This window comes from Diabrotica undecimpunctata, chromosome 4 (assembly GCF_040954645.1).
Source record: "Diabrotica undecimpunctata isolate CICGRU chromosome 4, icDiaUnde3, whole genome shotgun sequence".
Lineage (NCBI taxonomy): Eukaryota > Metazoa > Arthropoda > Insecta > Coleoptera > Chrysomelidae > Diabrotica > Diabrotica undecimpunctata.
Genome location: NC_092806.1, coordinates 141,875,797 through 142,019,975, shown reverse-complemented (window position 1 = coordinate 142,019,975; position 144,179 = coordinate 141,875,797). Strand labels below are relative to the sequence as shown.

The window sequence follows — 144,179 nt, the reverse complement described above, 5'->3', positions numbered from 1 at the left end:
TTAAACACATACTGGATTACGCCAGGGAGACAGTCTATCGTGCCTATTGTTTAACATCGCGCTAGAAAGAGCCATAGAGAAATCGGGCATAACAACCAGAGGTACCGATCATCAATAGAAGTATACAGATATTGGCCTACGCAGATGATATTGACATAGTAACACGGACAAAAAGAGACCTGATACAGGCTTCTGAAACATTAGAAAAAGCGAAGACAATGGGACTTCAAGTCAAAGTATCCAAAACAAAATACATAAAAAAATACATGAAGGTCACGAACAGCACACAAATAGCGGCACCACAAGATCTGGTGACAGAAGCACACACATTCGAAGGGGTCTCAGAGTTTATATATCTTGAAACACAACTACATAACAGCAACCTAATAAGCGTAGAAATTAAGAGAAGAATATACCTGGCGAACAGAGCTTACTTTGGACTAAAGCAGCTCTTAACATCACACATAATTAGCAGAAAAACCAAGATGCTAATATATGAAACTCTTATTAAATCTGTCCTGGCATACGCGTCAGAGACATAAACTATGGCAAAAAGCGACGAAGAACTGTTAGGCCGCTTTGAAAGAAGAATACTTAGGCACATATAGGACGAGTAAAAGAAAGCGGGATATGGCGTAGGCGCTACAATTTTGAGTTGTATCAATACTATGAAAAATGGAACGTAGTCCGGTCTATTAAAATTAATAGACTAAGGTGGCTAGGACACCTTGAAAGAATGGACACTGGAGACCCCCAAAGACAGATATTATATCAAGAGCCAGTAGGAACCAGGAAAAGAGGCAGGCCAAGATCTAGATTTAAAACTCAAGTCGAAGATGACTTGAGCAATCTAGGGATCAGAAATTGGAAAGCCAGGGCGAAAGATAGGGGAAATGGAGACTAATTCTCGAACAAGCTAAGACCCACACAGGGTTGTAGACCCAAAGATGATGGTAAAACCATATTAAAAAATATAAAAATAGTATGTACAGCTGGTTCCTAAAAAAACTGATACGACTCTTAAAGCGTATTTTGTAGAAAATTTAGCAGTGAATTTTGAATGATGAATACTTATTATTTACATACTGTCACTGTCACTGCCAAATCTTAAAATTTGCCATATAACTTATTCTGTTCAACCTCAAAAAATGGCTCCACATGCTAGCAAAGAACTAAAAGCAAGAATTGTAACGAAATTAGAAGATGGTTGGTCACTATCTTCCGTATCGAACGATTTTAACGTAAGCAGAACAACAGTTTTTAATATTAATAAAAGATTGAGAGAACAAGAAACTCTCGAAAGAAAGCAAGATTCTGCAAGATCGTACGCTTTTGGAGAGATAAGAAGAGAATCCTTTTGAAGATGTGAACACTGCAAGCAATATGTCACAGTTTCCCGGAAGAAAGACAACAACTTGGCACAGAATTAAAGCATCGCACTTAGATACTGAACTGCAGCAACAAAATAAGCTCTTACACCACAATAGAAGGAATCAAGACTTACATTTGCTAAACCACCAGCTACAAAATCAAAATTTTTGGGACAGAAGATATTACAAAATATTAATTTTAAATTTACATACCTAAATTTAGTATAGTTTTGGTCTTCCAGACCCTCGCTTCCTTTCTGAGCCTTTTCGCTCAATCTCCTCCTTAAATCCACAATTATATCAGGAAATACAAAAATAAAACTCTACAAAACAGTAATACGCCCAGTCCTAACATATGGTTCAGTGACCTGGACTCTAACAAAAAGTAATGAAAACATGTTAGGGTGTTTCGAAAGAGAAGTACTAAGGCAAATCCATGGAGCAGTGAATGATGTAGTATATTATAATAGAGAAAAGAAGAGGAAGTTATAACACATGTCAATGTCAATTGTACATATTTATTTCGACCGTTAGTTAAAAAATATAAGTAATTTAAACCATGCCTAATCCTTTATATTCTTCCCTCACATCACACTAATTTGGCGACGAGGTAAATGGTAAAGTGATTGTGTATATTTTAAGGATTTCGTTTATGTACATATTTTTAGTGTAGACATTGCTAAAAATGCCAAAGAATGGAAGCGATATCCAGGCCGGGGAGCCATGTGGATTACGATCACAGCCCATAACAGTTGTACATGCAGGGAATATATCTTCATTAGCAACGTTTAGAATTGGTGATGATTTTGAAATATTTGAAGAAAGGTTAGAACAATATTTATTGGCTAATTTAGTAGAAGAAGGAAGAAAAGTTGCTGTATTATTAACATTACTCAGTGAAGACATTTACAAAGTGTTGAAAAACCTATGTGCACCTAGCAAACCAAAAGAGAAATCATTTGATGATATTATGGCACTATTAAAAAGCCAATTTAAACCTCGCATTGCAATTTATAGAAGAAGAATAAAATTTGAAACATTGAGACAGGAAGACGAAACTATAAATGAATGGTATATTAAAGTCAAAAATATGGCAACTCAATGTGAATTTGGTGATAAGTTAATGTATAGAGTACAAGAGAAATTCGTAGTTGGAATAAAACCAGGCCCAATATTAGACCGTTTATGTGAAGAAGATCCTCATAGGACTTTAAAAGATCTTTTAGAAATAGCACTGGCAAAAGAAGCAGCTTTGAGGGAATCCAGAGGAGTGGACATAAATTATTCAGAAGCCAAAAGGGAAGGTGGTAAGAAAATTCAAGCAAGACAACCAGGTTCATCAAATCAAACTAAGACTGGTAGGATATTTGTAAGTAATAAAAGAGATAATTTGTGTTTTTATTGTAATAAACCAGATCATGATTTTAAAATGTGTAAGTTTAGAAAATTTATTTGTAATAAATGTAAAAAAGTAGGGCATATTGCAGCAGCATGTAAAGTTAGGGGAAACAATTTTATAGAAATGGATAATAATGTAGATGCTGAGGACAATACCTCAGAGGTAGATGGTATGGTGGAGATGCTGCAGATGGATGTTTATAATGTTGAGGCTTATATTAAACCAATGTCAATAACCGTTTTAATAAATCAGCAACCTATTGTTATGGAAATAGATACAGGAGCTGGTGTTTCTTGCATTCCTTTTAGTATGTATAATCAATGTTTTTCAATGGTAGAGTTAAAGCCAAGTTTGATTAAATTAAAGTATTATGATGGACCAGTGGTAATACCAAAAGGTAAAATTGAGGTACAAAGCAAAATAGGTGATAGAGTTGAAAATGTTTCATTGACAGTAGTGGAGGGAGCTACTAAGGCACTGTTAGGCAGAGATATCTTTATAAAATTTAACTTATCCATAAAAGGAACAAAAGTCTATATTGGAAATCATGAATTAGGTTTTAGTAAGTGTACCCAGATTAATGAAATAAGTATAAATGAAATTGACTTTAAATCACAATTAAATGTTTTATTAAGAAAATATGAGAAAATTTTTGATGATGAATTAGGTAAATATATAGGTGAGCAAGTTCATTTAGAGATGGAAAAAGATGTTAGGCCAATTTTTCAAAAACCACATCAAATTCCTTTTGCATTTAGAGAGAAAGTAAAGGCAGAGTTGCTTAAGTTAGAGAAAGAGGGGGTAATAGAGAAAGTAGAAAATGCTTTGTGGGGTACACCATTGGTACCTGTACTCAAACCTAATGGTAAGGAAGTAAGGGTATGTGCTAATTATAAAGTAACAATTAACAAATATTTAAAAGACTCGAATTATCCACTTCCTTTAATAGAAGATATTTTTGCTGCTTTGAAAGGTGGGGAAAAGTTCACTAAACTAGATTTTAAAAACGCATATAATCAGTTAGAAGTAGATCCTGAAACATCACATTTACTATCTTGGAGTACACCTTATGGAATTTTTAGAGTTAAAAGACTCCCATATGGAACAAAACCAGCTTGTTCTATTTTTCAGTGTATAGTGGAGAAAGTTTTGCAGGGTTGTAAGGGCACAGTCAATTATTTAGATGATGTAGTAGTTACAGGGAAAGATAATAAAGAACATTTAGAGAACTTGGCTGAGGTTCTTAAGAGACTTTTAAAAGCAGGATTTAGGTTAAATTTGAGTAAATGTGAATTTGTTAAAGATTGTATTTTTTATTTAGGACATAAAATTTCAAATAGGGGGCTGGAAACGGATAATAAAAAAGTAGAAGCAATTGTGAAACTGCCAAAACCAAAGAATTTGATGGAGTTAAGATCATTTCTTGGTATGATAAATTATTATTCTAAATTTATTCCAAATTTGGCAGATAGGGTGAATCCATTATATAAACTTCTAGAAAAAAATAGCAAATATGTATGGACAGATAATTGTCAAAATTCATTTGATGCTATTAAGAAGGAGATAACTTCGAGTCATGTGTTAATGCATTTTGATCAAAATAAACCTATTAGACTAGTTTGTGATAGTTCAGAATATGGGTTAGGTGCTGCATTATTGCATGTATTGCCAGATGGATCACAACGACCAGTCTGCTTTATATCAAGGGTCTTAAATAAGGCAGAGAGAAATTATGCTATGGTTCATAAAGAAGCCTTAGCAATTGTTTGGGCAGTACAGAAGCTTTATCATTACTTAGCAGGTAGAAAGTTTGAAATTTTGAGTGATCATAAGCCCCTGCAGGCACTTTTTGGTGAGTTTAAAAGTCTCCCGAAAATGGCCTCAGCAAGGTTACAGCGTTGGGCATTGTTTCTGTCAGGATTTGATTATGTTTTTAAATGTATTAAAGGAGCTGATAATGTGCAGGCAGATGCTTTGAGTCGACTTCCTCTAGAGAAAACAGTAAGCGAAAAAGAGGAAGATGTTGATTATCTACATTTTATAGAAGGGTTGACTCCCATTGATACCCTCAAGGTAAAGGTAGAAACCAGGACAGATCCGGTGTTAGGTCGTTTGTTTAACCATATTAGGTATGGATTCCCAGAGACAGTAGATGAAATAATGAAACCATTTTTAAATAGAAAAGAAGAACTATCTGTGGAGAAGGGGGTGATTATGTGGGGATTTCGAGTAGTAGTGCCAACAAAGTTAAGAAAACAATTGCTGTTAGAGTTGCACAGTACACATGAAGGAATTTCCAAGATGAAAGCAAATGCACGAGCTTATTTTTGGTGGCCAAGTTTAGATACAGACATTGAATCTTATGTAAATAATTGTAAAATTTGTTTAGGGTTTAGAGCAGAACCAAGTAAAGCTAAGTTAATATCATGTGAAAAGGGAACATGTATGTTTGAGAGGGTGCATGCTGATTTTCTGGGTCCCATAAGAAATAAAATGATTTTGATAATCATTGATACTTTTACCAAATGGCCAGAAGCATTTATTATGAATAATTTGACCGCTGGGGAGACTATTGAAAAATTTAGAGATTGTTTTGCTCGGTTTGGTTTACCTAAAGTAGTTGTTACAGATAATGGCCCTCAATTTTCATCAGGTGAATTTTCAAAATTTTTACATAATAATGGTATTAAACACTCTACATCACCACCATATCATCCAGCAACAAATGGTTTTGCAGAGAATTTTGTTAAGACATTTAAAACCGCTGCTTTGAAAGGATTGAAGGATGATTACAACTGTAATAATTCTTTACAAACTATAATCAGTAAGTTATTGTTTCATTATAGAAATTCAGTACACTGTACTACAGGTGTATCACCCTCCAGTCTTGTATTTAAACATAAAGTTAAAACCCGATTAGATTTGTTATGGACATGTAGTGAGAATCAGAGTTCTAAATTAATTGATAATAAATTAAATAGTAATGGACGAATTGAAACTTTTCAAGTGGGGGATAAAGTCCTTTGTAGAGATTATCGTTATCCTAATCGTAAAACATGGGCAAAAGCAATAATAGATGAACTTTTAGGTGACAGGATATATTTGTGTAAGTTAACACAGGAAGGTTTAATTTGGAAAAGACATTTGGACCAGATTTTGCGAGATAAAGGATCTGATTCTAACTACGATAGTCTTAATGAAACCATTGTAACTGATATAACTAATAATAATAATACAATTAGTAACAGTGTTGGACCCCTCTCAGCTCTAAGAGAAGGGGAAGTGTTAAAACAAAGTGATATTGAAGCAAGAAATTTTGAAGAGTCTGGTAATGAAGTAGCAAGTGAAGCAGTGGTTAGTGAGGTTAATGAGAAACCAGAGACCAAAGAAAGTGTGACAGCAGTTCCAAGTAGGCCAAAAAGAAATGTAAAACCACCTGTGCGTTTAAACTTATAGTGGGGAGGTATTGTAGTATATTATAATAGAGAAAAGAAGAGGAAGTTATAACACATGTCAATGTCAATTGTACATATTTATTTCGACCGTTAGTTAAAAAATATAAGTAATTTAAACCATGCCTAATCCTTTATATTCTTCCCTCACATCACACTAAATGACAATGGAGTGTGGAGAAGACGATACAACTTCGAACTTTATAGAATATACCAGGAACCAGATATTGTATCGTAAAACATATTAAGATAGGATGTCTGAGGTGAATAGGGCATGTAATGCGGATGGAACAAAATGACCCAACTAGAAATACACTCCTTGAAAGACCCATTGGTCAGAGAAGAAATGGAAGGCCCAGAACAATGCTTTGATAACATCGATGAAGACATGAGAAATATGCTTATTAGAGGAAGGCCATGGAAGAAATTCTTGAAGAGGCTAAGACCCACGCAGGGTTGTAAAGCCAAAATGATGATGATTTTTATTATGACAGCGGTTGACATATAAGATTCGAAAGTGTTTTCGCTTTTCCATTAAAAAATGGAAATCAGTAGTGAAAATGACGCCAAATTGATTCCACATGAGAATGGAGAAGTTGGTGTTATGCTATTATGCATTATTGACTATAAAGTTAAATTGATTCCACATGAGAATGGAGAAGTTGGTGTTATGCTATTATGCATTATTGACTATAAAGTTAAGAGTGAGAAAAGTGAGACAGGCAATGACAAAAAAGTGCATAATATAAATAAAGAAGTAATGTCGCTAATATTAATATAAGTAGTGGTTATAATGGTATAATTATTAATATTCATAGATAATGTATTTAAGAGAACATGTTGTGTTATAATAATATGTAATGTATAATAAAAAGTTATATAAAGTAATAAAAAGTAATGTATCCATTTAGATTCTTTTTAACATAATTAACGCAGACAAAAAATATTGTACGTAACACGAACCAAAAGTGATTTTACGGGAGTCGCAGGATTACAGGAAACTTCCTAGACATTTCGTAAAATATCGCTTTCGGAACTTGTTAAAGATAATTCAAACACCTCTGACCATAGAGCTGCGGGAAGGTGGAGTCAAATTCATGTAAAGGCATATATTGTAAGTGGAATTATACAGTGCATCATAATACAATGCGTTTCGCATGGAAGTGGGGACTAAACCAAGTTTCGTCTACTGCGCCGTGGTCAGGAGTGCTTGCACTATCTCTACGTAAATTTATATTATTTTGTAACTATATAAAATTTGTGTTTATTAATATATTAAATGAACGATAGTATTAAAAATTATAAAATGAGTTAAAAAAGAGGTCAAAAATTTTCTTAATTCGAGATTCTTCTAATAACTCTAAAAATTTGTATATGAAGTGTGAAAAATTGATTATCAGCGCCTCTAACGACCGGGTTACAAACCTTGTTTGTTCACATTCCGACACCGTCTGAATCGATCAACACTATTTTGTTAAGGAGTATACATACCATTATTTGACCACGCTATGATTCTCATTTAAAACTTAATCTACTGAAAGTTTTTATAATTTTCATCATCTTTAAAAATATATATAAAAGTAAAAAAGTTAGACAGCAAGATGAAGAAGACACCACTGGTCAAGATAAACATTAAAAAACAAGTCGTACCTACTACCTAGACAAAAAAAATATTTGGAAATAAAACAAAAAGTAATGCATCGGCCGGGAATCGAACCCGGGCCGCCCGCGTGGCAGGCGAGCATTCTACCACTGAACCACCGATGCGATAAAGTTAGGTTGCAGTTCTGATGGGACGGCTCAAGCCCGGATGAAGTATGAAGTATGATGTAGGTTAATGTTAGAGAAAATTTTCTTAATAAGAATTGTTCAATAGACTAATTGTTTTCTACTGAAACATCGGTAAATAAACCATAGAGAATAAGAATCCCACTTCTACTCTTAAGACCGTTATTGGTCAGTTTTCATCTTTACCCCATACAAAAACTTTTAAAGAGTAATGTTAACCGAGTCAGCAGCACTGTGTTTTGTTTAGATTTGTTACTTCCATTACAATTAATATACATAAACATTGGAAACTCTCAATTGGAACATAGAACGTACAAAAATATAACACAGAAGCTGCAGAGGTTACCAAACATTTCAAAAAAACTACCATCAATATGCTGATAGTAACAGAAACAAAAAAAAATGGAACGGGACTGAGAGTATAGATGGTGAAATTCATTGTTGTGGTGCGAGTGAGAAGCATAGTAGAGAAAGCATTCGTGATTGAACAAAAATACGAAATGCAGGGGTTAGAAGACAGTGAAGTCTTCGTTTTCCCTAAATTAAAGAATTGTATTAAAAAAGTTCTAAAAACTAATGCATCGGCCGGGAATCGAACCCGGGCCGCCCGCGTGGCAGGCGAGCATTCTACCACTGAACCACCGATGCGATGAAGTTAGAATATAATTCTGATGGGACGGCTCAAGCCCGGATGAACTGTGTAGGTTTGTATTTATAGAATGTTCTTCATAAGAAATGTTCAAAAGACGATTTATATCTTCATCTACTGCAACATTATTAAAAAAGAATTAGAAGAATTCAGTACATCCAAATGTTATTCAGGTAATATTATTATAAATCAAATCTTACCATTGGATAAAATAATTAAAACCAAAAATAATTGTGGGATAGCTATGAAGAGTTTGCTCCAATTTGATGGGACGGCTCAACCTTGTTTGCAATGTATGGATCAAAAATAACTTAACTTCTAAAGAGCCAAAAATTCAGATTTCTAGAGAAGTTGATTAGAAAATTTTGAGACGTGGTGAGTGAATGACTTTAAGAGAACAACACACAAGTTACACTTGTTTCTACAAGTAACTGTATGAAGATCTTAGTTACAAGAAAATTATAACACAAATATATAAAGAAGAAAATATGAGAAGATGGAACGACGGAACATGTTAATTAAACTTTAAAAATAGCATAATAATTATAGGTGTAAACGTAGAAATATATAGGTGTACTTTATAATAAGAAGAATAATAGTGAAGATAAAACCTGAAAAAGAATAAAGAAAACAGCAATGTTAACCTGAAATTCGCTTCTTTGGTAACACAAGAAATACGGAGAATGAAAGGTTGTTTAAGGGAAGCAAATCTACAATCTACATAATTACAACTTAAAGTGTTACATTATATAGTTCAGGAATACTACCGGAGTTAATAAAAATACTAAAATATATCAAAACTTAAAGAAATCAGAAATCAACTCAATCAAGTATCACTTAGAAGTAACCAACAACTCGCAGATATAAGTTTGACGACGTTCATCCAGCGACGTGAACAACAAAAATACGTCGTTCTGCACATGTTAAGAGATCGCAGAGGAATTGAAGTTTGCTGTACTCTAACTGTACTTCTGCTAGAAGACTCAACATCAGAGACTGTAAAATTTTTAAAACAAGGTAACAGGGAATTTATGTTGCTGTTAAAATCGTTTATTGGGTGTTTAAACATAATACATGCATACAAACCAAATAATCCAGAAATGTGTAAAAATATTCTAAAACTTTCAGACACAAAAATTTATGCATCGGCCGGGAATCGAACCCGGGCCGCCCGCGTGGCAGGCGAGCATTCTACCACTGAACCACCGATGCTATGTTAATAATTTGCTTTTGATGGGACGGTACAAACCAAGACTTTTTTATATATAAAGCTATATTAAAAAGTATAACTTCTAAAAATAATACATATTAGTTAATTTCTATTATTTATTATATTATACTAACTTTTAACAGTGAGATCAAAAAAGATAAAACGAGAAGTAATAGTCTTACTTTGAAGGAAATTCTAGAGGGATCAAAGATTCATAAAAAATAAACAGTTCTGACCGGGAATCAAGTGGCATAACCAACGAATATCTGACTTTAACGTTCATATCTCTCCCAAACAAGAAAATCATACACTGAGGTCTAACACACTGAAAATGTTGTTCATATTTCAGAAACGCATATTATACCAAAAATTGACGTGGACATAGAAGAAACCCAATTTGGATTTCGTAGAGGCGTAGGTATTCTTTTTTTCTTCAGGTTCCTTCTCCTATCGGAGGTTGGAAATCATCATCGCTATTTTAATTTTATTGGCCACGCTTCTGAATAATTCTAATGAGCTGCAACCGAACCACTCTCTCAAATTTCTTAGCCAGGATATTTTGCGTCGTTCTGGGTCTCTCTTCCCTTGCATAATTAATCTAAGTAATACGTACTTCTCGCCCTTCAAAAAACAACAACGTAGCATTCTTGTGCGGATCTCTAGATTAAGGTTACGGTTGCAATTTTATAAACGTTGCTTCAATTTTATGAACGTGTTTCTTGCCATTTCTATTCTAGATCTAATTTCTTTTATTTGGTCTCTATCTTCGGTTAGCCACGTTCCTAAATATTTATAGGTTGTTACTCTTCCGGTCGTTATATTATTGATGATCAGGTTATCTACATTTTGTCGTTTTTTTGAGTATATCATTGGTTTCGTTTTCTTGAGATTCATTTGCAGTCCGTACCTTTCACATGCATTGTATATTGTATACATGTTGTATTATGTACTGTAGATCTTCCATGTCACTTGCAAATATGACCGTATCGTCCGCATATCTAATATTATTAATGCTATTTCCGTTGACCAAAATACCTTCCACAATATCCAATAAAGCTTCTTGAAATATCACTTCACTGTAGACGTTGAATAGGAGTGGTGAAAGTATGCACCCTTGTCGAACTCCTCTAAGTATACTTACTTCCTCTGTCAGTTCTCCTTCGACTCTGATTCTTGCTTTCTGATTTTGATACAGATTCGATATAATTTGTAGATCTCTACTATCTATGTTTTTGGTCTTAAGAATACATAAAAGCTTTTCATGTCAAAAACTCTGTCAAAAGCTTTTTTAAAATCTATGAAGCAAGCATATATGTCCTGATTCATATCCAGACATCGTTGTGTCAGAACATTGACTCCGAATAATGCTTCTCTAGTTCCTAGACCCTTTCTAAAACCCATCTGTGAATCACTTATTTCTTGTTCTAATTTCATGTGGATTCTGTTATGTATGATTTTAAGGAAGGTGTAGGTATAGCTTGTCGTAAAATATATCGCCTTGGCTTTTCTGTCGTTAAAGGATTAGTGGTATTATTGCCATTATTAATAGATAAAAACGTTTTAAATTTCTACCTGACTGTGCGGTTGAATCAAGTACGGCTAATGTTTAGGGAATTACAATTAATTGTCGTATAAGTCATTAAGAAAATGTACTTGTTACTGCATGTATAGTATATTAGTGAAGTTTGTTCGTAACAAATATGTTTCGTCCATGTGAAAATAATCGCTCGACATCTACTAAAGATAATCGAAACCATTTGTCATTAAACGCAAAAGAAATAGTTAAAAATGTGTATGATACTTTAGTAGATAGAGGCCTATTCAAACAGGATGCTGTAAAAGAAACATGTTTACTTACAAAAACGCCAATATCGCCGATAAGGGATATTGTAAGCAAAAAACCATTGGCAAGGGAAAAAAAACGTAGTGATTTTCAATCTCATCATTTAGAGTAGATACTCAACAAGATATTATAAGAAAAGCAATATATTCCCTTTATGAAAATCAGACAGTTCCTACGTTAGATAAAGTTAAATTGAAGTTACAGGAAGAATCAACAAATATAGATATAAGTCGTGCTAAACTCCGTAGAGTCATTTCTAAAATGGGTTTTAAGGGAATCACACAGACTGCGCACTTGGAGAACTGAGTATCTCTTTGAAATTAGAAAGTATAGGTTAGAAAACAAATATATCGTATATCTGATTATAATTTGGTTTGGTACTCATGATACTGTGTGCAAAGGATCTAGGGTCGATTCTAGTAAAACCTGCCAAACGAAAGCACCTGCAAATAGAGAAAAACACATAAAATAAATCAACGGTTCGAAAGACCGGTGGGTTCCAAACTGTTTGCTATTATCTGCGAAGAATATCAAAGACTCTAGCTTAGACTATAATGAAAATACTAGTGCAAAACTTTTTTAAAAATTGGTTTCAAAATTCTCTTTTGAAAAATATTCCTTAATATAGTGTACTCGTCATGGATAACGCAAGCTACCACAGTCGTCAGCTACAAAAAGCTCCAAACAGATCAAGTACTAAAACTAAAATTCGTGAGTATTTCTTAAAAAATTATATTTATTTTGAAACTGATTATAAAGAATATCAACTATTAGAAGTGTTAAATACATTGTATATTAAAAAGTAATCTGCTATAAAGATATCATAAGATCAGAACAAAATCTATTTGCCACAAAACATGGAAATTATTAATTATTTGAAATGAGTTTAAGTTGTTTATTGTTGTTGTCTTGGAACTATACCACTATTTTTGCATTTCTGATAAAACTAATGATGGAATCATGTACCAATTTATCTGACAAAGACACGAGAGCTGTAATATTTAGCGACAATGGAAACTTATTATGAATTAGTTCTTGATACAGAATTTAAGAGAACCGAGAGTTCAGAGAACATTCGAGGAATGATCACCAATGGATACGTTGTCACAAATATAGACAGGAGAGTTAAGTATTCCAATTTTATTTAAGTGGGATAGAAGGCGACCATGGTTTAGTTTTAAACGAGTCAATAACATTTGTGCTCTAGTATAATAATTATAGGTGAAATGAGGAATATTTTTAGAAGTGTAGGCTGAATGCTAAAATAATGATTTGTAGATTTATTTGCAATTTTTTTGTAATCTGTTTCCCATTTACAACTGATATTAGGTTTGAGAGCATTATTCAAATCATTTAAATTTCTAAAGACATTATGGAATTTATTTAGTGCCTTTTCAATGCCAAAGAACTCGGCGGTAAAAATGGCAAAATAATTTGAGATTCTGTAATTTTTAATGTGATTTTTGCTTGAAAAAAAAATGTCGAACCTGTATTTTGCTCCGTTTTTGGACCATCAGTATATATTTTAGTTAAATTCGACCCGAGACCATTCAGAATAGATTTTAGCATGGCTTGGTTTAATATATTACAATCCGAATACTGGGGGAATATGGTGCTAGGTTTGTCAATTACAGAATCAAAATTCTGTGCAACTATTATTAATTAACTTGAACTATATCGCCTTTCAGGAGAAGAGTTTTTCATTTTTCAATAATGATTTGTCAAATTTTTTACTACAATATAAGGTTAAGTCAAGTTAATTCCCAATAAATAAGGGGAAGTTCTTGTGACTCTCCGAGAATCGCATGATTTGGTGAAGATACCATGCCTTCAAATCATATTTTAAAAATATTTTTCTAATATGTGTTTAATAGGTTTTAATTTTAAATCATAGCTGACTTTGGAAACATGGGTATGATTAGATTTTGAAACGCCACTAATTTCAGAGTTCTGATTGTTGCCCATAACGATACGTCAATTTTTTCTTTCTTAACTTTCTTTTTCTACAAAGAAGTGAACCGTGAAATTAAGAGAAAAATTAGAGAAGCCAAAGAGAACTGGGTTCTGGACAACTGCAAGGAAATAGAAGAATATGATAGAAATTACGATAGCTTTAACATGCATAAAAAGATCAAGGAAATAACAGGTAAAAAGTGATACAAGCATCCATAGTAAAGGACAAAAAAGGTAAAATAATTACAGATTTAAATGAAAAACTGGCAAGATGGACAGAATACATTGAATAACTTTTTGCAGACGAAAGACCAGAAATAGCAGTGGCAGAACCTACAGACGACACAACAGAGCCTGAAATCCTAAAAAGCGAGGTAGAATATGCTATAAGGAACACAAAAGGGGGTAAAGCTGCAGGACCAGCTGAAATTCCTGTAGAATTGTTGAAAATAATAGATGACGACGCACTTAAAATAATGGTGAACCTCTTTAACACAATTTATAGAACAGGCATCATACCAAAGAAATGGCTCTCTTCTACTTTTGTCACAATCCCGACGACGAATAACGCCAGAGAGTGTTCAGACCACAGAACTATGGCATTGATGAGCCACACACTAAAAGTATTTTTAAAAATAATTCACGAAAGAATATTGTTACGATAAATATACTGGCCTAATTTTATGACTAATTATTCTATTTTGTTGTAGAAATTTCGGTGGAGGTCTAGAATCAAATTATGGTGAATCCTCCAACTAGATGTTCTCGACTATTCTAGTATATCAGGATTTCATATAAAATAACCGAACTTTGATTGAAGAGAACAGTTAATTCTGAAGACCCGCGGCCGCGATATTTATTGTTACGCTCGCCTAGATAAATTATATGTATTATTCGTTAAATAAATTGATATAAATTATTGTGCCTTTTAATGAATTAAGATAAGAACAAGACATTATAAATTAAATAGACATTGAAATAAATATCATAACAATATTTAATCAATTAGAAAGGACATAAGCGCCACACAGTTTGGATTCAGAGGTGGACTGGGAACACGGGAAGCTTTGTTTGGTCTGAGTGTGTTAATGCAAAGATGTTTGGATGTAAACCAAGAACTCTACGTAGGTTTCATAGATTTTGAGAAGGCCTTCGATAAAGTCAGACACCAAAAGCTGTATGAAATCCTAAGAAGCAAAAACATCGACAGTCGCGACATCAACATCATATCCAGGTTGTACTGGGGACAAACAGCAAAAATCAAAGTTGATAATAAGTTAACAGAAGAAATTGAGATTCGCCGAGGTGTGCGTCAGGGTTGTGTGCTTTCTCCACTATTATTCAATATATATAGCGAAACAATATGTCAGGAAGCGCTCCTAGAGCAAAACATTGGTATGAACATTAACGGAGAGTTAATTAACAATATACGATACGCTGATGACACGCTAATAGTAACAGATAACCTAGCAAATTTACAGTTTTTGATGGAAAACATAAACACCTATACCAATAAGTATGGTCTAAAACTGAACATCAAAAAGACTAAATTCATAATTGTAACAAAGAAGTTATACACCAATGTGAATTTAACCATAAATAATCAGCCAGTTGAAAGAGTTACGTCCTACAAATATTTAGGGGTTTGCTTCACTGATACTAATGACCAGACAAGAGAAATCAAGAGGCGAATAGAGATAGCGAGACAATCGTTTGTCAAAATGAAAAAGTTCCTATGCAGCCGGGACATAAATATAAACTTAAGAACGAGAATGTTAAGGTGCTATGTTTTCTCCGTTTTGCTGTACGGCATGGAAGCCTGACACTGAAAAAGATAAACATCAAAAACATTGAGGCATTAGAGATGTGGTGTTACAGGAGAATGTGGAAAATACCATGGACAGAAAGAGTAACAAATCAAGATGTTCTGCTGAAGATGGGGAAGGAATGCGAAGTCATAAAAACCATACAAACGAAAAAACTAGAATATCTGGGCCACATAATGAGAGGAGAAAAGTACTCTCTGCTTAGACTCATAATCCAAAAAAAAATCTCGGAAAAGAGCAATGTCGTGGACGTAGGAGGATTTCCTGGTTGCGAAATTTAAGGGAGTGGTACGGGTGCAGTTCAATACAGTTGTTCAGAGCTGCAGCCAACAAAGTAAAGATTGCTGTGATGGTAGCCAACCTCCGATAGGAGACGGTCCTAGAATTTTTTCTTTTATGCATAAGGGAAAGTGGTCCACATTCGGCCTTAGGGTAGATTCGGCTATTCGCAATAATTCCGAATTACATTTGAATTTAGCGCCCGAATTCGTCACCTATCAAGAAAACAATTTTCAGTTTTTTGACAGTGTGTTAGCAGAAGAGATTTAGAGAAACTGTAGATTTTATCTTGAACCTTGATATTTAGGGCATCTAAGGTAAGTTTTTTTATAAAAAACTTATACCTATTCTTAATATTTGTAATAAACTCACTTTTCTTGAACGCTATTTTCAGACCATTTTTTGCCAGAATTGTTTGAAGTCTGTTCAACTGAACTTGAACTTCATTGACATTGTTAGCTGAAAGAATCAGGTCGTCGATGAACAATGAAAGAAATTTGTTAGAAAACTTTGTTAGAAACTATTGTTAGAGAAGTAATAATAAAACAAATTATTTATAGTATATCTTTTTAAGAATCTTCTCTTAGCAACTGTGTTGGGCTATTCTGCTTATTTTAATTAAAGTGCAACGGATATTTCTTATCAGAATATCGCAGAAAGATGCTTTAAATCTTTATACTTAAATGAAGATCATTGAATTATAATAGCAATTAAGCAATTTGTATAAAATATTTATAATATAGAATGGCATAAATCCAAAAATATGTAATCAGTAAAAATTCTCAAGTTAGATTTGCCATATAATAAAAAGCAAAAAGTCAAAAAGTTAAAACATAATGATGATATAATTATAGAATTGGTAGTAAGAGGCAACAACATAAAAAGGAATAAAAACAAAAAATTAAATGCATCGGCCGGGAATCGAACCCGGGCCGCCCGCGTGGCAGGCGAGCATTCTACCACTGAACCACCGATGCTTCGACAAACATTTCCAAATTATTATATATGTTATAGAATAGATTATTTCGTTTGTGGATTTATTTATTTATTGTGTGGCATACAATAAGAACACATAATTAAAAATCAATATAAAACGTTACACGGTGTATTACAAACAAACATCTAATGCATTATTGATATAATGTAAAACATTTTCGGTCGCGTTCAAGAACTCATCGAAAACTCCAGGGAATCGCCTTCGGGGGAATTCTTCAACAATGTGACGAACGGTCTGTCGATGCGCACCACAGTCACATTCAGGAGTAAGGGCTTTTCCCCATCTATATAAGCTGTCAGCACATCTACCGCTGCTTGTTCTTATTCTGTTCAAAGCTTGGCGGTTTCTGATCGATACAGGCCATTTGGTGTGCTTCCTGTGGTGAGTCGCTCTTCCATTTTCTTCTCCAAGCGTTGGTGAGGTTGAAATGTTGCTGATGTAAGGAGTTGGCTCTTAGCATTGGAGGATATTTGAAAAGGAAATGATTTCTGCGCAGTTTCGGCGGTTTAATGTGAAGCCAATAGTTCGGTGTGGGTCTAATTCTACGTACGTTTCGTGTATCTGAGATCATTCGCATTTTCTGGTTTAATTGTGTATCAATAATCTTTGTGTGTTTGCTATTGAGCCATACCAGGAAAGCATATTTAGCCGGTAGGTATACAAATCCGAGAGCGATCGATCTGAGTACGGAGGCTGAGGACCCCCATATGGTGCCACATAGATTTTGGACTATATTATTTCGCGTCTTCAGTTTTGCTGCCGTTCTTTGTAGGTGTTCTTTAAAACTCAATGTTCTGTCCAGAGTCACTTCAAAATATTTTGGTGTTGAGTTATGAGTGAGCAGTCGTAAGTATGTTTTCAAAGCGAACGGAGAGTTTTTTGTTGGCTTGGGCATTATTTAGATGGAAACAGCACACTTCGTTTTTCGTTGCATTGGACCGTAGCCTTCATTTGTCAAAGTATTCCCCCATTTGTGGAAACTCACGTTGTAAAATATCTGTTTAAATAAATAAAAAAAAAACAACAAAACTCATCGACATCCAACAATTCTTATTTATCTTTTTGCGTTACGTCCTCGACTTTTATCTATTCGGTTATGTTGAATCAAATTTGCGATTCTAATCACCATGTGTCTGTCTCCCTCTTTGGTCGTCTTTCTAGTAGTCTCACATCTGCTAGCCTTCCGTCTCTTAAAATCTATATTATTCTTTGATTACAGTTCCTGCTTCATTCTTTCGCCCATCGTAGATAATATGTCTGGAATATTACGCTCTTATCTTATATCCTCGTAAGGTATACTATGGCTGTACAATCTCAGATATTGATACAACTTAATGACTACAGAACTTTTAAGAGCAGCAGTCGACAAAGTTAGAATAGCCATGCTATTAGCCAATGGCTATTCTTTTTTGTAACGACTATTTTCCTTATTTGAATGGCTGTTTTTCTTCCACCAATTCATAATAGGACCTCGTTCGTTGAATCGCAACTACTATTCCTTAAGGTACCCAGGTATTTGTCGGATGACACCTGTTTAACGATTCTGTCACGTATTTGGAGGATGTTTGTGTGATTCGGTCACGTCCGGACAGTACGAAGAAGTCACCTCGTGTTCGAGAATAATTCCTGTGACTTTACCGCCTCTTGAGCGAACTTTGTGAAGTTTGCGTACTGCTCTGAAACTGATCACTAACTCCCGTCCATGCCAAGTTTTCGCACTGTTAGCGATCTGTTCAAGAACAGTTCGCGAGGTTGGTCTGGATGCTGCTTTACACTCTGAATGTATTATATAACAAATTAACTCGTTCTTCTTCTTGATGTGCCTATCTGTTACGAATGTTGGCGATCATCATGGCAATCTTTATCTTATTTTCTTTCCAGCGCGGAAAAGCTCCACAGATGTTGTATTGAACCTGATTCTGAGGTTCTTTAACCAAGATGTTCTTCTTCTTCCTGGATCTCGTTTTCCAAATATTTTTCTTTGCAGGATGGCTTGAAGGAGAGCATATCTGAATTCATTTCGCATAATATGTCCAAAGAATAGTAACTTTCGAGATTTGATGGTGGTCAGTACCTCTCCGTTCTTATTCATTCTGCTGAGGACCTCTTCATTTGTAACTCGGTCAATCCAAGGGATCTTAAGCATTCTCCGATATAGTCACATCTCAAATGCTTCCAGATTTCTGCACATATCTTCGTTCAAGGTCCACGATTCAACACCATAAAAAAGGACAGAGAAGACGTAGCATCGTAGCATTCTTACTTTTGTATCAAGAGATAGGTTGTGACTCTTGAAGAAGTCCCCCACCCGATTGAAGATCTAGCTTTTCCGATGCGTGCTCTAATCTCCTGGTTGTTGGTCCATTCTTCATTTATTATGGTGCCGAGGTAGTTGTAGTTCGTCACTCTTCCTACACGGGATTGGTTGATGTAGAGTTGACCTTCTGTTATCACTCGTTACACGCTTCAATTATAATCGCTGTGTCTCTCTTTACCCTAATGAGTTGATCGGTACAAACTTACAAACTGTCAGTACAACTAATTCAGCTTAGAATACTGTAGTGTGTTGACCCAGGCTGTAATATTTACCGAATTTGCTTACCTATCGTAGAAGCTCTGATCCAGTTGCGTGTACTTTATAGTACATTATTTTCACCCGTTAGCGCTCCGTATTTGATTTTATTTCTACATTTTGTAAAATATATAATAAAATATGTAATATATTGTGGAGCAGTTTATTCAAACACTTGTATCAGACGCCAATCAATAATCTAAATTATGTTTAAAAATGAAAACGACTATTACAACATCATTAAATCGACGCAATACTTATTTAATTATAATTGTTGAGATAAGCGGCTAATGACCATACACAGGATCCACATATTTCCTAATAAGGAAAAAGATAAAACGTTGAACACTTTAGTAATAATTTTACAATTTAGAGATTGATACGATCTTTTCTATTGGTTATCTAGACCACTCTCTTCTGGCTAGACTTGTATTATAAAACGATATTTTGTTGCCTAATGTTGATTAATTAAGAAAGCATTAGAGAACTAAATAAGTATAAATGTTTTTGTTTTTCTTAAATCTTCGTGGCATCTTAATTATAACTGTAATGGCTGTTGAAAGTTGGCCTCCCCTAATTTCTTCCCAGTTTCTTTATTATGAGCTACCTGTAGTAGGTTAATATTTTCCGTAAGTCTATAAGGTTAGTTATTGTTAATATTTTCCTATTGTAGGTCAGTATTAGCTGTTATTATCTATAGGCCTATATAGGACATAGAAGCCTTTACACGAGTATTTTTTCTTATCTTATTCTATTTACCTTTCCCAATGCTTTATGTGTCTATCTCATAACATTTTGCATAACTGTAACCTTCCATATTGCTATTAGTTTAGTTACCAAAAAAGTAAGCTTTCGCGGACGGTATTTTGTACTGATGCATTATATTCAGGGTTTATAATCAGATATCTGAAATTTATTTTTCTTCCTGCCATTCCATCTACAACTGATGTAGGTAGGTATTATTAAAGAAAAAAAATTTGCAATAATAAGGCTCAATGGACAGACAGTTTATGAAAGAGCGCCACGAATGGGAAATGAAAATTTGTTTTTAATTTTCAAACAAGAAGAGAAAGTCTTTTATACTGTCGGTTTATGTTGTTTCGTTTTTACTTTGCTTTTTGACCAGTGTTCAGTGGCTCACCGTTTTATCCTTTCTTTCTTTCCAATAAGACTAATAAATAGGACTTTGAACAAGAGGGTAGGCGCAAAATTTCGGCCCAATGCTTTTTAAATGCATTCATTTTTTTCGAATCCTGAGAAAACTAATAAATATTTTTGAAAAATTTAAACGCAGAATGAAAGATTATATTCTTACCGAGTGCCGAAAGTCTCTGAGAATTAACAAGACTTTCGGTCCTCAGTAATAATGTAATCTTTCGTTCTGCGTTTAAATTTTTCAAAAATATTTACTAGTTTTCTCAGGATTCGAAAAAAATGAATGCATTTAAAAAGCATTGGGCCGAAATTTTGCGCCTACGCTCTTAAGCGTTATCCGTAGGACTTCGTACATTTTTACGAAAATATGTAAAAAAGAGTGCATCGGCCGGGAATCGAACCCGGGCCGCCCGCGTGGCAGGCGAGCATTCTACCACTGAACCACCGATGCTATGCATATTTAAATATTATTATATCAGGCACCGACATCAATAACATAATTATTATGCCCAGTAGATGAGGAAAAACCGAGTTTTTACTGATACACAGTAAGATATAAACACAGAATATCAAGTATATAGTTCACATTCGAGGTTAGCTATATACAATATATTTTAATTTTATTGGGAGTGTTCTAGATAGAGTTTTGATTGTAATTATAAGGACCAAGACAGAGACGACATGGTCGACAGGTGGACTAAACGTACCTACAATGGAATGGTGTTTTAGATTTGAAGGGCCACGGGAGAGAACGATCATAGTCACATTTTGTTCATTTTCTACAAATCGAATTTTAAAGTTTAAAGTCGTTTATTTTGGATTAGGAAAATTAAATATAACATTTTTAATTATCAGTTTATTACTATAAGACTTTTTAATACGCAAATGAAAAAAAAAAAGTTTGTTAATTATATAATGTGCTTGAGATCTTTAAATTTTTAATGAAGTAGCTGGACTCTGATCTATTTTGCCCGATATTTCACAAGACTCATGTCCTTATCGCATTTTAGGTAAGAGTGTCCACGAATAGGAAAGATCATCTTCACTATGCCGAATCAGTTAAGCTTGTGCACTACGTAGTGGAGAAAGCGAATTACAGTAAAATTTTTGTTTTGATCGCCGGACGAATCACAACAAATTATTAGATGGCGTATGTTTTAGTCCAAAAGTTTCAAAAGAAAGTGTTCCAACATCGAACTGACATCATCGGCACCCTTTCGGGCAACACTTTCGTCGTACGTATAAAACTCTGAAGTTGCATTTGACAGAATATGAATATTAAATGATATGAAGTTGAGTTGGCGGCGATAGTCAGCATCAGATGTTGAGATGTTGGGAGTAAAGAGGTTTTTTAGGTACATAATCTATCGTAATATCTTTCATTGTGTCGTTTTTTCGTGATTCTTTTCTATATTTTTTTTTTCAGGGACCAAAACTGCTTACTTTTTCGTAAATGGATCGTCTTGTCACGCACTAGTGTCTGCAGTGTTGTTTTCAATGATTTTTTGTTTTCTTCATCCGTGCTGTTAGCCATTTTATCCGTAATAATTGCAATGTTAGCTTTGAAAGTCTCGCAAGAGCTACATGTATCTTTACGTGGGTAGCCGAATGATATATTGAAATTACTCACAAATATCTCATGAAATGTAGTGTCCCTTTTTTTCCTATTGTGTGTATTCCTTTCTTTCAGGGACTGTATAAAGCTCATTACCATTGTTCTTGTTTCATCGGTCAACTGTTTATATGACCGCCTCGTCCATCTTCTTTAGCATCGAAGTAAATTTTTTTTATGGTTTGAACACGGCGATTAGTGATGCCGTGTAAAGACAAAAATGCTTTATAGCAAACGACAGTATCTTTTAACGACCCACTCACATTTACCCGAACTCTGTAACTATAGGAAAATTGATTAAAACTTGCTTCAGCTTCAGGATTTCGGCTTCTCCGTGTACCAATAGGTACAACCGTGACAAGACCTGTTAAATATTTGATTTGAACATTGTAGTCCCCTAACTCATTAAAATGAGCAATTAATCGTTGTTTTTCGTTCAAAGGGATGACTTGAAAACAGTTATAACGGTTGCACTTGCAGTCTTTCCCGACCTCGTGAGTGGTGGCACGTAATTTTTTTGAACCCCACGTGGCTCATTATTTTCTTTAGATATATCACTATCACTAAGATCACTTGACATTGTAAATTTACTCAAAAACAAATAAGTGAAAACTGCGAAAAAACAGCGGTTCGCTTAGCGATAACAGAATAGAACTGATGCTATAGACAGACGCCAACGACAATCTACGTTTAGTTAGAAGGTCGTCGGAACTTGATCGTTAGTAGCGGTCAGCGCGAGGAACCTGATGGTTATTCTCCGTTAGCTTATATCACAGAATACTCCATATTCTGTGCTTATATCCTTCCCCTTTATTATCTTCTGTACGGTGATCGTTATTGTACAAATGTATGCTTGGGTTCTTTACACAAAAAGCTTAAATATGGCGCCAATATCTAAATTTCGAATAAAAATGGACTCTGATCGTTCTTTCCCGTGACCCTTCATTTCAGAAATATAATGGTAGGGGTGGACCACCGATACGGTGGCCGGAAGATTAGATTTAAAAAAAGTCACACTAATATTTGGCAACGTATTCATCAGATTTCCCAAAAGAAAACTCCCCTTCCTCCCCACTAAATTGCTGTCCTTGGTCAGCAACGAACTCCCTGATGAATCCATCAACATTCTGGAGGAAACTCCACTCTTTTACCGCAATAGATAAATAGCTCACTTAGAGCTCTGCTATGGACAGGAAGGGGTCGATTTTCTGTGGTTTCCCGATCCCATTGCACAATTATACCTGTCTTTAGGTAGGTTAGAGCCACAGCTGCCCTCACCGCGACTCACATTTTATATTACATTTAATAATACTGTAAATTTACTCACTTTACTCTTAATTTATTTAATTTACTAATAATTTCTGAAAAGGGCCGTTTCAGCTCAAACCCTTTCAGCTCCGACCACCTTGGGCACTAACCTCCTCCGCAGGAACATCATCCACCGATGCAAACCACCAGTGAGATATAACCCAGCAACCCACAGCCGACACCCAATAAAACAAAACCATGTCCTGAAGAGGTGTCACACCTAAAACAGGACAATAGAATCAAATAAAAGAAAAGACAAACCAAAATTCGAGAGAACAACACGACAATGATGGAAAATATATTTACATAAAACAAGATTGGAGCACTGGAGACAACTGTGGAAAGCTGACAACTTAGAACACATTTAAATGTCTGTGCTGTGAATTTAATTTCTTCTAACATAGTGATTTTATAATACTTTTACTCATTAAATCGTTTTTTACATCGTACAAGCATGGGTATTTCTTTGCTTATAATATTTTTAATTAAATAATATCCCACACTTACTTTCGTATGATGTTGAGTAAAAGGATTGCATCGGCCGGGAATCGAACCCGGGCCGCCCGCGTGGCAGGCGAGCATTCTACCACTGAACCACCGATGCTTACAAAATATAAATAAAAATTATATAATTTATTATATACCACTAAAGCAGGTATCATTAAAAAAGTTGTGACAATAATTGTGGTAACTATCTTGATGCATCTCTGCTACTACTGAATTGTTTTCTTTTATTGTTTACATTAATAGTTTTGAAGATGTAACAAAGATGAAAATTGCTCAAGGATGGTTGGATTGTTTGATATATGAAGGATATCCGCGAAGGAGTAGTCGTAATGTTTGTAGTTTACTTCACGCAAAATGCTTCTCTCTAAATGCGACTAATAAAGAAAAATTGTCCTACACCACTTTTCCACGGCGTTTATATAATTTTGGAAGTACCTTTCGATGCATGTGTCTTGTGATATACTGAGAGTTGTATTATCTGCTAGAAGTTAATGGATTTGTCCACCTTGTATAGAAAAATAGCTGTTATTACATAGATGTATATTATATTGAGTGTGGATGCAAAATTATAATCTTGGGGTACTCCTGCTGTAGGAGGGAAGGGTTAAATATTGGACCCTTAACGTTTACTTTGATAGTCCTGTCTAAGAAATACGAGCGGATTAGTTTGGTAATCCAATGAGCTGAGAATTACATGGGTACAAAGAGTTACTAATGTTGAGGTACTTCGTCGCATGTGTAAACAAAAAGAATTACTAAGAACAATCAAAGAGAGGAAAATGCAATATTTGGGTCATGTGTTGAGAGGCGAAAGATACGAATTATTTCAAGTTATACTGGAAGGAAAAGTACAGGGCAAAAGATCAGTAGGAAGACTCCAGAACTCGTGGCTGAAAGACCTGAGGAGATGGTTCGACCGCTCATCCGCAGAAATATTTCGCGCAGCAGTTTCCAAAACTACAATTGCCATTTGGATCACGAACCTTCGAAAGGAGATGATGCCATGGGAAGAAGTTTGGTAATATAATTGGCAGGTCAATATTTAGCAACTGCTTTAATAGTCCTTCATGCCAGACTTGTTGGAAGGTTTTCTGAAATTCCAGATGTATGCCATGTGCGATTTGGTTTTATTTAGATCATGTGTAATGTTTCTGACGATTTCAGTCAATCGGTCAAGTAGTAACCTTCTCGAAAGTCTATATGAAAATTTGGTTTGATATTGTTTATTGTAAATTCTACAAGTTTCTTCTTAAGTATCCTCTTTTAGGCTTCACTTAGAACGTAAAGAAGGTACTTAACACAATTAGGGCTTAGGTACTTCTGGAATATATATGAGCGTTATACATAGCTTATGAGTGTACTTCGATATTACAATTTTTTGTATATGTGGAGAGTGTTTTTAAATTTCGACAGCGTTCCTGATTATACTGCGATGTTTTACAAAGCACTTGTATTTCTTTAAATTAAATTGGGTAGCTGTGGTGAATAATGATGTGTTCTGCAATAGTTATTTGAAGTATATCTATTCGATCTCATCCATTTTTTCGATGTTTGCATTCTACTTCCAAATATTAAATATTCAATATTCAAAATTCTGGTTGCACGATCTAGTGTATTTAGGACACCTTCTGTTGCCTTTTTTGAGATTCGTGATTCAAGTAGTTATTCAAATAACGGTGTCGGTTTTCTATATACTCTGTGCCCACGTGTTCCGTTAGTTTTTTTTTCCAATTAAAAGATGCAATTTGTTTGTTGTCCGCTATTTCCATGGTGAACTAGATCTGAAGGTTAAAGAAACTTGGAAAATTTAAGAAATTTATAAGTCCACCTTCCACATCGCACCAGATCACAAAATAGTCATATATAGACTTCGGCAAATATGCAAATAAAAATGTAGAAAATATGCGCATAAATATGCACGTGTTTACCCGAAAATATGCAAATATTTTACAAAATATGCATACAAATAAATAAAAAAATCGTAAAATAGTAACAATTTTATTTAAAAAAAAAGTGTACATAACTAAATATTTCCTACTATTCATTAAGATTTACATTTATTTTAAGTAACTACATCATTTTTAAGTATGAATAAACTTATTTAGAATTATGGTAACAATAAATGACCAAGTGGTGTTCAAAATTTTCTAACAAAAACTTGTGGCTTCTGTCTGAGTACATATATTTATATATGGAAAAAGTTCGTTCAACATCAACTGATGTAACGGGAGCATTTTTCAAACTAACCAAAACATTTGGTTCTAAATTAATTGTTTCCGAAATATTTCCAGCTAGAACACTGACTACTTCAGAAAGAATATGGTAACCTTTATTTTTTTCCATAGTAGCTTCAAATTTTTTTAAAATATCTTTTCCAATATTACCTCTAACGTTCCGACAACATGACGCAAATTCTTTTATTAATGCTGTACTTTCGAACAATGACAGTTTTGGTAATTCTAACTGAGTAATTGTTTTTTGAACAAAACTAAAATTTGATTTTATAAATGAAAGTTCTTGTTGAAGCAAGTTACTCTGAAAAGTTTGTTTAGAATCCAAAAGAGATTGGGAACTTTCATCTGTTAACGTATCAATTATGTTCTTTATTTTAACAAAATGATCTGCATACAAATTAGCTGCTTCTAACCATGTTCCCCATCGCGTTAAAATAGGTTGTGGTGGAAGAGGAATGTTAGGTAGCATTTCTTTATAAAGTTGAATTCTTATAGGAGATTTAAGAAATACTTTTTTGACACTGGATATCATGGTATTTACAAGAGGAAACTTTTTTCGTATTTCCTCTGCAACTCTGTTTAATCCATGCGCTACACAAGTAACATGTATTAAATCTGGGAAAAATATTTTTAAATTTTGTCCTGCTTTCACCATATAAGGAGCAGCATCCGATAAAATAAGCAGTAATTTATTAGAAGGAATAGTTGTCGGAAGAAAAAAAGTTGCTAATGTTTCTTGTAGGTATAAAACGCGAAATTGTTAAAGCATTTGTTTTCTCAAGTTGCTGGCATGAAATAAGATGAGATTTTGGTAAGGTATCTTCTTTAAGAACACCAATCAATAAATGAGCAATATATTTTCCTGAGGAATCAGTGGTTTCGTCTACAGATATGTAACAATAATTATCTGCAATTTCTTCCTTAATATTAATTAACACCGACGAGTATAGCCTGTTCACATTATTTCTTCTTAGAGACCGATCACTTGGAACATTAAGTTTGCAATATTTTTTTAGAAACGAACTAAAATTTACATTTGCTAATTTTGAAAAGCGGTATGTTTGCAGACACTAATGCGCGACACAAGTCTTCATTAAAAGTTTCTTGCTCATCTAATTTTTTTGAAGTAGATTGGAAACATTTAGCCATTGAAGTTTGATGTTTTCCTCCTATTTTTCCTTTTTTTGCAATGTGTGAAGCAGTTCTCACATGTTGGTCTATCTGAAATTTCTTCTCACATGCTATCTATAAATAAAAATAAAAACCTTTATTTTAACCCAACCTTTAAAATATAAAAATATACAAGGTGTTTTTGGTTAATCAAATAACTGGTTTGGAAAAAAAAACACTCGCTAAGTGTTTTAAATGCTAGTTTTTGTTACTAACCATTAGTACATCATATAACTTATTTTAAAATTCAACAAAAGTTTTTTTTTTGTTAATTCAATTACAATAAAAATAATTGTGTTTTAGAATAGCTGACTTCATAAAAAAAAGTAAAGGTGAAAAATTTTTCTAAATACACACCATTGTATTGTACCATGGACAATTTTTTCTCACTAAAGGAAGCTATTTTTCATTTAAAAACAACCTACGAGTACTAAATTTCAAGTAAATACGTTTATTGGTTTTAAAGTTATTGTTGTTATTAACTAAAAAATTTTTTTTTAATTTTAACACCCTGTATCTCGAAAAGTAAATAAGTTTGACCCCTCATTAACTATATCGTTTTGTTCAATTTTTCGAGAAGTATCTACAGTCAAACGTTGTAAGTGTCATTTGGAAACACCCTGTATGTATGAAATATTAGATATGTAATAGAAAATATTAGATACTTACAATTTTGCCACAGACTGAACAGTAGATTTTTCCCATATCCATAGACAGCTCTTTATAAGGTTTAATCCAAGTTGAAGCACTGGTTGTTTTAGGCATTATAAAATCACAATCTTCCTTTTTGTTACGCACAACGAGTGTTTACGCTTTGAATATCAAAACAAAAATGATTTACAAATCTGAGCATCAAATTTGAAATGTTTAGGTACCTAATTCAATAAACTGGGAGATTTTGGAAAATCCCTAAATTAGGAACAAAACTATTAGCCGCTTACCTGCTGTTAAGATACAATAAATTGTAGATAGATTTGGGGATTAGATCATAAAATGCAAATGAGCGAACCCTTAGCGATTATCAAATAACTGAATGCCTCAGTGACCGAGACTTTCTAAGAATGTTGAGAGCTACTTAAATTGATCTTCTTTGAAATTGTAAATGTTTTGTACCTGTAGAGATTACGTACTTAGATCATTTCTTGATTAAAATGACTACAAAATTTTATACAAGAGTTGAAATAAATTGGTATGTTTAAAAATTTTCAAATACAGTATAAAAATCTGAACTTTTATGCACTTTATGCAAACTTTTATACAAATATGCCAAAATATGAAATATTTGCATAAAATATGCACAATATGCAAAATATGCAATATGCATATTTGCCGAAGTCTAGTCATATACATAATGAAACTAGTCAATAGTTATTTATCTGCTAATTTGTAGAGCTTATTCTTTGAATTTTGCCATGAAAAAGTTTGCAATTATTGAACTCAATGGACTTTCCACTTCTAAAGCATTAAACGATCCCATTCTTACCAAAAAATTTTTTTTGTGTATTTTGGTTTTCAAGGTTTTGATTTCACTGAGTATAGGAAATATATTGTTGCTTTTAAGGTTGTTCGTGTTCGAAGCTTCTTCGTCCGGACATTCAGCAAATTTTAAGTGTATGCTGCCATTTCGCTTTCCTATCTTTTATGGGGCTTTGCTTTTGGTCTTCTATCATGCATTTTATAATCTACAACCATTCTCGGTAATCTGTCATCATCCATTCTCTGATTGAGATTATTGTTTCTTTAAACATTTGGTAAAATTTATGATTATATCTACATGGCTATATCTCATTTTCGATAATGGATTCAAATATCTTTCATATAATTATTTTTCCTAAGAACTTCTATATTTCTTTTGTCTAATGATGGTTTTATAGGGTGTATATATCTTAATATGGTCTTAAAGAGGAATATGTCGGTTAGCTAGAAAAAAGCTTTGTTTTGCTTCAGTTTTCCGGCTTCACCTGTTCACTTTGTATTTACTTGGACTTTTACATGCTTATGAGTCTCTTCACTCCTTTAATTTAAATTCTGGTTTTTTTCTCTCTTGTTTGTGTTAGTGTTTTTGGCTTTTGAATATAAATATGTTTTCTGTCGCCTCTTACACTCTAAGCGACATAAAAACTATTTTATTTGAAAAGATGTTTAGCAGAAGTTGCTGAAATAATATCTTCTATCAAATCGTCTGCTCAAAATTATGATGTCGCGTGGAATTTGTTACAAGAACGCTATGATGATCGAAAATTTATTGCTGATAGTTATATCAAATCGCTAATTGACACGCCGTGCATGTCAAAAGAATTTTCAACTCACGTATTCTTAGATTACATTTCAAAATATTTAAGACAGTAAAAAATTTTGGTTAACCATTCGACTCATAGGATTCTTTTCTCGTTATTTTATTCAAAGATAAATTCACTGATAGTGTTTGCGAACGATGGGAGCTTTTATGCTCGCGTTTTTCGTCACTTGTCGCGTGGCAACAAAAAACGTAGTTTTTGTAGATGAAACAAAATGGAACTTTTGTTTAGCGTTTTTACCTCGTGTCGTTTTCAGATAAAATGTGTTAAATAGATCAGTGGCCATCGTATCATGCAACAAGGAAGTGTGTATTATATCATCATCATCATCATCATCATTAACATCCAGCCTTCATTTATTACGTCCACTGTTGGACATAGACCTCCCTTAAACTCCTCATTCTTTACGGTTTTGTGGTCTTTGTTGCCCATTTTTGGTGATACGCCTGATGTCATCAGTCCAACGTGTAGATGGTCTTCCTCTACTAGTCCAGTTACTGTGGCATTTTCCCTTTAAATTTTTTATAACTGCACCGATTTATCTGAAATTTTTACAGTGGGTAGTAAATTACTCAAAAAACATAAGTTATATGGTGCCGATGTGTGCTTCTACCCCTGGGGTGGTTGGCACCCCATCTAGGGGGTTGAACTTTTTACACTCAAAATAACCCCGGGAGTTGATAGAGAATCAAATTTTAAACAAAAAATGTCATATAAATTTTTTTCGCTAAATCAATACTTTTTGAGTTATACGCACTTGAAAAAGTAAACTTTTCGCAAAAAAGAACATGTTTTCCAATGATTTTGTACGAATAACACAAAAACAAAGCTTTTTATTGAAAAATCTATAATAAACAAAAATAAAGCTTATAAAAAACAAAGAGATTGCTTTTGTATTAAGTTTTATAAGTACAATACTAAGCGATTTATAATTGTTTGAAGATGACTTTTTATTTTTGGGATACTATACTCAATGCATTTAACATCAAATATCGGAAAATGGACATCTTTTTTGATAAAAACTCATACAACACTTTTTAAAGAGCTAGAAAAAACCTTTAAAATAAGCTATGTTAAAAGCCATTTTGATTAAAACAAAGCGGAAAGAATTTGAATAACTCTAGCGTTTAAAAAAAAAACGAGCAGTATAAGTAACACTATTTCGATCAGAATTGAAATTAAACGTATATCTTCTAAAATTAATTTTTTTTAAGTGTTATTTATAAGTTTTAAAAGTTTAGCTTGTTTAAAATGCGCATTTTTTGAAAAAATCATGTTTAAATTAAAAAATCTTTTTTTTTAATTATCTAAAAATTTACATTTTTTCAAAATAAATCTAAAACTATGAAAGATACATGAAAAATGATTCTATACCAAAATGTAGTTTTTTTCTTACAAAAAATTTTGATTTTTTTATTTTTGTTGTAGCTCGAAAAATAATAGAGATATAGCCAATTGAAGTTTGAAATACAGTGGCTGACACACCTGTAATCAGTACTTTGGCCCTTTACTATTTAAAAAGAAAGAATTTTAACATATTTTAATCTACTTAGTCTTGTAGCTTTTGAAATTACCTTCAAAATATTTTTTTAATGAACACTGTAGCTTAAAAATTAACGGAGTTATTCTAAAAAATTTTTGGAGCATGTTATTTATATTTTGGATCATCAACTTATTTTCTGTATATATAAATGCTTTATTCAAGTATATTCGAAAAACTGGTAACAGACACACTAACACTTACACAAATATGTATATAATACATACATACATACATACATATATATATATATATATATATATATATATATATATATATATATGTTATGTATATAATATAGGCACCTCTAAACTGAACATCGAACAGAGAACCGACACTCCTTTGAAGTTGCGTGGGCAAGCCGCCAATGAGTGCCAATGACAAGAGTACTTCAGATCTCGAAGACATTTTAGAAGCTGGGAGATACTGTACAATTTTGACACACCCACATGAACAAAATGAATAAGGTCGAAGATTATTTATCATTACTTGAACACATGCGATACGAATCCTTTATTAAAGCCACAACTAAAAATAGTGCAGTTAAATTATCATCTCTTGTACCAACTGTAAGTGCCCTGGATAAGCATATCAAAAGAGTTTATTTACAAACTCAGATGTGGCTTGGAAACAAAGAGATTGATATAACGGATTGGGGATGGTTCAAGAGTGATGATATTTTACAACCAATAAAAATGAAAAGTTCACCTGCACCAGAAGAACTATTGAAAATGATTTTTTGCAATTGCAAAAAGGGTTGCAGCTCAGCGTGTGGCTGTCGTAGACTAGGTCTATTTTGCAATGCTAAGTGTGGAACATGCTTTGGCGACAATTGTCAAAACTGTCCTGCAATAGACAAAGAGGTGGAGTTATTTTTGTAAATATATTTTGTATACTTTCTAATGTAAAGTATTTTCATGCATAATTTTTTACAATAAAAACATCATGAGTATACTTAAGTTTTTTATTTAGACATTTACCAAAGGGGAATTTTTTCGTGAGCATCGAGGTGGTTTTTAAGGGTTGAAAATAAGCAACCAATCAAAAAATATTTTATTGATAAGAAAGGAATTTTTGAATATAAATGTACATTAAAAACTTTTAAAGTTGTTTAAAAAGATTTTATATATTTTGACATAGGGGGTAGTTTTTAAGGGTTGAAGTGTTGCAATCAATCAAAATTATTTTATATAAGCAGAGAATTACATTGTAGATTATATAAATGCACTACAAAAGCGTTTGAACCTGTTAAACGATTTTTTACAATTATTTTTATTAAACGGGGTAGTTTTTAAGATTATTTAAGGATTGAGAATGTACACAATATCCATTATTATAATTGACAATATTTCAATTACCTAATTTAACACGATTTAAATCCATAAAATGCTTTAATATAAATTTTTTTCATTATTTTCAATAAGGGGTGATTTCACCCCTTAAAAATAAAAAGCTCACCTAGCGCATATATAACTTTTGAAGAGGGAGGTAAGATAAGCCTAATTTCAAACTTTTAGCAAAATCGATTCAGTTATAAAAAATTTAGAGGTATTGACCTCTTTTCCTCCGCAGTGACTGGAGTATACTACGTTTGTCTGCTTTTGGCCACCAATTTGTAATTTTGCTCGTCCATCGTACAACACTTTTAATAAAGATGTGGAGCTGGTTTAAGGATTTGCATTCGAAGCAGGAGAAGTATTAGTATTGACGTTTAGGTCAGTTTAAGAAAAAGTTGAAAAGTACACCTGAGAACATAAGAATAAACATTATAACAATGCAGTTCATAGATATTATTTATTTGAGATATTAGTGATTCATCATAATTATCATATTTGGCTCGACAATCCTTATTGTGGATAATGAGGAACCTTATAGTATTTAATAAGTAAGTATTTATCTCTTTAATTTTGTTTCCTACCAATTAATGTTCGTGTTGATTACTTTTAGTGACTCGTTAACTATCTTATGATTTAAAAAAAAAACATATTAAAATTCATTTTTTTTAATTTTTTATTCTTCAGACACATTTAATTATAATCTACTTTGAAGAAAACTCTTCGAAATATTTAATCTAAAATTTATACAGCAAAAAAGGTTTTATACGATTTTACGGCATCTCAACTTTATTTCTGCGACCTACAAAAAATACCTACCACTTCCCATAACTGAACAAAAGAAGACATCACCATTCATTGGAACATTGAATAGTGCAAAATTTATCGGTGTGTTGACATCGTATTTACCCTCGAATTATAAAGAAAAGTGTGGGAGAACGCCAGTAAAATAACCCTTTAGAACGCGTGGCAGCTGGATTTTTACAAGTTTTTGTGTTTTGTATACCGATTCCGGATTTAGATGACCATTTTACAGTTACGGCACATGAGATAAGTATGTTTTAATATTAGAAGGGATAAAGTGACCACTGTCCAGCGCTTTTTACACCTGGATGGTCATTTTAAAGCGAAGTAAATAGGAAGTGAATTCCCTGGGAGAATTAAAAATAATGTTTCCCTAGTAAAGCAAAATATTATTTTCAAAGATACTACATATCAAAAGTAACAGTTTATATATGAAGGGCAAGGGGAAAAAGGGAAAAAAACAAACGATGTCACAAAAGTAACTTACAAAGAAAAGTTAATTAACGTTACCAAACCGCTTGTTACGATCTTACAAATAAATAAAACTACATGCCAATATTTTTAAGTAGTTTATTACTATTTTGTTAATATCTAAAAAAGAATTGAAACTTAAGATTATTAGATTCTAGGTGATAAAAAATAAAAACACGTTAACGTCGCAAAAAAAACAAACGATGTCCTGTCTAAACGCTTCTAACATAAGCTTACATATAAATTTTTCATTTGTACTGCAATGTTTTACAAAATTCTTTAGCATTTGGAAGACAAAATCGTTTTAACACCTGTAAATCGTTATACTTAGCTTGGGAAATTGGTAATGGTCCATGGTATGCTTAACTTGGTAGTTTAAATTCGCTATCTTTCATTTTTCTAGAAACAACAGATTTGATTCATTTACTTGTTATTTGCTTGCTTTCCCAAATGCTATTATAAGTGGTTCGGTAAAAAACCAATTCGCGTTTTTCTTAAATCACTAGAAGTTCTCTTACTTGCTGCAGAGCTATTGGACACTTTGAACAAATTTTTCATACAGAAGAGTAGTCCAATGTTTCGTTACTTTCCGGTCCACTATAACTCGCTTTTTTCTTGCATCTTATAACACATTCATCCAATCTACATGCAGTTCCATCCTAGTCTTTAAATTTATCAAGTCCATCTTTTAATCACATTCTAGATACGAATGTCCTTTGTTTTGGGGAATGTAACTTAAGCTATCTAGACGTTTTATATCGTGGACAATGTAATGAAGTAGACGAACAAACTTGAAATTTTAATTTTGTCCGCCAGTTGAAAATGTGAAGATGCCGGACTTCTGTTGGTAGTTCATTGAAAATAAAGAAGAACAGAAACGACGATACCTCGTCGGATTCTTTCCTGGACACATATTCAGAATAAGTAAAAAACAGGATTTTTCTGAAGGCAGTACGTGAATGTGGAAAGAAAACATAGAAAGTAGTCTTCTATAATCTATAATAAACATCGTTAGTGCTAATGGGTTGGGTAGCGAAATGTTTTTCTGGTAGTCCATGACGATTGATTTCTATTCAAAATTTCTCCCAGCTTTTATTTAGGCAGCTTGTTTTCAATCATAGAAAACTTGGGCATGAGTTTTGTGCAATTTATTTTCCATAGATAGAACTTTTAGCTGTGCTGCATCGTCAACAGAATGAAGAGTCTTGATTTTTGCGTTAAACTTATCACATTTACTTAAGGTATCTGCCCTAGGGTATTCAAGTGAAATGGTAAACTTGCTATTAAAAATATTTCGGTAGAGGTCATGCGAAACAGATGCAGCAAGATAGTTTTTTTTAATTTAAAACATTTTTATAATAGTATAAAAGTGTATTTCCTCTTTTGTCGACAAGAGCAATACTGGAAGATTATATTTATTAATATTATTATATATATATATATATATATATATATATATATATATATATATATATATACTCTCTTCACTTGTACTATGTAGCGATAGATAGCATCATGATTTTGTTCTCCACAGATTTGTCATGACCTTCGTCTTACAACTGGCAATACAGCAATCAAGTCAGCTAAATAAATGTTTTGGCATCAATTGATCCTAGTTGATTGAATGCGTTAAGTATGTTTTGCCAAGACACTTCAATCTTCTACAATTACAATCATCTCCTAACTCGTGAGACTGCAACTTCAACTTTTTCATTACATCTGCATTTCAGCCAATTGTCTGTAGTTTCTTGGTTTTTTTTAACAGATCGTCACACAAGTACTCTTCATTCAAACTCATCGCGACATAAACTGCAGCGAAAAGATCCAGACATGGAAGATTGTCACGCCCAGTTAACCGTCGTTGCTAGGCAACTAGTTGGACTACGTCCGTTGTAATTTTACGTCAAATGTCAGTTTTCATCTTCTCATGGCGCCGTCTCCTTTCGAAGGTTGGCGATCCAAATGGTAATTGTAGTTTTGGAAACAGCTGCGCGAAAGATTTCTGAGGATGAGCGGTCGAACCATCTCCTCAGGTCTTTCAGCCACGAGTTCTGGCGTCTTCCTACTGATCTTTTGCCATGTACTTTTCCTTCCAATATAACTTGAAATAATTCGTATCTTTCGCCTCTGAACACATGACCCAAGTATTGCATTTTCCTCTCTTTGATTATTCTTAGTAATTCTTTTTGTTTACACATGCGACGAAGTACCTCAACATTAGTAACTCTTTGTACCCATGGAATTCCCAACATTCGTCTGTATATATACATCTCAAAGGCATCTATTCTTTTTTCTATTTCAGAGTCCATTGTCCAACTTTCACAGCCATACAGTAAGACAGAAAAAACGTAACATCTGATCATTCGGATTCTAAGCTGCAGACTAAGATCTGATCTTGTAAAAAATGCTTTCCTTGCTTGTTCGATTCTTGATAGGATTTCTTTTTTTGGATTACACTGACTATTGATATTTGCTCCCAAATATTTTATGGAATTTACCTGTTCTATTATTTTACACTTGCATCTACATGTACGTTTATTGGTGTCTTTGAAAATACTAAAGTTTTGGTTTTGGAAACGTTTAGATGTAAACCGAACATTACGCTGTGGTGAACTATCGCATTTATTATATTTTGTATTTCTTGTGCGTTACTTGCTATTAAGACGGTATCATCAGCATATCTGATGTTGTCTATGCTGATTCCGTTAATCTTAATTCCTCCTTGGACCTCGTCTAATGCTTCTCTGAATATAGACTGCAAATACAAATTAAACAGTAGCGGTGATAAGACGCAACCGAAACAGGAGTGAAACGAACACATTAGTATAACTACCACCCCGACAAATTTCCAATACAATCATAAAAATATCATAAATTTTATGATTTAATCAATTATATCATAAAAACTATGGTATTGATTATCAAATGGAGTAGAAATATGTTAATTTACATACAATAAAGTCACAATATTTGGTATTTAGGAAGCAACCAGAAAGAAATTACATTTTTTTCTCGGAAAGTAAGTTAGGATCTTTATTAGTAATCCTAATCATCTTAAACTCTATTCCATTGTTAATAAAATGCATTGTAAATAATAACTAAATATTTACAAGTATCTGTTCTTTGAATTTAGTTTTATTGTGAAACGAAGACTTTTCAGTTTGCAGAGATTTAGTCAGCACACTGACAAAACTGTCATAAATAACATCAGTGACCCAGTGTCAGATACTATCTTCAACAAATCCCGTTACCTGTTATTTAATATCAGTTTATGCAAATCTTTTCAACGGTAGTCGTTAACGGGTTAAAAGTTTCTATTCTCAGGTATGAATCCTTTTTCAAAATGAAAATTTGTTGAGTAAATTTTATATTTAAGGACTACCCATGCGACTACTTTATGGAAATACGCATGAAACACAAGTAAAAATATTATTGTGTAGACGTAAAATAATATATGTTAATATATATTATTATATCCTGTTTTTTATAGTGTCTTGTGGTCATTCCTCTGTCCTCCCTGAAGTTTTTTCTCTGACATTGGTCTTTGAACAAGTTCTAACCATGTCCGTTTTGGTCTTTTTCTTTTCCTTTTTACGACTGACCTATTTTATCATTCAGTTTCATCCATTCTTTAAACATGGAACAAATAAGGCGTGATATAACAAATAGTTGTTATGACTTTCATACATCTTTAGTATAGTATTTGGTCGTTAGGTATTTTTTCACTCTTAATTTTCTGGTAAACCTTCTTCAGAAATATATTTTTAATTACAGCCAGTGATTTTTTGGGATCCATGGAGTACAATACTTTTAATTAGAGTTAAAGAGGAGAATTGTACCTACTTACTAGATGAGGATCTTAATTTTTTAAATCTTCATTTAGATATATTTTAAACAGCCGCAGAAGGCCAGCATCTCTGCTGCAAACCTATGCTTTCTTTTGATAAGGATAATCCCAATCTAAATTTTGATGTGGTTTGTTTGTAGAGTTTTTTTATTGCTGCAATGATTATATTATTTATCGGAGAGTTTTCCAGGACTTGCCATAGTTTTTTGCTGGAACTGTATCGTATGCTTTTCTTAGGCTAAAAAATCAGAGCTCAATGTTCTTGGTTTCATGATACTTTTTTTCCATTTAGTCAAGTTAGAGAAAAATATTATCGAGATATGATCTTCTAGCTCGAAATCCGGCTTTTTGTTCTATTCAGTAAGGTTCATATTATTAAGTTGTATAAGATTTTTTCTTACGGTCTACTAAAGGTGCTGCCACTGAGATACTTAAGTAATCAGATGCTGAATTGATGTGAGATAGGTTTTCTTAAAATTGAAGATCGTATCAACAAGATCCATTCGCCTAACCAATTTTTGTTATTTAAAATTATACCTTGAGTGTTTTCACAAGTATTAGAAGTCCCTTGATTAAATATTAAATTAAAAAGAATGGGCTCAACCGGGATTTGAACCCGGGACCTCTCGCACCCAAAGCGAGAATCATACCCCTAGACCATTGAGCCGCCATAATTTTTTTACTTCGAAAGTGAACAATTATATAGCAACAATATTTTACTATCACTCCCTTCACTTTTATTCAAATACAGTGTCATTCTTCCAAGTAAACGTACGTGTAGTAAAGTGCACAACGAGGTGCTCGATATCAGTAAGCGACCTAAGGTGGGTACACATATGCGAGCCGAACGGTATACGTACAGTACGCGTACAGATCCTTGAAAAATATTCTACATCGTACTAATCGCATACTTATCTCGATCCATGGAAAGCGACAAACCAACAACGAACACACATGTGCGAAATGATTCATTTTATTTATAATTTGGGTACTGATTTATGTTCCTGTTTTTGCTTGTTTAACAAAAATAAAATTATGTACAGTAATCATCGACGTATAAACAAAGATTTTATCTTTATTTATACGTCCATGACAATAATCAGTTTACTGTTTTCTCACGTCTCTCTAGGAAGGAACACGTCATTCACACAATGTCGATTTGATGACACAATAAAAATGTTCGCTGCGTCTAGTAAGCGCCGTCCAAACTGAAAGCCGAGCTTCCTTTGAAGTCGTGGAATAAACCGCAACAATTTGGTTCGCGACGAGTCACGATGAAACAGTACGCAAGCGGTTTTTTCTGCCGTACACATTAACGAATATAGCGTTCACAAACGGTTCGCGAACAGTTCTGCTCGCAAATGTGTACCCGCCTCTAGAGGTATTTCTACGTGAGTGATTTGTGGACTTCTTCGATTGAGAAGAATTTTTCGATTTTTTTGAAACATTTTTTGGACTTTAAAAATGTTATCGACTTAAATATTTATTTAACTTCAAAAGATTTTTGAATAAAACTTTTTTTTATTAAAAAAAAATTCTACCACTGTGTGGGCATTTTTTCAAATTTTTTCTTTAATTTTTAGCGAAAGTGAGTGTGAAACAGAGAACGATTGCCACAGAAGGATTGCCAAACAACGAGGAGAGCGATGGAGAAAGCTCTAGATATCCATTCGTAGCCTCGACCTTGACAAGATGCACAAAAATAGCAAAAATTGACCAAAACCTTTAAGATAGCATCCACGGAAGCAACAACGGCGGTTATATCTCTACTAAAGAGCTGTTAAAAGAAATCAAGACACTCAATCAAGAAATCAAAAGCCTAAAAGACTGAAACGATAGAAAAGTAGTGTTTCAACAACTAGACGTAAGAGAAAAACTGTACTAAAAGGGCGAAAACAACAGGAAAAGAAGAGGTAGTACCAGCTCCCACAAATAGTTAAAACCCGGAGAATAAGAAGACAAACTGAGAAACAAAATGAGAAAATTCCAAGACCGCAAGTAAAAAGGAAACCAAAAAGAAGAAAAAAAAAAGAATTTCCACCACTGAAAAATGAGGATGACAACAAATGAGGCACCGAATCTATCATGGAAATAGAACCCGATTAAGTAACTCCAGTAGTGAAGAAGACATTCAAGCCATTTCTAATAAAATTACAGAGTATACCAAAAAAATCCTGGAGATAGCCACGGAAAAAAGTTTTCACAGAGAACAAAAAATGGCAAAAAACACTAATCCAAACGAAAAATCCAGAGTATTACAGAAAAATTACCAAAATTTTAGAGTACAACAAAAAGAAACCAATAAAATGGACTGTCTTCCATCTAGAGGAAGACAGAACTTTCAAAGTTCTCGTAAGAAGCCTACCTGACAATCTTACACGAGCAATGATAAAGGAAGAATTCCTGGGGCAAGACGAAGAGACCATAGAAATCACGAATATGATATCAAGAAAACAGGACAAACAACTGTGCCAATATTCATCAGAGATGAATAAAGAAAACGAAGTTACTCAAGGTACAATACCTTGACCACATAAAAATCACAATAGTGGACTTAAAAACAACTGCCCAGCCCAGTGTTACAACTGCTAGGGTTTGTCAGAGCCAACTTACGCCCGTGCCACCAGTAAACCCACCGCTGCCACCATCGCCCATGTAGGTAATGTAAACAATAAAAATACATTTACTCTTCAGATTTCACAGCTATCCAAGGTCCCAGGCATCCCAAAAAGCCAGACAGGCAGAATTCCTTGCCTTCATGCAGGCTTCCATGCAAGTCTTCATGCAAGAAGCCCTTACGATGTTTTTACAATAATGAGCACCAATGAAGTTAGGGGACATCTGAAGACAGGCTCATGGAACTCAGGCGAACTTAGAACAAACAAGAACATCCTAGACGAAATAATAAACAGAATGGAAATGGACATAGTTGCAAGAAACAAATCTCAACGAGGGCAAGAACATAAAGTTCTGTTTATAATCGCTACAGAGCAAACTCTAGGACAAACAGCAACCGTGGTAATGAAAAGTATAAAACATACACAACTGCCAAAACCAGCGGGACTCGGAAGTCGGAAGATACTCGACCAGTATCATGGAAGAAACCTCGATCTTAGTACAAACGAGACCAACTAAAATAAGGATCACATCAGCATATGCCAGACTCAGAGATCACCTATTGATAGAGACCTGGATGTACTCTTCAACACAGAAGAACGAACAATCGTAATTAAAAACCTTACCGTCAGATCCCCTAACTGGAATGACAGAGCTACTAACAGAAACGAAAGAAAACTGGTCAGCTATCTCGAAAACAAAGACGGAACAACAGTGAACGGGCCAATACAACCAACGCACTTTTTTGAAGGCAACAATCTATCAGGACATAGACATAGAGGGAACTACAGTCGCTGGAGCAGAAGACCATAATCCCATCCTACTGGAGATTGGCACATAAGAAGAAGTCCACCCTACAACTTACAAAAAGTTGTCAGAGAAGAGGTCAACCAAGAGGTCATCAAAGAAATCGGAAACATTCCATAAACAGAACAGAAGAATCCTAGACTTCGAAAACATAGGAGAAGCTATAAATAATTATACAATGCTACTAAATGTTTGTCATTGTATACAAATACTAAAGGTTATTGACAATATGAAAATAGCAACAAAAACATAAAAACTATTTTGTATTTGTATTCAAAAACTAAACATCCTATAGATAAATTAGATAAAACAAATGTACTATAAAGCATTAATTGTACTCAGTGTGAAGTTGTATATGTTTGTGAAACCGGGAGAAATCTATCAAATCGTATTATTTCCCATAAGAGTGATTGTAGAATAAAAAAACCATTTTGTGCTTTGGCAGAGCATGTAATTGACAAGAGATCATATCATGGATTTTGAAAACATCTTTTTATTACATATATTATATATATATATTATTGTGATATTTAAAGTCTTGGTGCGCCAAGCAATAATTAGCTAATTAATTTTTTTGATTAATTAAAATTATCTAGATGATATGATTATGACTCTATCACAATTTTTAATTCTTTTATCTCAGGGTTAAATTCGTGCTTCAATATCTATGCTATTACATGTGAAAGGTAAGGTCCAGAGAATACCGGAATAATAAAAAACACATATGATCTAACACTATATATTGAAATAAAAATAATGAAATAATTCACACTCAAAAGTTTTCAATAAACAAATCTCATATAATGATTCTCAAAAATTTTGTTCTACGTACGTGAACAATCAAAATTTATGGTACAAACAATATTAATTGAAATCTCAAAATTCCGAACTATTCTAACTCTCCTAATCAAAATATTTATATCCTTTCTAAATTAAGTGTAAAAATTGTGTTATCAATAAAAGAAAAAACTGCAGAAAACAAAATATCTCTCTCTGATGATGAGTGGTCCAAATCCTTGTTCCTTGTAGACTATATTATCTCCTCTCAACCGCTCCCTATGTAATCAGCAATCTTACAACAGATTGTTGCAAGTATATCGTCCTTAATGATCTCCTTCAAAAGCAACAATCATTCAAATTATGATAGCCTTTCTCCTCTCGATAAACTGAATCTCTCGTTGGCCCGAGTGAAAAATGACTCTTGGAATATCTTCTCTTTACGATAAATTGAATCTCTCGTTGGCCTGAACAGTGACTCTTGGAATATAAGTAGGAAAATATGACTTACAATATTTTGCTGCTCCAGCTTCTGTCAGATACACTAACTCCACAAAAACTCACTAACATTCAACACTACTGCTTGCTACTTCTCAGGAACTGCCAGAGAACAATCCCCGTTCGTCTTACAAATTTGGAAAACCAACTGATCCTCCTTTCTCTCTCCTCAATCTCGCTAAACTTTTTCCTACATACTTATCCCACCTTTTTCAATCTCCGCCAATCAAAACTCGTCACAATTCCCCCATTTTTTCATTTCGATAACAAACAAATTTTTACCTATAATTATAAATTTCCTAAAACTTATTTACAAATAATATTTTTCTATAATTCTTAAAAACTAACAAAAACCTCTTTCTATAATCCCTTCTATTGTCTTTAATCACTGCATTAACGTATTTTGAAAAACCCCGTTCAATGGTCTTTGGCTTTCACTTAAACTTATGCGGGTCACTCAAGTATAACAAAGAAATAATTTATGTATAGCTTACATTTTGTTTAGTACAGGAAATCCAAGAATTTAATAACTTTCCTTCTTCGAAATGTTTGTTGTTTATTATCCTACTTATCTGAAATATTTTAATGTTTTTGAACTTTGAAATATTTTAATCAACCCAATAATTTTCTCGATTTTACATATCATAACAATATATATATATATATATATATATATATATATATATATATATATATATATATATATATATATATATATAAAATATTAATAAATTTTTTTTAATAAAAATGTCGAATGGATTAAAAAATCTTTTTAAATCATGTGTTTATATTTTTCGCTTCATAGAGCCAACCTGTATATTTAATTCCATAGAGTTATTGTAACATCCAACTGGTATATTAAACAGTTGTTTTGTATTGCAAACTGCTGATATAAAAGTAGTCACAAAAACGTGCTTGTTTTTGCGACTTTCTACTTAAAAAGGGTCCTAATAAAACACGAATTTCAATAATACCTGAATATTTTTATACGTCTGACCTAAGAAAGATATTACGTCTTTACCTTGGACACTTTTCCTTTAAAATATATTTCGAGAATATTAATTGTTTTAAGTCTTGACAGGAAAAATTATTTAATTAGTATATCTACTGAATAGATTATGGAATACCGAACTACCCAAGAAAATTTGATGGCAGGTGGTTTCGTGAAATACTTTTACTCGGTAAGTTTGATAAATATTCTTAACAGAATTTTTAGGAAAAAATTTGTACACAAATTTTTGAAACTATTAGATATATTATTAGATATCTTCTGAGATAAAAATGTACTATGCGTTTAAGCTGGAATTAAATGACAATTTTTAGTCAGTATTTGGAGGAACTAGTAAAAACTAATAGGAAAATAATAATTTCAAAAAATGTTGAATTTAACAAGTTATTTTGGTTATTGTTTAGTTATGTATGTGAACGATTAAATTTGAACAATATGTATATATACAGTCTAACGTAAAAATGTGCGCCCAAATAGGCCAGAGAAATTAGAAAAATAAAAGCCTTTTGTGACATTCCTTGATACAAGTATTTAATAACAAACTGCAAAAATAAAATATTCAAAATATACAAAAATAAAAGATTAAACATCATTTTTTACTTATAAATAATATATAAAGAATATAATTTTTTTTAAGGGAATTTTTTTTCTTGCGAAATATTAAAAATTAACATTAGAAAATAGTAAAGTAACTCTAAAAATATGAATTTTTTTCCTAAAACCTAAAAAATAGTTTGCCCACTCTAGTGGTCACTATGCACTTGCGGAATCTCGGAAGCGTCAGTTACTGGTATGAAAATGTTCAAAATACGATGGATACAGCGGCTCGTTGCACCTTTTGCAGATGTATTTTGTTTTTCGTTTGCAAGCTTTAGAGTGACATCTTCGAGCATGTGGTATATCAATTAGTTGTGGCCAGTGCCCCCAATTACTTTGTCTAATTTCAGGGGGTGCATGATGATTCGGTTTCTTCTTCTTCACAATGGGAGGTGGTGTACCAGACAAAAGTCTACCTCGTTTATTTTCTTTCTGTGTTCCCAAATTTATTAATGCTGTGGCAATTACTATTTAAATGGGAATAAGCCACAATTAAAGGTTAAAGTACGTTTATTGACGTTTCAATTTCCACTTCGGAAATCGTTCTCAAAATACAAACATTAGTAAATTAAACAAATTTTGTTTTTTTGTTGAACAAAATTTTTGTTCGTGGAAACCGCTGCCTTGCAATCTTTTGCAGTCTCGACAAATATACTAGTATCATATTCTACAGAATAAAATTTGTATTACCATTATTAGTTTTTTTAACCAGTTTGTAGTTATGTTCCTTAAAATGTCTGTAAACCATTTAAGCATGAAAAGAGGTAAATCAAAATAACATCTTCATAGAATCATTTCAAATAATCGTCGCAAAATGAGGCATCATGTTTTTTAACAAAACACCCCAATAAAGTCAAATTCCTTTGAAAAAATCCTTCACTCTCTCCAAACTTTCTATTTTTCTAAACTTATTCAGAACAAATTTGCGATTTATTGCAACAATAACAGTAAAAATCAGCAAAAGATCCAGGCCGCTTTGAAGATTTTTTTAAGGGTCCTCAATAAAGTACGAAATTTTTTTACCTGTGACAAAAGAGAACAGTTAGAAAGTTTTGGCGAGACGGTCGGTCATAAACTATTATTTAAATAGGGGTCCTCTTTCATCTTAAAAATGTTGTAGTTGCATAAAGTTGGACGTGTTGAATAAACAAAAACCGATGGAAAAAAGTCGCTTTTTGAAAGTATTATGTTACGTAGTAAACTTAAAAAAGGTTTCAGTTATTATCTGATCGGAAGTATTTTTTTTAATTTAACAATAACCTTGGATATGCAGTATATATATATATATATATATATATATATATATATATATATATATATATATATATATATATATATATATATTATAAAAAGTATATTAATGAAAAAACCCTATCGTGCTATCCTATCCTATCCTATACATGTTTGAAGCCCCTAAATATGTGGGTAAAAACCCTTCAAATCCTTCAAATGTAGTTTGATTAATTTTGAATTACATCTTTGATATTTATAAACTTTAAATTATAGAAACATCTTTGATATTATGATAAGTTAAGGAATTGATCATAATTATGGAAGCTAGGACTCTACTGGAGTTGATAGTTCTTAGACGAAGTGTCTGTGACTCACTCTTATTTCTTGTTCTGGGTCAAGCTTGTAGTTAATCTAGCAGGCAAGGTATTTGTAAGTATACTTAAGTACCTTATCTGCAACTACAGGATTTCTACTCTCCTGTCCATTATCTTGAAAACCAATCAGCATATCAACATCTTTTTGGCACGTAACTGTTGGATCAATGGCCATTTCATCAAATCCACAAGGAAACAAAGTTCCTGTACTTGGCTGTATACCATATATTAAAAAATTTTTGAATAAAATCCTTTATAAAAAGGTATATAAAAAACCCAGTTGGGCTGTGTTGAATTGACAAAACGTTTTCGGAATAAGTATTCCATCATCAGTGTCCTAAAATAGTATTTAACCACTTAATTAAAAAGAACATAAAATAATTTAAGTTTTGACTAAGGTTAATGTAAAATGTGGTTAATACTTACTAGTTAATACATGGATGTAGCCACTAAATATGTGGGTAAAAACCCTTTAAAAATTATTAAATGAAATTTAGTTTACATTATGTCCAATTTACAGTTAAGATGGTAAAGTTACCGTTGGATTGGTAACATGGCGACATATGACTACATTAAGTTGCAAGTCCTGAGACGGTATGTCTACGAGGACTTTATCAAAGCAACTGATTGAAATGACAATCTTGGCAGGTTATGACGGAAGTTATGACAGAGCAGTCAGTGTAACTGTATATGTCTATTTAAGACAGAAGCCAACGTTGTTTAAAATTGTGAAAGTTGAAATAAAATAAAATTATAACAGTATCAACCATCAATGTTATTGTTATAAATTATGTATGTGAAATGAAATTGTGGTGAGAAAATTATGTGATTATAGTTAGGCAACCAACTATACAGTGTCAAGTGGTGTGATGAAAAGATTCTAATATAAGGCCCTTTATGTTTTAATAACATTTGGTACCTGGAAAATGGAAACTAGACACCACCTGTGTCTAGTTATGTTAAAACTTAAATTATTTCATGTTCTTTTTAATTAAGTGGTTAAATACTATTTTAGGACACTGATGATGGAATACTTATTCCGAAAACGTTTTGTCAATTCAACATAGCCCAACTGGGTTTTTTATATACCTTTTTATAAAAGATTTTATTCAAAAATATTTCATCAAATATGATTCTACAATATTTATCTATATCTCTCATCTTGTCTACACTCCCCTTCAATAAAAATCATAAAATACTTTATTTATTTCAGTGGTAAAGGGTATTCATCTCAATAACTGGACAAAAGTACGTCTAGATGGTAATGCAGTAAATACTTTTCGCAGTAGTTTGTTTGCTTTTGGACTTTGTTTTAAGATCGATAAGGCAAATATTTTATCGTCTAATGTAAAACGTCTTCCTTTCGATGAAAGTTTTTGTAAGGTTAATTGACTGAGAATTGAAGAAGTTGAATTTACATAATTCGTTTCTTTGTTGTTACCAATTCTTTGTCTAAGCGTTTAGCAATGATACTTGTGCGTTCGACTATTTTATATAGTTTTTTAGATCTGGTTAAAGCTACTTTTTTGCTCCCAATGCTACCCTGTATGTGGCAAAGTGATTAAAAATATATAAAAAATATGAAATTTGATTTATCGTGTCGGTTTGGCACAAAGGATAAGTAATAAAAACAAAACTCATAAAACTAAAAGAAAGTGACCTTTTGAATTTGTAGCTAATTAGTTACATTGCTAGTTTGAGGTACACTCTTTTTTGGCTAAGGGGGGGTGAGGTAGAAATCAGATTATCAAAAATTTTATATTTATTTAGAATAAAAAATTAATAATCAAACATGTAAAATGAAAGTATGTAAAAATAATATATGTAATGCTGACAAAAATATTAAAACTGAACCCTGAATAACCAAAACGTTTATGCTTCATTGTGAAAAATATATGAATATAAAAATGTACATTCTTCCTCTTTTGGATTACAGTTATCTTGGATTTTTTTTCATTTTTTCTTCCTAACTCTCGACAGGCATCATAACGGTTTTTTCTTCTTCTTCCTTTTTATAAGCAATTACTGTTCATTGGCGGATTGATACCTTTCTACTTCTTCTACCAATCGGCGATTTATCTCTTGTTATTTATATCACACAGATCTCTCCTATTCTGCTTATGTAGATTCCTTTTTCTGTTTAGTGTCCATTTATTTATACACTGTACGTGAAATTTTCTTTTAATGTCTTCACTTCTCTTTAAATCTCTCAGCGTACTTCCTGTAATTTCTCTCAGTACTCTTATCTCTGCCGTTTCTAGTAGTCTTTATGTTGTGGCTGTGACGGGTCTTGTTTCTGATGCATATGCCATTATTGGTCTTTCACTGGCTTTAGAATTTCTTGACTTCATCTCAGTTTTAATAGATCATTTTTGCCATATAGTCTTATTAAGGCATCCTGCCAGTCTATTTATGCTTTTTGTATTTGATCTCTTACTTCTTTGTCAAGATCTCCATAGCTGGACAGTGTAATTTCAAGGTATTTTATTTCCATTACATGTTTAATACTGATGCTATTGATTTATATTGTACAACTGATTGGTTCTTTGCTGAGTACTATTGTTTTAGTTTTCTGAGATGAGATTGTTATAATAAATTACTATATTTATCTTCGGCTATCAATATTGCGTCCTCTGCACAACATAGTATTTTTACTTTTTTGTTTCCCATTGTTTATTCTTTTCCTTTGTTGACACTTTTGATAATTTCATCCATGAGTAAATTAAAGAGCATATGGCTCAATAGTGATATTAATGGATATAATGACAAATAAAACAATTGACGATTTTAGTTAAAAAATTAAATTGATATTAAAGTTATTCAAGATCTAAATTCATGATAATTTATTGACATAACTAAATTATACAATAATCTCCTACATGAAAAAGCTAATAATAAAAATTAAACTATTAATACAAAAACGTGGTATTAATTTTTCTGATTTTTAGATTTTAGAGCCTTTAGATACTTTTAGCTTCTATGTAATAGCATTAACTGCAAGAATATTTTTAAACAATCCCCTGCTTGACTCCTATTTTACATAAGACAGAAAATTTGCTTACCAAAGATTGCATCTTTGTGATTTGTTAATCCCCAAAAGGGTTAAAATCAAACAATGTCCCACTTCCTAGAACTTTGGCTTGTCATCTGTAAACATAAGTGACAGGTTATTCAAAGAAAGTTTTAATCTCTGAAACGTTCCTCGGTGTGGTCTTTTTTGCCAGACATTTTCTATAGAAATCTTTTATTGTGTAACCAGCTTGCAAATTTGAGAGAGTTGTCATAATTTAGTTTTGAGACAATTTACAGTTCTTTATAATATATTCTATAGGGTGGTCATTGAAGGAAGATAACAATTTTAAGATTTTTTTTATTAGTTATTTTAACATTTTCGTTAACAAATTAATTACCGAAAATCTAGTTATATATCATAAAATACCTCAATGAATTTAGTATGGAAGAACTTCAAATAGCATTGGATACTAGGCATATCAGGAGTGGATAGAGTTGCAGCTGAGTTCTACATGTTTCTTACAGAAAACGAAAGAAAGTTATCGAGGTATTAGCTTCTTAAATAAAGTAACCAAACTCATTGCCGCATTGACTTTAACCAGACTTACCATACCATAAAGTAACAACTTTTGAAATGACGGAATTTTATTCGATTTGTTTTCTAACTCAAATAACTTTACTGAATCCGCGTCTAGTTTCAACAAAAGTAAATTAAACATAATAAAGTCCCAATGTTCTGTCGGAAGACCTAATGTTTTCAAAGCGGCTAAATTTTCTAAAAAGGTGTCTACTAATTTAGCCAGATGTTTCGAATTAACTTCCGAGATTTTCTGTACGCCCATGATGTGTTCTGTTGCGCGGTGGTACAACGACGAACATTGGTGTAGCGTTTAACAATTAGATCATAAGCAATTTTATAATTATCGCTATTTATTGACAAATTACAAATCAAACTGAGTGAAGTTCTCTCTCCTTATCCTTTCAAATACTTAAACTTTTCTACGTCTATTAGGCTAAGTATGTTATTAATGTGGGTTATGAACCCACATTATGTGGGTTGCTTAAACCTCGATGTGAAAGAAATAAATAGAAATAACTTAGTTTATGATGAGTTGTTTTATGATTTTCGGTATGGCGATTACATTGCGTCTAACAACTTCCTTGCTTCCATAGACTGGCAAATATGTATGGTTAATGATATTGATGTTGCTACAAAACTATTCTATGAAATTCTCTCTATAGGAATGGCTTACTTTGTGTCATTGAAGAAATATAGAACTTCAACTTTTCCCAAGTGGTTCTCTGCTGATCTTAGAAGACTGACTCTGAAAAAAAATATGCTCACTATATTTATGTTAATAATCGTTCTGATGATGACTATATTAGATTTTCTCACCTAAGAGCTGAATGTAAACAACTGTCTGAAATTTGCTTCAGCAACTATATTAAAGGTATAGATACTGGCCTAAGAAATGATCCAAAATCATTTTGGAAGTACATCAATAATAAGCGATCTAGTCATAACCTACTTAACTCCTTATTTTATCAAGTCCAGTCTGCAATGAATGATCAAGATATAGCTAATTTATTTATGAACTTTTCCAAACTGTATATTCACCAAATAACAACGACCTTTACTTACCTATCGATTCATTAAATAGCAACTTTAGTACAAATATTTGTCCTTCTAAGATTACTATGACTGATATTTGTAATGGCCTAAATGAGCTGCCCAATAAGCTTACTGCTGGCTCAGATGGTGTGCCCAATTTTTTATTCAAAAAGTGTGTCTGTACCCGTGTAATGTCATTTGTTGTATTGTTAAATAGATCTCTGGAAACCTCTATTTTTTCTTCTTTATGGAAAGAATGTTATGTTGTTTCTATGTTTGTGAGAAAGACAATATTGAAAATTATCGTAGCATTTGTATACAATCTGCAATCCCTAAGCTCTTCGGCTGTCTTATAGCAAAGCAACTTTCTTGGTTATGCAAAGGCTTAATATCTCAATCACAACATGGATTTTTCATAGCAAAAAATCCACTGCAACAAACTTGGTTTGCTATCAATCTGATATATTATCTCAAATGGAAGACCGTAAACAGGTAGATGCAATATACACAGATTTTTCCAAAGCATTTGATCGTGTAGATCACCAAATACTTTTGGGTAAATTCATTAACGTAGGCTTTCATGTCAGGTTTGTTGAATGAATTAAAAGCTCTACATCTGGGAGAAGTCAAAGAGTCAAAATAGGTTGTCATCTGTCTGACAGTATCTCAGTACCATCAGAAGTTCCTTAAGGAGACCACACTTCTCCACTTCTTTTTAATATTTTCGTTAACGACATCACTCTCTGTTTCCTAAATAACAAATGTCTAATGTTGGCAGATGACTTAAAATTTTGGAAAGTTATAGATAGCTTAAAAGATCAAGCCTTGCTATAAGATGACTTAGACCGACTACAACATTGTTGCAATCTGAACAAACTCCACTGTAAAAAAAATGTTCTATAAGTTTTTCTCGTAAAGTTCATAGAATTGGAACAAGCTATACTATTAATAATCAGCCACTGAATTATGTTTCGTTCTAGTTCTAGTTCGAAACATAATTCGGTGGCTGATTATTAATAGTATAGCTTGTTCCAAGAATGGCAGTAGAACAAGACATACTCAGCTACATCGAAGAAAAACGTTTAATTTTATATGGACATGTGAAAGGAACAGATCATACAAGGTGGATAGCAAAGATTTCGGATTGGAGCCCAATAGGAAGGAGGAAAAGAGGTAGACCCCGAAGATCATAGAGGGATGAAGTGGACGAGGCCATGGAAAGACGAGACATTAGAGATGGAGAATGGCAGAACAGAAAGGACTGGAGACATTGGCTGAAAGAAGGAAGGCGGCGACGGCTGTAAAAATCCTTATATAGATAGATAGAATTATATTTTTTCTATTCGGGATTTGGGTGTTATTTTCGATGAGAAGCTTACTTTCTGTGACCACATAAACTCTATTTTAATAAAGGCATTTAAACTTTTTGGTTTCGTTGGAATACTGTTCAGTTATTTGGTCACCCTATTTTCAGAATAGTATTGATACCATAGAAAGGGTCCAGCATAAATTTTTGAGATATTGTGATTACCGTGTCCACACTAATATTGAACATCATGATTATTCCTGTATCGAACAACAATTAACTTTACCCTCACTCAAGAACCGTCGTGATATGTCAGGAGCTATAAATATTTATATATAAGATCATACATGGATTTATTTATTGTCCAAACCTGTTAAGCCAGAAAACTTGGATGGAGAACTAATGTTCTCTATCAAGCTCTAAGTTACCACAATGTTTTGAATATTCCTTTCCACAGAACAACCCATGGTATGTCCATTATACCATGGGTTATAATAAAACAAATGGCGCTAACTTCACCTACATCGCAAGATGTCCATTCCAAAGGTGGCTATGTGTTACCAGCTACATATGGAATTGCGAACTACATTCATTGTGTACGTAGATACTAATGGTTCTATATATTCTGGCACCAATTTTTAAATTAATGCAATTTGCCACATTTGGAACAAAACTTAAAATAATTATGCGGTTGACTGTGTAAATAGCTCAAAAAACGAAAAATTGTAGTTAGCCACATTTGAAACCAAGCCATCGATATGTTATCATCAAAAAATTCCATAGCTTCAATAATATTTGCAACTATTTATTAGAAATACTCTTCTGTTCTTCCAATTCTTTGAGACCAATACAATCGACATTCTTATTTAATTTATTTATCTAATTCGGTTCAATTCCGACAAAATGGCTGACGGAACTTAACGCCATTGTTATCTATCAACCAACCCGGATACAAAATTGATTTAATGGATTCATCAACACAACTAAAACCGGAGGGTGAGAAATCCTTAATCCAAGGTCACTTCTATTCCTTCCTGAATGTGCAAATGTATGTCAACCCTTTCGGAAAGGCCGTTCTGACTCATTCACTTGCGACCTACCCTCATAACATATCGACAAAACCAACACAAATAACTGCAAAACTAGGAAGATATTGAGTATGTCCGCGTATGACCAAACCAGAGCCGGACTGTATCTTTTGCATATATTATAGTTGTATGTTTGAGTTTATAGCTACCCTTGAATATATTTTTATCGATATATAGTATATCCAGAAATATTCTTTTAGGGCATATTTTTTATAATTTCATTTCCATGGTAAATCTTGATTGATTATATTGAAGTCATTTTTTAAACTATTTAATTGCAAACCGTGTCTTTCACTGAACTTTCACTGATGAAAAAAAATGTTAATTGAAAAAGGTAGTCTATTTGTATATAAGCTTAAAAATTGTACAGTTGCTTAAAAAATTCCTTAGGCTTTTCTAATTCCCATTTCAACTAGGAATTTAAAACTTTTTTGTTGTCTCTGCATACCTAATTTGGAAAACTAATATCTTTTTTTCAAAACTTGTTTTTCTTGATAAAAAATTAAATGATTCATCATATTTTGAATGTTAGACCGTGTTGGGATTCCGTCTTCTTGGGCCGCGTTTGGTATCTTTTTTGTAGGTTTCCAGAAGGTTGCAAGCTATTTGCCTCTTAAATTCAAGCTGATTAAGGCTTCCTCCGTCTTTTTGGTCCAATTTCCACGCGTTTTGAATAGCCATGTCAATTCCCTGTACTATTAGCGGAAAGTACCATTTTTTTCCTCTTATAGCGATCCGGTAAAAACTAATGTTTTGTCCACAGCGGTCTACGCCACCCATAAAAGAATTGTGTTGCTTTATCATATTTGGTTGAGAAACAAAAATGTGTCTCTTCTCCTTATGGGCAAACCATTGAACTAGGTGATGTGGTTTTACTGAACAAAAGTTAGATGCAATTGTAACGACATTATTTTTGTGCCAGTGACAAGCATTTTAGTGTTCTATTGTCCCTTATTGTACCTGTATCGAAAAGACCTCTAGTTTTTAACCCATTTAGTAGATGCATGGATGAGTAGTTATCAAAAAAAGGTGGAATCTCATTTTTGGCCAGCGTGATTGAAGCACATCTGCGTAAGACAAAACAACCGAATAACCAAGACCCAAGTTTTTGTATAAGGCTGGTATTTGCTCTGACTTGCCTTGATACGGTGTAAACAATACAATACAACTTAGACGGAAAGTACCCATCCAAAGCTTATAACCCCAACGAATGGGTTTGTTTTGTAGGGTGCCTTCCAAAATATGGTACCATAGCTTCATCTAAGCTATGTTCTTGTTCGAAAGCAGCGTGATTTACAAAATTTTTATTCAATGCATCATAATATAATGGCCGTATTTTAGCAAACTTGTCTGTTTTGTCCAACCTGTCAGTATCACACATATGAAGAATTTTCAATATATGGGAAAGTCTATCTCTCGATAGAGTTCCAGCGACTTTTTCATTCTGACTATCATCAGGATTTTCCCAATACATATATCTTTTTGGTAACACCACGCAGCCACTTAAAATAAGCACACCCACAAAACACCTAATTTCATTATCTGTAACATCACTAGTCAAGTTTTTTTGTGCTGCGTGTGTATTTCTATAATGTTTTTATCATATTAAATAGGTTGGCGTCAAAAAATTTCCTGAAGAGCTGCAATGGCGTGCGATTTTGTTTAGGTTCGATTTCTGGTCTCCAGTAAACATCTTTAGGATGCTGGTACAGATCACCTTTAAGCCATTGTGCAGATCCTAGTTTTTCGAGAATAATCGAAGGTTTTGTTTCTTCTTTGCGTAGTGTGGCAATAGGTACGTCATCGTCGTCGGAATCCGAGTCTTCTGCGCTCTGATCTTGATTGTCGAAAATAACTTCCACGTCATTTCTCAGCTGGCTTCCTGGTAAATGGTCTATCGTTGTGACATCATCGTCTCCTGAATCGCAATCTATTATATTATCATTTGCATTGTCTGTTGGGAAAATAATTATACCATCAGGAGGCGTTGGAATCTCATCTGTCTCATGTTCATGCTTATTACTACTGTCCTTTTAAAAAATCAAAACAAAAATGGCCGTATACAAGAAAGGAACAAAAAACAAAAAACTAAAACAATATTTCCACTATAATTACACGTAAGTAAAGCAGTGACTAGCAAATCATGTAAAACATCCACATTTGATTTGTATTTAAAAAAACTTACCTCCAATTAGCAACATCCATGTTTAATTCATGAATGAATGCATGTCCTTTCACAAATGATTTTAAATCTATTCCTTTGTTTATCCTCAACATACTTTGCAATTTCGAGTGGATAGCCCACATAGTCGACGACTTGTACTGTTCCCTGTTGTACGTGTTACCTTTTTGCCCTTTCATCCATTTAATAAAATTGTATTCTTTTTTATAAGCGTCTTCCGATTTCTGCGATATGAACCGCGATTCTACTTTATTATTTAAATAATCAATGTTAGAGCTCATTTTTAAGCAGTATACAACCAGTAATAACAATTAATCTTATGTGACAGATAGCAAATTGATTTTTGATTTTCTCATTTCCATAACAACGAAAGGTATACTGATGTACATCACAAATTCAATCATTTTACATTATTAGCTCTCATTTCAATTTTTTGTTGTAATAATACATGATTTCTAAGTGTACCAATAAAAAAATAGCATAAAGTATTCGTAGATCACTGGTATTTAAAACACCTGCTCTATTTTGACTTATAGATATAGACTTCAAATCCTCTTATACTGTATATACTATTTTAGTATTCGAAAAAGAATATTTAAAAAAACATTGAATTTTTTATCGTTTTTTTAATGGTTTTTGCTAATTTTGGAATAATAATAATTATTTTTTTCAATCTGCAATCTTTTTTGGACTTCTGAAGTGAAACACTGAGATCATAATACTGGTTCTCCATTCCTCGCGGTTTTCATCTTATCGTTAATGAATTTTATAAGCTCATTTGCTATTTCATCTTTCTCCAGGTTCTTTTTATTTTTTAATTTCGTTAGAGCTTCTTCCTCTTTGATTTTTGTTATTTGCGTTAATTCATTTGATGTTATTCCCGGTGGTTCAGGAGTTCTATTAGTTTTCATTGTCGAATTGAGTTGTTTTAGGTATGTTATAACAATAAAGTTGGGTAATACAAAAAAAGTAAAAAGTGAAATATGAGGAAGAGTACGAAGCGGAAAGACATAATGATTTTTTCATGAAAAGAATATGATCAGAAGCACATACTACATTTTCAAAAAAAAGTTAAAGGAACAGCAGGACCCCAAAGACTAATGGAATATTGCTAAAAATGCACAATAATGGAGTGATTTATTACTTAGTACTCAACAAAAATTAATAGAAACAATACATAGAACTTCTTTCGTGATAACCGACTGAAACGCAGAAAAAGCTATTGGTACAGATAAAAACCAGCAGAATTTATAAAATTTCTCCAAAATAGTCTCGACTAATCCCTTTAGCGTTATATATAATAGTAGTATTATTTTGAACGATTTGTCAGTAGATTTGGCCATAAGCTATCTAAAACAGATGAAATAAGAAGTGGAGTCAAATAGAGATGCATTTTATCTCTGTTGATATTTAACTTGTGAACGGACACATTTTAAACAGGGCTCAAAGAACAACTCAATTGAAATAAAAATCAGTGGTGTCCCTATTAATAACTTACAATATGCAGATGATACGGTTCTACTAGCAAACACCTACAATTACTTACTAACGGTTAACTTTTAATAATTTAACGGGCAACTACTTCAAATAATTACCAATATAATTAACCTGAGTTGCAAAATCAATAGCGGCTGGGACCCATCTTTTGAACTTCGTTGTTCCACTATACAATTAAAAACAGCTTTCTTTAAATAACAGAGAATTCCTTGTGCGCACGATATAAATCTGAACTTAAAGGTTAGAATACGAAAGTGCAACAGGAGTTGTACAAAAATGGACGAAAACCGAGTTAATTGGAATGAAGAATAGAATAAGTAAAGTATCGTGACTTAAAAATCTTTTATATACTCTGCATAGCAGTGTTACAATGGTATGCTCAAGGAACCTAATTCCTTTTCGCAGTAATTAACTTCGGAGATCTAATTAATCAGATGATGACTGCCAATGTGATAGCTAACGTCAGCTAACTGGATAGATTATTCCAGGAATAAAAAAATGATAACACCTACGAAAGTTTAACGATAAGGTGGCTTCAGAATATAACTAAAATGGGAACTAGTCGGAAGAGGGATATCCAGAAATTTGATGAAATTTAAATTTTAGTTGACACAAATAAAAAATTTAAACGTCCACGACGAAAATGTCAAAGTCAAAATGAAAAAGTCAAAGATCGACAAAGCTAGCAGAAGATAGAGAGAACTTTTTTATTGAGCTGATGTATATGCAATATCGTTGCGCACATTAAATCAGTTTTCTTCTGTATAGTAGTTCATTAGTTAACAAAAATTTTTTTTTTCTTTTTCATTCTTTCAGTTTCATTCTGACACAAATGTTAGTATAGAACACTAATGATCCTCTTGTAAGTGCTTACTTCTTTCCGCATGTAAAGTGGCATATATGATGAACGATCACGAGGCAATTTTGACATTCTTATCCGACTATATCCGTTAACGTTAATGATACACAATTTGGTTTTCGCAAAGGACTAGGAATATACTGATACAAAGTTGCCTGGAGGTCAATCAAGATATATATGTATGCTTTATTGACTATAATATAGCATTCGATAAAGTACGACATAAACAATTAACGAATGTCCTGAAATCAAAGAAGATTGACTACAACGACCTCAGAATCATATCAAATTTATACTATAAACAGCGAGCAAAAGTACGTGTTAACAAACAGCTGTCAGAAGAAATTGAAATAAGATGTGGAGTGAGACAGGAATCGTATTGTCGCCAATTCTTTTTAATGCCTACTCCGAAGAGATCCTGAAAAACGCTCTTGAGGGTGAAACAGCGTCGAACAAGTGGACAAATATGCATATCTAGGAACAATGATTAACTCCTCAAATGATTACATTCAGGAGATCAAAATCAGAATAGAAAAGGTTAGAGCAAATTTCAACAAAATGAGAAGAGTGCTATGTGCAAGGGATTTAAAATTGTAACTAAGAGTTAGGTTGGCGAGGTGCTATGTTTTTTCGACTTTATTTTATGGAATGGAATCTTGGACCTTGAATGCGACATCAATGAAAAAACTGGAATCATTCGAGCTTTGGGTGTATATAAGAATTCTGAAAATATCTTGAATTGAATGAAATTTTAAATATAATTAAAACAAGAAAATTGGAATATCTCGGACATATTACACGTGGAGAGAAATACACATTGCTCCAACTGATTATGCAGGGAAAGATCCAAGGAAAGAGAAGCATAGGGAGGCACTTGAAGAAGAAGAAGATCCGACTATACCCTTTATAATTTCTTTGTCCTATACGTGGAATGCAGCTAAATACTTTGAGTCTTTACATTTGTATTTATGTTTTTTTCTCTACCGCCAGTCATAAAGTTTGTTTTTTTTTGTCGCTAGCATATCTTTAGATTGACGCATATGTTCTCGATTTGGAATCAATTTACATATATTATGTTTTCCAGTTTTGCAAAAGCCTAATCGAATATGATTACTAGTGTTTCTATGTGTTTATTATTTTTTCTTGCGATCCCCCGGATCAAATGACTTTTCATTTAAAATAAAATCATGAAATCATATAAAAAAATTTTTGTTTCTTTAATATTTTTAAATTAAATTATTTTGTGTACTATTTTATAACCTACTATTTTAATTATAAAGGATTTTATTAAAAATTTTGTAACCTGTTCTTAATTTCCCAAACGATCCATTTCTTTGTGACGGATCCAACGCAAGACTTTAAATTTCATACATTAGCGGGTCCGTTTCTGTGTGTGTGTACGGATGACAAACCCTTCCGCTTCCGCAAATCTCGACATGTGTGAAAGTGAATGGGCAAATATGTGGGTGGGATTATTTGACGATATCACCCCCTAAAGGCACTACCCTTCCATTTAGATAGAATGTTCGGAATGGTATTAAAACTTATTGAATGCCGGGCTTTCAATTGTTCATCAGTTGATGACGTTTACTTCAGAATTGTTTTTAAAAACTTAAATGTTCGTAACGTTATGTCACTCTTATTTTTTTCATTTTTTTATTAATAATATACAGGATTGGGGAAAGTTATGCTAAATATGAGGTAAACAAAATTACCAATAAAACGTAAAGTCCCTATTCCAGTTCTTTAGTAAGTAAAATAGATGCAATTACGTGATCATAAAATGGCATATTAAAAGAAAAGAAAAAAGAATTTTTTTTTTCAAAATAAAATACATTTATAGTAAAAAAATACACTAGTCTGCAAAAAAAATATTTTTCTTCTTCTTATGGTTTTCATGAATAATAACCGTATTTTTATGTTCTAAACGCGGAATTTACCATGGGAATAAGTACAGCACATATACTTTTCATATAGGTAATGTTCATTTAATAAAAAACACACGTTCATTAAAAAAACAATATAATGACTTTATGAACACTTTAGGAAAAAAATACATCATCGGTGGCGACTTTAATGCAAAGAATACCCACTTTGGCTCTAGGTTAACAACAACTAAAGAAAAAGAACTATTATCAGTTGATAAAGGACAAAAGGGTGAAGTAATATTGGTCAACATACTAGCCTACCGATCAATGACGGCTGGAACATGAACTCTGATCATTCACAGATAATTTTAACTATGAGTAATACAGTGATCAAAACAGAGTTCAATCCAATATTGACTAATAACAGAACTGACTGCAAGAGCTTCAAAGTAAACCTTGAACACAAAATTAATCTTGCTGTGCCATTGAGAAACACGAGGCAACTTGATGACGAATTAGAAGTTTTTATAAAAAATATCCAACAGGTAGCTTGGGAAAATACTCCCACAATTACTTAGAGAACAAAATAAAGGGAACGACTATCCAAAAGAAATCAGAGAACTCATAGTAGAAAAAAGAAAGTTAAGAACAAAATGGCAGCAATACAGAGCTCCACGAGACAGAACTGGTCTAAATAATGCTACACAAAAACTATAAAGGGAGATACAGAATATAAAAAATCAACGATTGATTTCTTTTAAGTAATAAAACAGCTGAGCAGAACACAGATTATTCGTTATGGAAGGCAACAAAAAGAATGAAGAGACCAATTATTCATTCTCCTCCTATCAAGTTGGAAAACGGCAACTGGGCTAGAAGTAACGAACAGAAAGCAGAACGATTTGCAGATCATTTAGAAAGCACGTTCAAACACAACGACAATGATGGTGAAGAACTAAGATAGGCAGAACCATTCCAAATCGAAGAAAGAGTAACGTTAAAATCATTTAGAGAAGTATCAACAGAGATACAAGAGAATATAAATCCTAAAAAAGCTCTAGGATATGATCTTATAACAGGAGAACTATTAAAATATCTACCAAGAAAAGCCATAGTTAAGCTGACACATCTAATAAATGCTGCTTTTAGATTGAGATATGTTCCCAGACTCTGGAAAGTAGCCGAAGTCATTATGGTCGCCAAACTAGGCAAACCTCCTAATGAAGTGATATCATATCGACCAATATCACTCCTTCCGGTGATGTCAAAACTATTTGAAAAACTTCTATTAAAAAGATTAAAACCAATAATAGAAAGAAAAAATCTTATACCAAATCATCAATTTGGTTTAAGAAATAAACATTCTACTATAGATCAAGTTCACAGAATAACGAATATAATAGATAAAATATTAGAACAAAAGAAAGTCTGTTCTACAATCTTCTTGGACGCAACACAGGCATTTGATAAAATCTAGCAAGAGGGTTTAAACTATAAACTAAGAATGTTCATGCCTAAAAAGTATTCAGAAATCTTAGAATCATACATTAAAAATAGACATTTCAGAGTAAAACAAGAAGAAGTGTACACCGACTTAAGGGAGATCAAAGCTGGCGTACCACAAGGGAGTGTATTAGGTCCGGTCCTGTACCTATTATATACGTGTGATATTCCAGAGCTAGAACAAAACCCTATTGCCACCTTCGCGGATGATACAGCCATATTAGATTCTAGTGAAGAAGCGACTGATAAGTTGAAACTATCAGTAAATACAAACTTGGACCAGAAAATGGCGAGTAAAATTAAATGAGACTACATCTGCACACATTAACTTTACAAATAAAAAAATAGAAAATTTCCTAGTTGGGTGTCACACTAGTGAGCTGCGCTGGAAAGTCCTTGTCAAAAATAAAAAAAGGGGAGCTTGATATTAGATATAAGAAATGGTATTGGCTGATTGGAAAAAATTCAACATTATCAATTCATAATAAATTATCCATTTACAAGCAAGTACTGAGGCCAGTATGGGTATATGGGTGCCAACTCTGGGGCTGTACCCAGAGCTAGTAATCCACATATTATCATGAGATTTCAAAATAAAGTATTAAGGATTATTGTTGATGCTCCTTGGTATATCCGTAACAGCAACCTCCACCAATACCTGGGTATGGAAACTGTAACTAAAGTAATCAAGAGAACAGCAGCAAGTCACGAGAAAGGCTGCGTAGTCATGTGAATGTCGACGCAATCCAGCTTCTTGACAACACTGAACTAAAGAGACGACTCATAAGGACAAAACCATTTGAGTCCTATTTATGGACTAACAAAAATTCAGGAAATTTGGTTTTAGCATTTACCAAAGCAAAAAATCTGAATTTGGTTTCGAAAATTAGTTTACGGATTTTAATATCAGATGTCGCTATTTGTGTCTTTACGATGCCATGTTGGAGTTGCTTCCTAAGACAGAAAAGATTTATTTTCACTTTCAGAGCAACTGTGAATAGCCGTTCTAAAGAGCCTTTAGGGCGAAATACGTATAAGCGGATACAAAGACGCACTGTACGTGAAATCAAATCTTAACTGTCTTTTGCTCCTTATATAAAATGAATTTAATTAATAAAATGATTTATTTAAATGTACTTACACATTTTTGAATGAAGCCATGCTGCGAACGTTATTCAAGGTCTATTTTGATGTACACTGTATGAAAACTACGAGCGAAATAAATGGTTTGCAATAATAAACTGCTTACTTGCATGGTCAGGAATAAACTTGTAAACAAACGGCCACTGGTAAATTCGACATATTTGCTTGGAACATATTTTTGTTAGTTGGGTCGTTAACGACCCGTTGGGCATAAATAGGTTAAGAGCCTATTTTGTTTATCTTTAAACGAATACTATTCGAGATTCGTGTCATTTATCATCTTTGTTAAATTTCTGTAGCTATTTTCGTCGTTTACATTAATCTTTATATTTCCACCTACTAGCATGCTATTCTCCTTTCATAAATTGTTGAGAGCACGAAATATGCCTCAAACTCATAAAACGGTCGTAAACCATAGGCGTTCCTGAGGTGTTTATTCATTAAATAATAATATAATATTTTTTAATACTGTTATATATATATATATATATATATATATATATATATATATATATAATATTAATAATATTTTAATACTAATATATTTAGCAAAAAAACAATTAAAACTTTCACGGCTGATGTTATGTAATTATATTATAATAATAAAAATAAGAATTTAACCATTAACAATTTTGTAAATAAGAATACCTTATCTCTTTGGATATTTCAATACTAATCTTCGCGTTTAATCACTTTACTAGAAAACCTGGAATTCATATCCGAAGGTACTATTCGTTGCAAGATAATTAGGATGGAATTCTCGAGATTTTTAATAATATAATGGGTATGCTTTGGCCACGTGCCTCGTTTGTTCAGTTTATATTCGAATCTTAACTTAAAAGGGTGAAGTTATTACGAACGAAAACAATTTTTTTGTTTAGTACGTTTTTGATCGCATGTAATTTACGGCTTGTCGATGTGTCCGCGACTACGGCAGTAATTAGCGTCTCGAATATTTCTTTTGCGAATTATATGCAGTGCGAGAGTGATTTTTTATTCCATATACCTACGAACATATACGTACCTTTCGCTCATGCTCGTTTTGTTGGATTGTTTGTGATGGCTTCATCATCAACATCATCAAGTTTTACACCGGTACTGTTGCGTACAGTCAGTAAGTCTGTCTATTCACCAAGAGAGAAGACTATTGTCCTGAATGTTCACGATGCTCTGGTTTCTCAGAATCCCACAAACACTGTTCGCAACATAGTCGAAAGTTGTGCCAACATGACTGGCGTAGGAGAGTCAACTATATATAGGTTCCTATCAGAAAGAAAAAAACACGGTATAGCTAACCCAAACACAAACGAACACTTAAAGAGAGGGAAAGAGCCTATTGAAATTAATGAATTTGCCAAAAATAATATAAAATTCATGGATTTTATTTCAAAAAAGAAATACCAAACCTAAACAAAATTTTACAAGAAGTTAGAGACGACCCGGATTTGCCTCATATCGGACGAACTAAATTGTGGCAAGTTTTAAAAGGATTAAATTTCCGGTGGGAGAAATCAGACCGAAAATTACTTTTGATTGACCGGGAGGAGATAATATGTTGGAGAAGAAATTATCTAAGATCCATACGAAAATTCCGGGCTGAAGGAAGGCCCATCTTCTACCAGGATGAAACGTGGGTAAACTCAGGTCATACTCTAAAAAAAAATTTGGTCAGATAAAAATATATTAAGCTCCAGGCAAGCCTTTATGGAAGGTTGGTCTACTGGTATCTCCCCACCTTCTGATAAAGGCAGTAGATTAATAATTTCTCACATTGGCAGTGAAAAAGGATTTGTTAAGCATGGTTTGTTGGAATTTCAGTCCAAAAGCACAAAAGACTATCACGAGGAGATGACAGCTGATGTTTTCGAAGAGTATTTTGAGCAGATGATTGAACACATACCACCAAATTCAATTATAGTATTAGATAATGCACCTTATCATTCACGACTAGTAGAAAGACTTCCAACGACTGCGTGGAAGAAACAGGATATTCTTGACTGGCTGCGGAATAAGTATCTGCCTTACGAAGATGGAATGGTAAAAGCAGAACTTCTAAAAATTGCCCTGCAACACAAATCTAAGTTTAAGGAATACGTAGTTGACAAAATGGCGGAAAGGCGAAACATTACAGTCCTTAGACTTCCACCCTACCACTGCGAAATAAATCCAATTGAACTCATTTGGGCACAAATAAAAAGTTATGTGGTTAGAAAAAATACGTTATATAAAATACAAGCTGTACGTGAATTGTTATACGAGTCTTTACAACATATTACAGAACAAAACTGGAAAGATGCAGTAAGGCATGTAATAGAAGAAGAACAAAAAATGTGGGATCTTGATAACATAATTGATGCGACCGTAGAGACACAACCGCTAATTATTAACCCTCAAGATGACTCGGATTCCGAAGTTGATCCTATTTATTTTGAATTTGAATAGTTTTCTAATCGTAATTATATAAGGTAAGTAAAAATAGTTGTAATCGTAAGGTATTAAAGGGGAAAGGCGCAAAATGTCACCTGTCAAAATGTTCAATGTGTTTTAAATGTATCCATTTTTTTTTTCAAATCCTGAGAAAACTAAACAGTATGTTTGAAAAATTTAAAGGCAGAATGAAATATTTATTAGAATAAATAAAAAGTTTCTTTTGCATGCAATATTTTCAATTAAAAATTATACTATATTTTCTCTTTTATTTTCACCCTTGTTACATAACATATTAAAATAAACATTGTAGAAGTTTTCAGGGACTTTCTGCCCTCAGTAATAATGTAATCTTTCATTCTGCGTTTAAATTTTTTTAAAATATTTATTAGTTTTCTACGGATTCGAAAATAATGGATACATTTAAAACACATTGAAAATTATGCCAGGCGACATTTGGCGCCTTTCCCCTTAATTAAATAAATGTATCTTTTACAAATTGCAAGAAACTTTTTATTTTTGAATAAAATAAATAAGTTTTATTAAAAAATACAATTTACATAAGTACAATTTAAAAAATATATTTATTTAGTTCAAATAAATGTTTCAATCATATACTCTACGATACTGGTCGTTCATTTCTAACCATTCAAATTACCCCCGTAATAGGATTATAAGGTATTGTATTCCTTCAGATATAAGGTGGGTTAGTCGAAAACGTCTTAAACCGTCAGTTTTAGGTTGGTTTTTACTATTATATCGTATTACCTATCCTCTCTGTATTTCAGTTTTCTAATTAGGGTTAAACTTGTAGTGAGCTATCAACAAATTGTGAACCGACTGTAGTTTGATATGACATTTGCTTACCTTTTAGGTGTCTCACTAGGGCGTTGTATTTGTTTAATTTGTTTATAATGATTGATGGTGGTTTACGTGCCGTTTGAGTCTCTTTTTGTTTACTTTTCTGTTGATGGTGATGGTACTTCCTTTGAGTACTGGCTTGCCTTCTTTCTTTTATTTGCGTTTCGAACTCGAGTCGTCATTTTGCTGATGTTTTTCTTTCTCTATTTTCTATTGCAGAGTATCTATTTGGATTTTCATTTGTTGTACGTTCATCCTTAGATTGTCAGTTTCTTGTTTTTTCTGTACCCAGGCGTTATATAACATCTGTTCATTTTGGCTTCTTGTTCAATTCTCATTAAAGAGCAGTTAATTTTGTTGGGGAAACATATTGACTTTTTTTACATTTTCTCACACCCATCTCACACGATAGTTCGGAGTATTTGACTATTTAAAGATTTAATAGTTTATCTATCTCTTTGTGAATATACAACTTTTATACTCTATTACAAAAAGGATTTTTCGTTCTTTAAAATGATTATATTTATGAAGACCTAAAGTGGCACAAGTGACAGCTTCGACGAGCAATCGTAGTATCGTGTCAAGAAAAGAAGCCATTTCGACTAGAGATTCTGTGAGTGATAATAATGATAATTTCCGAGTTAATTTGTGAAAAAAAATTTTTTGACTTATGTTATGTTGTGTGTATTAAAATAATAATGATTTTCAATATCGGTACACAAATTCACGTAAAACCAAATCCTCACTTTTATTGCACTCACAAATCAAGCATCAAAAGTGTGCCAGCTCCTAACTCTTTTCTATAAATACTGTACAATATAAGAGGAACGGTTTCGTGCAGGACCGTTATGAGGAATATTTCCAGTTATTAAATAAAAAATTTTATACTCGTAATATAACTTAAACCTAGTAAATGTTTATGTAAATGACGGATAACAACAATAACCTACCTTAATAAATGCTGTCATGAATACAGACTAAGAATGAATTTGAAAAAAACTAAATATGATCATGTCTAAATCAACAGATGCAAACATCCAACTGATTGTTGAAGATACTGTAATTGACCGTGTGGATATCTACAAGTACTTAGGAACAAGAATTACATCAAATGTAGACCAAACCAAAAGAAATTAATACACGTATTGAAATAGCACGTACATCATTCATTAAACTTAAAAAGTTTCTTTGTTGTCGGGATAATAATTTTGGTGTTACAGAAGAAACCTAGGAATATCATGGACTCAAACGTAGAAGTTACTAGAAGAATAGGAAATGAAGCTGAAATAATATTGACTATCAAAAGAAGAAAACTTGAGTACTTAGGACATGTGATAAGAGGGCTAAAATACTCATTATTGAAACTTATTATGCAAGGTAAAATTCGAGGAAAGTGAAATGTGGAAAGACGAAGAATATTGTGGCTTAAGAAGTTAAAGGAATGCTTTAAATGCAGTAGTGCAGAACTATTAAGAGCGACATCAACAGGGTCTGCATAGTCATGATGATTGCCAACTTTCAATAGGAAATGGAACTTGAAGAATGAAGTAGATGTTGGAAATAAGATACCCAACGTATCATGAACTTTGTGTATTCCATATTGTGCGTAACGATGTACAACTTAATAATCGTATTTTATTTTAATCAGAATACCATTTATTTTTAAAAGAAACCTTTTATATTATGATTAGTACTGATAACTTTGTACTAAGATTTGATTTCTCATTTCCTCTGAAATTAAAAACAATTCACGTAAACACAAAATAATTGGCAGTTCAATTACCAGAAATTCCTAATTTGGAGATGGACTAAAATCAAAAATACTCTAAATAGAGCTGGAAACAAGCCAGTCTTTTAGGAGCGTTATGGAAGAAGTTGGATACCACTTGGTACCCTTTGTTTTTCATTAATATTCTGGCCGATATCGCTCTCCTTTCCAATCGGATATAAGTTTTAGTAAAAGATATGTTTTTTGAACGATTCATGTACCTAAATTAGGGTTTAAAATTGTTCAAAACGCTTTGTTTTCCTAGTTTTTTCCTAAATTTTCCGTCTAGTATTGTGTTCTTCTGAAATCTATACGTTATAGGTACTACTTAATTCAATAAACCAAAGAACAGGAGGAGATTTTCCTAGGTAAGTTGGTAACTACAGCTCTCCTTCACACGTTTGCCAAATCAAAGCTCAACAATTCTGAAAATATCGTTTTACCAAATGTGGAACCACCAAATAAGACAACTCAGCTCAAACTAACCAATTTTTTGGAAGACCAAACAACTATGGAATGACCTTTATCTAAATTAAGATTCTATTCACTGAAAAAGTAATAACCTAAAGCAAGAATTCTTTGAAAATATGATCCCACATTTTCATGGGAAATTCTAAAGAAAGAAAAGTGACGAGGTCAGCAGGAGCAGTATGAAAACATTATCAGTGAGCGGAAACAGTTATAAACATTTCCACATATACTTTGATTCTATTTTCTATTAACTATTTGCTGTCCAATTATCAGATGAAACCTAAGAAAGACATTATTCCAGACCATGGCCTTGAAACTAAAAAAAAAATATGTACCATTTTATCAAGTCATTTTTTATAAACCAATCGTAGTTTAGCAAATTGGTTTCTTATACATCTTCCCTTGGAACTCTTGTACCAGCTTGTACAGGTCTAGTGGACATAGTAATGGCTACATAGTATGCAGCTAAAATCTCTAAAAAGTAGGCCCATTAAATGTAGACTCTTTGACTGGCGCGTGTCCAATAAGGAAGCCTGTTATGACTCTGCTGATTCCTGTCTGTTTCCGCAGAGACTTTAGTACCAGCACTAAATGTCCGTTCAATATACATTCTTCTATGTGGGTATACTGCGTATACTTTCCGATTGAGAGTTACGTTTGTTCAGATCCAGACTTTTTTCCGGTCTTAGACTTGATTTGTGCCACTTCTGTGGCTGGCTCTAGAACGAAGTATTTGGTAGCTAATTTTCTTCTCACAAATTCATCAGCTCTTTCCTTGCCACATAATCTCCGGTGACCTGAAACTCACAGCAGTGTGACACTGTTATGGTGCGCCAGTCTGTCGAGTTCTTCTTGACATTTCATCCTAGCTTAGAATTAAACTTAGCTCTGCGTAAATCTCTGCCTCTTAGTGGAAAAGACATATTTACCCACTTGGAAAGTGCTATTTTAGGCTTGTGTTTGAATATCATATGGTCATAAATTATCATCCATTAGGTATTCCTGCAGCAGCTAAAAAATACCTTGAGATGTTAAGAGAGGTGGTGATTCCGGAATTGCAAAATAATTCAACTTATGAAAGCATTCCTTTCATCTGGCAGCAAGATGATGCACCACTACACTATGGTTTACAAATAAGAGATTTTTTAAGCAATACGTCTGAGGAATGGATTGAACGGCGTGGATTAATCAAAACTGACCTCCAAGGTCATGTGACCTAACATCATGCGATTTTTCATTGTGTGGCATAATAAAAATGCAGTGTTCAAGCGAAAGCGAAAAAATTAGATGAATTAAAGAAACACGTCTAAGCCGAGATCCTTTCATTGCACACACAAGCAGGTTTGTGCAGAGCAATCTGTAATTCGGTCATCAAACGCTGTAATTTATGTATTAAACAAGAAGGTAAACGATTTGAACATTTGTTGAAATGAATTATATTTTTGAAATCGCATTTTATTTTAAATAATTTTCAGTAAAGCGACTTTTCCTCCATCCTATATAAGCTCCTGAAAGAAGTAATAGAGGAATTTCTAAAAAGATATAATGATATACGATTACGCGAGACTTAATTGTGAAGAATATTAATGTTTATATTAGTGTTGCCCAAATGCAAGAACAAGACGAGACTTGGAGACAGTCTTGGTCTTGGTCTTGCGCCAATACACCTGGTCTTGGTCTTGGTCTTGGTATTGCACTCCCGGTCTTGGTCTTGGTCTTGGTCTTGCAGCAAGAGTCTTGCGAGTCTTGCAGTTACCCATTAGACTATTGCTATTTATTAAACGGGAGTTTGAAGCCAGGATTTAAGCGATCCGTGCTTATGCTCTAACTAACCCAGCTATCTACCATGCCCCACGAAAGTTAATCAAACATGGTTAAAACACAAAAAAACCAAATTAATGACATAAACTTGAGACTGTATTTTAAAGAACATTTTCTGTCTAGAAAGGTATTGATGAACCTCCACCATATATGAAATGGAAATCTTAAAAAAGATTGGTACATGGCAAAAATTAACATACAGGTATCAAGGGCACATATTCTTTAGGTGATAAGATAACAAACTATAATCCACTTATTAAAGCAACATAAATGTTATTAACAATCTTAGCTCTACTTTTATATAAAAAACTAACTTGAAAAAATAAAGAATAAGTAAGAAAGCAATGATAATCAAAAGAAGTTATTTTAAATTAAGGAGATATCTACTTAATAAATACAGTAATTTACCAAAATAAAGTAGTAGGAACATTTTTTTAGGAACCAGAATTTTGGTTTTTCAGGAAGAAATATTTGTAATTCTTTTTTGTGAAAAGATATTAGATGCTTCCTTAAACCTGAAGTGTTTCTGTTTTTCATTTTCATTTTAACCTTTCTATGTAGGCACAATTTAAACAAAGCAATTTGAGATGCATGAATTATTTTGAAAAACTCTTCAAATTTGCTTTTAGGTCTAAGATCTATAATTCCAATGCTTACTACTCCGACTAAAACTATTTGAATCTTTGTCCCCCATGTCAAATTGTAAATTTGTCAAATGAAGTTTAGTGATGTAGAAAAAGTAACTACATACTACAATAAATGTCCGTTACTATTCAATACCCTAAGTATCTAATAACAAACCGAGAATCATATATCGATACTTCGTTATTCTAAATATTTCGGTATTTTGTTTACATTGTAAGCGACATTATCTGTTATTAATAAACTTTTGAATATTAGTCGTGCTCTTTCAGCAAATTTGGTTTAACCGAATAATCTCATCGCACACTCAGCAGAAACAATGTCTTAGGCCGATAAGATTTGTTTATTTAGATTCCTCCTAACTAAATTATAATGGGAAAAAAATTGAATTATTAAGTGGGTGTCCGTAATAATAAGTGTTATATTTTTTATTAGCCAAGGTGACATATTTTTAAAAAATTTCGATACGATACGATATTACTGTCGGCGTAGCAATGCAAGATTATTTTATGATTAGAGGGCGGCTATTCTCAAAATCTGGACAATTAATTTCAGAGCGAAGAAGTCGTATGCTGGAAAAGAATGTACCAAATATTTTATTTTTACATTGTAATTATGACCTCTGAGCACGTGTCAAATGTGTTGTTTTTAATGAATATTTTGATTGATGATTTTGATTTATGTTTATGGTATTGTTCGTAATGCGCATAAGTCCAGTTTTTCAAATTTTTATTACATATTTTTTTGCGTCTCATAGAGTCTTTAAGCATATACCCGAACTACAATACTCGCTAAAACGACACTCCGTCCTAACTGCAAGACGCAAGAGTCTCGCAGGCTTAGTCTTGTTCTTGCGTAAATCTTGCACGGTCAGTCTTGGTCTTGGTCTTGCTAAAATTAGGCGGTCTTGGCCTTGGTCTTGCGAAAACGCAAGAACAAGACCAAGACTGCAAGACCAAGACCGATTTTGGGCAACACTAGTTTATATTATTTAAGATAGAAAAATATTGAAAAATATATTTGAGAAAATCTACATGACAACAAAAAATGATATACAAAATACTTCACATCTTCACTTTTCACTCGTAGCCAGTCCTGCACACCCGAAACGTCATAAATCAGCATACCTCGTAAAAGATGTCATTGTCATTCTGACCAAGAACACGGCTCCTTAAATTTTAGTACACACCGTGACGATACTTACCTACATAATATGGAAATTCGAAAGCCGCAATAGTTTCGGATATAACAAGTTCATAACTTCCAATACTAAGCGAAACCCTTTTGGGGTAGAATCACTTGTTTCGGGGTTTTAGTTTTCAAAATTAAACTTCGGGTTAGGCCGAGTTTAGTTTCAGTTTCGATATTTTTCGGATATTATAGCAGCATTTACATGATTTACAAATAAAGTTATTCTGGAGACCCATTTCTACAGGGTATAATTCAAGAATACAACTGTCATTTCGTTTTACTCATACATACAACTTGAGTTGACTTATCAATCTTTTAAAAAACATGCATAAAGTTACTTAAGCCAAAATAAAATTGAAAAAATATATTTGTCGCTTTTTTATGAATTGAACTGTCATTATCTTTTACTTACTAATTTATTTTTCAATTTAATTCTCCTTTATCTTCTTTAATACCTGCAAAAATTGTTTTGAAGATTTTGTTTTCTATGTGTTTACTCTGTCTTCGTGTAGTTAATATATTGCTCATGTTCTGCTTGCATATTGGACTTTTTTGCACGTGAAAAGCGTGATATGTAGTACATGTGACCTTGGTTTTATGAACAAGCATTGTAAATTATTAATATATTTACCTGTTCAGCACACGGCATACGAGTTATCAATTTTATTGCCCTTGTTCGTGGTGTGGGAGGGGTTTTTGCCCACTTAATTTTTTTTATCTTTTCCAACCAAGTAAGGTACTTGTGAGGGAGTGACTTCTACGTCCTCATCTTCAATTTCATTCTCAGAATAAGAATATATTGTTTATATTGTTTGCGTCTCTAGTATATCCTCTTAGCTTAATTACTATTTAAATGGGAATAAGCCACAATTAAAGGTTAAAGTACGTTTATTGACGTTTCAATTTCCGAAGTGGAAATTGAAACGTCAATAAACGTACTTTAACCTTTAATTGTGGCTTATTCCCATTTAAATAGTAATTACTTTAACATGCCACAAGAAAATAGCTTCAGAACAATATCCTCTTAGCTGTCTTTGTTGTTGTTTTTCACTACCTCCTTATTGTGTTCATCTTCACCAAGACAGTCTAATATTAGCCGCTGTAGTAGCAGCTCTTTTTCATACGATACCATCTATAAGATAATTATATTATTAGTCATAAAAACAATTTTTGGAATACTGTTTTATATCTTTTATGAAATACAAAGAAAATACACCAAATCTTTCAATATGTTTATCTGTGAAATTACTATGTAATTGTTATTGACTTTCTTATACATTTGCATAGCTTGGCACATTTTCTAATTTAGGAATTTTATACAGAACTTGTACCTTTCTATTTTTTCGTATTATTACACCTAATCCTAATCTTGTCTGATCGAACAAATCGAACAAACCAGCTGTAACTCTGTGAATACCAAAGGCTGCAGTTTGTAATGCTGTAGAAGACTGGATTAAAGACAGTCATGAGCGATATTGGGAATCCCTAAACAAACACATGGAAAAATCTTCATTGGTGGACCATGTAGAAAAAGAGGAACTGCTTCATATAGGCAGGAACAAACTGAGAACAAAAACGGGAATTTGACCAGGTATGCACTAGTAAGAGAATTTCTGAATGAAATAGGCATTTACAATGGAGACCTTAACTTCAGACTCTGTGACAAGCAAAAGAGTTGTACCAAATTTTACAGGATACAAAAATTCTAGACTGGGTGTGGGATACAACAATGGGCAGCAAACACAATAATCTTCAACTTCAGTGATATCGAAGATCGTTTGGATCAGACGGGCTCTTGTCTTCTTGTTCTGGATATCAAAAAACCATCTTATCTTCTTATTATGGTGCGATCTTTATTAAAGGTTGACTACAATCTCAGCGAAGTAATGAATGCGAGTCCAAACCAATCCGATCTCATATATTTTTTTCACGTTTGTTTGAGTCTTTCCAGTCCACTTTTGCCTTCTGCATTTCCTTTGATACTGCATTTCAAAAGCTTTGTTCTGTTTTGAATCCGATGGTAAAGGTAAAACTTTATTTTATGAAATCAACTCTCCTTTTTTTAGTGAGCCTTTGAAGAAACTCCCCATCGCGTACATTTTTCTTCTGGGGTATTTTCAAGAGTCTTTCATAAATTCATAACACTAAGGCTTCTGAGAGGCTTAAAATGTTGATAGTGCTTTGAGCTTTCACAGCCATATAAGAGATTTGAGTAATGTTAGCTCTGAATAAGACATAATATATATGAAAATACAACTACGATAGTACAACTAGACGAAAATACAAATCCCATCCCTAATAAGAGAGGAGATTTACAAGGCGACGTAATATCTCCAAAGCTTATTAATCTAGCCCTAAAAGACGTCTTTGAAACTACAAATTGGTCAACATATGGCATCAAAGTTAATGGCAACAAGTTAAACCACATCAGATTCGCTTAAGACATCGTGATTATAGCGAACATATTCGAGGAAATACAAATTATAATGTTATGATTGTACAGTTAGTCTTTATAATTAAAGATTTAATAAAATAATGAAATACATTATGTCAAAAAATTTACTTAAAGATTCCTTTATAAAAGGTATAATAATAAACAAAACTATCGGGCTACATCAACGTTTTGGAATAAATTTTCCATCAGCAGTGCTATCAGGATGTACATGTTTAGAGCCACTAAATACATGGGTAAAACCATTTAAATGTTATATGATTACCTTTGAGTTACATTTTTGATAATTAAAAATTAGGATATTTAAGGTAAAACTAGGTTATTTGACATATTTGACATATTTGATATATTTGACAAATTTGACATATTTGACATATTTGACATATTTGACATAATTGACATATTTGACATATTTGACATATTTGACATATTTGACATATTTGACATATTTGACATATTTGACATATTTGACATATTTGACATATTTGACATATTTAAACAATAGGAATTAATTACATGGCAACGTAAGACCCCAGGAATTTAGTTTCCCTGTAGACATTATGTTAGTGTAAGTACTTCCCAAATAGGAAATAACTTTTTAAAACACATTTAGCCCAGGACGCTGTCGGCTTAATTCCAAAAGTGTCAAATTTTTCGAAGATATTTTCACAACAACGAAGTTATAACATCCGTGTGTACTTCTTTTTCTTCTAAAGGTGTCTATCTTCTAGTGACTTAGTCTTAACGATCACATTGTCTCATCTTATTCTATTCACACAGCTCAAAATAGATCAGTTGACGTTATAGACCAGTCCAATTCCTAAGATTAGCCAGCCAGAATATACAACTGCGTTCAGAACCTCTCCTGTCCTTAATCTTGCCTTGTAGAATCAACTTCGTGTTTACTTGGGGATTCAATTCAGTGCAAAATTCACCATTCCCGTTATTACCACTTTCTTCATTCATTGAATAGCGTTTCAAAACGCTGTTTATATCTGATCTTTCAGTACTGCTATTACCTTCCTCCTCTTCGTCGCTTATTTGAATTCCTTATTCACTTCCATCTTCGCACTTTCCAGCAATATAGTCAGACTCATCAGATGCTGTAATCGTATGTAAGTTAGTTAAATTAGGTACAGCTTTTTCTTACTTTTTCACTCAGAAGCAAGTTTACTTCTCTTTCACTGAAAGCGAAAAGTTTATCAATGATAAGTAATTCTGATCCCATATAAAATTCCGGTAAGGAACCAACGCCTCTACTAAATTATTGTTTGCAAAAAATCCTTAAATTTCAATTACTATTTAATATTTATTTATTAAATCTTATTTGCTTGTAATAGCAAAATGTATTCCTTAATTTTAATTTAAATAAGACTCAGATGACCCTGCACGTGCCACAATAAATAAATGTGAGGTAAGGTATTTCCATTGTTTTTGATATCAGTGTTGCTAATTGGCAACAGTACACTATGAATTACTGAAATATCTCATTTGTATGTAAAAGCTTTCTTTTAGACTACTTTCGATCCCTATTTGCTAAAGGTGACGATAATGAACCACCACCACCAGAGGTGACGACAAACGAAGAAATAAATATTGAGCAGGAAGAGGTAAAGAAAGCATTAAGAAAATTAAAAAACAAAAAATCACCAGGAGAGGACAGAATACCGAATGAACTACTAAAGTACGGAGGACCAGATCTTACCAAATAACTATTAAAACTAATCCAAAAAAGTATAGAACAAAACAGAATTCTTCAAGAATGGAGATCAAGCAGCCTAATACCTCTCTTCAAAAAGGGAGACAAATCGGATCCATAAAATTAGAGAGGAATTAATTTATTAAACACAACACTAAAATAAACAACCGAAGTGATCACAATTAAACTGAATGAAATTATAACACTAGCTGAAGAACAACAAGGTTTTAGGTCAGGAAGATCATGCACCAAATCTATATTTATAATAAGAAAGTGCAAGATAAATCATTAGAACACAACAAACCGGCATATCTATGTTTCGCAGAACTTAAGGAGGCATTTGACCGGGTCAAATTAAAAGGTTATCCACTTATTGTACGCGAGAGAGATACCTCTAGGAATAATCAAAACAATCGAAAATATCTACCAAAACAATACAATAAAAGTAAAAGTAGAAAAAGAACTAACCGACCCTATTAAACGCTCAATGGGATAAGACAGGGAAATTCCCTGAGTACTCTATTGTTCAACCTGATTATGGATGAAATAATAAAAGAAAGTAAGAACTAAAAAAGGATACCAAATGGAAGAAAAACAACTTAAAATAATCTACTATGCAGACAACCCAATACTACTCCCTCAAAGTGAAGATGATTTGCAACGTATGCTGTACCAATTTGATATAACCGTCAGAAAATTTAACATTTTAATTTCCAAAAAAAAAGACAAAATGCATGGTTATAACAGCACATTTACTAAGATGTAAATTGGAGCTGGAAGATAATAGAACAAGTGATGGAGTTTAAATATCTAGGAATCACATTATCTAGCTACTGAAAGCTCAAAACTGAAGTAGAAGGTCAAGTGAATAGAGTAAACAGAGCTGCAGGTTGCCTGAATGAAACAATATGTGGAAATAAAAATTCAGCAGAACTGAAAATACTTAAAAAAATTGATGATAAGACACTATGGGACAGAGCTATAAGTACATACAGATTGAACGAATTTAAAACGGAACATACAATTTAATATATGTCTGTTTGAACTGCATTTGAAATAGTGAACCAATATAAAACTTGGACAAAAATAAATCCATACCCGGTGATAGACATTGTGTAAAATATCGTTCAACTATTTGTCTCCTTTAAAGGAAAGAGGAGCTTGCCTAATAGTAAGAGAGATAGACGCGAAATTTTGAACTGGTCAGTAATATAACATTTCTTTATTGGAATATATTCATTGTAACTGGGTTAAGACTTTGCCTTACAGGCGGACGCCCCTCGTGGTACAGGGGGTGGCTATACAGGGATGAAGTTGTAATTTTTTTCGGAAAAATTAACTATCGATAACATGGCTGAAAATTTGCCCAGAGTAAGATCTTGGTAACACTAGACGAAATCCCAAAGGGAGGACGCGAGAGTGGATACATAAGGGGTGGCGAACAGGGGTGAAATTGCAATTTTTTGGGGAAAAATTAACGATAAGTAATATGTCCGCCATTTTCATGGCTCATTATTTAGCCCCTAAAACTCTAAATCCAAAAGAGCGGACAGCTGGGTTGGTACAGAGAGCCATAAAGCGGGGTCAAATGTACCACTTGCCTGCGCATTTTAGGTCTCAGTAACAATTTTCAAACTGATTTTATTATGATATTTTTATACCGATTGATTTGAAAATTTGTATGCTCACTTCTGTTACTATTCTGAGAAGCGTCAAGTAGAGTTTTCCACAAAATTTTCCAAAAAAATTTCCGTAAATGAAAATTTTCGTAATGTTTTGAGGTAAAATCTAATTTGTAGAATCCTTCAGATTTTCTGTCAGTTATACCATGATTTTTTTCCAAAACTTTTTTTTCCGATGTTTCCGATTTTTCCGATCGGAAAAACGATTTTTCCGATAAGAAAAAAAAATTTAGAAAAACTTTAAAAATTTCGTCATTTTTCTCACTCTCATTGATGTCATCACATTCATCATCTTCGTCACTTTCACTTTCAATAATATCACATTCATTATCTGCTTCATTTTCAATCACTACTTCTCGAACTGATTCTGGCATCTGAGGTCCACTAAACCATTTGAATTTATATGTTTCATCTTCAAACTCCCAACCATGTTCTTCAACAATCAATTCTGTTGGTACTTTTTTATGAGCATTTGTCCAAATATTTGAAATATAATGGGCTTGCAGTAGATGTTGGTGTAATTCATCTTGACATGGTGGTAAGCTTGAAGCATCGAAATTTTTTAGTTTTTTTTTTAAAGGCTCGTTTACATGATGCAACTTATACTGTCGGTTAAATAGTGAAAATCTGACATCGTTTACTTTTCTTTTTGGAATTGTTCTCGTCAGTCCTGTTCCATATAAGTTATATATGAAAGTTTCTAAGGTTTCAAAAACTTCATTACAATCGAAGTCAGTTCCACCAAGTTGGATAAAAGCATCTTGATACTTATTACATTTAGCGCATGCGTCTAGATTTACTGATCTAAATGGAACGCGCATCATTATTATTTTAATATTTTAAAATAATAATGATGCAAAATTAATGTCCAAACAGAATTTGTAAAATTATAATTAACTAATGAAAAAAAAATCAATCAATTTGAAAGTTAAAAAAAATATTGAAAATATCTACAAAGTAAATTTCAAAACTTAAAAAATTGATAATTCCACTATTAAATTGATTTTTATTAATAATTATTTGTAAAATGTTAAAGGAATTCTACAAATTGAATTTTACCAATTGATAAATAGAATATTTTGTATTTGATTATTAATGTAATAGTAAATCAAATTTTTCTCATATCTGAACAACCATTATTTATGCAATATGAATTTAAAAACCTTTTTATTGTAATAAAAAATAAGTAAAATTACTATTTGTTATACCAAAAATATTTAATAGTTAACATTATAAAATTACTTTAATTTAATAAAATATCAAATATCAAACATTTATTCAATTAAAAATTAATTCGTAAAATATTTATATTTAAGAAAAAAATGTGATTTGTAAAGTAAATATGACTTTAGTTTGAAAAAAAAACATTATCGTAATATCATTTTAAAACTACAAAATATTATGATTTAAAAAAGTTTTTCTAAATTTTTTTTTATCGGAAAAATCGTTTAAAAATTTTTGGAAAAAAATCATGGTATAACTTACAGAAAATCGAAAGGATTCTACAAATTAGATTTTATCTCAAAAAATTACGAAAATTTTCATTTACGGAAATTTTTTTGGCAAATTTTGAGGAAAATTCTACTTGACGCTTCTCAGAATAGTGACAGAAGTGAGCATACAAATTTTCAAATCAATCGGTATAAAAATATCATAATAAAATCAGTTTGAAAATTGTTACCGAGACCTAAAATGCGCAGGCAAGTGGTACATTTGACCCCGTTTTATGGCTCTCTGTACCAACCCAGCTGTCCGCCCTTTTGGATTTAGAGTTTTTAGGGGCTAAATAATGAGCCATGAAAATGGCGGACATATTACTTATCGTTAATTTTTCCCCAAAAAATTGCAATTTCACCCCTGTCCGCCACCCCTTATGTATCCATTCTCGCGTCCGCCCTTTGGGATTTCGTCTAGTTATACCAAGATCTTACTCTGGGCAAATTTTCAGCCATATTATCGATAGTTAATTTTTCCGAAAAAAATTACAACTTCATCCCTGTATAGCCACCCTCTGTACCACGAGGGGCGTCCGCCTGTAAGGCAAAGTCTTAACCCAGTTACAATGAATATATTACAATAGAGAAATGTCATATTACTGATCAGTTCAAAATTTCGGCTCTATCTCTTGGACTATAAGGAAGCGATAAGTGGTTTGACAGCATAATAACTGCTTGTGTAGTCTAGTTTTCACAGTGATTCTAGGCAACCTATTTGGTTGGAGTTTTGACTTGTTCTTGAATGAGTTCAGAATCCAGCAGCCCGCTGAAGTATTGGATTTTTATAATATAATTAATTGACAACCTTTTGTTGGCCAACCACCTAGAGCGGAGTTGAGCCGAAATACATTGATTTCGTATGATCCGTTGTAAATTCGTTCAATCTGTATATACGACGTAGATGCAAGGTAGAGAACATTAAGATCTGGGTAAGAAATAGAAGAATAGAACGTAACGATCATATAAGCCGAATAACAACAAATATAGTCGTAAAGACGGCAAGAGACGTTTCCCAATAGGAAGAACATTTAAAAACAGACAGAGTCATGTCCACATAAAAAGAAGAAGTATGTGAAATGGGATTCATTTGTATCCATCAGTAAACATCAACTAGGGGCACCAAATAAAGTTACCTACAGTGGTCAAAGGATTAACATGTTTATAGCTGTTATTTAAAAAATAATAAAAGTCATCATTTGATGACTTCCCAATATATTATTTATTAATTTTGTCTATATGTACTCAGTAGTGATGTAACGAATGTCATTTTTTGAAAATTCACGAACGCGAATTCGAATATCTATGCAACTTAAATGTTATCTCGCTCGCACTGGTTTTCTCGTACACAAAAATAAATGAATTTTGAATTTAAAGTGTGATCAATGACTTATTACCATGAGTAAATCAAATTATAGTGAAATATGGACTTATTTTATATTTAGAATATGCTTCTTGATAAAATAGCCCTTTTTATATGTTCGGACGTATTTTTCAAATCAAAGAGTCTTCGTGTATTTATGCATCGGCAAATAATAAAATTCCCCAACTAGCTTCTGTAGAGTGGATCATTCTTGAAAAACTTATCGGTTTACTAGGACAATTTGAAGAAGTAACCAAAGAATTAAATGGGGTCAATGTTTCTATTTCTTCTGTAATTTCCTTAATCGCCACTATTGAAAAAGTTGTTTTTAATGATTTGATTCATCCGTTGAATACATTGGTGATACGATTACCGTCTTAAAAGACGAGCTCATTTGCAAATTTTCGGATTTAAGAATTTTCATTTATTTTTTGTTTTCTAATGAGAAATTAATTGATATTAAGTGTAAATCAATCTGAATCTAAAACTTAATTACATCATACCAAATAATAGAATAAAGTGAGGGCTGATAATCTGAATGGATAAAAGTAAACGGATTTTTATTGTGTTAACCTAATATTATCTTCAAATTGTTTTTTTTTCTGAAATTTATATTCGCAAAACATTCGCACAAATTTTGCGAATGCAAATGCTAATGCGAATATACAAAAATATGCGAATATTCGCGAATGCGAATATTCGTTACATCACTAGTGCTCAGTCTATCCATATTTTACCAGTTATTTATCCCTTTTTTACAAGAAAATATATTTGTAATAAAATAAAATTGTAATAGTTTACTGTAAAGCATCTGTTTGAAGTAAATATTATCCCTAACTGTTTCCAAAACAAAAGTCGAAACTTATAAATAGATTTAAACCGTTCTAAAGCCAAATTGTTTGTTTCCTTAAAGTACTTATGACGCAAAATACCATAAAACACCCAAATAGTCGGCTTTTTCCAATTTCCGAAGCAATTTACATATTAAAATATCGGCTTTCTCAAATTTAATCCCTAAACAATCACCAATCAACCGATCTTTGTCCGTCATAAAAACAGGTAACCAAAAATATATGCAAAACGGTACCCGGCAGCCCTAATAACACTTGCTGTCATAACGGTATACCGTTGTGTACGGAAACCACCCCCAATTTTGCCAATTCACCGCAAACCGCTTTGCAATTGCCTGAAATCGAAATAGAAGTGGGGGTGCTAGCTTTATTCCTATTGGTCAAGAAATTGCAAGAACAGTTTGCCAAAGATTTGACAAATAAATCCAAAAAATTTTCGGATATTTCATTTAGTCTATCTGTGTTAATAGAGTAGTTGCTGTAGTTACCTACCGGTTTAATAATCCTTTCGTTTTTCTTGGAAAAGTGGTGATTTTTGTGAAATATTGTAAGTATCTTGGTGGTGTCACACTTGTTTAATAAGCTTAACATAATATATAATTTACGTAACTTGTAACATGATCAAAAATTGTTTCTTATGATATATAAGTGGAGGTACTATCAACATATATATGTTGATATGCGTCTATATTCGTTGGTATTAATGAAATATGTATTAATGCGTTGGTTTAGTAGAATCAATTCATTTCTAAAACTTTTCCTGGTTTTGATATAGTTACACGAGTTTTTCTATATTATATTCTTTTTTTATTCAAGAATGTACCGAATATCTAGCTTTTTTATTTTTGATTTTGATAGAATCAATATTATAAATATTATATAATTTCTTTTCTACTTTTAGCTTTCTAGCTTGTTTTTGGTTTTCTTTGTATTATTCACTCTGTGAGTTTCCAACTCTATAATTCTATTCCAAGGCAACTCTATAATTAGGCAGGCATAACTTATTGTTCCATTATAGATAGTACTTTTGATAGATACCTATGAGATATGTTTTTTTTATTTGTTTTTATTACTTTAGAATAGTAATTAATAATATTCTTAAGAACTTTGAAGCGTTTCTTCTCCTGATTAGAATATTCTCTTCCTCTTCAATTATTTTTTATACCTTTATCATATCCTAGTTCTTTAGGATCCAGTTGCTAAATAGGAGATTCAAATAATACTGTCTTTCTGCCTACGGCTTTTTTTGAATAATTTCAGAACTTTTTTAGCTATTCGGTAGTCATTATCTTTTGAATAGTTCTTGATGGGCATGTGTAAAATGATTACGTTTATGTCATCTTATTCAATCATTTTCCAATTTTCGATTTGTTGCGTTGGTTTTATAAAAATATTCCATACACAGATTTCATCATGAAAATTTAGCTCTAGCGAGATTTATAGACAGAAACAATCAAAATTGGTAGAGTAAGATCACCAGTCCAAGTAGCGAGCGCTCCATTGGTCTTTGGACTACTCTAAGTTTGGTTGCTGTAGCCTGGGTTAAGGAAAGTGGTTCGACGCCGTAAGTTATGACTTCAAGCACACACTGGTGTAACATTTTCTTTTTCAAATAATGTGGCATGTTACTCTTGAAGATGTCTGATAGAGCTCCATATGCGGTTCGTGCTAAAGTTTATTCTTCTTTGCAGTTCACCAGTTTGGTGTCCCCAGCAATTTGCACTTCATGGCTTAAGTATTTATATTTAGGAATTAATACTATATCATTGTGTTCCTTACCAAAATTTATGTTCAAACCAACTTCATTCAATCATAGTTCCAATTCTTTGAAGTTATGTGTTATCAAAACGATTTCGTCCTCAAATCGTAGGTGGGAGAGCATTTCCCCAACTACATTGATCCCTTGGGCTTCCATTTCCAATTTTTTGGAAGCATGTGCCAGAACTGTCGTAAAGAGTTTGGGTGTCTCCTTGCCTGATTCCTCTTTTGACTTTTAGGTATTTTGTATCTTTGTATAGCCTTACGGTTATGGTTGCATTATATTATATATGGTTCACTATTTGTGAATAACTGGGGTGGTTTAACAGGTTTATGGGTCAGTAATTCTCGCTTATGGATCGCCCCTTTGTGTAATAAAATGGTAAGTACACTTTGCCATCTTGTAGATGTTTTACTTTGATGCAGACATAAGTTGAACAATTATTTCTTTATATTCTCTAAAAGTCTGTCTATTCTAATCATTGCGGCTTCTACAACTATATTATCTTCTCTCGGTGCTTTATTTCTTTTATTAAGAGTAAGACGGAAGTGCAACTTCACATACACCAATTAGTTTGGTGCTCAACAAGATCATGAATTTTAATAATAAAGAAATTTTCGTAGAGAATAGAAGATTGTTTCAACGACCGATATATAAATGGGTATATTTCGTATTCCCTCTTTTTCTGTAAGTCGTGTCTGATGATACAAAAGGGAAACAAGTATACCACGCTGCCGATAGACCTTGGCCCAGAAGATCCGGTACAAAATTTACTCTGAATTTACCTAAAGTGTTAAATAGAGATTCGTATCTATTATGTTTTTGCAAAATTCTCTTAGTGATATTTTTAATCAAGTCATTAGATGTAAGAGTGTGGTTTATGCAGAATGGACCTTTACCTCATTTCACATTAGCTATTAAAAATGATCTTACTGACACACTTCCTCAACGATGGAATGATAGAAAAACTGATTTTAAATGGCTGTCAGAAGTCCTGAGCATAATCCGCTTGACTTCTACTATATTTGGAGACATACATATGCATTTTTTAGTTTATGCCAAAAACATATAATTAAAGAGGCGAACTCTTGGGAAAAAAATACAAAATTCCGCGGGAACTCTATGTGGCAAGTGAAGATTTTTTAGCGTCTTCCTTTCCTTCCTTCTCTCCTCTTTTCAGTTAAATTATTTCTAGTGTCTTATATAGCTTGTATTACAAATTGGTTCATTGTTTATTATTTGAAATTTTCTTCTCATGACTCAACAGTTTAAACAAGATTACCAATATTATATATATATATATATAATGGCTAAACACCCCAGCGTGGGGTTAAACCGCGAATGCTTTCTATATCCTACTTCTTGGGTCGATCAGTCCATTTTGTTTATGTTATCTTCTTGACGAAAACTCTCCATTTTTTCCTGTCTCTAGTTTTTCCTCTCCCTTCTCTGACTCCTGCCCTTCTTCAACTTCTTGCAGTTAATTTGATCTTGGTCTTCCCTTTCTCTTTCTTCCTCCTGGATACCATTCTATGGATGTATGTATGTCACTGCTTCATCTCCTGCTCGCCAAATGTGACCTAGCCATCTAACTCTGCATTGCTTTATTTTAGTCACGATGTCTTCCTTAAGTTCTCTCTTAACCTTTGCGTTTGTTATACTTCTATATTCATTTTGCTCTATTCTGATTGGTCCTCATAATCTTCCTCTCCGCTATTCTTAAGTCTTCTTCATCTTTTTTGACCATTTTCATTGTTTCTCCTGCATATTACCAATATTACGTTTAAATTATATTTATTTATTTAATATACAGTGAAATTATTAGTAAAAAAAAGTGGAACATTAGGCAGTACTGTAGACTAGGGCGGAGCTTCATACTATGTTTTCTGTATTTTTAAAATTTAATATATTTAAAATGAAATAAAGTAATTTTATTATTAACATATTTTTATATTTTAAACAAATTTGCAAAATATATGATGATTAGAAACAAATAGATCGAGAGTAGTGAATCGATGTCATGAACCGATGTCATATTCTATGACGCTACCCGTGATGACGCCATCTTGTGGTGCTAGTTTCGTGACGCTCGCCTCAACATTTTACTATACAAAAAAATACAATTCTATAATAGAAGCTTCGCTTCAAAAATGATGTAACACTCTATTTTTCCTAATGCAACTTTTTATCACAGTATATTGGTCCAGAAGCATCATTTTGGTCTAATTCACCCGAGATTAATATATCTCAATAGTTGTCACCCTGTATAATTATAACTACAAGTATCTAGAAACAAATTAAAAGCATAAAAATTGCGTTTGTAAAAAAATGTTTTAAGAACAAGTTTGATTTTGGGATCAAATCTCTTTAACTTGAATAATAATAATTCTATTAAAAAGAACTAAAGTGATTAAAATACAAATTCTAGCAACAAACGCTAATCATTCTATTAAAAATAGTTTAAACATGTCGCTTTATCTACCAATATAGTTAGAGGCTTTTTTTAATGTTAATCTCATTAGTCCTGAGTCACTTTTATTGTCTTTCACTTTTAAATTAGTCCAATAATTGCATGTGCATTATTTTCAAATTAGTTCTTACAATTATTTTTCAATCTTTCAGAAAATCGATTTGTTGTTTAGGACGCTAATTTTCTTACGTAAACAATTGATAGTTTGCTAATATCATAATTTGGCGATTAAAAAATTCTAATATTTAAAATTTTTGATAATTTAATATTTCTTTATATAATGAAACGTGGGTCATACATTAAATGAGAGATTTTAGTGTATAGGGATTAGAATAGTAATTTTAAATGAACAAATCAATCAAAGTCATTACTAATTATTCTTAAGGAAAATAAAGGAATGTTCATTCTTTGTTCAGCATACATCATATCTTTGTTTTCCAATGGAGGTTGTATTTCCGGAGTCAGGCTTTTTCTGTTCGCAGACAGTGCTGGTTGGTACTCCTAAATTAGCAATGGACCGAAGTATGTTTTTCTAGCAAGTTCATCAGCTCTTTCATTTCCGGGTATTTCTCTGTGACCAGGTGTCCATACCAGTGTAATACCATCATGTTCCTGTTGTAAGTTTCTGCACCTGATCCTGCTGCAAGTTTAGGCATGACTGTATACCAAGTGCTACCATGTAGCCTAAATTTTCGAAAAATTTTTTCTAAAATTTGACTAATGTGATTTAAAATTAATTATAACAACAAAATGGACAATATCTCGACACAACAACCAAGTAATTTATCTATAAAAGATGTGTACAAAATTTAAGAAGGATCGATCAACTAGTTTTTGAGATACAGTGAACACTGACATAAAAAAATTATTCCGAGAAAAACGCGTTTTAAAATACTCGCCCAGTATCGTCTATTTCAGGCCCATAAAGCGACGTGCTTTCTGCTAAAATATTTAGAGCATCTTTTTACTCCTGCCTTCGACGTGCACTGTCTTTTTGTTGCATCTATCTATAGCTTTTTTTATCTAGAAATTCGATTGTTATCTGCCGCGAGTGCATAATTATGAGAACTTGACACTCTACTTATTCCAATTTCTATGTGATTGCTCACTCATCTCACTACTCACCACACTCACTCACCACACGTACCTACTTACCTCACTCATTCACTCACCTCAATGACTCATTTCAATCACTCCTTCCACCCACTCACCTTACTCACTAACTTCACTTACTCCTAAATGCCTATAACTTCATCAATTTTGATCCGATCACTCTGAAATTTCAACTGTAAGCTCCTGATGAGTTATTCCATCGAATAAAAAATAAAAAATTGTAAAAAAACCCTATCCCCCTTGTTTTAGGATGGATTGTTATTTTATTATCTCTGTCCAATATTTCTTATTCTTAATTTAAAATATAATCACTTTTACGCTAGATATATATACTTCAATGTTTTTCTGCAATGTTAAAGTTTCTTTAGAGTTTTCGACACTTTATTTTATATTTATTAGATAATTGTTCGTTCAAGATGTTGATAAGTCATTTTACAACAGATATCTTTGAGACAATACTTACAACAAAGACGTTAGCTTATTTACAATCCAAACAATTTAGGCTACCTTCGAATTGGGTAGACCATATAGAATTTAATAGGATCCGACTTATATTTGTTCATATTGACTTCCCAAAGGAATATTAGCGTAGAATTAGTACTTTCGATTCCATGGTGTAAATCTCGCTAAGGTTTTTCTTCCGTAATCTCTTATAGATATTTTTAATATTAAATATTTATGTCAGTGTGTAAAATTCTCATAATCTGGTCGATTATCTTCTTTTTTCTTTATAGTAGCTTTTGCTTGTTATCTTATGTTGTTGTGTGATACTGTCTTTATGTTTTGCATCTTTTCTATTTATTTGTTAGATTAATATCGACTAGTTTTATATATTTGAGGTTTTCAAATGGTACCTTACTGCACAATTTTAGCTTGGTTACAATTATTATTGATTAAAAAAAATTCAGCAGTTCCTCTTTATCTTCGGAAGTATAACCAGTTACGAGATCCAATTTCACTGCTTCCAAATGACTGAACCGGAGTTGCTCCTCTTACTTATTTGCTATATTTTTTCCTTATCCGCATTCAGCATTCTGAAGAAGGCTTATGAACTTGGGTGTCCTCTGATCCTGGAGTGAACCCGAAGTTAAGTCATCCTTAGTTTTCATTTGGTTCTGTTAGAAGATGTATCAGTTAACTAGTTAATATCATATGCAACGCGTAGATAATTAATTGATGCCATGTACCTAAAGGTTGTTTAATTATATAAGGTTTACCTCCTCTGGGAGGACCAAGGCAATGTTGCCACTGGCAAAGTGGTTCAGAAACCTACTGACAAGTTACATGAATAGCCTTCAATGAGTGGCTTTAATTTTTCAAAAGTTTTCTTGTAGTATACTAGTAGTAGTATACTACTTGTTGGTACTTGTCTACCTGTTATAGAGTACAAAAATTTAAGTCTCATATTCGACATTGCATGGCATTGCTTGAATATGCCATCTAAAAGATCTCAAAACTAAATGCATGACAAAACTTAATATTATAAAAACTATAGTTATTTGTTGATCTTTTATCACCTTTCTTGAAAATAGAGAACATGTATGATACATTCCACTCATCTGGAATCTCTTTTCCAGGAAAAGCCTTAAAGAACTAATTAATAACAACAGTTTTGATGAAATTGTCTACACAGATGCTTCTCTGTTGAATGTGCTTTTAAATATGGATCTAGTCAAATCTTGCACTCCCCTCTTCTTCAACTGCATACATTCTGCTGAATTGTTCTCTCTTCTTCAAGCTACCAAATCATTACCACTAAGAAATAAAAAAGTAGCAATATCTACTGACAGATTTAACATCTATCCATTCTTTCATAGTTTTTCACTGGGAGTGTCCATGGTACCATGATCTGTATTCCATCTTATGTCTTATGTAACTGTATATTCTAGTAATGTAGCTACAAGAAAATTTCAATAAAAGAAAAATAACGAAAAAAGGATTTTATTCATAAATTTTTGTTTACACATGTCTTGGAGAACGTAATACAATTTGTAAATAGATATGTTTAATCTCTTTCTGGTAATACAATCGTTAAGCTAAAATACATTAAAATGCGCGTTAGATAATAATTTCTTATAATGCCAAATAAATATTTTTCTAATGACTTTTAAGCTTATATCAGGAGGGGATTCATTCCGATTAAGCATCTCGTTGTCAACGTAATCCGAAAAATGGAATTACAGTTTTCTACGTAATGTATCATTTAAAGCTCTGTTAAGTACCTAATTTTTGTTTCGCTCATTAGAGATCGAGATAAAAAACGTATTACTAAAAATTCGTTTATTAATCGGTTCTAATCTCTTAGTTTTTGATAATATTTCAGGTTCTCCGTTACCGGAAACGGAAATATAAAAAAAATACATACAATATTAGTAAAATAATAAAATAATTAGGGTGATACGACATAGATTTAATGACGTTGGAAATAAATGATGTCAATTATCATGTTATAATTTTAATTTGTCAACTTTTCATCTAAACTTTATTATTTTACAGTCATAGTGTTCCACAATGAATCACAGTTGCCAAACAATTTGTAAAATGTGTTTAAAAAACAAAAATGTTTTAAAAACTTAATCTACACCCAAAAAAGTTACTAAATATCTTAGGCGGTGGTCTCCAATAAGCCGCACACTGCGTATAGCGTTATCCATTGTCGAGTCTGTATGCTTATGCAGCAGTTGCACACTGCGTTTATTACCGTACGCTGCAACACGAGCGTTTCTATTATTTATTTATTATACAAAGCATATAGGCGCACAGTGGGACGACTTACTAAAAACGTGGCCAAAAGTCTAAATGTGATACGTGATGTTAATGTGTACTATAAGGTGTTTAACCTTGCTAATTGCGAATTTGATGTTAAAATTAAAAAATTCAAAATGGCTGATCCAATATAGTGGACCAAACTTCATATATCTCGGATTTTTCTGCTTCAGCCTGTTTGCATCCACTCCATGGCAAAGACATTCTTATGAGTTCTCCAATTTTCTCTGTTTTGTGTTATTTGGTGTCAGTTTCTAACCACTTTTGCTTTGATGTCATCTTGCCACCGTTTTTGCGATCTTCCTCTGCTGTGACTGCTCGTGTGGTCTTGAATGTATAATGTTTCTCATACATGTTTCGTTGTCTTTCAGTTCATTTGCGGAATTCTTCTAATTACATCTTACACCTCAGTCCTGCTTGGCATGTCCTCATTTTGTATATATTTTCTCAGAGAAACTTCTAACATAACTCGTTCGATGGCCCTTTGTATTGTTCTTAATCTATTGGCTGGAACCCCTGTAAATGTCACGGTCTCCAATCCATAGGTCATAACTAGTATAATACAACTGTTGAATACGCTTTTCTTTAAATTTATTGGTATGTTTTTGTTTTTCAACAGAGTCTGCAGAGTCTTCCTACTGCTATCCAAGTCACTTAGTTTCTTCTAGTTATATCTCCCGTTAGCTTCTGCTTGGCTAGTTTGATACTGTGACAGGTATATATACCGTCAAAATTTTTGAGATCTCACTTACATTTAAGTCTATTGTAATATTTTGATTTAACCTCACTTTTGTTTTATTTAAATTAATTATTAAACCAATTTTCGCAAATTCTTGTTTAAGCTCCTTTAACATGTAGAATTCCGCTGTATCGTTACTTATGAGTACTATGTCGTCGGCAAATCTTAGATCGCCTAAAAGTCTGCCGTCGATTTGAATTGTTGTTCCCAATTTAACTTATTAAATACATCTTCTAATGCAAAAGTAAATAATTTTCTAACTCATCTTTTCGTTCTTATTTTGCCTGTTGTTAGATCATCTGCTGCGTTATTTGCATAGTTACATTGTCGTATATGTGTAGAAATATTTAATATCTGGAATCAATCCTTGTGTTATTCTTTCCTTCTCAAACGACCTAGAATTCTATATTTCGAATTATTTGGACATAAATACGTAATTTAAAGTTTTTGACCTCGAGGATTACGAATTTGATGTAAAAGTTGAAAAATTCAAAATAGCGAATCGAATATGCCTGAAAGGTTTTCGATCTCGCTGAATAATGATAGCAAAATTTGAATATTGTTAAAGGCAGATCTTAATGGCGAACAAAACTGTATTAAAATTTAGAACAATTAGACATAACAGTGTACCATAAGGTTTTTGACTTTGATAAATACGAATTTGATATCAAAAGTGAAAATCTTAAAATGCTGGTTCCTAAATTGACGAATAAAATCATTTCAGTTGTAATATTAACATGTGTAATAAAAGTTAGCTAACCAGATGATTTTTTAACCACCACCACATTTTTCCATTTGACAAACCAAAACTGATACTAGATCTTAAATCTTAAGGTATGAGCTTTCCTTTATCTTGAGCAGTGTCTCTAGCTATTCCTGTGATATATTTTATTGTTTTCTGAATGAACTCACTTGTCTTTCCTAATAATATCCTACTGTACTGTATTTGGCCGTTTATATTCCTACACAGATAAATTTTTGGTTTTATCTCATTGTTTTATTTGTTTGATATATTTATATGCATTCTATGTTTTGTCTTCCCTAAAGTTTATTTGCATAAATGTCCCATTTTGTCTATTAATTGTTTGTTTATGTGTCTCTTTTTTGTCTACTCAGTTTATCATCTAGTCGTCATTTGTTTCAAAATATCATTTTCTTTCTCAAGTTCGTCTAATCAAATATATTATATGTGCTTCGTTTTTTAAAGCTGTTTCAAAGCGTTTTTTAAAGCATTTCGTTATTTAATTACCGCTTTACACTCATCATCAAACAATTGGTCATCTTTGCTTTGTTTTTTGTTCCTAGCATCGATTTTGCTGCATTTAATGTGGTTCTACCTATTAGATTCCACTGATCTTCTAATGATGTCTTTACAATTTCTTCATATTTAGTCAGCTTCCCCTGTTTTTCTTCTTCAAATTTCCTTTGGGTTTCAGGATTTTTCAGTTTTTCCAGATCTAGTATTTCCTTTCTTATTTGATTCTCTTTTTCTTGTCGGCTGATCCTACATCTGAAGTGTACCTTGACCAGTCGATGATCTGAGCCGCAGCATGCACCTCGTCTACTTTTTACATCCAGAACTCTTGTTGCTGAGCGCTTTTCTATCAAAACTTTGTCTATTTGGTCCCCAACATCCCCTCCAGGGGATATCCAGGTACTCTTGTGTATGTGAACTGCAAAGTCACAGCTGCAAGTTTGCGTTTGTGTCACCTATTAGTATTTTGAGGTCGTTTTTTGCAAAATCTGCAAGAGTAATACTCTTTTAGAGGGATTACTCTTACATTCTCTTAAAGACAGATAAAAAAGTGTGACAGTCGGTGCGCGTCCTAAGCAATACACAAACATCATCTAACCTAACCTAACTTTACCTAACCCAACCTAACCTAACCTGAAAAATTTAAAGAGCTTATTCTGTTATATTGTTTAATATTTTGTATTATGTCTTTTAGAAGATAATTGTACCCAATGAGTGTTAAAAGTAAAGCAATTGACAACATTTCTTGTTTTACATTTGAAAAACATTTAGAATGTGACAGTCATGACAAAGTTTACCGCACCTTTTATCATTTTATAAAATATAATTATCATTTTATAAAATTTCTTGATTTATAAAATACATATCTGGCAAAATCGAATTACTAATAATTAAAAACTTTACTTATTAAAATGAAAAAATGTACTACTCAGTAGAAGCTGCTTAAAAATTTTTTCAAAATTATTATTATAAATATATTTAAATAAGGTTTTTAATTATAAATTTTTTAATTCACTATGACATTACTTCACATAACATTTGAGGAGTTTTTAAATTATTGACTTAATTCAATTATTAAATAATATTACTTACTTTTTGTATACGTGCAATCAGGCAGAAGTAAAAAAAGGCTATATCTCAGAAACTACTTAACTATGTAAAAAAAATGTTCAAATCTAAGATAAATCTTTAAGGCTTTAAAAATTCTTTTTTTCATTATTTTACGAAATACAGGCCAATATATGAAAAATAAACCCTTTATGCATATTTTTTTGCAAAATAGAAGAACTTAAGAATAGTTACCTTTTTTTGATAAACACTTTTAACTATCAATTCCTAAATTTTGATTGTTGATTTATTTTTAGGTTTTGGCAAAATGTTGTGCTTATTGATCGGGCTTTGCGATCTATCCTTCAATATAAGTACTATATCTAGCACAGTGTCAACCAAACTCTAAATATTAATAATAACAATTTTACCTAACAACATAATCATTTGATTTATTTTTCTTTTGTTACTGTTATCCACAGAGGTAGTGGGTTTTTAATCTATCTTTTTGCTGCCATAGTTTTACTACATTTTCTTCGTCTATTAGTCTCATTTAGCTAATAGTTTTTTAAAGAAATCAGTTAAGATATATTATATCACATGGTAATGACTAATAGTATTTTTACAGTATGAATGAAATGACGTCAAACACTGACGTAAAGCGACATTGCCAGATCTCATTAATTACCAATAATTGCAAATCGATAACTACCAATAATAAATTGTAGATGAACAGAATTGTGGATTAATGTCTGTACATTTTAGATCAATTTTAAATTCGTATATTTATAACTGTTATCAGGCTATTAATTAACATTACTGGGACGATAGGTTTACGTTGTTCAGAAGATATTAAAACACTTAATGGTCTTTCTGATCACCAAACAATTTATAATGAGTGATTATGTTGCAATACTAAAATGCTAGTATAGAACCTTTACTTATACTATTCTGGGTAAAGATGGTAACTCTTAGACTTTTTGGAATTTTTGTATTTAGTTTACATTACAAAATTTCTGACTATTATACAAATGACTTCAACCTAGTTCCTTGCGCTGGAGAGATCTAGAGGATCCAACCTTTTTAGTCTTCTAAGCATTGTTGGGACAGCACTTCGTTGGCGTGTGGATTTGGATGAGACCTTGAAACAGTTTGTACACTTAGTTACGGTTGCATTCTGATTATGATGAATATACCGGTTATGATGAACATATTTTGGCTCATACCATGGGGCATTGCAGACATCAGGAAGGATTTGGATTGGAATCTTTGTAGTTTGTGCATATTTGTATTACTGGCAGTTTCCTAGATTTAAATCCCGAACCTTCATAGCGGTGGTAGAATTGTCTTATAGACAATTATAGACAAGAAGTTTGTTTTGGATACTTAAACCTGACTTACGATTTATAAACCAGTACATTTTCTTGTAAAGTAGGTCCAGATGTAATTGTCTGGAAAATATATGTTTTCTCCAATTTGGGTGATTATTTACGTGGATACACAGATATTTGTATGAAAGTGAAGAGGGTGAAAGAAAATGACATACACAGCATACAATGAACCCGAGGTTATAACATCCATTAAGATTGGACGCCTGCGCTGGATGGGCCATGTTGAACGGATGTTGGAGACTGAAACACCAAAGCATATAATGAGGCAATCACCAGTAGGGAGAAGGTCAAAGGGAAGACGCAAACTTAGATACATGGAACAAGTGGAACAAGATCTGAAAACACTTAAGATTTATCATCATCATCATCCAGCCCCATTTTCACATCCATTATTGAATATAGGCCTCCTCCAAACGTCTCCTGTTCTCTCTATCTCTAGCTGCTGCAATCCAGTTTGTTTCTATTCTCCTTAGGTCGTCGGTCAATCGGGTGGGTGGTCTGCCTCGACTTCGCTTGTCGGCTCTTGGTCTCCACTCCAATAATCTCTTAGTCCATCTTCCGTCTTCCATTCTAGCAACATGTCCAGCCCACTTCCACTTTTGTTTATTGATTCGCAGTATAATATCGTCTACCATTCTCTCTCCATTCTCTCCATTCGCCTTTGTGTTACCCTCAGTTTTTCAGCAGTAGCTTTCGTTAAAGTTAGGGTCTCTGTTCCGTAGGTCAAGACTGGTAAGATGCATTGGTTAAATGCCTTTCTTTTCAGGTGAATTGGGGTATTTGTTTTAAAAATGTCTCTCATCCTTCCATATGCCGTCCATCCCAAAGTGATTCGTCTATTTAGCTCGCAGGTTTGGTTGTCTCTGGTTATTCTAATTTCATGACCCAAGTATGTGTATTTATCGATTAATTCTACCTTGTTGTTATTGATCTGTATCTCTTCGCTGGGAACCATATTGGTCATCATTTTGGTTTTCTCGAAATTTATCTCTTATAGACACTTAAGAGAGACACTTAAGATTACCAACTGGAAAAACAAAGCAAGGAACAGAACAGAATGGCGGAAAATCCTAGAACAAGCCAGGACTCGGAAAGGGTTGTCGATCTACTGATGATGATGATGACACAGATATTTGACATAATTGTTTATAGATACCAGAGGACAGTTCTCTAATTTTAAAATAAATAAGATGTGAGTCAATTTATTATTATGTATTTGCTTTGACGTACCATAGTCTTAACCAATTTTTTAATTGGTTTATTTTAATTCATTTCTAGATGCTAATTTTGGATTCACATAAGTGGCCATTATGACGGTATCATCGGCATACCTAGCAACCGTAGTTTTATTATTGGTAGGGATGTCAGCTATGCTCAGCAATTACAGGTCTGAGTCGAGTACGCTACCTTCAGGGACTCCTGCCGAGATCCTATATTGGGAAGTGCAAGCTGCATCATGATCAATTAAAAATGATACAGCTGCCTGTTATATATGGCTATGAAGTTAGACCATCATGCCAGATCTTGATATCTGCAAGACGTCTGGAAAGGTAGCTGTACTGTAGGACTTGTTTTCAAGGGCATCTTTAGCCGTTCTGACTACTCTACATATTTGCTGGATGGTACCATGTTTTGTTATTTTTCCGCTGTTGGGTTTTCGGCACTTTCCAACTATTTCACCACCTTTGATGGACATTGAAGTTATCATATCGACTCTGATATTCATCTATTTCTTGATATTGTTCTGTTTTTTGTTTTTCTTTGGTTCGTTTTATCTTTCTTTTGACGATGGTATGTATTCTCTTTTATTCTTAGAGATTCTCTTTGCTTTTTTCTCTAATCCATAAGTTCAAGTATTTCAACGGTCATCCATGATTTCTGTTTCTCTGTATCTTTCTTCAAATGTTTTTCTTTTATTTCTCTCACTGTTTCTTGTATGATGGTCAGACTTTCCTCTATAGTTCCACATTTCTGCATTTTAGCACCTTTTTATTGAGGTTTTCACTTACCTTCAGTCGGACATTGGGATCTTTCAGTTTTCTTCATCGACTTACTTGTAACCTTCTTTATTCTGACTTTGAAATTACCTACAACTGGTACATGGTCAGAATTTATGTCAGTCCCCGGATATGTTTTGACAGATGTACAGCTGTTCCTATACCTCTTCTTTACTAGCATGTAATCAATCTGATTTACAATCCTTCCCACAGAATCCAGTGGAGATTTCCAGGTGTACAATTTCCTTGGGTGGAGCTTAAACCAGGTTTTCATTATTACTAATTGATTTGCTTCCGCAAAAATCTCAAATGTATCTTCCCGATAGTTCCTTTTAAGTATATCAATCTAAAATATAGTATTAAGCCTCCATATTTTATTAATTCTACGTCCATGGAATCTGGGCCGCTGCTTTCCGGTTTTTATTTTTTTTTAGAGCCTCTTGTATTTCTTTTAATGTTATCAGGTCGACTACGTCACTGTAATCGGAGTCTGTTGTTGTATTTAAACTTTGTTCATTTTCGTATTTTTTAAATTGCGATTAAAGTACAATTAATTATCGCAGTTGTTACTAGATCGCAAGGATTTTTTCTAAAGATGTCCTATCTACAAGATTTACATATATTTAGATTGCTTAGTATTATTTTGCTTCAACAAAAATTATAGCGTTTAATACATTATTGTCGAAATGCAATTTTAAGCTAAAATAACTAATAATTGTGTTCTAGAAATTCTTCGATTATCTTGTAGTGGCTTAATTACCAAATGTGAGATCATATCATAATTGGCGATTAGAGAAATAAGGAAAACAAGTATGTTTTTTAATTATGCTTATTTGATAAATTACCGAAAATAAAATAAACTAATTAATAATTACTTAAAAGACGTTAACAGCTATTTAAGAATAGCTTGTTGATTAGCTTTTCATAGTTCGAGTGTCAAGCTATCACCACGCACGTTCAATAGACTCGGATTTAAATTTTTCTAATTGCGTCATGATGGGCTTTTACTTAGAACGTACTAGCACGGTGAGTTTTGATACTTTTTCATCTAAACTATACTTTCACATAAACAAAATACATAGAATGTATCGTCGTTTAGGTTTTGCCACATTTTAAACTCAGTTTTGTGACAATAATTTGAATTTTCTTTTAGTACATTAGACTGTTCTTTTTTTAAAACAGTTACAATTCTTAAAACTTTTAATAAAACATAATTTAACCTTAAATTCATACAATTGTAAAATAATACAATTCATACAATAATTGTAAAAAATTTTTTGACTTTAAATTTTAGAAATGTTTTTATTTTGAAAATAGTAAAATAGTTTTAACCGTATAATTAATTGTAGTTAATTATCATTTTATATAAGGTTCAAAAGTAAAATTCGTGTAAAAATAGCTTCATAACAATAGTATTTTCATTACCTTCATTGCCTTAATAATTTTTTCTGAACTAAACATCTCTAATTTTTGTTCTAATGCATCCAACTATTAACATTTGACACTATATTTACATTTGAAAGACCATTGTCTAGTTGTTAGTCGTGTCTTCTTGAATTTCTCTATAATATTCCTTTTTATCCTTGTGACCAGCTAAATATCTTAAGGTAGAACAATTCTAGAAATTGATATTTTTTGTTTTTGTTCATTTTTCATTACATAAAAAATACTTTTTTGTCCAAAATATTTAGTAATCCTTATTATAATTTTAAGAAAAGATCAGTTAAATCATTTAGCAGACTCTTGCTCCAATATAAAGTGTATTTGGTTTAAGACATATATTTGGCTCAAAGATAATAAATATGCAAACTACCTAGCTAAGACCAGTGTACCATCAGGTACTTTATTGTCATATTCTTCATGTGTAACAGCTATCGACATGGAAAGATCAAATCATATCTTTTTTGAATGTCATAAGTTCCAACAGCATTCTAACTGACTCTATGAGTTAGAGTATGCACCATTCAATATCCAGTCTCTGCTGGCTTGTAACCCCGTATATTCCTTATCGTATTGTCTTTTATTAATTACCCGTTAATTTTTTATTAGGTATAGTGTTGTGTATTTGTCTGATTGGAGAGAATATATTGCAACTGGCTAAATATCTATGCCATTAAAAAAATAGAAACATGTACCTAGTAATACTTCATTTGGAACCTTTTGTGTCACTGAGTATTTTCCTAGATTTTTGTCTGATTCTGTCTCCCTCTCTCCAATGGGGCTACAGCCCAAATCGGGCCTTGGCCTCCTCCAAACTATGCCTCCAACCTTGTCGGTCCCGCGCCGATCTTCTCCAGGTTCTCACGTCTAGCAAATTTTGCGCGTCCGCTGCCACTTCATCCTTCCATCTTTGTCGTGGCCTTCCTTTTGGTCTTGCGCCCTGCATTTTACTATCTAGGGCTCTTTTCGGCAATCTTTCTGTCTCCATTCTTACTACATGAAGTCTCTGAAGGTTAACGAATTCTGAGATCGGTGTCTCTTTAAACAGTTGGTAGAGTTCATAGTTATACCTGGATCTCCATATTCTGTTTTCGTTAATAGGTCCAACTATCTTTTTTAGGACTTTTCTTTCGAAAACTTCCCGTTTTCTTTTTGTCTCTTCTGTCATCACCCATGTCTCGCATGCATAACAGACTATTGGTCTGATAATAGTTTTGTAGACCCTGATTTTCGATCTCCAGTGTGTGTTTTTGGAACGAAACACATGATCGATTGAAAAATAAGCTTTGTTTCCCTTTACTATTCTTCTTTGGATTTCTGGTTCTTCTGTTCCATCCGTGTCTAATGCAATTCCTAAATATTTGAAACTTTCTACCGTTTCAATATATCGTCCTCTAATTCAACTGTGCGTATGTTTCCCCTAGCTCTTGCCTTTGTTAACTTTTTTGTTTTTTGAATATTTATTTCTAGTCCGGTCTCTTTTGCTTTTGTTTTTAATTGTGAATATATTTCTGCCGCCTCTTCTGTTCTGCGAGATATGATGCTGATATCATCGGCATAGGCGGCAATCTGTATTAATTTATTTGTTAGGAGATTACCTCTTCCTATATTCAGCTGTCTTATCAAATAAGATTGGTAAGGCCTTCTAAGGCCTCCTAAGGGTTCTTCAGCTATTAATGTAAACCGCTTCTTAAAAGGGTCAATTTGTTTTTCCAATTTTCCAAATAGTTATAGCGATCATTTTTCATTTTTCTTAACCTCTTGTTTTAATTTGTTTCTATTGATATAAGCTCTTATTGCTCACATACAAATATTCACTTCAACTAGTGTGATAATACACTTAGTTTTATGTTAAATATTTATATTTATGTTTATATTTGACTTGTAAAAGTGCTAATAAATATATCTATCTGTCTTTAAATGTCTAACTTTTATCCTAACTTGTAAAATATCTAATGTTTTTATTTTGTTACAGATGGAGCACCATACCGTCCTCCCACACAACCAGTTATCAGTATTTTACCCAATGCGGCACAATCCAGGCCACGACTATCCAGAAGACACGGCAGTCCTAGATCTATGTGTCAGAAAACGACCGCTGTCCCCAAACTACCCTTATGACTACAAACGATCCCGCAGCTACAGTGAAATCAGCTGCTTCAGTCCCAAGTCAGACGTGTCAGATGTATCCAGTACCGAACATAGAGACTCACAAGTATCTTCAACGAAAATGAAGTGTAGTAGACCTTTCAAAGCTTACCCAAAAGATCCGATGTCAATGCCCATATTATCCACCTCCCCAAATATGTTAGGTAAAGATTCCTCAGAGGCATACGCCGAATTTAGAGAAAAAATCTTATCCAGAGCCCAGGCAAATCATAACGGTACAAATAAAAATATGAGACGAACTCAGACCGCAAATATCCAAAATTCAGATCCTGCCTATTGGGAAAAACGGAAAAAGAACAACGAAGCTGCCAAACGGTCTAGAGATGCCAGAAGAGCGAAAGAAGACGAAATCGCCATCAGGTGTGCTTTTCTCGAGCAAGAAAATATCCAGTTAAAATTTAGGTTAGCAGCATTAGAAAATGAAAGGGAACGATTGCAGAGCATTTTGTACCACTAAAAGTTCTTCCACAAACCGAAACCTCTTCTGGGTAGTTGCTTTTTATAACTATCCAGTGTACAAACCAAATAGGAGAGAATAAGATTGTGTTTTTGATGTGATTTTTTTGATAGATTGTTGTTTATTTTTGTATTATAGAAGACTGATAAGATTATTTATTTTGAATTGTACATAGTAAGCTTAGGTAACTACCAAACTATTAAAAAATTAAAAACGATTTTTTTTTTGTTTTATTATAAATAACTAAAAAGAATGGGCTGGAAAGTTTGCTGAAAAATAAAGGCTAATAATTACAAAAACATTGAATACAATATATTAAATTGTATACGGCAATCATCACAGCTATTTGGACTTTTGAGACGGCTGCTCTGAAAAGTTCATTTGATGTACATCCGTACCACTCTCTCAGGTTGCGCAGCCATGACATTCTACGCCTCCCTATGCTTCTCTTTCCTTGGATCTTTCTCTGCATAATCGGTTGGAGCAAGGTGTATTTCTCTTCACGTGTGATATGTCCGAGATATTCCAATTTTCTTGTTATATTAAATTATGAGACAACTCAATTATAAAATTTTTATTTCATCGGCAATTTTTAATTCCATATTTCCTTAAACCACCTTCTTTTCAAATATTTTTGGATCGTCATTTTTGTGATCGTTTTAATTAATGTACTTCATTCTGAGAAAAACCATCGGAAAAAGACTTCGGTTTTTCAATGTTTTTGAATGGTATTTTTTTATATTCATTATATTGTTTGTTTGCAGATTTGCATTCCATATACGCTTATTTGACTTTTCCTGTACATCTTTTCAGAAGATTGTCTTAATAATTTTTATTCCTGCAATTTTCTTTATTCCTTCATTCTTATTAATTTAGCCCTGGAAAAAGTTACAACTTCCGGAATCAACACCAATGGCACAATATTCATTTAAAGCTATCTATCTTCTTGTGATGTTTGTAACAACATTCCATTTTATTCTATTCGCAGCAGCCCGAAATAGATAAGTTAACGTTAGACCAATCCATTTCCTAAAGACTGTTTTAGACTATAACATAAAATGATATAAGAAAATGGTATACTAAGTTTTGTCATAATGTAAAACAGAAAACAAAATCTGTTAACAAAAAATGTTATAGAAATTAGAACCTGTCCTATTTTGATACCAATTATTAGTATACAAGCATGCGCAGTTAGATTCTTCGTCTTTTTTCGCCTTTGGAACCATGGAACACAGTTAGGTTATGTCATGTCATAATAGACACGTTGCTTTTTCTGAGGTTATAACTGTTGTTTTGGTTTGGTTTTAGTTGCCTCGTTGCATTTTCTTTTGAAATAATTTAAAAATGTCTTGGTCAACGGACAGTATTATTCTATTAATAGAAGGATACGAGTCTAACCCATGTTTATTCAATATAAAACACGAAGATTACCATAATAAACACAAGAGAAATGTTGCTTTAAACAACTTAAGTGAAATATTAGGAAAGACAATTTCTGATATACAGAAAAAATGGAATGGAATTAGAAACACTTACAGTGCAGAAAGGAGGAAGGTTTTAGACTCACAGAAAAGTGGTGCTGGAGTAAGTGAGGTAAACATTACAAGTGTTTATAAGTAATATGTTTATTCATGTTTATATTTTTGCAAATATATGTCCCAAAACTGTGGTACCACCACAAACTCCAATTTTTAAATGAATACTTAACAACGAGGAAGCCAGTTTCATCATTCGAAATTAATGAAGGAGCTAGTACGTCAAACTCAAGCCAAGATGTGGACATGGCATATGAAGTAGGTGATGATGGCATTCTATCACCTCTTCCAAATGTAATTGAAGAAATTGTCGTTGAGGATATGTATGAGACGCCAATTAAAAAAAAGAAGAAAGGGGAACGGGAACTATCAGTGTCCGATAAAGCATAAAATGCTTTAGATAGTATTGCAAATGCAATAAAGGTCATGAATAGTGAAGATGAAAATACTATTTATGGCAAATATGTGACTGAGAGACTCTTAAAAATAAAAAACAAAAAAAGAGTATTACAAGTAAAACAAAAAATAGATACAATTTTATTTGAAGCTCAACTGGAGGAATTAGAGTAAAAAAATAGTAATGCACAGATTCTAAATGTGCCGGTGGGAGATGGCTTCTGTGTGCTGTATGAAAGAGAAGGTATTCGAAATAATGAAATAACACATTTTATATTATTTGTTTTTTCATTATTTCGAATACTTTCTCTGTCATGCAGCACACAGAAGCCATCTCCCACCAGCACATTTAGAATCTGTGCATTACTATTGTTTTACTCATCCCCCACTGATTTGTTTAGAATATGTGCACTGTAGGAAGTCTATAGGTCTAGTTGTTAAAAAATAAAAAAAGATTACAATAAAAATTGAGTTTTAATAAATATGAATTTATACATGTACAATACAATTTTAATTACATAAAATATTGGTTTTGTCAAGATATATTTAGAAGAGTGTATTTAGAAATTGAATTAATGATGTCATGCTACCAACATTATATATATAATAGCATGACATCATTAATTCAATTTCTAAATATATTCTTCCACACATATTTATTTTTCTTAATATGTATGCAAGTTGGAGTGTTGCGAATAGAATCGTATCCAACTTGGTGTCTATGCATTTTGATGTTGTGATCCTGACAGAAATTGTGGGGACATCTGGTGACTTTCTCAATTTGAATCCAAAAATATTCCTATTAGGCTGACCAACTAATCCTATATAAACAATGATATTACTATTATTTAAGTAAGACATTTATTTTGCCAAGGTCCAGAACCTTCATTCATGAAATAATTCTTAAATTTATCTCTCACATAAAGCAATTTCTGCTGGCCTATTAGGACCTTGTGATTGAGATAGATTTATTAAGTGCGCATCCATTGTCTCAGTTTCCGCATAAGTTGAATTTTTTGTAATTAAAAAATTGTGTAGGACACAACAGGCAAGAGTGATTATTTCAACCTTATCTGGGCTCAAATTTATTGTTGATAAAAGCACTCTAAACCTATTGGACATTATGCCAAATGCATTTTCAATAACTCTCCGCGCTCGAGACAAACGATAATTAAAAATTCTTTTATCATTTGATAAATTTCTTGTGGGATAAGGTTTCATTATGTGTTTTGATAAGGGAAATGCATCATCGCAAACAAATACATGGGGCACAACAGTGTTGCTCATGGGTAAATTTTGCTCTGGAGGAAAATTGAGTATATTTCTGTCCATGGCTTTTTTGAGTGAGGATTCCCTGAATACACCACCATCACTCATTCTCCCATTTACTTCTACATTAACATATAGGAATTAATATTCAGCATTTGATACTGCCAGCAGTACTATACTGAACTGTCCTTTATAATTGTAATAATAAGATCCACTGCTACGTGGAGCACGAAAGTTAATATGCTTGCCATCAATTGCTCCAAGTCACTTGCCACTTGTTGCCACTCGCTTACAGTTTGAGGCATCTTCATGTATTCGTCTTTTAATCTTTGGTAAATTACTTTACATACTTCTGGTACTATCAAACTAATCGTACTTTCATGAATTCTAGTTGAAAACATCAAAGAACGATAAGATTCACCAGTTGCTAAAAAACGTAAAGTTAAAGCCAACCTAAAAACAAAACCATAACTAAATATTATTTGCAAAACTTAATATTCTTAATAGAATTACTTACCTATTCTCTGCAGATACACTTTGTCTTAAAATTGTATCCTGTTTGGTAATATCTTCTCGAATAAGCTCAAGAAGTTCATTAAACTGTGGCTCACACATTCTTAAAAACGGCCTATATTTTTCAGGATCATTGTCTTTAAGTTCTGTTTCTAACATACTTAAGACCCCACGACCTTCCTGTCTTTTCTGAAGCCAAGCTCCAGACCACATATTTCGTTAGCGTTTTTTCTTGATTGTTTGAACAAGAAGAAATGTAGCAATAGAAGCAGCGGATAATAATAGAATTTTCTTATCCATCATATAATATATGTTATATAAAATAACAAAGATAAAACGAGAGCAAAATTTGTATTATATATCAATGGAAAAATGAGGTTAAAATATTGTTAAAAGAAAAAGAAGAACATTGAGGTTAACAGTACATGTACCAAAATAAAAACATACTTTTTAGCATTTAATGCGCAGAATCACATAACATATTCTAGTATGAAAATGTGACAATATAATACACAAAACTTCTTGTATTAATATTGTACACAATCATTTCATGTAAGTTTTTGTTATACCACTTTCTTATATCATTTTATGTTATAGTCTAAAACAGTCTTAAGATTAGTCAGCTGGAATAGACGTCGATAGCCTCTCTTGCTCTCAATCTTACATTGCAGAATCAACTATAGAAATCGGTATTTATGATTACGCATAATTTGGTTAGAGCAAGCCAATTTTCTGTTCATTACGGTATTAATAATTCATTTGTCTTTTCTTACATTCTGGTAAATAGTTATGATTAATAAGAGCCATCGGTATATGTAATATTTAAAAGCATTTAACTTTTTGCACATGCAGATGATAAGAACATTGTTTTCTTCAATATTTGATGTAAAACAAAGATGTTCCGTATTGTAAACCTATTCGATCTAAAACTAATTTGGTATTCACCAAATATTTTGCAAACTGCTGCTCTTAAAAGATTTGAGGTCGTTGTTTTCAGCCAGGAAATCCTTCGCCTTCGTGGTCCTCGTTTTTCTTCTACTTTTCCTTGTAGAGTTAATTGCAGCAACCCATATCTTTCGCTGTTTCTCATGATATGACCGAGGTATTCGATTTTGTCTGTTTTTATTGTGGTTAACAGCTATTTTCCTTTTTGCATTCTTAATAAAACGTCCTGGTTAATAACGTGGTCGGTATATGATATCTTCAGGATTGGACGATAAAGCCACATTTCGAAATCCTTTAATTTTCTTGTAGTAGCGTCTGTAAGAGTTCACGACTCAACTCCGTATAACAGTAAAGGAAAGATATAACATCGTAGTAAACTGATTTTTATGGGTACTGATTAATCATGTTGTTTGAATAGCTTAGCCATTTTTTGAAATGCAGATTTTGCTTTCTTTATCCTACAATTTATTTCTACAGAATGGTCCCAATTTTCATTGACGTTCGTACCCAGGTATGTTTTTACTCTTTCTATTGGTTGATCATTCACACTGATTCCTGATTCAATTTGCTGTTCCTTCTTAGATATCATCATACACTTTGTTTTCTAAATTATTATACCTAAGATATTCTTAAACATATATTTTTTGTATAGTGGCACATAATTCCAGTACAGCATTATTCTGTCATTTATTCTTTGTTTTAGACTTAGTTTAAACTAAATTGTTTATGTGTAAGAATATTTCCTCCATCTTTGAAGAGTTCTGCAGAAATGCAGTCGCTGTTATTAAGCAATTTAATTCCGTCATCTACAAGCAGAATTTTTGGGAGATGAATAAGTGAATATGGGGGTTGCGGAATTTCTTGCGGACATTAATTATTTTTTACTTAAATGCTGAGTAATTCTTTTAAATGCCCAAAATATCTATTTAATATTGCTCGCTGCTTCTAAGAATATGTCCGTTTGTGCCCCTACACACCTTCAGTCAGTATTTTAATTATTTTCTTATGCCCTTTAATATATTACAGAACTTTTTATCATAGAAGTTTTTTGCTATCTCCTAGATCTCCTGCTAGAGTCTTCCATAATTTGGTTTTCAAAATTTCAATTTTCTTCTCTATGTACATATTTTTTTGTTTTTTTTTGTGATAATTTTGAATTCATTATAGAACAAACCAAGTGGTGTGCGAACTTCTGTATCGAGGACATAGCCTGCTGCTTTCTTAATTGTTACTACTAATAGATAAATGAATTGCTAGAAATCTTGTCCATCTTCTGATCATAGATCTCGAAAAAGCCTGTGACATAGTACCTTTAAAACCTTTATTCAAAATTTTGGCAAGAACGGACTTTAAAAAGCGTCTATCAGAGCTCTACATAACATTAAATGTGTGCAGCTTATAAATTTTATAAGAATCTACTGATGGTTGTAAAGATGAAAAATTCGTTTTCAGAACCATTTCGTGTAACAAAGGCTCGGAAACAGAGATGTCGCTTATTCCGTACTTTAATTAAAATTTATATTAAGGGGTGGTACATAAATGGAAGGCAGATATGAACGAGCATGGTATCAACATAAATGGAGAGAAGGTCAGTCATTTGAGATTTGTAGATGTCATCGTCCTTATAGCCGATCGTCAGGATGATGCAATAATAATGTTTGAAAAATTATATCGCACTTCCTAGGAGGTTAGATTAAAGATTAATATGAAAAGGACACAGATAATGACTAATATGGTACAAAATATAAATATTACTGTTGATGGAAGGGACATTGTGCAGACTGCGTCGTATAAGTACTTAGGACATAAAATTTGGCTGGGCAGAGATAACCAGATATGTGAGCTTCCACGTGACATAGGATTAGCCCGGGCAGTGTTTGGATAATTAAACTATGTATTTAAATTGGACCTACCCATATGCCTCAAAAGGAATATCTTTGATCAATGTGTGTTACCTGTACTCACTTATGGAGCGGAATCATTAACACTCACAAAAAAAGTATTGAATAAGATTCGCGTGACTCAGAGGGCTATGGATCGCTAGATGTTGGATGTCTCTCTAAGAGGCCGAATCTCAAACGAAGAAATACGTTGTAGAACAAAAACAACAGATGCCATTAAAAAAATCGCGTTGCTGAAATGGGATTGAGCAGAACACGTCGCCACATTATCAGATAACCGATGGACAATACGTATTGTCGAGTGGAGACCAAGACAAGAAGCACTACGGAGCAGAGTACTGGAACTGGATGCAAATAGCATAAGACAAAGACAGATGGCAAGAGCTGAAGAAGACCTATGTCCAACAGTGGACGCATACAGGTTGATGATGAGAAAAATCGATACAAAAATGTTTAAGTTTGGAAATCAAAGTCGACGATATCTATCTGACGACTTTATTCTTAGCTGATGATTAAGTAATAATAGCAAACTCTGAAGAAGATATTAAATACATGCTAAGGAAATTTAAATATGAATACAAACAGGCAAGAATAAAAATCTATTTAAAACAGAACACCTACAAAGAAAACAAAGACATGGGTTTTCTTTTTTGATATGTTAGTGTTCGTTACTTTCCTCTTTCATGTGATTCTGTTGCTGCGTTAAGTATTGTTACGATAAATATACTGGCCTAACTTTTATGACTAATTATTCTGTTTTATTGTAGAAATTTCGGTGGAAGTCTAGAACCAAAATTATGGTGAATGAGCCGGCTAAGCTTCTCGATCTTTCGATGCAAGACAATGCAATCTTTCGATGCTGTTCTAGTATATCAGGATTTCGTATATAAATACAACATTTTTATATGGAGGGCCAGTTAATACTCAAGACCCGCGCTCGCGAATTTGTACGTACGGATATAATAAATTATTGTCAGATAAGTTAATATAAATAAAGAAATAAATTAAATCCGTGAGTGTTATAAATATTGAACCTTTTAATAAATTCACAACAAATGGTGTCAGAAGTGGGATCGAACATAAATTAGACTTATAATAATAATACAAGTGAATATAAAATAAATTGTGAAAATGACTACGATTTATGAGCTGACAGTGACTAATTTAAGAAGACATCTTGAAGACAGAGAATTAGCTTCTACCGGAAAAAAGGCTGAGTTAGTCCAACGACTAAAGAACGCTTTGCTAGAAGAAGGACTAGATCCAGAGACTTATATATTTGAAGATGCTGTCCTCTCGTCGATTTCGAAAGTTTCCTCTGATGTAGCCAAAGTTTCCGGCGACATCGCATCATTGGAGAACAAAGTTTCTGGCGATATTTCGAAAGTTTCTGGTGACATCGCATCATTAGAAAACAAAGTTTCTAACGAGATTTCGTCTCTGGAAAGTAAAGTTTCTGCTAACATCTCTAAAGTAACTTCTGAGATGTCTGCCCTCGACGATAGAATGTCTTCGCTAAAAAACCAAGTTGCTGCCGATATGTCGGCCTTCGAAGAAAAGATTAAAGAGATGGAAAGGAAGATGGAGGAAACAGGGACAGCAGAGAGAGGAAACAATCCAATTACAGTGGAGATAAAAGAAGACGAGACGAAATGTAAGTTGGAGACACGGCCGAAATTTGAAGGAAGTGGAGGTTCTATTCATGTTAAAGTCCCAACTTTCGACGGAAAATCATCATGGAACAACTACATGAAACAGTTCGAATCAGCCGCAAGAGCGAATGGATGGTCTGAAAAAGAAAAGGCTGTAAACCTGACTATCGCTCTTCGAGGAGATGCCTTAGATGTGCTTCAGACCATAGCCGTAGAGGAGACCGATGATTTCGAACAACTGAAGAAGAGGTTAAATATGCGATATGGCCACGAACATTTGGAGCATGTATATCAGTCGCAGCTTAAAAATCGTAGACAGAAGAAAGATGAGGCTCTTCAAGAATATGAGGTGGATATTGCCAGATTAGTACGATATGCTTATCCAACAGCTCCCGAAGACATGATGGAAAAATTGGCCGTTCAAACGTTTATTGATGGTCTTCGTGATCATGAAATGCAGAGAACACTGCGATTAGCTCGTCACAAGACGCTGGTTGATGTCCTATCCGCCGCCCTCGAATACGAGTCAGCTACGCAGGCCTCTGGCGGGTACAGTAAAGTTAGGACTGTAAAAGAGGAAGGAGATGAAGATAAACTTGACCAGCTCGTTAATATGATGAAAAGCATGACATACAAGAAAACGAAGACCATCAGATGCTGGAATTGTGGCGAAATAGGACACGTACGAAGCTCCTGTAAGCACCCTAGGTACGACGCAAATCAAGAAACTCACCATCAGGAAAACTAGAACGGGTCAGCCTTAGGGGGGCAGCTTCGACCCAGAACTTTTCCAAAGACCCTCTCATACTAATAGCTTCTTTGAAATGTCGTGAAGATAGTGTATATGTAGATGGAGACATAAATGGTAAAAAGCATACGTTGTTGGTGGATACCGGAGCGACCAGAACCATTATACGCCCGACAGTTATAAACAGCCGAAAGAAACTGTTACCAACGAGGTTACGACTTCGGACCGCTACAGGTGAAAATGCCAACATTCATGGAGAAATCCAGGTACAATTGGGAATTGGGGCAGAAAAGTTTGTCCATACTGTTATAGTTGCTGACATCGAAGAGGATGTTATATTAGGAATGGACGTAATGAATATGCATGGATTCCAATTGGATTTTAAGAATAAGGTAATCAAAGTTGGCAACGAGGAGGTATTTCTCCATCCACATAATGACAACACTGTGCAAGCAGCCATTACAGAAGATACAGTCGTGCCTGCGAGAAGCGAAACGATCATAGTAGCGCGACTACAGGGAATTGTAGACGAAGGGAGACCTGTTATGATGGAGCCTTGGAACCACGACGATGAGGTTGGCCGTGGGATCATAATTGGAAAGGAATTGGTGACTTCGGCTAAAGAAATTCCTGTGAGACTTATCAATGTCAACGACTACCCAGTGACCATAAAGAAAGAGACAAAAGTAGGAACTTGTGTACCTGTGACATCCATAATTCGTCAGGCGACAACATCTGATAATTCCAACGACAAATTCGACCAAATGGTTGCAGTTGCAGGACAGTCTCTAAACCAGATGGAGAAAAGGAAATTAAGGGAATTTCTTCGGCAGTATCGTGATATTTTCGTACCGAAAGGAGGAAAGACGGGAAGAACTACCGTTGTTAAGCATAAAATTGATACTGGTAGCTAAGCCAATTCGTCAAACAGCTCGACGATTACCACAGGCGAAGAGAGAGGAAGCTGAAACGATTGTTCAGGAAATGAAGAAAGACGGGGTGATAGAACCTTCTACGAGTCCATGGGTCTCTCCGGTGGTCCTGGTTAAGAAGAAAGACGGAACGACGAGGTTCTGTGTGGATTACCGTTTGCTGAACAACGTTACCAAGAAAGATAGTTATCCTCTGCCTCGGATCGATGACACATTGGACACATTGGCTGGAAGTAAATTGTTTTCTACTTTAGATTTGAAGTCTGGATACTGGCAGGTAGAAATGGACCCAGTCGATAAAGAAAAGACAGCCTTCACCACAGGATCTGGATTGTGGCAATTCAACGTTATGCCATTTGGACTTTGTAATGCTCCTGCGACATTTGAGAGGCTTATGGAAAATGTGTTGAGAGGGTTATCTTGGAAAACATGCCTGGTTTATTTAGATGACATAATCGTCTTGGGGGAGACATTCGAAGATCATTTGAGGAATTTAGAAAACGTTTTTAATCGACTTAAAGCTGCCCAATTGATGCTAAACCCCAAGAAGTGCCAGCTATTTCAAAGTAAAGTCAATTATCTGGGTCATATAGTCAGTAAAGAAGGAGTGGCCGTGGATAAGGGAAAAATCGATTCCATTAAGGAATGGCCAAAACCAACTGACAAACATCAAGTGAGAAGTTTTCTTGGACTATGTACTTACTACCGGAGGTTTATTAAGAAGTTTGCAGATATCGCTAAGCCATTAACGCGACTTACAGAGGAAGCAAGAGAATACCGCTGGGATATAGACTGCCAAAATGCCTTTGAAACTTTGAAAAAGCATTTAATAACAGCACCAATTTTGGGATATCCACTGCCAGAAGGAGAGTTCATCTTAGATACGGATGCAAGTAATGTGGGAATTGGAGGAGTGCTGTCTCAGATTCAAGGAGGACAGGAACGAGTCCTCGGATATTTTAGTAAAGTTCTTTCAAAACCTGAGCGGAATTATTGCGTCACGAGAAGAGAACTTCTAGCAGTAGTTAAATCAGTAGAGCACTTCTATCAATACCTCTATGGAAGGAAGTTTTTAATCCGAACCGACCATGCCGCCCTTAAGTGGTTGATGCAGTTTAAGAATCCAGAGGGTCAGATAGCCAGGTGGATCGAACGACTCCAAGAATACGATTTTAAGATTGAGCACCGAGCCGGAGTTAGCCACAGAAATGCTGATTCTCTTTCCAGAAGGCCATGCCCCGCAGAGTGTTCCCACTGCAACAAAACGGAATCCAAGGAAGCAGCAGTGCTAAGAACGACGATTGTCAACGACGACTGGACGCCTACTAAGATAAGGGAAGAACAAGAGAGAGATCCAGTTATACAGAAAATCCGAAAATGGAAAGAGGAAAACCGTCGACCACCTTGGCAGGAAATATCAAACCTATGCTCAGTAGTTAAGACGTATTGGGCCCAGTGGGACTCATTTATCATCGAAGATGGCTTGCTCAAACGAGTCCTGGAAAATGATGACGGTGCAGAGAAAAGAAGACAGTTGGTGATCCCAAAGAGCAGAATAGCCGAAGTACTTCGTCAGTTACACGACAGTCCATCGGGAGGGCATTTTGGTGTAAGGAAAACCCTTCAGCGAATTCGGGAACGGTTTTATTGGATGAACAGTTCCGACGACGTAAAAGACTGGTGTAAGAAATGTACTATTTGTGCTACGAGTAACGGGCCTCACCGGAAAAGGAGAGCTCCTATGAGACAATATAATGTTGGAAGCCCGTTTGAAAGAATAGCTTTGGACATTGCAGGGCCATTTCCAGAAAGTGAAAATGGGGGCAAGTACATGTTGGTAGTAATGGATTACTTCACTAAGTGGGTCGAGATTTATGCACTTCCAGACCAGAAGGCCGCCACCGTTGCAGATAAGTTGATCCAAGAATATATCAGCCGATTTGGAGTGCCTTTGGAGATCCATAGTGACCAAGGCAGGAACTTTGAAAGTGATCTATTCCAAGGAATATGTGATAGACTAGGCATGAAGAAAACAAGAACTACCGCGTATCATCCGCAATCGGATGGTATGGTAGAACGAATGAATAGGACAGTTGGCAAGTATTTGACAAAGATGGTGTCCGATCATCAGCGAGACTGGGACCAATACCTCCCGTTCTTCACAATGGCCTACAGATCTGCTGTTAACGAATCAACGGGCCAGACACCAGCCAGAGTCCTATTCGGACGCGAAATGCGACTACCTTGTGATCTAGAATTTGGGTGTCGACCTGGAGAAGATGTAGCAGGTGAAGATTATGTGATCGAATTACGAAGAAGAATGGACGATGTACATGAGTTGGTCCGTTCCCACCTTCAGATCGCTAGCGACCGAATGAAGAAACGGTACGATACACAAGCCGAAAAGGGTTGCTTTAAGAAGAACGACAAAGTATGGCTGTATAATCCCAAGAAGCGAAAAGGTTGTTCTCCCAAATTGCAGCAGTTTTGGGAAGGTCCATACCTCATCATGGAGAAGATCAACGATGTCATCTACCGAATAAGCAAGATTCCGAGGGGAAAGCCGATGATAGTACACCATAACCGGTTGGCATCTTTCGAAGGTGACCACGACGTAGATGAAGAAGTGGAAGTAAACCAAGTCCAAGATGTGTTTAACCTCACGTTTGAGGAATTCATGGGTGCCTATGGAGGTACCGGTAAAGCAAGACATGGTGTTACCACTGAAGAAAAGCAAGATCTACTCGCGCTCCCCGATGACTACTCGCTGGCCCTTACCATCCCGGCCAGTATCAAAGACGCACCAGGGTTGGCATCCGTCTTTCGAAGGAAGTTTGGTCGAGTTGCAGAACTGCAATGCCAGGTGCCAGCTCCCGGTAAAACCTTGAAACTCCAAGATGCATCACGTTACCTTTTCTACCTGGTAACAAAAGACACTGCCCGTGACCAACCTACCTACCGAGATGTATGGGAAGCCTTACTTCAATTGAGAGAGCACGTACTAGAGTCCGACGTGCAAAAGTTAGCCATGCCAAAGTTGGAGTGCCGCCAATTAGATTGGAGGGTTATCCGAAATATGGTGGAGGATATCTTCAAAGACACCGAAGTCCAGGTGTTAGTCTGTTGCAATCCGCATAGTTACTGGTGCGGAGAGAAAACCGTCCCTTGTCATTTTTATACAACTGGAAGTTGTAAAAGAGGGTCCAGTTGCCGATACCAGCATACAGTTCCGGTACCAGTCCCGACAAGGTTCCAGGAGGAACCATCTTTTAAGAGGGGGGCAATGTTACGATAAATATACTGGCCTAACTTTTATGACTAATTATTCTGTTTTATTGTAGAAATTTCGGTGGAAGTCTAGAACCAAAATTATGGTGAATGAGCCGGCTAAGCTTCTCGATCTTTCGATGCAAGACAATGCAATCTTTCGATGCTGTTCTAGTATATCAGGATTTCGTATATAAATACAACATTTTTATATGGAGGGCCAGTTAATACTCAAGACCCGCGCTCGCGAATTTGTACGTACGGATATAATAAATTATTGTCAGATAAGTTAATATAAATAAAGAAATAAATTAAATCCGTGAGTGTTATAAATATTGAACCTTTTAATAAATTCACAACAGTATGTTATTTTTGAGTTTTTCATTCAAAAAAAAATCAAAAATTTATTCGTGCAGAAGTTTATTATCAGTTCTCCATTTTTGTTTTTAACATTCTCGTTATGTTTTTTCTTAATTCAGGGTATTACTTGATGGGCTACACGAGCGTTAAATCCACCAATATTATCATCTCCCGTTTGACTTGATGTACTACTTGCTGTAATTCGTCATAAATCGTTTTCCTTGTTGTTTGTGGCTTGTAATTTTCGGTCGTATAGACCGTATATTCCAATAATGATCAGGTCTTCCTTTTCCATTTATATCTTGGCTATTACAATCCTTTCTAAGATGTATTGATACTCTTTGATGTGGACCTTCTTTGAACCTGTTTTCTTTTGCTACTCTACTGTAGATTAGTATGTATTCACCTAATTTTGATTCCTCACATATTTCTTCGTTTGGAATTCGGTCTATCAGAAGGTCATCCAACATCTGGCACTCCATTTAGCGCCAGTTTAATTTACCGAACGCTACCCAGGCTAATCCTATGCTACATGGAAGCTCCCGTGTCTCTTTATCTCTGCTTAACCGAATTTCATATCCTAAGTACTTACGATGCAGTCTGTACAATATCCCTTCCATCAACAGCAATATTTCGATTTAGCACCAGATTAGATATTATTTGCGTCTTGTTCATATTAGTCCGACCTCCAAGAAAGCGTGATATAATTTTTCAAACATTATTATTGCATCATCTATAAGTTCGGCTATAAGGACGATGTAATCTGCTAATCTCAAATGACTGACCTAATCTTCATTTATGTTGATACAACGCTCGTTCAGATCTGCCTTCTTACAAGTATGTGCTAAAAGCAGAATTTATTTGTTTTTTGTTCAGATAATCTTACGCTAGCTGTGGTATTTTGGGAAATATATTTGATTATGTTAGTGTAGCGATGGTCCATTTAGCATTTTGTCCATGCTTTTAACATTTTCTGCTGGCTTATGGTATCGAATGCTTTCTCTAAGTCCACGAATATCAGTGCCAGTGGTTTGTTGTATTCTGCAGATTTCTTTACCAGGTTCTTTATAACTAGTAAGCGGTCGTTAGTGCTGTATGCCGACCTTAATCCAGCTTGTTCTCTAGGCTGATAGAAGTCTAACTTTAATAATTTTTGTAAAAGATTTATATATGTGTGAGAGCAAACTAATAGGACGGTAGTTTTTTAGATCTCTTAGATCTCCTTGCTTGTGTAATAAAACAATGTCTGCATTGTTACATTGAGAAGGACTTTTTTCTTGGTAGACGCGTTCGGTGAAAAGCTTGGCCAAAGCCTGGATAATTTAATTGTCATCAGTACCTCGTCATCACCAGGGGATTTGTTATTTTTCATTTTTAAATTGCCGTTTTGACTTCGTATTGTGTTATTTCTGGCATTAACTTTGATCCCTGGTTTGAGATTTTGAGTTTGCGATATTGTGAAGTATTATTACAAAAATCTTAAGAGTTAGCTCATTAGACTAATTAAGCGATATTCTGGGCATCAAAGATGGACTTGAGCCAGTCTGTGTGACTGGCTTTTAAAAGTTTTACTACTACTTTTAGGTTATCTTCATCTATTAGTTTCAGCAACTCAGTAGGTGTATCATCTAGACCACAAGCTTTTTTAATTGTAGCATTTTTATAGTGTGTTCTACCTTTGATTTTATAATTTCTGGGCTGTCAGTTACAATCTTGGAAGAATTTAGTAATATTATCTTTGTCATCTTCAAACAACTCTGATACATACAGTTGTCATTCTCTTATTTCGTTCTCATTCACAACGATTTTGTTGTTGTTGTCAACTAGTACAGAGGGAAGTGGTTTTTTAAATATGTTGCTTATCTCTTTTACTTTTTTTGTGCATGTTAAATAAGTCGTGTCTAAATATCACATCCTTTCTTTCGTCACAGCTTTATCTCATCCATTTTTCTTTGACGAATCTTTTCTCCCTTTTAGTCTGTTTTATTCGATTTTATAATTCGACGTTGTTCTACCAATTTCAAAATGTCTTCTGTTATCCATTTATTTTTCTTGATTAAGTTACATCCATAATCATTGTGTGTGGAGATTTCATTAACTTGGTTTTTAAATTCATTCCATAGTTCCTTTGGATCTTCTAGTTGTTCTCCGATATTTTTCATTCTATTATCGTGAGTGACGTATTTGACAAATATGGGTTGAAACCAAAAAATATACGGTACATTTCTTGGATTTTACTACAGAAGTCATTTGGTAAAGATCACAAATACTTAAAAACTGGTTCATTCTCAAGCTTTTATCACATATGCCTAATACACAATTGGGTATATTAGTTTAGCCAGAAGAAAATCTTAATTATCACTAATACTTGGTTTACCGTTACCGTTCTCATTAATTACTGTATGATTATCTTATATTATTCCAATTGGTCCAACTATAATATTATTTTTTATTAATATATAATAGAATAAGAAAAACCATTACTGTGGTTCATACAAGTGAAATACTAATTGTAGATTCCAGATAAATTAGAGAATTATACAAGCTATAGAAATTACGTAAACGGTATCAAGTTCTTCAATTAAAATTTTATTATTAGTTTGTCTGTTGTTAATATCATAAATCTATATATTTCTCTACCTTTGAAATATTATAAAAATAGTCGATTTACTGAATCATAAAAAATAAACTGGGTAAGTTTTATTATGGTTTCGAAATCTAAGTAAAAGAGGTATCTTATAACAATCACTAGCCTTTAAAGCACAAACTATTTAAAATAGATACAGATTTTTGGCAAGACCCGTTATACCGACTTTTACAACTTTCTCCGTTATCCCGAAACGGTACTTGTATAAGACCCTTGTAAAGACGGACCCTGTAATAAAAAAATCGCTCAATCACACGTCCATAAACAGTTAGTCCGTCCATGCAAATATCTGCAATAAACCTAAAAACTCTTATTTCCAGGTAAGCAACGGTACATTGACTCAATTTGCAAAAGTAACGGTACCGTTAGACCCCTGCGGCTGAACCCCTTTACTAATAGTTTCCAGCAGTTTGTTTTGGCCTTATTTTTATTGATCCCGGTTCAGACTCTGCTTTTATGACTTTACAGAATACATCGGCTTAAAGAAATTCGGGGAGTGGGCATTTCTGTTTTATATCAAAGAACTGTGCTCAATTGTATTCGTTATAGATTAAACTGTAAGTTAGCCATTAGCCAAGACACATTATAAACAAATTTAATATCAAAGTACATTTAACAATTGGCATTTAGTAAAAAAATGACTTGTGACCGAGTGATAAACAAATTTAAAATATATGTATTGGATCAATTTGTTTTCGTTAAATATAACTCTTGTTATCTTATATATGTTAGTATATATCATATTTTTTAGATACAGGGTACATATATTTTGCTCAAAAATAATTTTGTTGCTTATCCCTTAGTTGTTATTGTTTTTTTTAATATGGTTTAATATAGAGAATAGTAGAACAATCTTAAAATTTCCTAAAAAATATTTTTTAAAATAGAATCATTTTAACTAAGAAGTCAATAAATTTTAACTGTAGAAAAATCTAAAGCCGTAACTTATAAAAATTCTTTAAAATGAAAATTATATTTATTGAATTCTTCTTGCTTATTCATTCTTCTTCCTCTTCTTCAGCATTAAGTAATTTGTGGTCTTCCTCTGCTTCTCTTTCCTAACGGTGGTCTTCAGTGTTGTATTTTGTGGTTCCATCTTTTCTCCTTCAGTCGGGCATTGTGTTCTGCGAAGCTCCATTTTAATTTCGCAGCATGTTCTCCAGTCTTTTACTTTGATTTTGATTCTAATCCATTTGTTTGTTTTTTTTTTGTCTATAAGTCTCACCCCGTGCATTGATCTTTCCATCGCTCTTTGTACCTTTACTATTTTATCCATATTGGACTTGGTGAGTGTCCACGTCTGGGAACCATACGTGAGTATAGGGAGGATACACTGATCGTAAATTCTGGTTTTCAAATATTATTCTATTTTAGTGCTTCTTCTGGTAATTTCGGCAGTTTGATTTTCTTTGTTAACTTTCATTATCTGTCCCAGGTAGATATGTCGCTTACTATTTCTAAATTTATGTCGTTCAACGTTATTTCTCTAATGTTCGCTGTATTTGTCATTATTTTTGTTTTTTCCAAGTTCATCTTAAGACCAACTTTTTCTGAAGCTTGAAATAGTCGAGTCATCATGGTCTGTAGTTCTTCGAAACTTGTAGCGAATATTACAATGTCATCAGCGTATCTCAAATGACTCAGCTTTCTTCCATTGACATTTATTCCTTTATCTGCCCAGTTAATGTCTTCGAACACGTCTTCCAGTCCAAGTGTGAATAGCTTTGGTGAGATAACATCTGCCTGGCGAACTCCTCTGTTGATTGGTATAGCTTTGGTTTTCGCATCTATTTGTATTTTCTTTGTAGCTTTCTTGTAAATATTAGGTAGAGCATTCTGTACCGGGAGTCTATCCTGCAGTTGTTCATAGCTCTCTCTCTGTTGCCCAAAGTTTTATGGAGTCGAATGTCTTTTCATAATCAACGAAGCTAATGTATAAGTTCAAGTGATATTCATTGACTTTCTCTATAAGCATTCTGACTGTAAGAAGATGATCCGCTGTACTGTAACCCTTTCGGAATCCTGCCTGCTCTACCGGTTGGTAGCTATCGAGCTTCGACGTTAACCTGTTAGTTATTACTCTCATAAACAGTTTGTACATTTGGGACAGCAAGGATATTGGCCTATAGTTCTTCAGATCTCCACTGTCTCCTTTTTTGAAGAGAAGTATTGTCAGACTTTCATTCTAATCACCTGGAACTTCCCCTCTGTGAAGACATTCGTTGAAAAAAATTTTCAATTCTTCGAGAATAATTTCACTCCCCTCCTTCAACATTTCAAGTATTCCATCTGGGCCCGGAGCCTTATTGTTCTTTAGTTGTGCCATAGCTTGTTTTATTTCGAAGGATTCTATGTTAGGGAGTATTTCTGAGTTGACATTTGTTATCGATCTTCCTTTACAGTGTTATCTTGGTTCTTGTTTGAGAAATATAAATCACGGTAAAATGTTTGAGTTACTTTTAGGATTTCGTTCTTTTCTTTTATTTCTTTTCTATCTGTATCCTTCAATGAGATTATTATAGGCTTTCCTAAGTTTGATCTTAAGTATTTCAGGCCTCGGTTCGGAAATTACCCACAATTAAAGGTTAAAATAAGTTTATTGACGTTTCAATTTCCACTTCGGAAATCGTTCCCAAAATAATTTGTTACTTGGTGAAAAATTCTTTTAATGATTTAACTATATCTGACTCATTTATATTTATTGACAATTCAGACATATATTATACATTTTAAAGTACACGTCTTTAAAATGATATTGCCAATCATGAATGTGTTGCTTGTGTGAGTCCATTTCAAAAGGTAAAAGAAATAATAAATTAGACTTACTCACAATCAATTTAATTTAATTTAACTATCCAGACGACCGGTTTCGCTTTCTACAATATGCAAAGCATCTTCAGGTCTCGATACAAAGTTAAATAAATGATGCCGGTACTCTATTAATTGATGGTTGAAAGAACATGGTTCAAACTATCTTGTATTGTTGATTGGAGAACTCAAGTCTGCTATTGTAATTGTTTGACAGTAAACGGAGAAGTTCTTGAGGAGACAGATTTTATCCAATGAAGTAGAGATAGGTGTAATGTAATTGTTTGTTTGATGAAAGTAATGTTCTATACCATTAAGTTATTTATATTTATTCTAGAGATATATTTATGAAATGTGTGTTATTTATTGAGATTTTTATTTTTGAAGGTGACAGTTGTGAGACAATGAATGAGAGTAGATGTACAAATTGTGTGGGTATGCAATTCTATCAACTTGTAATTATCAAATTTCTTTGATAAAGTTCTGTTGCAATATGTGGCAAATGGTTGTAAAGTCCAATATATAAAGTTAAAAATTAAAATTGAGGACACTTTTAGACACACAGAAAACACACAGAAAACACTTAAAAAACGGGGGGACGAAACAGACATTAAATTTAAAAAGGGGAGGATTTGAAAGTACTACCGAAAGTACTACAGTACTACTGAAAGAAATTTAGTACTAAAGTACTAAATTAAATTGATTGTAAGTAAGTCTAATTTATTATTTCTTTTACCTTTTGATATTGCCAATATTATATTATTTTTTTACATTTATGTAAAATGTTTGAGCCATGGACGTATAAACATAGATGGACTCAGCAATAAGATACCTTAAACACACACTGTTTTGAAGCTTCGATATTCCTGGGCAAGAGGGTAAAGGGGAGTAAAACGGGTATCGATAGACTGTGATACTTCCTCAATAAACGTAAGCGTGCTTGAATTATTACTCGCGGGGATAATTATTCAGACGTTAATAATTGGAAGTAGTAATAATGTATAAAAACACGTTTTTATAAAAAAAATAAAATACAATTTTATTTGCTTTAAAATTAATACAATAAAATATAGTTGAGCTCAAGTTAATTTTTTAATAGGTATCAAATAATCCTACGATAAAAAAAAACAATTAAAAAATATACATTTGTCAAATTTAAGTACATACCTAGTTTTATTGATAATTGTATTAAAACATATTTTTTAAAATTGTGACAAATTTGTTTTAATACAATATGACAAGATTCCTCGTAGTAAGGGTTTATGCTACAAACATATTTATTGATCATTCCAAAGCTGGCATTTGACATAAAATTATTTGCAAATATACCTACTTATTAAAAAGTAGGCGTGAAAATGTATAAATTATTGGAAAGCTATTTACCGAACAGAAATATTAAAGTAAAAATGGTAGATAAACATAATAGAAGATATTGGTATAGAAATAAATTTTTATTGATTGCGAAATAAAAGTCTTAGTAAGAACGCTTCTTATGCGCACGGTCTTAGCATCTAAAGTAGTCCTCGTTTCATGATGAATTCCAATTTTAAAATATTTCTCAACAACCAATTTTAAAAGTTGCATAGAGTGACCATCGATTGCATCTTCATCATACATATGGTCACCAAATGCTCATAGATTGATTTTGGGACATTTTGTATGGTTTTATTAATCAAAATATTCATAAGGTAAGGTTTTTAACTAGTCTATTGTAGATATTTATAGTTTTATTAAAAAATTTGAAATATTTTTCAGCTTCCTTACAAGTTTAAATAACCAAAAAGGATGCTTTTGAAAGGTTTTTTTATACTGTTTTCTCTGTTGAAGTTTAGAGTAAGTTTCATCATTAATCAAGATTATTTGGAAACCTACATAGAAAAATAAATGAGTTTTATTCATTTCACTAATTTATTGTTAATTCATGAGAAATATTAAATTAAAAAGCTACTAAACATATCTTTTTAACCAGATGATGTCTACTTACAATTTAAAAATGTCTATACTAATTTCATGAACTAATATCTTGTTAAATACAGTAATTAGTATGAATAAACCCAATGGTACGCCTATGAAAGACATATTTTAAAATGTAAACACACAGGCTTCCTCAGTTCCTTATCTTAAATAATGTAAACAAACAATAGTTACAAATTAAATGAGACATTGGGATGTAAATATTTCGTTTTTTTGCAAATGCAAAACTGTAGCACCATTATTATAATTTGTTTATTTCACTATTTACAAATATCACTTAAAATACAGCCAAAATATCGAAAAACAACAATTTTCCTCATCTTGGGTAAAAAGTAAATAAACATGGACATGACATGGAACAGCATTTGAAGTTTGACGTAGAGCCATAAGACAGAGAAATGTAAACACCGTTGCCATTAATAAATAGGTTTCAGTGCTTCTACATATAAAATAATTTTTTGATATCTGTTATACGCTATTATTAAATGATATGCACACTATGTGCACATTTGATGTTTTAATTACAATTAAATATATTAATATAAGTAATAAATTATTATTTTTGTTTGATAGCACCTGTAGAGTATAAAATAAATATAGTAATATTTTCAGCGATACGTGAATAAGATATTTTAATAAAAAAATGTGACAACATTTGAAGGTGCTGAGAATGTGACCTAGTCAAATAATTTTTGGCTTCACATTTTTATGTAAATAACTGAGTCCATCTGTGTTTATACGTCCATGGTTTGAGCTGTTTTCATTTAACCCACAAACCATACATACTCTAGACGTTCCACGACCATGTTGATCTTTCGGATCGAATGAACGCCATCTCTTAATTGGAAAGGCAACTAAATTGACAAAATATAGTTACGCGGGAATTTCAAACTAGAAATTTTGCGGGATTTTTGAATAAAAGGTACAGATAACAGAGTTGCGTTCCTGGGACGATTTTATTGTAAGATAGTTGATTCGATTACATGAAATTAACTTTTACTTGACAATATTGGCCAGAACAAATCATAGCATGTGATTCGTCTTTAAATAGACACATGCCGTGATGACAGTAAAATTTTCGGTTTTTTGATTCCATAGTAAATCATGAGGAAAAATCCAGGAAAAAAACCTCATATTACTATAAGACATTTACATTTAGTTTACTCTTAATAAACACCAAATTCTGATTTTATATTTGTATGTTATTTAAGAAACATAAATGATGCATCCTCGATATGTCACTGACTTACTAATAGTGGTATTTTTCTTTTATTTATGTAAAATTTACATGTTTTATTATTTATTTTTTTACATTTATGTAAAATGTTTGAGCTGTTTTCATTTAACCCACAAACCATACATACTCTAGACGTTCCACGACCATGTTGATCTTTCGGATCGAATGAACGCTATCTCTTAATTGGAAAGGCAACTAAATTGACAAAATATAGTTACGCGGGAATTTCAAACTAGAAATTTTGCGGGATTTTTGAATAAAAGGTACAGATAACCTATACTGGTTAATATTGCAAATTTAAAATGTAGGAAATTAAAACAACAGAAAGACAATTCAATGTTTTATTCAGTAATTATACAATAACTTAAAATTATCTTAAAGTACTATCTACATAAAAAATACTAAAAGTCTAAAGTTTGTTCAAAAATTGCGCTACTGAATAGTTCATTCTTACAAAAGAGCATTGTTGCATTTCCCAATGTAATATAAATCGTTATAGATATATAAACCGTAATGTACACAGATAGATTATTGCACAATTTTCTGGCATTGTGATTGGTGGAATTGTTTGTTAAGTCCGAAGCTGATCATGTCAAATAAACTTCAGAATTTACATTTCTTGTTGGAAATAGCACCTTCTATTAAAGTATTAATGTGTTTGTGAATTAAGTAAATGAATTCTAAAATTAATAGAGCAGGATTAATAAATATTTTATATTTCTTAAAGTAAAATCTAGGGTATCGTCAATAAAAAGTCCCAAAAACTTAATTGAACTTGCGATATTTATTAGACTATTGTTAAACATAAGAGGTTGTAAAATTACTCTAAACGACATAGTTACAGTTTTATCAGTGTTAAAACAAAGCCCATGTATGTGCCATGTAAGAGTATGTATGGTTTGTGATTTAACCCTAGTTTCCATTTTCTTTTTCTTTGATTGATCCCAATTGATAAAACAGTGTTTTTTACAAAATGCAAACAGTGTTGTACCTAGTAGGTTTTAAAATATACAAAGACTGTTTTAATAATATGGACTATTTTTTAATCCATATAATCCATCCAATATTAAAATTTTCGCAAATGTTCAATCATTTCATGGAAAAAGATGTAGATAGCTATGCTAACTTCATGGTGTGCCATCTACCAGAATGTTTTATAAATATAATTGTCCGACTACGGCGGCACCTCATAAAAACTTTACATAGATTTATTCTTTCGCCTATAGAGGGCACCCAATTGTATGAAAGTTACATTATAGTTTACATTATAGAATTGGGAAATTTTACAGCGGTTTAGAATGGTTACTATAGAGTTTATATTCCTCGCCTAAAGATGGCCGCTGCTTTAATTAATAAATAAAAGTCGTATTATTATATTATACTAAAAAAGTAATTTAGTAAATAAAAACAATAAAATTTGATTTAAAAATATTTATAAAACTGAATAGTAAAATTTATAATTAAACTAATAACATTATCATCCCAAAAACTTGCTTTTTATAGAAATCTTTTTTAAGATTTACAGAAAATTCGTACAGGTGGCATCACGTATATCAGTTTGAATAATCTGTTTTGATTAACCCACCGCCAAGCAAATACAATAAATTATATAATAAATTTTATTAACTAAGGTAAATAAACTTAAACATTCCTAAAAAAATTGTTCTACACTTTGGTACTGACAGGTATCACAAGAAAATGGTTCGTTTTCGAACCATTTTTAAACCATAATTTTATTTGAAGTCTCAAAACATTTAGAATGTATATGGACCTGGCATTTTTGAGAAACCAAAAAAGTATGGTTAAAACACTGCCTTCACCTTCTTCTTGCATTTTCTGCATGCGTTACTACTAAATGACTATCTTATCTTCATCACTCTCATTCTGTTCTGATTCTTCTTGTTGGCTAAAACATAGTTTTTAAACAGTGGCTGGTGGCCACTTCTTTTCCCCTACAGCAATCCTGTAATTTGCTATGCCGTTGTCATGTAAGTCAACGCCACCCATACATGTATTGTATTCTTGGATAACATTCGGCATGGGTATATTTACTTCTTTGTGCTGCTTGCGATCGTACCTCTTTGCAAAGCCTATGGTATGGACCGGACAGTTATTGGAGATTACTGATACGACTGAGTTGTCATTCCATTTAACTATAGACACTTCAGCTTGTTCGTCAAAAACGAAGTCAAACTCTCTATCTTTTTAAGAAATAATTTTAGATGTTGATGACACATTTCAATCCTGTTTTCTCGCACCGTGCCAATTACATAAATTCCCTTTTCTTTCAATATTATGAACAGCTTAAAAATAAGTTGTCAAAACATACCCTGTGGTTAGAGGGAGTTTCTACAACACCTAGTAATTTTAATACTACATCAGCACCCAAGCCTAAATCTCCTTTTAAATAACTTATACCCAAAAATTGCAGAACTTTTCGATACATTATGTCGAAAAAGAGGCCAAGTTTTGCAAATTTATCATTTTTGTGTAACACCGTATTTTCACTTACGTGAATATACTTTTCGATACACCGAAATTTATTTCTACTTATGCAGTTCCTAATGAATGTCACGTTCTTATCCTGCTCCTTGCTCCAGTACACATCTATTTGTGGCAAGGTGTGATATCCCTTAAGAATGATTATTCCCAAAAACCTTTTCAGTGATGCATTTGTCAAAAGAAAAGCATGACAATTATCATCGTGGGCATATTTTATGGTAAAATTAACCATAAGGTTGTAATAAACTTCATTATCATGGAAGAGCTGGAAACATTCGTAAGGAGATTTTTCCGGCGAGACGGTTCTCAATTTCTATCTATTTTAAAATAAACTACAAAGTGGTGTATATTCAATTTTTTCAAGCACTTCGTTTTATAAATAATTGCTTTGAAAAGGCATGAAGATGGTACGCATTAAACAATTGTTTAACGAATCTCGTTTAATTTTAAGTATAAATAAATAATAGAAAATAAGAATCTTCAGTAAAAAAGCTGTTTTTCCATTCTAGCATTTTTTCCGTAACTTTTTAGTTGTTGAGTTATTTTGAAAAAAGGGGTTTTTTGAGAACTTCCGAAAATAGAGTGTTTGTTCACTTTAAATTCAAATTTCTTTAAAAACCAGTTAAACTAAGAATAGTAGGAAAATGTAACTTGTCTTTCACACACAATACAAAAACTCCAAAACGCTAATTTAATAATTAAATTACCTGCAAAACCTGTAGACGTGAAAGGTTATCGCTGAAAGTACTAAAGACTTATTTTTTAGGGAGACCAAATACTGTTTTAGGGCGTATCTTCATATGTTCAGAAAGACAGACACAGATAAATGCCTATAGTGCGAATATTCCGTCACTGTTACTTAAAGAATGCTGGAGTGTAATATATGTACAGTGGAGAAAAACAGAATGTATAGAGAAATAGGTAACTGTGAGAGAGATGATCGTGAAGATGACGGGAAGTAAGAAGGGATGGAATAGTGTTCACAATTACATACGAACAGTAATTAAAATGAAAGAAAAAGAGAAACACCAACCTGACCAACGATAGAGATAAGATCTAGATAAAAGAAGGGAGTGTTCCAAAAAAGGTCGTCATCCTTACAGCGGCCATCCCACTTTCGGAGTAGGGTACAAGTAGGGGAGAGTGGTTTTAGTTGGTAGGCAGTATAACAGATACCTGAATCTTTGGCACTGCTATATTTAGTACTTTAAATTAAACTAAAACTCAAATTTTAAGGACTCAAAATGGAGGTAGCATAAAAAAAGTTCGGTGCGCCACTGAAATTAACAAAGCTTAGTCCCAACCAGGTTATTGAGTTTGTAGGTTTCTGCATCACAAAAAATATAATCGGACTTTATTTTAGTTATATAGTTTATTTTGATTTTTGTATTTTCTGATCATAAAACCGTAATATCCTGGACTATATAGGCCAGCTGCTTGTTTAATTTTCCTGTATATGTTAGAGCTGTCGTGTTGCTTTTCTAATCTTTCTATTTCTGCACGTTTTTCTGATAGCCTCTGATTACTTCGCTTTTTTGACTTTTTGTTTGATTTTTTATTTGTTATTGTATTGTTGTTCTGATTTTTGTATTTCCTCCTCCCGATATCTTCTTCTACTTCTTTTACGTCTTTACTACTCTATTTGTTGTCATTTGGCCTAGTCCTTGATGATCTCCACCTTGCATCTACGTCGTATATCTGTACTTCTAGCTCTGTGTGTTACCATCAATTTTTCTAAGTGTTTTCACCTCTGCTGCTTCTAACATCCTTTTTGTCCTCTCTGTGTCAGGTCGTGTTTCTGTCGCGTATGTCATTATTGGTCTGGATGACTGTTTTGTAAATTCTACCTTTCATTTCTTTCCCGATATTTTTATTTCTCCATATTGTTTCATTCAGGCAGCCCGCGGCACTGTTTGCTCTATTCACTTGATGTTCTATTTCAGTTTCGCGCTTTCGGTAGCTAGATAATGTGATGCCTAGATATTTAAACTCCATCACTTGTTCTATTATTTGACCTTTCAGCTCCAATTTACATCTTAGTAAATTTGCTGTTGTAACCATGTATTTTGTCTTTTTTGGGGAAATTAACATGTTAAATTTTCTGGCGGTTATATTAAATTTCTTTTTTAAATTTATTCTTCCTTTCCGATATCAATGTCTTTATTTCTTGTGATATTCATGGTGCTGATAATGATCAAAATTCACAATTTACTGAAGGAAGAATGTATAGTTAATTTAAGAAATTTTTGACTAGTTCAACCATGTTACATGAGTATGTTACCGCTTTAGTATTTGTGACAGCAAGTTAATAAAAAGTGTGTCCACGATTATGTTTAACATTTAATCATTGAGAAGGCATCTTAAGAAGAAAAATAAAACATTTATACCGACTTCTTCATATTTATCAGCCAAATGGACAGCCATAAATAATCGTCCATTTTTTCCTTATATATGGAAATTAAAACATCTCTAAAAATATTTGTTTTATCTCAGTAGCGATTAGTAACGCACGAGTACAAATTCATCAATCCAAGTATATATGCGTGAATACCTTTACGTTAAGAGGCACGCTCAGTGAATAAATACTTTATGTTCCGCTACGAGTAACGTTGACAATATTGATGATTAGCATTTTCATTATTGTAAATTTCTATATTCTTAAGACGAAGATCGTTTGTCTGTCAATTCTGAAGTGACTATTGGAATAAACGTTTACTAACAAGCTGAGCAGCACTTCAATAATGGAGAGTCTGAGAAAACTGATTTTTTGTGTAAACTTTATTAGGAACAACGTTAGCTTGCATACATAAAGACAAAATGGACATTAAGTAAAAAGGAAATAAATTATAACAATAAAATTTGGTAGTTTTAATGTAATTCCAGAGCTTGGTAAGATATGTTGGTAAACAAAACATCACTGGAATTTGATCAAATCTTAATATACTCTTAAAATCCTGCAAAAAACTAACAAACAAATCTATTGAGCTAGTGGACACATACATACGTATACACAGACACCACCAAGCACACACATACATACACAACACATACACACATATACCGTTCCTCGGAACCCAGGAATCACGGAGGAAGGACACAGTATATCGTCTAAACGTTTTAAGAGTTGTCAGCACATTCCGCGTAGCATCTGAGGATGCAATATATGTCATTGCCGGGATGCTACCCATTGGAGTGCTAGCTGCAGAAAGGAAGACCCTTTATCGGCAAAAAGAGTCAACTAAATCTACAATGTGCCGAGATGAACTGAAGAAGAGAACGGCAAAACAGCATTGATCGATGGCAACTACACTAGGAGTCCACAACAACGGGCAGGTAGACTAATTGTCTTATATCACAGGTGAATGTTTGGCTAAACCGCAAACATGGCGAGGTCAACTTCTATCTAACGCAGATATTCTCAGGACTTCAGGATTGTTTTTAAGAATATCTTTATCATTTTAAACAGGACGATTCTCCAGTGTGCCCATCCTGTCTCGGTCAATGAAGATACAAAGGACGTATTCTTCGTGTGTCCTCGTTTCAACTTGCTGCGCGATACTCTAGAAGCAGTTAACAAACAGAAAATACGACCAGAGACCTAGTAGAAAAAATGCTTTCATCGAAGGCAACTTGGGATTCAATCAGCATATTCGAGATCCTCCAGGATCTTCGCCGCATTGAAAAGAGACAAGCTGGAAATAGAGATGGTTAGAAGAAGAGAATCAATGACTTCAACGACATGAAGGGACAGCAATAGCTAGATCCTCTCCCCATAAAGTAATACCTTACGGTAGTACTGTAGGGGAAACAGAGGCAGAAGAAGCGGACGGGTTTTAGTCGGTCTTGTATTGTAATATAATAGTCCGACATACCAGGCAGTACATCTAGTTCTTATGATACGTAAAAGTATTTCCAACCCCCAACAACACACACACACACAATTCCCGGAGTAAGTTCTTCTTATGTTATAAAGAGTATACCTCCCTGACCCCCAAGATATCACTATCTCTCCCGAATGCAATCCGTGTCGAATGGATGGCTTGATGTAGTAGGGATTTACCCAACAGTCTTCATTTGGTCTGCCTAACGTGTTAGAGATATTCCTCTTGGTCTTTGGCCGTCTAACTTTTCTTTTACTACCAACATTTCTATACTCCCCGCTCTTCTGGCTATGTGGCCGAAATAATATAGGTATGATGGGTTTACTTTTTTTAATAGCCTATCTTTTCTATGAAGCTCTTCCACAATTGATCGATTGCTTCTGTGTTTTGTCCAGGAGACGCATAAAATTCTTTTTTAGACTCATTCGAAGGCTTCGGTCTTACATCTATCGATTTTTGTGAGAGTCCATGTTTCAGCCTATGCCCATCATTCGTGAAGAATACAGCGTTTGTTTTCCTTTAAAAAACGTGAATAGCAGAAAACGTGCTATTCATTGATTTAATCGCAAATTTCGAAATTTAAGAAAACAACTCTACGATTGTAAAGCAACTTCTAGACAAACACCTACTACTGACAATTGGATTAAATATTGTCAAATGCGAAAGAAATACAAGCAAGCAATAAAAGCCGAAAAACGTACTGCTTATGCTAACTTCATAAACAAATCTACTAACAAAAGTAAGACAATATAGAGTATCGTTAAAAAAGAAACCTATAAGGAAAATACTACGACCAATCTGAACTTAACACCAGAAGAAATTAACCAATACTTTACGAATATAGCAGATAATATATCTAAATCAATAGGAAACTCTGAGCATGACATAAACTATTATCTCGAGTCGAGTTTGTTCTTTATAACCCCAATACTAGCATCTGATATGAAGGAATGCATACATAAATTAAAAAATTCCTCATGTGTTGACTACTATGGTTTTAATAGTACAATTATTAAGACATATCTAGATATATTTATTGTACCACTCACAATAATATTTAACAAATGTATTAACAAGGGTTACTGGCGTGATGTATTCAAAATATCAAAAGTAATTCCATTTCATAAAAAAGGAAATAAAAATACTCCAGACAATTACAGACCTATTACCATAGTACCAATAATAAGTAAAATTTTTGAAATCCTAATTAAAGTTCGTATAACAAATTATTTGTATAACAAATCAATTATATCTAGCTCTCAATTTGGTTTTAGAAAAAAAAACAACTAAAGCTTTTTTAGAAGTAATAGAACATATTGTTCACGGTCTTGATGCAGGTGAACCTACTAATGGATTAATGTGTGACCTTACAAAAGCTTTAAATTGTATGGATATTCAAACACTATTGATAAAATTGGAGTACATACTATGAAATAAGGGGTACCATACACGACTTTTTAAAATCATATCTTACAGGAAGAACATAGATTGCTGCATTTAATAATCAAGAATCGAATCCTCTACCAGTTTTAACCAGAGTACCACAAGGTTTAGTTTTGGGACCTCTGCTATTCTTGATATATATAAATGATTTGCCAAGTGCGTTGAAAAACACCAACTGTGTTCTTTTTGCAGATGGTACAACCTTATTATGTAGAGGTAAAACTGATCACAGTCAGGAAATATTAGAAAAATCTAAATCCTGGTTTAACTATAACAAACTTAAGTTAAACGAGCAGAAAACCCCGACAATAGTATTTAGTTCCGATAGATGGGTTAAACCATCTGAACCAGTAAAGTTCCTAGCTGCTACTATGGATACAAGTTTGAACTGGTCTCACCATATTGAAGGATTGTGTAAAAAGCTCGCCTCACAGATTTTTTCCATGCGCAGATTGGCTACTTCTGTGAGTCGAGATATTCTTAGGTCAGTTTATTTTGGAATGGTTATTCATAATTCATAATTCTTTGGGGAAACTCGTCCTATGCATATAAAATTTTCAAACACTGTTTCTATAGTATAGAGGAATTTGTTTGTTTGAGCTCCTATACTTGAGAATCAAATTTGTAGGCAGTAAATTCTCCGAACTGTGAATGCGATAAACCAACAACATCGTTGCCAGTTTGTAATGATAGATATTCTAGCACTTTATCATTTAATCATTGACATGCAGCAAAATTATCATATTAATGATCGTTTTGTATTTGTTAAGGTATATAATAAAATGTATTTAGTAACATCAATATTTATGTATAATATTATATTTATATACAATACTTATATATAGAAAACATCTAAAGTACGATAATATTCTTTGTAAAAGTCATACATGACAACATCGCATTCTAGGACCGGTAGAAAGGAATAGTAGATCAACGTTGTCATAATATAGAGAGAGATAAATTGCTCATTGACTTCCTAGCTTAGCATTCAGTAGCGTATCGTTCACACTGTTGCAGTGACTTTTAAAAATTAATCTTAATATAATATGATATGAGACTTATATTTAACTTTGAAGTGTATACTTCTTATCACAAAAAAACACCTACTTTCAAATTCCATAATTTTGTACAAAACATACGAGACAAAGAAACTTTCTATGATATTTAATGACAAACTATAATTTTTTTTAATGACATTTTTTGTTTGTTACAAAAATTAATTATCAAAAAGGCAGGTAGAGAGATTTACCCTGCTGTTATTTCAATGAAAGGTTTCTTTTCATTGGAATTACTTATATTTTAAATATACTAATTTACATAATTATGAAAATCCAATTCTGAACTTGCCGATTACATGAAGTGAACTTTTACTTTTAGTGAACATATGAACACTCACACATATATATTATAATTAAATAAAATAAATCGAATCGAATATACCTAATATATATAAGAAGTATTCATTTTTTTTAAGAGCAAAGTATATTGGTACAAAATGTATTTTAATTTGAAAACTAGGTTAACAAAACAAAGTTACTTACATACGAAAGTAATCTTAATAAAATGGTTCGACCTCCACAGGAAGTTAAAATATTAATCATCGTATGAAGACGACTCGTCGGCTGATGAAGAGCTATCGCGATCACTATTATTTACATTGATAATTAATGGTTCAACCGAAATGTCCACTCTTGTGTCTAAGTCCCACATTCTATCTTCTTCTTTTATAGCGTGTCTTATACAATTTTTCCAAGACTCAGGTGTGACATTTTGTATGGCAGTAGCTAACAAGCATTTCACCTCCTCGATTTTAAAACTCAAGTTTGCCCTTGCCACTTGGTTTTTTATTTGAGCCCATATAAGCTCGATAGGGTTCAGCTCACAATCATAAGGAGGGAGGCGATGTACAATTATGTTGTTTGCACGAGTCATTTCATCGACTGCATATTTCTTGAAAACGGGTATATGTATCCTCGCGAGGTTTAATAATTGTACTTTCAACATGTTGTCATTGAATGGTAAATTTTTTTGAGAGAGCTAGTTGATTATTTCACCTTTTCGCCAGGCAGTCGTTGGTGATGGCTCCAACCGTCGACTGTGGTATGACGCATTGTCCATAACAACGACAGAATTTGCTTCAAGGCTTGGTAGAATATTTGAAACCCAACCTTCGAATCTTTGAGCGTCCATTTCCTCATGGTAATAGTTGGTTTTCTTGGATTCGAATAGTAACAAGCTGTTGTCCAAAAAAACCCGAATCGCTGCCTATATGTGTTATTATGAGCCTCCGTCCTTTACCCACTGGTGTTTTTAATCCTAATGAAAGCTCTTCAATGAAGGCTTGTTGACGACTTTTAATTTCCAAATCTTGCCACACCTTTGAGACAGTATGACCTTGATTTAGCCAAGTTTCATCTAAATAGTATACTTTTCGTCCTTCACGACGATACTCTCGGATTTTTTGTAAGTAATTTCTCCGCCACAAAACAATTTCATCTTTTTCTAAAAGAACACTATTCCTGCTTCTTTTTATATATTTAATGTTCATTTGTTCTAATGTTCGCAATAAAACACGTCGTGATATTTTGGGTATTGAATTATCGGAATTTATTTCAACTTCAACTTTCTTTAAGGTTGGGATTTCGTTCCGAAAAAAAAAGCATGAAATTTCCTCCGAATAGCATATTTGGTATGATCTTCAAGCTGAATGCGTTTTCTACCTCTGGTTTCAATGGTTTCAACAGGTCCATCAATTAATTTGCCTTCACTTTGTTTAAAATTGTTTACAATTCTGTATACACTTCTCGTCTAAACTTTAGTCAAATCACTACACAGGGTAACTACATCGTTGACCGACATACTTTTATTCCTTTCACGGAGTCCACAATACACATTGAATATAATAGTTTTTTCTCCCATCGAAAAATTTGGACGTCGTTTACTTTTACTGCTTTCACTTTCCATATTACTCACAACAATAAAATAAGTGTTCACTGCTTAGATAATCTAATCGATATGTGAGTCATGTCCTGCGGTGGGGCCACGATGAGTAGAATACTATTTTGCTGACGTCACGTTGCGTAGCAACGACGAATAGACTCGACGGTTGCTGGGCAACGTGACGTCAGCAAAATAGTATTCTACTCATCGTCATCACACCACTGTTTACTTCGATAGCAAAACAACTCAATACCTGAGTAGCCGACTTTCACCGACTATCGCGGTTTTAGGGAGGTGTAACTATTACCTTCTAAACTAAAATTATTATTTATTGTAATTAATTCAAATTTATAAAACAATAATAAAAAGTAATGGGTTGTACAGCGATATAGTATATCTTTTCTAAGTAAAAATATTAAGAGAATAAAAGTTTTGATTCTTAAAGTATTTCGAGTGGGAGATAAAAAAATTGAACGTATTAAACGAGCACTGAAAGATGTATGTGGCGTCCTTCATCATTTTTAGTGGCGAATTTTGATTTCTCGTCCCAAAAAACTCCAGCTTACCAAATTTCGTGTTGTTATCCCATGCCTATCACGAAATATTTAAAAATAAAAGTTTAACTTTGACCCCCTTTATTTTGGTTATTATCAACTTTCGTACTAAAGTAAGTTAGTTTAAATCGGCCTACTTTAATCTCAGGAATCTAAGATTAAGTTATGGCCATTCGTTACCAAACACCATGTATATTATATTAATATACATAATAACCCAAATGTCAACAATAATCATATTAAAATTAACATAATTATAAATAGGTAAGTACATATTTATTTAATACAAGTAGATTTGTCGTAACTTCTTATGATATTTTTCGTACGCCATTGGAAGACCTACAATAGCAATGAACCATTATTATTACTTCCAAGAATTTACTGCCTAGATTTCTGGATTCTGACTATAGTGTGGTCGTTTCTATGAAAACTATTTTACACCTAACTGAATTGTTTTTTTTTATATTTTTATATTTCTAATTTTCACTGTGTTCTTGTATTATTTCATAGTTATTTCTTATGTATACATAAGTGACTTATTTATATTGTGACATGAGATGTAGTGTTTACTTTGGAAAAATTGTCAATACACGTAGGTATCTATCTGTCGCTTGATTTCTTCATACAAATAGCATCCAATAGCAAATATGTAAATTAAAAAGAATCGGTACAGAACATATCTTTAACGTACAAGAGTGTGTATTTTCTTTTTTTAACTTTTATTAATTTTGTAAAACACTGTATACATATATTTGTGTTGGATTTCCCTGTATCAAAAGAAGAAAAACTAATACGTTACCGCGAGGCACTCCCAGACATGTTCCGTTCCATTCATTGAGTATGTAGTGCGTAATGTGTAAAAATATGGTTTGTTTCTTTAGATACTGGGCGTAATTAATACAAAATTATGTAGATGCGTTTTAATTTCATGCATCATTTCGCCTCGACTCAAAACCCGCTGGTGTGAGCTTTTGAATAAGGTTTTTATCAATTAGTATTAACGCTCCTTGCATGCGGCAGCATCGGTGATTATCTTTATATCTTCTACAGACTAAGCTTATATTATTTTTGTAATTAATCTATAATAGGAATTCATTACAATTATAAAATTAAAACTAATTTATGTGACGTTTGGGCCTTCAGATCGAAAGTTTTTTAGAAGAAAATAGTATATTTTTTTGAAATGAAGAGGTAAAAGTATTTATGTTAGCTGTCAGATGGTAAGTGGAAATTGTCTAAAGTGGGATGACTGGAAAGCTTTAATATTTAAAATAGCAGTTATGGATTGTTTAGAAGGACTGAATGATAAATGATGCTGAAATTTGTAACGATAAGACTACCAAAGAGAATTGAAGTACTATTAGAAAAATAATACCTCAATCAACCATGGGAGCTTATCGTCTATGCCTTGCTTAGCTCAATATCCCAAGTGTGAGTTCGTCTTGTCTTAAACTAGGGATTGAACCTGAACTCTTAGCTGATAGAAAATAAGACAAATTTTAACTAAACACATTTAAAAGAGAATAAAAAACAAACAATAATTTACCTTGCCAAAGCTTAACAATAGTTATTGATACTTATGACTTCAATGGGCTGCTTGTGTGTTGTAGATGTTAGGTCCTCCAATGGTCAATAAATTTCCATATTTTGTTAAGAATTTAGTTTAGGTCAGCCAATAAACTCGAATGTGGTCAATAAATTTTCATACGGTCTTGTCAATAAAATTGGAATGTTATCAATAAACTCAATAAACCCAATCTTAGACACATCTAAAGGAACTTCCTTGCCATTTTAGAAAATTACAATTAAACAAATAGCAGATGTCAAGGATAAAATGAAATAGAATTATTATTACACTAAGTTAAATTCTGTAAGATTTCTACTGCACAAAATTAAGAAAAAATCATAATCACTTCAAGAAGCGTGATTTCGAAAGAAGAAAGGCGATGAATATCGGAAACGCTGTCGGAATTATAGAATAAAAATTACAATGAAAGTCCTTACCCCAAGAAAATTTTGTAGACCATAAAATGAGGCTTATAATAATGTTTCCCCTTTTTAATAAATTTTAAAAAGAGGCAAAAAATTATATTCCCACTACGTTAGAAAGTTGACTGACAGAAACTAAGTGGGAGATTGAAATGAAGTTAGCACAGATGACATAGGACGTAAGCCTATGATAGAAATAGCTTTTGTCAACATGTAACAGAATATCTAGTCTACCGGACAGAAATAGAGAGGGCGAATATTTATTATACGGGACAGAAAGAGAAAGAAAAGAAAGACAGAGGGAGAAAGAGAAAAACAGAGGGCGCCAACTACTTTTTAAATAAAAAATAGTAAAAAGAGTAATGAAGTTAAAGTAATTAATAAATTAATAAAGAAATTAAAATGAAATAGAATGACGGTATTAGATTTTTAGTAGAAATCGTTTGATTTCTCTTTTTGTTTAAAATGAAATAATTATTTAAATATAAATTAATAGAGATGTGACGTTTATAACGTTACAAATTACCTATGTTAGTACATTTGTTCATGGAATTTTTTTTCCTAAAATATGGCACATGTAAAGGAACGATCTCTTGTTAAAAAATATTCACAGTACGTTGGTTTTCAAAGTATATTTCATGGTTAGGAGTGATATATGAATTTTTTTACATCTAATATCACTTCAATGAGATGTAATATGCCTTTTTAAACGTCTGCCCAATATAGTATAAAATGGCGGTATTTATAGGGAATTTTATTTCTGCAAAATATCTATACACCAGGAAAATTGCCTAAATTTTAATAATAAAAAAAAATTATCCAAAGTTTTATTATGGAAATGGTATAATACCCAAAATAAAAATAAATTAAGCAGGTGAAATCTTCCGAGGATGAGTTGAGAGGGGCTAAAGTGGGATGATTTTTTTAAATTTCCGATGAAATTTGAAATAGTAATAAAAAATCTCACATACGGTTGAAAATAATATATCTAAAAATCTACATCTTTTCATTCATATCATTTTTAACATAACCTTAAAATTACCGAGAAAATGATGAAAATCGATGTTTTTCTTGTTTGTTTTTGATTTTTGTAAAATTTATTCAATTTTGATGAAACTAGGTGAAAATATCCTTTGATTAGTTCTTTATTATCACATTTTTTTTAAATAAAAAATCAAAAACTTTATGAGATATTCTGTTTTTTTTTCCAAAAAATAACCTCTTTTTTCAAAGAAAAATTATTTTTCTTTAACTTCTACTAGGGCTAGTTTACTTGGTTAAAATATCTATTAAAAAAAAACATAAAAATTGAAAATAAGCAAGAAGTTATTTTTTTTTTTCATTTGAATTTTTTCAACGTCCACAATTGCTTTACATGTACTATCAATGACAGCAATTCCAGTCGATCTTCCCAGCCTGTAGCTAAATGAAACAGTCTTGAAAGTATCACTGGTTGTAAGGAACTTGAAAGATATGTTTTGTTAACTTGTAAAAGGAGCGAGGTAACACATAAGCGAAGTTCCACCATAATCTTAAATAATATTTTTTGTTACTAGCAAAGGCCAGAAGAGTGCAAAAAAAGGTGGGCTTCAATTCGAGACCAATTCCGTCGGACTCTACAGAAGAGGAAGACAAAATTAGGACAAGCGGCAGCAAAAAAAAACAAAATTACAAAGACGAAGTATTGGAGTTTTTGTTTCCTCATATTGTGGACGGAGAAACCATCTCAAATGTGCCTTCATTTTAAGACAAAAGTGATGATTCAGAATTTGTCCCAAAGACGGAAGTGTGTGAACCTGATCCCGAAAGTGCTGAGAGCCAAAACGAGATTCCGCACTATCCTGGCGACAGTTCTCAGATAATAGTTCAGCCTACTTCTCCAGTTCCTCTGCAGCTGAGTTCACGCAAGCCAGCCGAAAGAAAGCGTCACTTTTCTAGGCCATTGAATGCAAAACGAAAAGGATCCAATCTTGAAAAATCTACCCACGAGTCTCCTTCGAGCCAATTTATGGTGAACATATTGGCTGAAAAAAGCACAAAAAAGGTGATTAATACCAACCAATTCTTTACAGCACCCTGTTGATATTTTTCTTGCCGGCTTGCCTCCTACCCTAAAACCCTGTATTGTTGAACCACGCAAAAATTTCAATCTTTGCCTCTGTGCAGGAGTTTGAATTGAAGCAGCTAAGCAGAATAACAAACCCGCTTCGTTTGGATATCGCAGGCCATGCCTCATTTTCAACAGCATCCGCACCAATAAATCCCCTCAAGATAATTATTCTCATTGGGATTGTTTTTCCTCTCTTTTTGAATTGTAAAAAAGTTTACAAATTAAAGAAATGATTTTTGACAATAAGTCTTACGTGTTCATTACCACTGGTTATACGGATATAATTATACAAAATGCAGAAAAGATAACAAAAGAAAATTTGGTAAATGAGCTGGGTTTCCATAAACTCTCTAGTTATAATATTAATATGGTTCTGTCAATGGGAGCTTATCATAAAGCCTCCGGTAGTTAGGTCAAATTAAATTTTGATTTCTTATATTGTAATACAAGAAATAAAAAATAAATATACAATAAATAATTTTATTTTAAGATTTAGTTTATATATCTTATTATCTATCTATCTTATTAAGATTAGTTTTATCAATAGTTTTATCAACCTTTAGCACACAGACAGACGTTTTCTTGGTGGAATAAATATTCTCCAGAAAATGTCGTTCTTCTTTAGCGTTTCTTGCAATTTGTTAAGAAAGAAATGAAAGGTATTTTGTGTCATTTTAAAATATCCGTAGAACTTGATTTCATTACTCATGAGACGGAGAAACAGGTTGTTAAATTCTCCCTCAATGGGTCTTGATTTCCATGCACTGTCCACGCAAATCCTCTTTCGTCCCCTCAAAGTTTCCTCTTCATTTTCTTCCTCTAGCCACAAGGCAATCATTGCCAAATCACTTTTCCGAAATTTTGAAAACATGCTAGAGACAAAGAAGCACACAACGTTGAGAAGATAACGGGCAAGTGTGTTCTCCTACCACCGTCACCAACATCCGTGTCGCTGTCTCTGCTCTGGGAGGACCAGGTACGGTGAGGTGTGTCCCGAACTTAAAGCGGTTGGACCAGATGCCGTCTCTAGGAAAGTGTAGACTACGTTAGAAGAGACGAGAATATATTGAGAAATAGGTTTATTTATTCGAATTATGAAAGTGGGACAAATTCCAGACGAATGGAAAAGCAGTATGTCAGTACCAGTTTACAAAAACAAGGAAGATGTTCAACAATCCACAAACTACAGGGCGGTAAAGCTACTTAGTCACATCACGTAAATATGGGAGACGGATACGCGAAGAAAACGAAATGCCCGATAATCAAATTAATTTTATGCAAGGCAGATCAAAAATAGATGCAATTTTTTCATATAAGGCAGATTATGGAAAGATATTAGAATAACGAAGCAAACGCTAATATCATCATCATCATTGGCTTTTACAACTCTTCGTGAGCTTTTGCCGCGTTTACTATTGCCTTCCATTGATTCCGATCCTGTGCTATTATTTCCCATGGCCTTACTTCCATCTTCTCCAGGTCTTCCCTGACTGCGTCTTTCCACCTTTTTCTAGGCCTTCCTGTCGATCTGCTACCATCTGGTCTTTCCCAAAACACATTGCTAATCAGTCTGTCGTCATCACTCCGTACCACGTGGCCTGCCCATCTTAATCTATTGGCTTTTATGTATCTTACGATGTTTCCTTTCCCGAAGAGAGTCTCTATTTCATTGTTGTATCTGCTCCTCCATTCATTTGTCACGCTGTCCCTGCAAGGACTATATATAATTCGCAGGATTTTGCGTTTCCATACTAATAGCTTATTGATTTCTTTCTTTCTCAATGTCCATGTTTCACTTCCATATGTCACTGCTGGTCGTATTATGGTTTTGTACATTTGGATTTTGGCACGCCTTGAGAGAAGCTTTGACCTCATTAGATGTTGAATGGCAAAGAATGATTTATTCCCCGCCAGTATTCGTATTTCAACCTCCCGTTCTCCTGTGTTTTCACTGGTAATTGTTGCTCCTAGGTATTTGAATTCTTTGACCACCTCAAAATTATGATCGTTTATGGTAATGTTTTGTCTTATTCGCTGTCGTTCCTTTTTTGATACGACCATGTATTTAGTTTTTTCTTCGTTTATTTTCAGGCCTACGCTTAGTGTTGCTTCTTCAAAGTTCGATACTATATCCTTAACTTCCAGTGTTGTCTGTGCTACTGCATCTACATCATCTGCAAATTCGAGAATAATCTTTGCTCCTCTGGCAGTTATGTCTGGTTTGACTCTGGTATAGATTTTTCGCATTGCATATTCCAATGCTAGGTTAAATAGTAATGGGGACAGCGGGTCTCCCTGTCTGAGTCCGGTGCTTATGCCGAAAGCCTTTGAAGTTTTGCCTCCTATTCTTATTTGTGCAAAGGAATTGTTGACACACATTCGCACAATCATGGTCAGCTTCTTTGGTACGCCTAACTCCATCATTGCACTCCACAGTTTTAAGCGATCTATGGAATCACATGCTTGTTTGAAATCTATGAAGATCTGGTGTACTTCTTTATTATATTCCCAATACTTTTCTAGCATTTGTCTGATAGTAAATATTTGGTCGATTGTTAATCTTCCAGGCCTAAAGCCGCATTGGTAATCGCCAATAATTTCCTCTGTATATGGCAGTAATCGTTTTAGTACAACGCTAATATGGCATTCATTAATTTTCAGAAAGCATATGACACAGTGTCTAGGAAGGTTCTGTTTTTGACGCTCGGTAAGAAAAGAATGTATGGTGAGTATATGCAGATAGTGAGAGATTAGTATAAATGGAAATAAGAAACAACTATTGTTTGAGAATGTATGGAAGAGACTCATAAATTTCATGTCAAAGTAGGATTAAATCATGGCTGAGTCTTTGGTCCTTACTTATTCTCAGTAATGCTAGATTAGATAATAGTGAAACTATAGGGTAACATTCCCTAGTGTTTAATGTATGCTGATGATATATGAGAACAAAAGTTCGTGTAAGAAGCAGGAGAGTAGGAAAAGCTACAGAAGAAAGGTAGGACATGTTTGTAAAAAGGATTCATATTGATATAACTCAAGATAGAACCTTATGGACAAATTTAATTGGGAAAGCAGATTCGCATATTTTTAAAGACAAAAAAAAAATTCCCCTTCGCAAAAACAATATTTGAAATATATCGATATCGAAGCAGGATTACAGCAATACAAGAGTGTGATTAGGATTAATTGTGTCTCACGATCATAAGTACTAAGCTAGACATTAGTGTATAACGGTAAGAAATATTACTAAGGCTTACAAACTCTTAAAAAAAGTGTCCAGTTTCTTTAAGATTTTATTTCTGCAAGATTTTGTGGCAATATCGAGTGTCTAAATTTCAGCATAAAGGTTCTATTGTATTTCATGGTCGTTACAACCCATCTATAGCATCATCCTGTTAATTACGTATTTATAATTCATAAAAAAACATTCACAATGCATGTTTCTTATTTTTTACCACCTATTGTAAATTGGGTTTGCTTCTTTAATAAGAACGAAGGGATGAAAAGAGCATCGTCATTAAAATAAAATAAAAAATCTTTCAAAAGCTCCGCACGATCTTGATACCAATGCAATGCATTTATGAAGTGGCTCTTGCATAGGTGGAGATATTCTTGGTATTAAAGGGAATTGACTCCATATTATCTTTAAAATAAGATTTTACTTTTAGTTATTGTAATATTTTATATATAAAGTTTTCAATAATAAGTTTTCATATGAATACTATTGGAGTTTAGTTACTTACAAAGTTGCCCTCTGCACTGACGTTAAAAGAGAATATAGATAAAAGTTTAAATGAAGTCAAATGGATAGTTCCATGGTTGGTATAAGAAAAATATAAAATTGGACTTTTTGATATTTTTTTATAGCTTGATTTCATGGTTTTCATTCCTCGCTGTTAAATCTTTTTTTTTTATTATTCGTTTAAGCCCAATTTTTCTAATCTCGTATGCTCGTAAGCCAGGAGCACTAGGTGCATCCTGGTCTTCAATCCTATCCTCTATTATCAGTTGAGGAAAGTCATCATCATCATCTTTGGCTCGACAATCCTCTGTGTGTCTTGGCCTGCTCTAAGATTCGTCGCCATTCTGTTCGGTTTCTGGCAACATGTTGCCATCTTCTGATTTTTAATATCCGTAAGTCGGTTTCAACTCCATCTAACCACCTAATTCGCGGACGGCCTTTGCTTCTTCTTCCTACAGGTGTTCCTGTAGTTAGTTTTTTAGCAATCGTATTTTCTGGCATTTGTATTACGTGTCCAGCCCATCTAAGTCGCTGTGTTTTAATGAACGTTATGACATCTGGCTCATCAAAGAGCTGATACAATTCAAAATTATATCTTGTGCGCCACTGCCCTTGGTCGTTTATAGCTCCAAATATTTTGCGGAGTATTTTACGCTCAAATATTCCCAAAACTCTTTCATCTTTCTTCTTTAGAGTCCATGTTTCTGCTCCATATGTGAGGACCGGCCTCAGCAATGTTTTGTATATAATAATTTTAGTTCTTCTTTGAATGTTTCTTGAGTGGAAATGCTTTTGGAGTCCATAGTATGCCCTATTTGTAGGATTTATTCGTCTTTTGATTTCTTCTCTTGTTTTATTGGTAGCAGTCAATAGCGACCCAAGGTATGTGAAGTTGTCAACACGTCCAAAGGTATGACTTCCAAAGACTGTTTCTCGTTCCTCATTTGCTATCGGATCCTTTGTAACCAACATGTACTTGGTTTTGTCTTCGTTGATGACTAGACCGACCTGTTTCGCCGCTGTTTCCAATTCTAGGAGATATTGCTCAACATCTCGCTTGCTACGCCCTATTATGTCAATGTCATCAGCATATGCTAAGACTTGTATCGATCTATTGTAAATAGTACCGCCGTCCCTAATTCGTGTATCTCGGACTGCTTTTTCTAAGGCAATATTAAATAGGAGGCAAGCCAGAGCATCCCCTTGAGTTATCTGGATATTGAGTGATCTGTCGTTGAGAAGGCTACTACGTATTTTAAAAAAAGTTTAACATCGAAGTAAAAACTTCTGCCTTAATTAGTATATAATTAATTAAAAAATTAAATCAAAAATTCAACTGGATTATAATAGTTGATTTTTTGTTCAGAATGAAAGTTTTCAGGCTTATCAGTCCATTTCCAGTGAACCTTGGAGTATTTGCGCTAATAACCGCAACACCAAGCAGTGGGTCGGTTTAAATTGAAAACTACATATTTAAAAGTTTAAATTAAATGGCATGGTGTCGATGAATATAGATTTAACTGCCCGGCATCGGTATGTCCCTACTTTAAACAGCACTCACATCAGTGTTGGTCTGCAATAGCCAGCCAAGTCTTAGTCTTCTAGTCTTCTAGCTTTTCATTTGATCTGATATATCATTGCAGCTTTTATATTTACTATATTCGATGCCATTCTATGACTTTACAACCTGCTTTCTGCATTGTCACCATTTCGTCAGCGAATTTGGTACTAATCATCAGCACATCTTGCTTGTCCCTCCACTTCTGAACAACGATGCCCGAATTCCTTTGTTCAGCTACATGTTCGCCTACTTTTAATTTTTCGGAAATGACGTTTTTGGGATTATATTTGCGGTTTGCACGTAGCATACTCAACCACATAAGTTTTTTGGTGTAGGAATTGATGTGCAAGTGTGACAGAACTGTAGTAGGTATCAATCGCAAGTGTTCGTCCTTTGTCAAACAGTCCATCCATAAGTTTCATCACTACACATGTTGGTACGTTGCTAACCTCAGAATATTCTTTTCCACAATATACGTTAAAATCGTAAGTATAACCATCTTTCAGACAAAGTTTAAATAATTTTATCCCAAATTTGTGTCTCTTGTTAGGAATATAGTGCTTGAATTTTAGCCGCCCTTGAAAAGGCACTAAAGTTTCGTCAAAGTACACGTTTTCCTTTGGAACGATGGCAGCCTTGCATTTATCCTTCAGTCTGCTAACCAAAAAACCTGTTGTTACTGAATTATCGTTGAAATGCAGCGTTTGTGGCCAGTACAAATACAAAGATGAAAAATGACATAATCCCATCCATATAACTATACCCAGGAATCGTTTTATTTTGGCGATAACAGTATTGTGCCCCGCGGTAATACGTGCGCTTATTTTCTGATTTCTTTCCTGACACTGCTGAGCAAAACGATTTGTTCTTCGACCTAAAAATAAAAAAAAAATCCAATTCAGTTGGATATGTACCATCATGGATAAAACAACCATCGTCTACAAAATCTTCGTAGAATTGAAAGGGCGATTTGTTGTAGAAGTTTTCTTATACCTATGTATCAAAACTTGCAGAATTATAGTCTTTAAATGTAAATTTCTATAAATTTTCGCTATTGACCGGCCCCCAGACAATATCTTCATTTCAAAATCTTCATATTGGTTCTTCTAAAATTTCCTGTTCAGAGAATTCAGAATGTTGGGCAATTAGAGATTCTATAGCAGCATCAATATGTTCTAAGAATATCGTATATTCTTTTTCTTTACTGGTGGACGCCGATACTTCTTGTCCCAACGGTTTGGTATTTCCGGTCACACGTTTTTTTTTATTCTGTTCCGGAGTACTCGATTCATTTTCACTGTCACTAGAATCAGTTGGTTGGTATTCGTTCGAAAGGTACGTGTCGCCAAACTTAACCGATTCTTCATCTGACAGAATTTCTTGCCAAGTTTTTGTTGCTCTTTCTCGTACGACTGCATTGTACCGCTCTAATCTAAGTACTGACAAGAAAAACGCAAGTCACGGCGACGGCGCCTTCGCTTGTTAGGCTTGTTAGGTTTTGTTGTTTGTTTAACCAAAATTCGCATTTTAAATTTTGATTTGAAAGTTAAAGTAACAAAAATTCTTTTTTGAAAAAGTGATCGGCCAATGAAGACATTAAAATTTTCAATATGGTGGCACTCAACCCGTTAAGCATTGTTTTTAGTCAGGATTAAAATTCCCATCGATCCAGCTGTCCAGATGCTTAAACTTTAGTTATTTTTGTTCCGTATACATTTATGTGTAGTACATGATTTTCGCTTCGATTTACCACCAATATATTTGTTTTTTCGGTGTTAATATTTAAGCCTCTTAAGATCTTTTTCAGCTAATATTTCGTTAAGTAAACGCTACAAGCCTTCCGAAATATTCATAATTGTAAGTGTGTTATCGGCACATCTTAAATTATTTATCAATATTCTACTCGCTTTGATGCCATCTTCGTATCACTAAGGCGCCTCCTAAAGGCCCCTTGTTTAAATTATCGCACCATCTTTTTCTTAGTCTGTCAATACTTTTTCGTCCATTTGGTGACTTATTTTGTGCTATTCGTACTATCCTATCCTCTGCCATTCCACTAATGTGTTCGTTCTACTCCTGTTTCCTCTTCCTATTTCCGTTTTGTCACCCATCCATTTATGTCTTCTATATTGCATGCTCTTATTATGTTTTCGCTTCTCTCCCTGTCTAACAGACTTTTCTCTGATATTCGTCGCAGTATTTTTATCTCTGCTGTTTCTAGTAGTCGTCTCGTTTTAGATGTGTCAGGTCATGTCTCCGCTGTGTATGTAAATATAGGTCTAATTACTGCTCTATAGATTCTTGTTTTTGTGTCTTGTCTTAGGTGATTGTTCTTCCAGATTGTGTCATTA

General features: G+C 33.2%; 1 protein-coding gene and 7 non-coding genes across 10 annotated transcripts; 1 reads left to right on the top strand and 7 right to left on the bottom strand.

Moving 5' to 3' along the window:
* Positions 1 to 7,917: 7,917 nt before the first annotated feature.
* On the bottom strand, positions 7,918 to 7,988 carry TRNAG-GCC (transfer RNA glycine (anticodon GCC)). Its single transcript has one exon. It is a non-coding gene; the product is annotated as a tRNA-Gly (tRNA).
* A 598-nt stretch (positions 7,989 to 8,586) lies between these two features.
* TRNAG-GCC (transfer RNA glycine (anticodon GCC)) lies at positions 8,587 to 8,657 on the bottom strand. The gene has a single exon. It is a non-coding gene; the product is annotated as a tRNA-Gly (tRNA).
* A 1,142-nt stretch (positions 8,658 to 9,799) lies between these two features.
* On the bottom strand, positions 9,800 to 9,870 carry TRNAG-GCC (transfer RNA glycine (anticodon GCC)). The gene has a single exon. It is a non-coding gene; the product is annotated as a tRNA-Gly (tRNA).
* A 6,805-nt stretch (positions 9,871 to 16,675) lies between these two features.
* On the bottom strand, positions 16,676 to 16,746 carry TRNAG-GCC (transfer RNA glycine (anticodon GCC)). Its single transcript has one exon. It is a non-coding gene; the product is annotated as a tRNA-Gly (tRNA).
* A 4,127-nt stretch (positions 16,747 to 20,873) lies between these two features.
* Positions 20,874 to 20,944, bottom strand: TRNAG-GCC (transfer RNA glycine (anticodon GCC)). Its single transcript has one exon. It is a non-coding gene; the product is annotated as a tRNA-Gly (tRNA).
* Positions 20,945 to 23,946: 3,002 nt separating this feature from the next.
* On the bottom strand, positions 23,947 to 24,017 carry TRNAG-GCC (transfer RNA glycine (anticodon GCC)). Its single transcript has one exon. It is a non-coding gene; the product is annotated as a tRNA-Gly (tRNA).
* A 14,195-nt stretch (positions 24,018 to 38,212) lies between these two features.
* Positions 38,213 to 38,284, bottom strand: TRNAP-UGG (transfer RNA proline (anticodon UGG)). Its single transcript has one exon. It is a non-coding gene; the product is annotated as a tRNA-Pro (tRNA).
* Positions 38,285 to 43,279: 4,995 nt separating this feature from the next.
* Positions 43,280 to 99,137, top strand: LOC140438466 (nuclear factor interleukin-3-regulated protein-like). 3 transcript variants are annotated; one of them, XM_072528135.1, is made up of 2 exons: positions 43,280 to 43,496; positions 98,272 to 99,137. In XM_072528135.1, exons 1-2 carry the CDS (start codon positions 43,434 to 43,436, stop codon positions 98,920 to 98,922), a joined length of 714 nt encoding a protein of 237 aa, XP_072384236.1. In that variant the 5' UTR covers positions 43,280 to 43,433; the 3' UTR covers positions 98,923 to 99,137. The 3 variants fall into 3 exon arrangements, with proteins under 3 accessions (XP_072384236.1, XP_072384238.1, XP_072384237.1); XM_072528137.1 differs by lacking the exon at positions 43,280 to 43,496 and adding an exon at positions 80,762 to 80,866; XM_072528136.1 differs by lacking the exon at positions 43,280 to 43,496 and adding an exon at positions 95,760 to 95,882.
* The last annotated feature ends 45,042 nt before the right edge of the window (positions 99,138 to 144,179 follow it).

Excerpts from the sequence above, each read along its gene's own strand:
- LOC140438466 (XM_072528135.1), top strand. The coding sequence starts at position 43,434 with ATGGAATACCGAACTACCCAAGAAAATTTGATGGCAGGTGGTTTCGTG. Across the intron at positions 43,497-98,271 it reads TCGTGAAATACTTTTACTCG|ATGGAGCACCATACCGTCCT; the intron begins GTAAGTTTGATA and ends ATTTTGTTACAG.